This window comes from Lactuca serriola, chromosome 2, assembly GCF_051521515.1.
Source record: "Lactuca serriola cultivar US96UC23 chromosome 2, Lser_US96UC23_V15, whole genome shotgun sequence".
Taxonomy (NCBI): domain Eukaryota; kingdom Viridiplantae; phylum Streptophyta; class Magnoliopsida; order Asterales; family Asteraceae; genus Lactuca; species Lactuca serriola.
This window is the reverse complement of record NC_136409.1, coordinates 169,925,757-170,069,935: the sequence shown is the minus strand read 5'-3', so window position 1 is coordinate 170,069,935 and position 144,179 is coordinate 169,925,757. Positions and strand designations below refer to the sequence as shown.

The window sequence follows — 144,179 nt, the reverse complement described above, 5'->3', positions numbered from 1 at the left end:
CAAGAACATCAACTGTAGAGGGTTAGAAGGTTTTACAAGAACGATAGAGAAAATCAAAGCTATCGTAATTCTCTATGTTGTAATCTAGGTTGTTCCCTTAATTATGAATGCAAGCATATACTTATATAATAAACCTAACAGGCTCTTGGTTGGACAGGCCCAAACCGGAGTAAAAAACAAATGGACTAACAGTCGAGCCCAATGACGCAATCTTCAAACGAATCTTTAACCCAACAATCTCCCCCTTTGCGTCAATTGGAGCGAGATCTTTACTTGTTACTTGGGCCAGCAGCGGTGGCAGGTACTTTCTTCTTCACGGTATTAAACAGTCGCGAGATAAGAGCCAAATTCGTCTGTCTAAACCTGATGTACCATTGGATCATATCGTTGAAGTACTTAACATCATCCGCTGCATTCTCTTTACACCTTCGGATGATTGACAACACGTGCTCTAGACATGCAGTGGTGTAAAGATGTTTGTCAGCTAAAGCAAAGAGACATTTCTGTCCTTCTGCTCTAGTGAACATGACCGAATTGCGTCTCGGGTCGATCTTGCCCATTTTCATTTGATTGAGATCACTGGCCGATCCCACAGGAGCTATCTTCGGTTTCTTCTTGAAGACAGTGGCTACCTCCTGATCCATTAGGGTTACCTCCAGGATGTAACAGACTAACATCCTTTTGAGATGGTCTATAATCGGACCATATTCAGCTTCATTCGTCAAGAGGATGTTATGCAAAACGATCCAATCATGAGGATTTAGGTTCGGTAGATATTCCAGGGATATAAGATGTTCAGTTCTTGCAGACCCTCGAATCACCTTGAACCGAACATTGATGAATCTTCCTTCGGTATAAGGCTTCAATACCCGAACATTCACTATCTTCTGGGCGCTCCAAATTTGATACTGAGGACGAGCAGCCTTCAGATAGAATTCGATCAGCTCCTTATCAACCTCAGGGTTCGGATGAGGGACTTCAACAATATTGGAGAAGGCGTGGAAGATAAACGCCTTTCGAGTCAACGGCATGTCGAACTGCGAATCGACAGAGTTATAGCAGTCGAAGGAGATCACCGGCTCGAGCCAAAGGATGCTAGGAGTATCTATGGCCTCCTTAATCATTCGCTCCCAAGTCCAGGCAGGAAAGAGAGTCTTCCTGCTCTCAAGGAGATCGTGGGCTTTGCGTTCGGCTTCTTCAGCCTCTCGCGCCACACGATTGATATCATCATCAACATTGCGACTATTTTTATGTTTCAACATGTCCGCAATGGTTTCTTTATCTTCATCTTCATCTTCTTCCTCGGCTATGTTCTTCCCTTTATCCTTCACGCCCGAACCCGAAGTTTGACCAGTCGGAGGTGGTTCGGTTGTGTGAGTAGCTTTGGAGGAAGGAGGTGGTTCCGATCCGGAGTTCTTCCCTTCTCCCCCTTGTTTCGGATTGGACACGAAACTAGGTAAGCCTTCGATTTTGCTGAGAAGGTCCATGGCGGGAGAAAGTTTTTCAGCAAGGGTTCGCCTCACCGAATGATTGAGAATCGGATCGTGTGCTTCTAGGATGTTAGATAGCGCAGCGTGTACATCCGAAACACATGTTTTTATGACCTCCCGTTCGGATCGAAGAGCTTCAAGCTGTTGCTGTGAGTTTGAAAGCTGAGTGCTCTTGACCTGGAGGGCGGTGGTTTTGCTTGCCAGAACGTCCATTAATGAGTTTTCAGCTGCGAGATCCTCTTGAAGCTTAGCGAGGCGCTCATCAATGGAGGCACGATGGGCCGAGTTGTCATCGCTAATGGATTGGCGAAGGTTAGCGAATGACTGTAACTCCGTTGAGACAAACTTTGCCAATTGCTGAACGATTGGTTCCAAAGTTGTCTTGGTGGCATCAGCGCTCTCCTGTAAGGACTTCAACAGGGAAGAGGCATCTGAGAATAGTTTATCGACTTTTGCAGTCGCTGCCTCACAGGCTTTTGTGGAGGCGTCTATGGCGGCTGTGGCTGAAGCTACCGAATCATGCTGAGCCCTGGAGAAGGCATCAACAATCTTCTGAAGTGTGGCTTCAGATAGAGAGGACTGAGAGTTGGTGGATGACGCAAGAAGTAAGTCAACCTTCTCGTTTAGCTCCTTTAGATGCTTCTTTGTTACTGGAGCATCGTCCTCATCGTCAATGTGAACCTGAAACGGACTAAAGTAGACCGAATCGAAGGTCATGTTTTCACCGCCAAGAAATGGGTTATCTCCATCAGAGGCATGATCTGGAGATGGTGGGGGTGGTGAAGCTGGGGGTGTGGTGGTGTTTGTAGGTTCAGGGTGAGTGTTGGTTGGTGTAGTTTCAGGTGGTGGTTGAGGGTGGGTAGGTTCGGTTGTATGATGGGTGTTGGTTTGAGGTGGTTTGGTTACGGGAGGGGTTTCGGTTACAGGTGTGAAAATGGGTGGTGGTATAGGGAAAGATGTTGGAGGAATAGTGGTAGTGGGGGTTATGGTGGGAATGGAAGTAGAGATTGTTTGAGTGGGTGAAGGAATGGGTGAATTATGGATTTCCATGTCTGGGGTAGGAGATCGGGGTGGGGTGTTGCCTCTTGGAGGGGTTTCGCCTTGTTAAGAGCCGTCCGAATCCGAACTCTCGCCTTCTGAGTCACTCGAAGAGGAAGGGATGAGAAGCTTTCGCTTCAGTTGAGTCTTCCTTCTCTTCGGCTGCGGGGATGTTGCAGGTTTGGTTGGTTTCCTCTTCCTGTGAGAAGGACCTTTAGCCGCTTTGGTCACTTGCTTCCCTTTATCCGCCTTTTTACCCCTATGAACAGGTTTCTCAGCATCATGGATGGACCTGAGCATATCCTGTGTGAGTTCCCTCGGTCCTGACTGTTTGAACTCCTTAATCGTCCTGAAGATCCTGCTGTCAGAAGGAACATCGCCGTACATTGTCTCCGGAATAGAGCCAATGAAAGAAAACTTGGATGCATCAGAGACGATGATCTTCGTGGTATGAAAAGTACCAACCGAAGACATCGATGCACCAGCAGCAGTGGGGACGTCGAACTTATCCATTGCCCACTTTGTGATGAGAGTCCAGAACCGGGCATACGACACCTCAGAATGTCGTGAAGAGGAAGAGAGGCTTTGGATGAGTTGTTGCCAGAGAACAAACCCATAGTCAAGATTGACTCCGTGGTAGACGCCATACATAATCGACAAGAACAGTCGACTAGAACCATCGGATCCTGAGCTCCGTTCAGATAAGCCCTTGAAGAGGACTGTGAACATGCCGTTCCACTGCGGTGGCAAGCAGGATTTCTTGAACTTTGCGACGGAGATGAGCGCCTCCGTATACCCCATATTGTAAAACATATTGTAAAGATGGCCCACCGGAATCGTCTCCGGATTGATTCTTGAAGGGTCAGCAGCAAACCCTAGCAGTGTACCAAATCGTTGCCTTGAAATCGAGGTCTTGTGATCAGACACCTCGAAGAACACCCTGTCGACTACTTTATCGTAATGAGCAGTCGCATATACCTGCGATAGGATCACCATGGGCACAGACTCAACCCGAGATAGTGCAGGAGCGATTGGCGAGTACTTCAGGCACTCGATGATCGGAAACATGTAAGAATCATACGCCTGAGGTGTTAGGTCTATCACCAAGCACTGTTGAGGACGAATGGGAAGGATGTGTGAGGTAGCATGGACGGATGATGATTCTGCCATTGTTGAAGGTAGGAAGAAGAAGATGAACAGAAAAGTTTTAGGGAAATTTTTGCTCTCTTGGAAATCCGGATGCAGTAAAGAGGTAAATGGGAGTGGAGACTGCCTTTTATAGTGATCGTAAGGAGAGAGAAAAATCTGTTCAAGTCTTCTATGGAAATACGAAAAGGTTTCCCGGAATGACAGATGCGTGACAGTTAAGGCATGCGATGATCACGTAGGAGAGAGAGTGTCAAATTCCTAGGAACACGCCGCCCAACAAGCGTCGTTTCAGAACAAACCGTTTCAAATTCTTACGTGCCTTTAAGTGCCAGAGAGGAATCGCTTGAAATTCACGCACGCGTCCATTATGTCAGTAAAAGAGTGGGCGTTTCAAATTCACACGCGCCTTGGTTGAAATTCAATCCTTTTGTTTCCCGCCTGAGTCAGCAACCCTTCGTCTTATTTTTGTTTAAATCGCATCTTTTGAATAAATTGCCCACGTGGATGATTGCAATAAATCAGCCTGAAATTATTAGAACCAGATTTTTGGAAAATCAAGGATTTTCGTGCTAAGAGTGTAAAAATGAACAAAAGAAATAAAGCAACTCTTTGTAGGAATAAATGTGATGTCAATAATGACACGAAACAAATGACCCCGGGCACGAATCTCTTCCTTCAAGGTCAAGAGAGACCTTAAAGTGTTAATGTGGATTCCCGTTGAATTACGATCAAACACTTATTAATAAATGTTGAAAGGCTTCTTTAAATTAGGCTACTTCAGGGTGGCTTACGCTTTGATGCAACAAGTCTAATCTTGAAATAAGAAAGAAAGTGATCAAAGTACTTGTGAGACCGGTGTAGTCTGTTGAACAAGTAGGTAGGAATTAATTTGAAATTGGCTTGGAAGATAGAAAATCTCAAAAAAAAAAAAAAATTAAAAACTGGATCCCAAGGGAAGAAATGTTATGGTGTTTAACAATTTCATAGGAATCACACAAAATAAAATTTGAGATTTCATGAGGGTACATCCGTCAATTCGTTGGTGAAAACTTGAGCAAATTAATTGTTCACCGTCAATTCAAATTTGGTGTTGAATTTTGGGTTTCACTCAGCTCGTAGTAGCACGAAACTAAGATCATAAACACAGTTGTTATGTAACCATAAACCTCAGTGGTAATTTCTGAGAGTCTCAAGGGTTACGTTGATGAAATGAATGTAATGGAGAAATGTAATGGAGATGGTGTAAGAAAATAAAGTACCTCAGCTGCAAAAAGAAGGACCAAGCAGAAAACTCTTAACTCATGTGAGAAGAAAGTGAGGTAGCTCACGATTAGAATAAATGTGGTAGCCTTATTGGGAAGACAAGGTTTGTTCATACCAGGTCATGAAGGCTATTATTCAAAATCTTATGAGGCTTGTGACACATACAGCAGCATGCTTCTAGGGACACTTAAGTAATCCAACATTTATATCCCCATAAACGAACGAGCACAAATAAAATTAAAAGAGAAAAATATTTTTGGAGTTTTTGAAATAGATAAAAAAAATAAAAAAAGAAAAAGAAAAAGAATTAAAAGGTAAAAAGTAAGCAAAGAAAATAAGACTTGGAAAGAGTAAAAAAAACTTTGGAAAACTTTGAAAAACCGAACCCGAACGTTCGGTTGGGAAAAATTTGAAAAACCGAACGCGAGCGTTCGGTTGGTTTCGGTGCAAGACAATTTTGAATAACCGAACCCGAGCGTTCGGTTGGTTTCGGTTCAAGAAAATTTTGAAAAACCGAACCCGAGCGTTCGGTTGGTTTCGGTTCAAGAAAATTTTGAAAAACCGAACCCGAGCCTTCGGTAGGTTTCGGTTTTGAAAAATTTTAGAAAACCAAGGAATTTAGACATGGAAGCAGAAAATACTATTAACAATGAGATAAACAACTGTGTACAAGAAATATACAACCAAGAAAACTGCCTTTGTGGTGATGAGCGAGTCAGATGATTTAACCGAACCTGAACGTTCGGTCAATTTAGCTTCTTACGTTTGAGGTTGAGAGGTAGTGTGAGGTACTGACTCTGATTCCATCATACCTAGCCCTTGCAGTATTCTGTTGAATGATGCTTCAGGAAGAGCTTTGGTAAAGACGTCAGCCAGTTGATCAGTGGTTCTGACAAAGTGTACTTCTACGTTTCCATCTTCCACGTGATCTTTGATGAAGTGATACCTCAGTGTTATGTGTTTGGTTTTAGAGTGTTGCACTGGGTTATGACAGATCCTAATTGCACTTTCAGAGTCACAATATAATGGGATCTTCTTCATATTGAGTCCATAGTCTCGAAGTTGACTCTGGATCCAAATCACTTGAGAGGTGCAGGATGCAGCGGCTATGTATTCTGCTTCGGCAGTAGACAACGACACGCACGTTTGTTTCTTGGATTGCCAGCTAACCAACTTCCCGTCAAGGAATTGACAGCCACCAGTGGTGCTTTTTCTGTCGAGTCCACATCCTCCAAGGTCAGCATCTGAATAGGCTTGAACGAAGAAGCCTGAGTTGGAAGGATACCATAGTCCTAAGGAGGTGGTTCGCTTGAGATAGCGTAAAATGTTCTTCACTGCAAGCATGTGAGGTTCGCGTGGATTTGACTGAAATCGAGCACAATAACACACAGAAAACATGATGTCAGGTCTGCTAGCAGTCAGATACATTAGTGAGCCTATCATTTGACGATAGAGCGTGATATCCACAGCCGGTTTGTCTAGAGATGGAGTTAGCTTGGTACCGAATGCCATTGGGACTTTGACTTTGGAGTCTCCCATCATACCAAACTTTGCTAGGAGCGTCTTGGTGTAAGCTTCCTGATTGATAAAGATGCCTTCGGATCCTTGTCTAATATTTAAACCAAGGAAAAAGTTAATAGGACCCATTGAGCTCATTTCAAATTTAGTCTCCATCAGCTTTCTGAATTCAGCTGTTAGGCTGGGATTCGTAGAGCCAAAGATGATGTCATCGACATAAATTTGAACTATCATAAGGTGGTTACGTTCCTTTTTGCGAAAGAAGGTTGGGTCAACCGAACCTTGTTTGAATTTAGACATCTTTAAGAATTTAGTTAGCGGTTCATACCAGGCTCTCGGAGCTTGTTTGAGGCCATACACAGCTTTATCCAGAATGTAGCAATGATTTGGATAGTTTTCGTTCACGAACCCAGGAGGTTGCTCCACATACACGGTTTCTTCGAGTTCTCCAATAAGAAATGCACACTTGACGTCCATTTGGAAAACTTCAAAGTTTTTGTGGGCAGCATAAGCAAGAAATATTCTAACAGATTCCAGCCTAGCTACGGGAGCGAAAGTCTCTTCATAATCAATCCCTTCCTCCTGACAATATCCCTTTACTACCAATCGACCTTTGTTCCTTATTACATTCTCTTCCTTGTCCATTTTATTCCTAAAGACCCATTTGAGACCAACAACCGAGGCATCTGGAGGAGTTGGAATGAGGCGCCAGACTTTGTTCCTTTCAAATTCGTTCAGTTCGTCTTGCATCGCTTGAACCCAATCAGAGTGATCGAGAGCAGTGTTAACTGTCTTCGGTTCAACTTTTGATACGAATGAGTTAAACATACAAAACTCAACCTTTGAAAATAAGGATGTCTGTTTTGCCTTCAGTTGTGATCAGGTCAGAACCTTTTCGGAGACATCACCAACCACCTGAGAGATAGGATGACCTCTGGTCCATTTGGTAAGAGGAGGATAGTTTGGATCAAAGGATGGGTCTAGTTCAGCATTGATCATTTCTTCTGGCTCGGATTGGCTTTCGTAGTCAAGTGACATATCACCATGCTCCCCCTCGATTGATGAGCTATGAGAAATTTGAGGTTCAGAGGTTTCTTGTGGTGCTGGACTTTCAGGCGTTGATGCACCTTCGGTTGGAGAAGCACTTTCGGTTGCAGTTGGACTTTCGGTAGGAGTTATAGAGCTTGGCTCCCCCTCAACATGTGAGCTTGGCTCCCTCTCGACATGTGAGCTTGGCTCCCCCTCGACTGAAGCAACGTTGGATGGAGGTTCATCAGAATTCGATCCTCTTTCATTCATTCTCCTGGAAGCTTCTTCGACAATTTGCTTCATGTGGTTTACCTTGTTGTCTGCTGCGCCTGCTTCTGAGAGAGTGGCTTTCTCTGGTTTGTCAAAGAGCTCCATAAATTTCTCGTATAGATTAGCGATCGAGACTGTGACTTGGCCAGTTTGAGGAAAGATTTCCCCAGCTGTGTCTTCTTTGGCCTGTAGCTTTTTGACATAGCTATCGTCAAAAGTCACGTAATAGGTCTCTTCGATTTTTCTCGAACGCTTGTTTAGGACTCTGTATGCTTTGGAAGTGAGAGAGTAACCCAGAAAGATTCCCTCGTTGGCTTTGACATCGAACTTGTGACGATGTTCTTTAGAGTTAAAGATGAAACACCGTGAGCCGAACACATGGAAAAATTTCACATTGGGCTTTCTGTTGTTGAGAATCTCGTATGGTGTGAGCGTGAATCGTTTGTTGAGATAAGACCTGTTCTGTGTAAAACAAGCAGCAAAAATTGCATCAGCCCAAAAGTAAAGAGGTAAGGAAGCGAAACTTAGCATAGTTCGGGCAGCTTCACACAAAGATCGGTTTCGTCTTTCGACAATTCCGTTCTGTTGAGGTGTGTAGGGAGCTGAGAAGTTGTGACTTATTCCCTTTTCTTCCAGAAATTCTTCAAATTCCCTGTTCTTGAATTCCAGACCATTGTCGCTTCTGATGTTGCGAACGATCTTCTTGAGCTGTACTTCAATCTGCTTGATGAACACTTTCAGCTTATGAGTCGCTTCAGATTTGAGCTTTAGAAAGAACACCCATGTAAATCGTGAAAAGTCATCAACAATAACAAGAATATACTTGCTACCACCTATGCTTTCGATAGATGATGGACAACACAAATCAATATGAAGTAATTCGAGTGGTTCAACAACTTTTGTGTTAATTATAGATGGATGACTTTGACGACTCTGCTTCCCCATTTCGCATGCAGCAAACAAATGATCTCTGTCGAACTTGAGCAATGGAAGGCCTCGAATATGACTTCCAGTGACAAGTTTGTTGATATCTTTAAAGTTGAGATGAGAGAGTCTTCGGTGCCACAACCAGCTTTCGTCAAATTGAGCTTTTGATAACAAGCATATAGCTGGGTTTCCTTTGATAGGTTTAAGGTTTAGAGGAAACATTTCACCCTTACGCTTCAATAATTTCAGAACCTTCATCGTCAAATGAGACTTTGAGACCTGTACCTCTAACAAGCTGAGATACACTGATGAGGTTGTGTTGTAGTCCTTCCACATAAGCCACCTTCCTTATAGTAAAATCACCATTAGTTATCATTCCGTATCCCTTTATAATGCCAAAAGAGTTGTTTCCGAACTTGACGTTGCCACCGTTTGAAAGAGACCTGTATTCCCTGAGCTCTTCTTTCCTTCCTGTCATGTGACGCGAGCAGCCACTATCGATGTACCATTCTTCGTCGAACTGCTCGTCACTTATAACCTGCAAAAATTAAGCAGATTTAGGAACCCAAAGTTTCTTGGGTCCACGTGAGCTTTTCATAGGAACAAGAATAGTAAGAGAGATGTCAACAAGATATGTTCGTTTTATAAGTGTTGTTTCATCTTTCTTTTTGATGGTAAAGACTTTTATTTTATTAGGAACAGGTGCGTTCGGTTTAGACTCTGGATTGGATGCATTAACCTTCTGTTTGCCTTTTTGTTCAGCTGACGAATGAGATTTTTGAGAACGAACAGAATGAGCTTTAGAGCAACATGTAGTTGAATTGGAAGAATTAGATGAATGAGAAGGAGTGGGCTTAGATTGAGATGACTTCTTGGCTGGAGACTCTAGGTGACCCTTTTGCTTTTGATCATTGGTGGGACTTACCTTGGAGTTTTGATCTCTTTTGACTTCTGAAACGAACCTTTGCTTTCGGTTGGAGCAGTTCTCTGAACCGAACCTATACTTTCGGTTGGAGTCATTCTCAGAACCGAGCCTTTGCTTTCGGTTGGTATTCTCTTCTGAACCAAACCTTGGCTTTCGGTTGTTGCAGCTTTCATGCTTTTTGACAGGATCGTTCTCAAACTTCAGATTCTTGTCTTGATGTGAGAAATATGCATTTTGGGATTGCCAGAATTGTTTCCTTTCAGAGAGATTCTTCCTGTATCTCTGATTCCTTTCACGTTTCTTATTCCTCATCTGCTTCGGTTGATGATGAATATTGGCTTTCCTTTTCGGTTTCTCCTTGGCTGGTTCACTTTGAACTGTAGGAGTTTCACTTTGAACTGAGGAACTAGAGGGAATGTCTTCTTTTGCCGAACTTCCATTCTCTTGAGGAATGTCTTTCGTACCACTAGTACTTTGCTCATCGAAATTATCTGGCTTATTCAAGGGTTCTGGTATGTATCTACCTTTACTCATCCATGAGGTTCTTTCTGATAAGCCTACCGTTTCGTTTGCATTATCTATTGGAGCTGACCAGAAGTACTCATCGCAGCCATCAACATTGTCTTTGTTTACAATAGCTGTGAGTTCAGCGGTCTGATGTTCGGTTACTCCAGTGACCTTGTACACTTGATTTGGAGTGGTCCTTACCTTTTGATATACAACCGCTTTCTCTGCTAAGATCGGGGACTTTTGTTGGGACAGTCGAGCGAACTCCACTGAATTTTCAGAAATTAGATTCTTGTGGTTTTCAGGTTCGTTTTTTACAAATTTTGAGCAGTCAACTGTGTCCTCTACAAAAATTTCACTCATGTTGTCGTCCTCATTAAGCTCAGATGCATTTTCAACATCAATTTTGTTTTCTGAGCTCAAGTTGGCGTTTAAAGAGTCAAATTTTTGTATTGTTTCGGTTCTCAGTTTAAGTCTATCATTTTCATCCAAAAGGTTTTTAAGCATGTCCTTGTGGTCCTTGGATTTAATGAAAGATTCTATTTTGTCCAGTCCATACATGTAGGTCAGATTAATGTCATCAAATGATATCACACTCTCACAATTATAAGCTTCAGCATCGATTTCATCCTCCTTAAACTCAAGGAAGGGCAAAATCATGTGATGGATCTTTTGGCCTATTTCACAGTCTAAGTGAAGCTGAGTAATATTAGAATAAAGACGTTTTGCAATTAAACAAAAAACATTCCGCTGTTTTAACAACTTTAAATTGTCTCTTTGTAAATAAATGTTTTCGTCTTTTATTTTAACTAATTCAGATTCCTTCAACTCGATCCACATGCGCCGCTCCTCACTCTTCGAAGACACCCTGCTTAATTGATCAGTTAGGTTAGAATTGGTGACTCGAGTTTGAGTTAAACTACTATCTAGATGAGAAATTCTTGTATTAACATTTTTTAGTTCTTTCTCATATGAGGATTGTGGTACTTTAAATGAAACGAAAACCGATTGTACCTTCTTGATCAGTTCATCGAGCTCGTTGAACTGCACGCTGAGCGGTTTGGCCGTAAAGCACATATCCTGCTGCTCCTTCGGTTCATTGCTTCCACCATCATTGTTGTATCCCCTCATCTCAGATACATCGGACACCATGAAGCACCTTCCTCCACTGCTCTCCTCCTTTGCCATGCGAGCCTTTCCATGAGAAGGCTTCCTCACTTCATCGTCTTCAGAGTCGGTTGACCAAACTTCCACTCCACCGAACTCGTCATCAGCAACCGAACCCTGCACAATAAGAGCATTCATGGAAGGGTTAGCGGTAGATTTCTTCTTCCTCATCTCATCAAGCTTTTTCTGTAGCAAATCTTCCTCATCTTTTTCAGCCATCTTTTTGAGGACACAATCCTTGGCATAGTGATTTTTCCCTCCACAGTAGTAACAGCTTACTCCAGAATCACCATCTGCTTTCGGTTCCTTCTTGGGCTCTTCAACCTTCGGTTCATTATTAACCTTTTCTGAACTATAACTCCCCTGCCAGTTTCGGTTTTTGTTGCTGGGGAATGTCTTCTTAATGAACCTTTTGGGGTTAGACACCATCATAGCATAATCCTCAGACGTGAGGTCATACTCCTCCAAGTTGAGGTCTTCATCCTCCATCACAGCTTTACTTTTTGACAGGAGGGCCAGCGAACCTAGGCTTGAAACAACATTCTTTTCCAGCAGCACAATCTTCTCCTGAGACTTGAGAATACCCACCAGTTTCGCCAAAGAGTATGATTTAAACTGCTCATGGGCTTTAACTGTTGACACCACTGCTCTCCATTCTGACCTTAGACCATTTAAGAACGTAACTTTCTGCTCGATAAGCTTCCTTTCGATGTCATGTTTGATCATCCTGCTGAGAAGATGATTGAAGCGATCGAACGTCTGGGTCACAGTTTCTTCGGCTCCTTGCCTGAATTCTCCAAACTCAGATAAGAGCAAGGTTTGGATAGAATGTTCAAGATCCTCGTTTGTAGAGTACAGTTCACGAAGTCTATCCCAAACTTCCTTTGCTGTCGTGCATGAGCTGACCAACCTGAAAGTGTCGGACTGAAGGGCGAATCTTATCAATCTTAATGCCTTGATATTACACTGGAATTTATCCTTTTCATCTTGCGCAATATCTTTGACATCCTTCAGCAGATCATTATACTCCTTTTGAGTTTTAATAATCCTTGACGATGCAGAATGAGAAAAAGGTCCATTAATGATTGCTTCCCATATGAGGTATCCATTATCCTCAAATCCTATAACGTAGTCTTCGAAGTGATGCGCCCAGACTTCATAATCATGGGTATATAGGATTGGAATCTTCGTGGTTGAACCGATGCTGTTGGAAATATTGATGGGATTTGATTGTGACTCGTCCATTATGATCAAAAAAACCTGTTCAAAGATCAGACTTGTAATAAATCAGATTAGGGCAAAACAATAAATATCAAGATACGTCAATAATGAGATGACGGCTCAATAAATATCAGTAATTGCGGAAAAACCCTAATTGAAACCTTTTCACAGAAAAGATGTGTATCGATTACACAGCCTCCCGCTCTGATACCAATTGATGTGATTAAATCTTAATCTTGAAGATCGATTAGATCTTAAACAGGCCAATAAATATTAAACAGCAAGAACACGAAAATAAAGAACAAGTCAAGAATGAATCAAACGTGTTGAATGATTATAAAATAACCCTCAGAAGAGCTCGATCAAGAACATCAACTGTAGAGGGTTAGAAGGTTTTACAAGAACGATAGAGAAAATCAAAGCTATCGTAATTCTCTATGTTGTAATCTAGGTTGTTCCCTTAATTATGCATGCAAGCATATACTTATATAATAAACCTAACAGACTCTCGGTTGGACAGGCCCAAACCGGAGTAAAAAAACAAATGGACTAACAGTCGAGCCCAATGATGCAATCTTCAAAAGAATCTTTAACCCAACAATTTGATTTGTTCTTGAAACCTTTCAAGACCATTAAGACTCCCACTGACTCCTTGACATATAAGATTCTATTGTCAATAAACATTTCTTGACAAACAAATATTCAAGAGTTAGTGTAGTTTTTATCAAAACACTTCATAAATTGGTCCTAGTTGGTCTTTGTCTTATCCAAGACATTACAAATTTCCACATTTGATGAATGTTATAAACCTTCTTAATACTTATCACTCAATTTCACAATCTTAACTCTAAGACTTGTTTTGGAACGAAGTATGATTGACTTCTTGATTTAACCATTTCTTCAATTCTTGATTCCTCTTCTTATACATACAATTGTACTAAGACTCACTTAGAGGATCAATTGAGATATGGTTCTTAATCATTAAGACCTATCATAAAGCATAAAAGGTACTCTCCCTTCTCCTTAGAATGGAGAAACTTTTATCTTTCTGCCTACTTGATTCTTCTTATTTGTTCTGCTATTGATTTAAACTTTTTCAATCAATTCAGAATTACACTTAGTCTTATAAGTATAATCATATTTACTAAACCTTTAGTAAATCATGACGAATATCTTGTTACTCTTATGGTGGACTTGATCAACACGCAACTTTGTGTACTCAATCTCTTAGTCCTTCACTTGATACTTTGTCAATGAATTAGTCTAATTTCCAAATATGAAATTTCTCATTCATCGTGCAACCAAGTTGCATGATTCCAAGTTTCTGTCCAATTGAAACTTGGGAGATGAGAAACTCTCCTTATTTGGTAAATTTTCGACATTTCCATAAATAATATAATTAAGAATCAAATCCATTATTGCTAATATTAGAAACATTCAAACGTCAATTTTTCATATACGTCATTGCAAGGATAATATAAAATCAAATTTTATTTTATTGCGGAAAAATTTGTCCTTACAATGCAATTCTTTGAAAAACTATGCTACTACATCTTTCTTAGCAATCTTATTCTAACTCTAAGTAGTAGCTTAAGAATCTAATCTTCAAGTAATGCGATCGAAATCCATTTCTTCACGGTTAGATTCTGCTCCCTTCTTCCCTTAAGCTTCCTCTCTTTTCTTCGATCCTACAAAACATCAATTGTAATCTTATCACATTATGTATTAAGAATCTAGAATAGGAGCTTAAAAGAGTTAGTCAATGGATTTTACCTAAAGCAGAGCCATATGTTTTGACTCTCCCATCTCTTAGATCTCTTAGGTAAATAGGGCAGCTTCTTCTCGAATGCCCCTTCTCTTGGAAATAAAAGCAAATTGACTCTTTTGGAACAGGACATGGAACTAGTTCAGACATTGCCTTTCTATTATGATCAAACTTTTCGATCATAGCATGTCTTTCGTTGCCATTGTCTATATCCATAGAGGTCTTGAAGGAAGATTCACCAATCAACTTTGCTTTTCTATTGCGCCAAACCATTGCTGATTCAGCAGCAATACGCATATAGGCGAGATCTATAAGGGTCACGTCGTAGTTTATCATATAGTACTCTCTTACTCACTATACGAGTTAGGAAGTGACTGAAGAACCCAATCAACATCCATCTCTTCACAGACAACGGATCCCAACATTCTTAACTTATCAATGTGTGACTTCATCCCTAGGACGTGTGCACACACCGACTCTCCTTATTTATGTTTGCTTGCTAAAAGGGATTGAGTGAGCTTGAACTTTTCAAGCCTTCGAACTTGTGGGTTAGGGAGAATAATTGAAGGAGGTGGAGGAAGAGAAGTATGATCTCTTGTTCCTCGATCGAATCGTGGAATATCATCTTCATGCGGAATGCTTGTTCCACGGGATTTGGGAAAACCATAGTTGTCAAACTTTGACATCTACAATACGGGAGAAAACGAATTCAAGTTTGTTGATTGATTGAGTCCTTAGTAAATCACCCAAATGAGATGCTAAGGCTAGGACCCAACACAATATGCAACAACCTAGAAAAGGGATGACGTAATCTAGTTGCAGAATATTTGAAGGTATGTGAATGACGATTCACTAATTTCCACCATGAAAAACGAAAAAGAAATTTAAGTTTTAAATCTATGAAAACTCCTAGATCCTTTGAGATTCATTGAACATTTCAATGGCATGTTTAAATCTCGATATACCCCTCTAGTTTGTGACTGGGATGCCGAGGATCACAAAGCGGGTGTGAATAACCATGCAAATTTACATGGTGCCCTCACATGTTACAGTCACCAATTCGATGTGCCGGTAAACCACACACGCTCCACCGAACTATGACAAACATTGAGTCACTCTTTGCTACCTTTGCTTAGAACCATTTAGTGTGCCGGTTAACCACACACGCTCCACTAACGTCTTCGCAAGGGCACAAAGTGTAATTTCATGGAATTGCATCAATTCACTTTTGCCTAAAGTAACTAAGATTGGGAATTTTATGAAAACATTTAGTTACTTTTATACTTCATTATACTTACAATGGAAGGTTTCTGTCCTATCCTACCTGTTCGGCTAACGACCCTTCACTTGTCAAGAGTGCGGTGGGTAAGAGTGGATACCCATTCAATCGCCATTTTATAGGCAATTTCCTTAAACACCCCTTATAGACCAGCTTTGTGAATGAGGCCTACTAACGGTAAGACTTACTTTTACTCATACATATATATAATGTTAGACTTTTAAGGTTATATATAGTATAGGGTGTATTTTACACTTTTAAAATATTAGGTGGTCAAATTTAACAATTATACTTTTAATTCAATTAAATTGTAAACCAAAACTTTATGGATTTATTAAACATCTTTTAATTATACACCTTAATTAATTAATAAAACCATAAGGGTGTGATTTGAATCTTTTTCAAAACAATACTAGGGTTTTTGAATTTAACATTCCTAAATTAAACTTTTAATCAACTTTTAAATTCCAAAACTTGAGGGCAAGTTTTGAAACATTTCAAAACATTAGGGTTTAGAATTTAAATATACATCAAAATTAAACTATTAATCAAAATTTAAATTCCGAAACTTGAGGGCAAGTTTTGAAACCTTTTTCAAAACATTAGGGTTTCAACTATTTAATTGCAAAACAACAAAACTTTTGAGGTCAAATTTAAACTATAAAACCTAAAGGGGAAAATATGAAACATGTCATAACATAAGGATCAAATAACAAATAATCTAAACTAACATTTAATCATATAATTATCCATATTTGATTTCTTTAATGATTTTCTTGCAAAACAATTTACCAATTTAATCAAAATAATTAATCGATTATCACATAAGGAAATAAATATTTTATTAATTGATAAATATCTTCAATTAGATCAAGAATATACTCATATATATATCATAAAATCGGATTTATATTGATCTAATATGATAAAGGCAAGTATCTCAAAGATAAACAACAAGAAATCCCGAAAATAGCTCCATCTGACGCTCGAACTCGCCGAGGACCCCCATGGACTCGTCGAGTCCACAGTGGGACTCGCCGAGTCCACCATGCAGAACCACAAAAATCGAATTTTCCAACATACAAGGCATCAATACAATAGAAACCAATCTAGTCTCTGATACCACTGATGGGTTTAGGTCATAAGAACATCCTATGTGCTTATACAAACCCTAATGCTTGGATCTAGGTTTCTCTATTGTACATGCAAGTTATCCAAGACTATAAACCCTAATTCTAGCATACAAGTAATCATATTAACATAAGAATGGGTTTAAGATATTACCTTGATTGTTATGTAGCAATAACAATCCAATTCCTCCTTGTATTGACTTTAGAAAGCTTAGAGTCACAAATGTCACTCCTCTAATGGTTCACAAACACCAAGAGCAAGAGGATGAAGAGGAGAGAGAGGATGGAGGCTGCCCAAAACGTGTACTAACCCTAGAAAGAAGCTTGTCTACGTTTTTTTTTGGGCATAAGGGTTCTATTTATAGTGAGGCTTTTAGGGTTATCTAACAAGGAAACCGTAATTTGGATGCTTAAGCCCTAAGCAACCCATGGACTCCTTTCCTTAAAGGCCTTGGATGATTTCTAATGGGTTTCCCCATAGAATTCGTCCACTCCTTAATATAAGGCAATCCATAGCCCAAATTGCAATTATCTTATAATTACAATTCCAGTCCCTTAAGTTTAATTAATCACTTTTAGTCACCAACTTAATTCTTATTAATTCTTGACTAATATTAATTAAACAATATGATTTCTCCTTTAATATATTATTATCATAATATATTAATAAATCATAATTAATCATTTCTCTCCATAATTCATCCTATCAAGTTGCTTTGGTGAAGGCAACCCAAAAGGACCATGCACCATCGGGTCAAGTACATACCAAAATAGTTATGGACTTAGACACTAATCCAACATTAGCCCATACAAAGATTTGACAAGTTTACAAACCATATGCTCCGTATAGAGTATAACGAAACATTCTGGTTTTTTCATGTAAACTTCCTCTTCAAGACCACCATTTGAAAAGGCTGTTTTCACATCCATTTGGCGAATAACCATATTGTGGATACTTGCCAAGGCAATCAACAATCTAATAGTATAAATATGTGCAACTGGAGCATACGTACCAAAATATTCAACACCGGGTTTCTAAAACCTTGAATGACTAACCGGGCTTTGAATTTTTTAATACTCCCACTAACATTCATTTTCTTTTTGAAAATACATTTGCAACTAAGTAGTTTAGAACTTGGAGGCAAATCAGACAACACCCATGTGTTGTTCTCAAGGATTGATGATATTTCATCGTCAATTGCTTCCTTCCAAAAGGCACTATAATGAGAATCCATGGCCTCTTTATATGTCTTAGGATCATCTTCGATACTATAGCAATAAGAGTATTCAATATTAATTTCATCCCTTGAACCTTCCACCAAATACAGTTGGAAGTTAGATCCAAAATTTTTCGCAATTTGGCCTCTTTTGCTTCTAAGAAGCTATTGTGGTTCTTGTACATTACCGCCATCTTGACTTTCTAAAATTTGCACTTTATTAGTACCAAAAGTCATATCCTTAGGCCTTTGAATCGATGAAAATCGCATCTCATCAAAAATTGCATCCTGTGATTCGATAACGGTGTTAATCGAAACGAAATTATTAGGTTCTATTACATAAAACATATATGCCTTGGAATGTTCAGCATATCCAATGAATATACAATCAATTCCACGTTCTCCCAAAAATTTCCTTTTTGGCTTGGTGAGTTTTACAACTGCCCGACATCCCCAAACCCGAAAATGACTTAGATTCGGCTTTTTCTTGAACCAAGGTTCATATGGGACTATTTTGTTCCTTTTATTTGGAACCCTGTTTAATAAATAGCAGACCCTTAACATGACCTCTCCCCAGAATCCATCACTCAATCCCAAATATGACAATGTCGAGTTTACAATTTCTTTTAAAACTCTATTTTTGGGTTCAACAATACTATTATGTTCGGGTGTGTATGGTGTCGTGGTCTCATGAATGATACCTACTGATTGGAAGTATATGGGATCCATATATTCACCTCCCCTATCAGTCCTAAGACATTTAACCGGATTTCCTAATTACGTTTACACATAGCAAAACTGAGTACAATCATCAATAAAAGTGACTACATACTTTTTATTTCATAAAGAAGGAGTGGAGTGAAAATCACACAGATCATTGTGTATAATTTCCAAAACAGCTGAATTTCTAGAGACACTAGTAAATGGTTGTTTTGTTATTTTTGTAAGCATGCATGTTTTACATTTACCAGATGTGATATCAAAGATTGGAATTAATCCATCTTTTGACATCTCATGCATCCTTCTAAAGTTGGCATGAACTAATCTTATGTGCCAAAGCTTAGATTTATCAACATTAGAAGTAGAAGATACAAATGCAGAATTTTGAACAGGTAATAATTTTTTAACAATATTTAAATGAAACATTCTGTTATTCAAATATCCAAAGCCAACAAACATTCCACCCTTAGATAAAATAAACTTATCCGACTCAATAACTTGGTTAAAACCATTAGAATTCAAACAACTAGAATTAACAAGATTCATGCGAATCTCGAGAACAAACAAAATGTCAAAAAACTTAATTGTCTTTCCAGAAGTAAATTCAAGAAGCACCACACCAACACCACAAATAGGAATAAATGAATTGTCTCCCATCTTCAAAATCGATCCATCTTCAAGCGGAGTTATTGTTTCAACTATCTGTTTATCCTTGCATACATGGTTCGTTGCCCTAGAGTCGATCCACCAAGCAATAGCATCATCCTATACATAGATAGACTCTAGAATGAATGAAACATAGTAAACATAATTCTGATTACAATTATCAAAGTTAGTCAAAAACTAACCTCCTTTAACTTGGGCCGAAGACCCGTTCACTTTTCCATTGGCTCCATTGTTTCCATCAGCATTGCTGCCTAAGTTCACATGACAATCATGCTTGTAATGTCCTACTTGATTGCACCACCAATAAACCAGATCCTTTCTCTTTTTTTTTTGGAGTTGCTTGAAACATGTTCTTGATTACGTTTTCCATGTCCTTGTGGTTGTGATTTCTTGGTTTGTTTTGAACCGTAACTGAGGGTTGTCCAGATTCAACTTTTCCTTTGGGTTTATCAGATTTGTCACTTTCCTTCCCACGAAGAGATCCTTTAATACGAATATGACTAGCAAGTTGAACCAAAAGTTAACCATACCCAAAAAAAGTCAACAGTTAGAGTCAAACTCAACAACTAATAATACCAACAGCAGGCACTCATGTCGTGACCACTCCTTGGTCACGTAAACACACTCAGCCCAATTCCAACTCGTCTCGCTCCAACTCAGACTCTCGGTCACATACAACTCATTCAGTAAGCATCACGACATGAACCCTCCTTGGTCACATCGTGAGCATAACAAGATGATATAGTCGCGAAATCCTCCTCAGTCACTTCGTGACATCCTCAAGGTCACATCGTGACCACAACCTAAAGCACCAACTTAATGATTTGATTCCTTAATCCATTAAGTCTTGAACTCCCACTTTCTGTAAAGCTAATAGGGACTCCAAAGATTCATAAAAATGTCAAATCTATAAACATTCATTCCTCATGCATATCCTCAACCCCGCCAAAGACAAAAGCCCATAAAATGATCCAAAACTCAAGTAGGGCTCATAATTCACAACTAAATCCTATATCAGAACCAAATCACACTTAAAAGGCTTCAAAGGGGTCCATAAACTTGCCAACTTTATGGAATCCCATCAATTCAACTTCCTCAAATTTAAGATAAAGAGACAAGGACATAGATCTAGCAACCTAGAAGCATAAAGTTTGAATCTTGGACACTTAAAAAGGTCCATAACGTGCATAAGAGGATGATGATGAGGTTTCCTTGTTGGATTAACACTCTAGAACACCTCTTCCTTCTTCTTGAAGGTATCAGAGCACCAAAATGAGCCAAGAATCACCAAGAGGAATTAGAGTCAGGGCTTTCTGAGCTTTGAGGGTGATGGAGGCTGACAATGAACTCTAAAATCGAGTTAACTTGTAACATTCGAAAAACCATAGTAAAATTTTTCATTTTTCAAACACTCAAAAATAAGCCAGTTGTCTTAAATGAACCATAATATAAAATGCTCTCAATCATCATGGTAAAATCAAATATTACTACTGAATAAAATCAAGGGGATGTTGTGCGATCACGTCAGACCCTTCCCTTCCGAACTGGAAGTACTTGAAAAATATTAAACCACAAAACCGTAAGCACAAAGCTTAGTCTGTTCCCCAAAATACTATACACCATAAAAATTAGTGGGCCCGACCCTGAGGTACGTTTCAACCCAATAAGCATCAATGGGCCCATCCCTGGGGTATATTTCATCCCAAACATACAATAGTGGGCCTAGCTCCTGGGTATATTTCAACCCAACAAATAATAATGGGCTCAACCTTGGGGTATATTTCAACCCAAAAATACATGCAAGAGTCATAAAGACAACCAGCATCCTATATAGCACAATCCAATAGGCCAACATTGGTGCTTTCGACCCACAAGTATAATATGAAAACTCACCTCGCTAATATAATCAAAAGTCAACGACTCACAATATAGGAGATAGGTGTTAAACGCCACCTATATCGCCACACAAGATAAATACTTAGTCCATCTTTCTAAAACTAGAAATTTGATTAAAAGTCAACGAATTAAAAGTCAACCCTCAAAGTCAACGGTCAAAACTAAGGTCAAAATTCCCAATATCAGTCATCCACGTCATGGCCTTCCTTGGCCATGTCGTGGGCATAAAATTTTGAAAACAATCAATGACTCCCCAATCGTCATGCTGTGGCAGCCTAAGGCCATGTTGTGGGGACTGGTCAGAACAGCTTAAACAAGCTTAAACCATTTTCTCCCGATTTCAAGGGCTCCAAAGCTCAGATCTAATCCTTTCCAAGGTCTTAATGGATAATGTTTATAACTTTATCCCTTAATACACCCCTCAAATTTTAGATCTACATTCTAAAGTCTAAAAAGGCAAGTTAATGCATGAGACTAGACCATTAAGCACTTAATCCATGAAATCTTCAAACTAAAACTTCCAAAAACACTTTAGGGGTCCTTTTGAACCCTAAGAATGTAAAATTTATGGACATGCATACCTCATGCATGTCCTTTCCATATTTAGGCCGAAGATGAAATAAAAACCTAACTTCAAGCAAAGACTCCAAATCATCATCATTTCCTATATCTATAAGATGTAATGTTCTTGGGACATAGAAAAATCATAAAGTTGCAAATTTTATCTCTTCAATCCACTCAAACCACTTCAAAGGGACCATAATATGCCATAAAACTTAGATTTATGAAGAAATGAAAGAAAAGGTGAAAATTTTAGGACTTACAAAGGGTCCAAAAGATGCACACAAATGATGGTGAAGGTTGTTTGTTGAATCAATGCACTAAATCATCTTCTTCTTCCTTCAAACCCACCAAGAACTTGAAAAAGTTAGTACAAAACCTTCCAAAAGGATTAGGGTTAGAAAAGGAGTCGTTTGAGGGTGATGGAGGCTGAGGGCAGAGGAAACCCCAACGTTAATTTTCTTTAAATAGAGCTTAAACTCTGGAGATTAAGGTTTGGCTCAAAATGGTCACCATGGCGTGCCACTTAGTGCCACAGCGTGACACCTAATTAAAATATGCGATCATCAATCAAATGGCCATGTCGTGGCGATGTTATCACCATGTCGTAGCAACATATATTTTAATATATATATATATATATATATATATATATATATATATATATATATATATATATATATATATATAAATAAAATTCATATATCGGGATCCAAATGTTATGTACTGGGGTTTAAATACGAAGGAAACCCTAAAAGATTATGGGCTTAGGCTGCAACCTTCTTCATGTCATGAACACCTACGTGTCATGTCATGACCACAGTCCCGATACACGTTCCTCATTTTAGCTTGTTACGTCATGACCAACGACATGTCAATTTTCCCAAAAACCAAGCTTTTAGATCGTTAATGCCCTAACCTGAACCATTTTGAAAAACAAGTGTTACTTGTAAATAAGGAAAAGTGGGAAATTTCGGTAACATTTAGAGATATATGGATATTAGAAAAAAAACTCAATTATGAACACTCATAGTTTTTAAACCACAAAACTGTCCAAAATATAATGTTTTTTTAATGTAAGTAACTCTTATTTATATGACAGTATCAACACACCTGTTTGGATCAGACTTAATAAACCAATTGGAAATCTAATATTTTCCAAAATTATAGGTAAACCATACGAGCAATAATACTTTGTCACCAAATAATTAATGATTAATCAAACCATTATTATAATAACTAATATAAAAAACAATTATCAATCACTAACTTACTATATATATATATATATATATATATATATATATATATATATATATATATATATATATATATATATATATATATATATATATATATAACTTACAAACACAGTTGTGTTGGACATACATTCATCAGGATTTGGTGGAGTAATGGATCAAATTGTGGTCAAGTTGATGCAGGAGAGGCATGAAGACATGGATTTTGTAATATAGATTTTACACAACTCACCTTCCATGGGAAGGCAAACGTGGTCAAGAAACTGACTTTACCCACGCGTGGATTGAAGGAGACTGAATTTCGAATTGGTCCTCCATGTTATGAAAAAGAATGATAAATCATTGTAAATTCGTAGCAAAAAATCTGTGTTTATATACAGTTCCATTGAATTATAGAGTATTAGTAGAAAATAATCAGGTACTACACAACAATGACAAAATTAGAAGAACATATTTCAATTTCCACAAAGAAAAGTCAATAAGTAAAATTTCATACCCAAAGTCATATGAAATATTACTAATCAACTACCTATTCAAAACAGTTACTAACCTAAATCAATTCAGATAAGCAAAATCAAAGTATCCTTTTGTTGCTATCACTTAAATTCCTATACAGTAAAACTATGCCAATCAATAAATTTACAAAGAATTCATATTTGGATAACAAAACTTTTAAAAGCACCTTACTATTTGAAAATCTTCAAATGGATTTATCTTTCGGGTCTCGTATTTCATTGTCCTCCCTTATGAGGACATTTAAACACACACATAGTTAAACACAACAATTTAGAGAAAAATTAATTACCCAAAAAAAGTAAATTAGTTCCATGAAACAACAAATTAGATAAATAAAAGGAAAAAAATAAATTACCATAACTAAAATCATCATATCAGTCAATCACACTTATTGAATTGAAATTCAAAACAAAAATACAAAGATCTGGCCTGATTTTGCTAAACCACGTAATAGGATTCCAATTCTTGTAAGTGACTTCCAATAATTTCCATGGAAAAATAAAGGCTTTGATTTCAATTGTGACATCCCCAATTTCACGGCCAGAAAAGACCGATTTGTTTATGCTTTGTTTTTAAAATCAGAGTAATCGTTTACAGAAAACTGTTGCGGAATTTGTTCCCAAAAACAAAAATATGATAACCATTTATCCAAACATTTCTCAAAGAGAATGTATTTTCATTAAATAATAAAACCTTGGGATGTCATGTTCAATACAGACTAAAAGCATAAACAATATAAAATAGACCTTACAATAGTCTTTTTTAACTACTGATCTGAAATCCAAAATCTCTCGTCAAGTCCGCCAACTTATACCCTTGTGCCATTACCTGTAATGAAAAAAAAACTGAGTGGGTCAGGCTTGGGAGTCTGGTGAGCATATAGGGTTTTCAACCCACAATAATATAATTATTATATTTAATCAGCAAACAATCAACCCAATTACCCATCCCCATTATCTTCTCAAGGTTTTATCCTAAGAACCAACTATCCTTCATTCATTTATTCCTAAGGAATTTGGCACGAAATCCATTGCTGCCAAAGTTTATTTATCAAGTACTAAATCCATAGCTATCAGGCGCTAACTCCATAGTCACCAAGGTTCACTTAACAAGCGCTAACTCCATAGTCGTCAAGGTTTACTCAACAATCGCTAACTCCATAGTCGCCAAGGTTTACTCAACAAGCGCTAACTCCATAGTCGCCAAGGTTTACTCAACAAGCGCTAACTCCATAGTCGCCAAGGTTCATCAAATAGGCACGAAGTCACATCGTCACCAAGGTTTATACAATAGGCGCTAACTCCATAGTCACCAACTATCCCATCTACCCAAGTTCTACCCAAACATTTTCGTAGATATAAATACTTAGACAGTTTAAATCATTTAACACTTGTATAAAACATCAATTCCACGCCCATCTCAAATAGACAAATAATATATAAACACATAGCACGTATTTCATAGCAAATACTTCATATTTATGTGTTAGAAGAAAGTAACTACACACTCACGCATATAAACAACAATATACTTAATACACTCAAACCATACTTGTATTATTATCGTGTTTATGAATGGTAGTATACACTCACTTGATTAGAAGATGATCGGACAGCACTACGGCTTGTAGAAGTAGTATTCTTTGGTAGATCTGGAAGATCTCCACAAAAATCGAACTTCTCGCAGGCAAAGCTTCGGCTCGGGAATCTTACTTCTCGGGATCTTCAGGACCTCGGGACTTGCTTCGGGGCTCGGGAATGATACCGGGGCTTCGGGGTACTTCTAGCATGCAAAACGATGCAAAACGGGAGAGAGAAGAGAGAAAAAGAGCAATTGAGTCGGCTGCCCTCGCATCCTATTTATAGGAGGCTGGAGCCTCGGAGTATGCGGGGCGTACGGCGTTACGCGGGGCGTACTGGTCCGAAATCGTCATTGCTTACGTATCCGAAGTCACTTGAGTGCGAGGTGCGTCATGCTTCGCGGTACGTGGGGCGTACAGCAGTACGCTGGGCGTACTTCGGATGAGTCCGATGACTCCTCTTCAGATAATACCAAGATTTAGAATTAAATTTAAATATTAAATATTTAATAAACTTCGGAAATTCATATCTTCTTCATACGAACTCCATTTTCGACGTTCTTTATATCCACGCGTAGGTGAGACTACGCTCTACAACTTTCGTTTAGACTTCGTCGGCTAATTTTGAATTATATTTTTATTAATTATTTTTAGTAGGTCGGGACAGAAAACTTCGTTATAAATTCATAACTTCTTCGTTTGACGTCCGTTCTCGCCTAACTTTTCATTGCTTCGATACCAACAACAAGATCTTCGATTCTCGTTTAGATTGATTTGACTAAAAACCGCTCGATCTCAAATCGAGTATTTCGGGCTGCATACTGCTAAGTTGAAACTTCAATAAATCATAAATTCCTCATACGAAGTCAGATTTGGGCGTTCTATATATGTACGGAATCCTTGTAACATATACTAAAACTTAGTTAAGATTATTCATTCTAAATAATCTTTTATCAAAAAGTCATTTTTGACGCTTATCGTCTCTAAATTGACTAGCCTTGATCTATGGGCGTTACATCAATACAGAAGATTACAGCAGAAGATACGTATGTTATCTTGTGGACGATGAGTCATATATGACATATCGAATGAATATATGCCAATAATATAAAATTTAGAATATGCTAGAACAATTACATAGCAAAATCATAAGCCAACAACATCAGCAGAAATATGAAACAGTAATAAATCAGAAAAATATAACTAAATCGAATTAGGTTTTTAACAAAAAAAGAAGCAATTATTGGATACACGAATTATAAGCAATAACTTCACTAACCGATTTAATGTTATTTATGAAAGAAAGTATAGACAGTAGCATCATGACAAATTAGGCATCATGCTTCCTCCTAGTTGTATCTACTTGTCTTATTTTTCTCTTTTAACCCTCCTTTCCTGTGCATAGAGATTAAAAAACCTTTAACAAAATCATATATTTGCAAGAACTGAAGGCAAAGAAGTTGATACCTTTGGGAATTTTCTTGTAGAACTGCCAACATCAAACAACATCTGACATAAATTTGTGATCAACTTTCCTTTCTGCCAAACCTGCGGTGTGGTTGTAACATCCAGATGTTCAGGTACTTATAAATTTATCCCCTTAAGTTTGTTTTATGACATTTTGGTGCTTAAGTCCAAGAGAAATTGCCTTGAAACCTTATTGGCATTCTTGTAATTTTGGGCAAGCGAAGTACGCTAAGCATAAATGTGTGTACGCTGAGCATACTAGGGTATGCCCTAGTACGCTGCGCGTACACTCATGTACACAGAGCATACTAAAGAAAGATGGAAACCCTAATTTTTAGGGTTTGGGTGGCATTTAATCATATTATTTGCTTCATTTCTCTTTACCTAACCAGCCTCTACCCTCTCTTCGTGATTTGAAACCCTAAAAGCACATTGTAAGGGCATTTCAAGCATAAAAGAGTGTGTTTGTGTGATTTGAAGAGGAAGGAAGAAGATCATGCTCAAATTAGATAAAGAAGCACCTTAGATCTGGGATTCATCCATCATTTGCAAGCCTTTCAAGGTATAAAGCTTGCACCTTTGTCTCTTAATCTTGTAGATCTAGTTATGTGGTTGTACGTCATCTTTTTGGTCCCAAAAGTCTCGTCTTCAGCACAGCATGTGCTAGACGTTTTGAGTTGTCCTTTTAGACACTAGGATGGGTCCTTAGCCATAAAAATGATGTCCCTTTAGTTAGTTTTGCACCATGCATCTTGAAGGATGTCTTAATGGATTAAGACCTTGTGTTAAGCCCTTATTAGGCATGGGAAGTCATAAAGTTGGAAACTTTATGGCTCTAGGGTGCATTTGGATCGTGGACATGAAGTATCGGCTTGAGTGCTTAAGCCATTAAGCACTTATTAACGTTTTGGGGTTACGAGGTTACGCCCCGCGTACTCGGTAAACCACCCCAATGGTGGTTAATGCAATGCTTCGTGTACGCTAAGCGTACCTCTTGGTTACGCCCCCCGTACTCGCATGGGTCATCTTTTTGATTTGACTCTGTTGAGTTGACTAGGATGGGTTGATTCATTTGCCTTAGTGGGTTTGACCTGTGGACTTTCACTAAGTTTGAACTTGAGTTTATTGTGGGTATTTCGGGATTTTGATGGGATAGGTCATTTGATGGAATTAGGTATCGGTTATAGAGCTGAGATTCTAAGTCGGACCTTATCGGTTCTGCTCATTTTTGAGGTGAGTCTTTCCTTACTGTACTTACGGGTCGAAGGCACCAAGGTCGGCACTTTGGATTGTTTTCCTCGTTATCATATGATTGTGTATTGTAGTGATTTGTTAGATCTGTGTCATGGTAGATAGGATGTTAACATGCGATAACGATCTGTAAATCTGCCTGTTTGTCCGATGATTGGTTATATATTTATTAGTTATGTGTATGTCTACATGTTGTGGTTGGTTAGGTTGAGGCAGTCCTGCTTTGTGCTGAAGGCCAAAACACCCAGGGCGTTCCAGATAGATTGTAGGCCCGACGAGGCTGTCCAGTGAGGCCGAAGTCCCAGAGGATGGTCTAGATAGGATGAAGGCCCAATGCGGTGGTCCAGTTATGCTGAAGGTCCTGTGATAGGTCCAGATAGTCCGAAGTCCTACAAGACGGTCCAGTCATACTGAAGGCTCTATATGCATGTTGTTGTTATTGTTATATGTTTTGCGTGTTGGTACTTTGCGGGAAAGCTCACTAAGCGTTGGCTTATAGTTTTGGGTTATGTTTCAAGTACCTCAGATGATCGAGGGAAGGCGAAGGCATGGTCCTGCGCCTCCTCCTCTAAGTTATGATTTTGGGAAAAATCTAATATTAAACATGTTTTGAAAACTAAATTGTAAACAATGATGATTTGTGGATTGATTTTAAAAGTTTAAATTTTTCATAAATTTTGTGGATGTTACAAGTTGATATCAGAGCCTTGGTTTGAGAGAATTGGAGGAACACTCGTGTAAATCCAGTCTCAAACTAAGGAAAAAGAGTTTAAAACAATTTTTAAATAGTTTTCAAAATAATTGAGGAGGATGCAAGGTGTACGATCAGTCGGAGCCAGTAAGTAGACCCCAAATTACCACACAGTTAATTGAGATTATGTTATGATATATTAGAACAACATGCTAGTAATAGGATAGGGATCTTCAGGAACTACATGATAGAATTGCTTAATATATGATGCCTTATCTCTTATAGAGTGCTTGATTGATTATTGTATGACACTTTTATGTGTGAACTCGCTATTGAGTGACTACGCTAAGTCACATGCTACATGGTTTAAATGATCTTAGGATAATGGATTTGGTCAACTCTTGTCTGATTCCAACCATTGTAGGATTGAATCTTTTAGTCTAAGATTGTTTAAACTGTGCGACATGTGATTGTATTCATGCGACAGTTATCTGGCACCAATGAAGGGTCGTATGGCAGTTAGTAGTAGGATGAGTTGTGTTGTGTCAGCCAACCAGTCTCGAGATGTGTATTCTTCCTCTGGGATGTGAGGATTTTGTATGTGCGTATGCTAGTATGTATTTTTAGGGCCGTTGTGATGATCCTTGATACAAATACGGGTAGGTGTGGAAGGTAGTATGGGCTTGTACTACTGAACGCATAGGACCCGTACACGTAACAAGGAATTTACAACCCTTAGTGCTTATTGGGAGTTGGTTCCCCTATTTTTATGTGTGTGTTAATTTTCAGTATGGTGATAACGAGACGATTAGAGGTTGGATCCGGGTCTAGATCGGGAGTTGGCAGTCAGGGTAGGCCAGCTGTTTCAGAGGACAAGATTAGGGAGATTCTCCATGAGAAGGTTATGGCATTGCCAGGGGATAGATATCAGATCTATTTAGGTCTATCAAGACCGTGATGATGGAGTTATTTGATGACAAATATGATGCTTTGTCTGAGGCTACTACTGCGGAAACCACCGCAGCCGTCGCGACTGCATGGATTGGTACTGGGCGGGGTTTTCCGTATCGACACTTCGACAATATGAAGCCCCCGAATTTTGATGGATTCCAAGACCCTAGATAAGGACGACCTCGAGAGAGTAGACGACCAGTAGAGTAGGTGCTCCATCTCGTTCCTGTTGTGTAGGTCTAAGGTAATTCACATTGCTAGTAGATCAGAAGGAAGTGGGCCCTTACCCTTCTCTAATCTAATAGGGGCAGTGCTACCAATAGAATAGGAATGTTCCTCCTCTTTTAAAGTCCGTTATGGACTTCAAGTTGGGAATAGAGCTGTGGTAAGCAATATAGATCACCCCTAACTCTCTTTCTCTATAAAAAAGCCCTTCTTAATTCTTAACTTAATAAGGCTTCGGCCCAGATCATAGCCATGAGGTGGCTATCTGATGTTGAGGGATGCTTTTTCACCCACTCTTGTCAAGCAGAGCAGAAGGTCAGGTGTGCTCTGAACCTTCTGAGGTCCTGAGTAAAGGATTGGTGGAGACTTGTTACAGTATCGTATTCTGTTGAGCAGAGAGCTATTGTGCCTTGGGAGCATTTCTCAGAGATGTTCCATGCTAGATATGTGTCGCGGGTGGAGCGCAAGAGATTGGCCCTCGAGTTTTTGGATTTATGACAGGGGATAGAGTCGGTGACAGAGATCTCCAGGATGTTCAGAGAAAGGGCCATGTTTTGCCTTGAGTGTGCTTCTAAGCAGGCTCAGATGTCCCGTTACTTGAGCGTGTTCAAGATGAATATCAGGCAGTTTCTTTCCACCCAACATTATGATACCTTGTTGGAGTTTCAGGAGGCCGTGAGGCTGCGTGAGATTGAGATAGAGTTTTTAGTTGAGGGAGCAGAGACCGGCCCCGGTGCAGTCCCAGCCAGTGTCGAAGCGGTTCAAGGCTGCTGATTCTAGATCGAGAGGGCAGAGGGACCACACTTGTGGAAAGTGCAGTAAGGTTCATGAGGGAGTGTGTCGCCCAGCCAATGGATGCCACAAATGTGGCAAGGAGGGGCATTATGCAACAGATTGTCGTCGGTCGGCCCATCTCTGAGTCCCAGGATTTTCTATCATTGTGATCGGGTTGGTTATATGAATTTCAATTGTCCATTGCTCGCCGCCAAGCCGGCGCAGGCCCTTGTGCCAGCTACTTTGAGGATCACCGATGGTCTCTAGGGGAGGGCGGAGCCCCTGAGGGCTCGGGGTCGAGCTTTTCAGCTCACCACCGAAGAGGCCAGAGTAGCTCCAGATGCTTTGACTGGTATATATATCTATTCATTATTATATTTATTATGTTTTGTGTTATACTTGTATATGTACCTCTATAAGATCCATTCCTAGTGAGCTTTTTGCCTGCTCTTGTGTTGTTTGACTCTAGTGCGAGTTGGTCCTTTGTATCTCATTCGTTTAGTAGAGAGTTTGATATGCCTTTTTGGGGAGTTAGAGTGTCCGTTGCGGGTTTCTATCGCCAGTGAAAAGGGGGTTTCTGTGTCGTCAGTCTATTAGGGTTGTGTACTGTAGATCTTCGGGGTGCCTTATCTGATCGATCTAGTCCTTATTCCCATGGGGGATGTTTTCGTGATTGTGGGCATGGATTGGTTGAGCCGGTTTGGTGCCATGACTGATTGTGAGGCCCAACACATGGTAGTTCGAACCCCGAGTAAGGGAGAATTGGTTATCTATGGGGGAGGGCACCAGGATGGGTTAAGGGATTTGTTCAGCGGTTAGGGCTCGTCAATATATTCAGGATGGGTGTACGGGCTACTTGTCTTATGTGGTGGATACACGTGTTGGAGAACATATTTTAGTTTCACAGGTCCTGGTTGTTAGGGAGTTCGCAGATGTATTCCCAGAAGAGTTGCCCGGTGTGCCTCTCGAGAGGCAGTCCGAGTCTAGGATTGACCTTGTGCCAAGTGTTGTCCCGATTGCCAAGGTGCCATACTGTTTGGCACCGCATGAGATGCATGAGTTGTTATCTCAGTCGCAGGAACTGTTAGGCAAGTAGTTCATCATACCGAGCAATTCTCCGTGGGGAGCGCCGACATTGTTCATCAAGAAGAATGATGGTTCACACCGGATGTGCATTAATTACCGGGAGTTGAACAAGTTAACGTTGAAGAGCTGTTAGCCCCTCCCGCAGATTGATGACCTCTTCGATTAGTTGTAGGGTGCATCTTGGTCCTCCAAGATAGATCTGAGGTATAGGTATCATCAGGTTAGAGTGAGTGAGGAGGACGTGGAGAGACCACGTTTCGGACTCGTTATGGGCATTACGAGTTCGTGGTGATGCCATTTGGCCCAACCAATGTGCATGTGGTGTTTATGTATTTGATGAATCAGGTATGCATTCCGATGCTCGATCGTTCCGTTATTGTGTTTATCGATGATATCTTGGTGCATTCCGAGACCGAAGAGCAGCATGAGGAGCATCTTCACGGGCTTCTAGGGGTTTTGAGATGAGAACGACTCTATGCCAAGTTCTTGAAGTGTGACTTCTAGTTACGAGAGGTCGAGTTCCTTGGGGCACCTCGTTAACCAGGAAGAGATTTTGGTCGATCCAGCCAAGATCGAGGCCGTGATGCAGTGGGAGGTTCATAAATATCCCTTGGATATCAGGAGTTTCTTGGGTTTGGTAGGGTACTATCATAGATTCATTCAGAATTTCTCCAAGATTGCGGTACCCCTCACTTGTCTTACGAGGAAGGGGGAGGATTTCCGATTGGGACCTAAGGAGCAGCCGACATTTGATACCCTTCGGCAGAGATTATGCGAGGCATTGGTATTGACCCTCTCAGAGGGAATTGAGGACTTTGTGGTGTTCTATGATGCATCTGTCACCGGTTTGGGGGCAGTTCTCATGCAGATAGGATGGGTGATTGCTTATGCTTCGTGGCACCTGAAGTCGCACAAGAGGCGATATCCCACCCATGATTTGAAGTTGGAGGTAGTGGTTTTTGCACTCAAGATTTGGAGACACTATCTATATGGGGGTCCATTGTATTATCTATATGGATCACAAGAGTTTGAGGCATGTTATGGATCAGCCTAACCTGAACATACGGCAGCATGATCAGCCGTGATCAGTCGAACCAACTAAGGAAGTGGTAAAATGTTTTCAAAAGAAACTTAAAAAGGAATTTTAAGCCAAAAAGAGGAGAGTGCAGCGCGCGTGATCAGCCGAGCCAAGTAAGTAGTTTCCCAAGTTGAATAGCCATGTTATATGATAGTGAGCTTTGTCGATTATATGGACTTGCTAAGTGTATGTTTTAAAATTATATACGGTTAGGAGCTGATAGCCTCAGAATGATTGATTTAGTCTATTTGATCCTTTCTATGTATAATTTGCATGCCTAAAAGCAACCTATAGTGATTGGTTTGACTGTTATGAGTAGGACAACCATACAGTGTCCGGGTTTGAATCATGCGAGAGTTGTGAGTCATGGTTTGTGTGGATAGATTTGGAGGTACCAGGTAAAGCAGCGGGGTAAGGTGTGGAAGGTAGTATTGGGCCCGTATTACTGGAAGCACAGAACTCGTACGTAAACCCATGTTCTACCTGGGAATTCCAAAGGAAAACGGTATAGAAGTAACCTCGTTATGGGTATCCTGATCATTATGTTTTGTGAAATGACAGTCCAACATGGTGGTTACGCGATTGGGATCAGGACCGGGATCAGGATCGGGATCGGGATCGGGATCCAAGGCTGGGTCAGGCGGCCCTACTGATGTTATTGATGAGAGGCTGCATGAGCTGGTTGCGGCCGAGGTTACGAGGGGCATCCTTGACACTACCCCAGTCATCTTTGGGACGGTCAAGGAGGGTATGATGGAGATCATGGAGGAGAGACTTAGAGCATTCAGGGCCGATATTTCTGCAGGCCAGGGTGGAGCTCGAACCCCATCGTTTAGGGAGTTCAAGGCATGCGAAGCTCCGGAGTTTTCTGGGGTCAGGGATCCTATTGTGAGCAGACGCTGGGTGACGGAAATTGAGAATGCCCATCGCACGAGTTCTTGCCCGGAGGAGGCAAAGATTGTATTTGCTTCCTGTATGCTGAGGGAAAGGGCCCGAGATTGGTGGGGCGAGATTAATAGTCACGTGGGAGCAGCCGGTGTGGCTGACATCTCGTGGGCCGAGTTTGTACGACGATTCGATCAGGAGTTTGCACCACCTATTGAGGTGCAATGGATGGTGAGGGAGTTTCACGATTTACAGTAGACTACTGAGACTGTGGTGGAGATCACCGCCAAGTTTCGAGAGTGAGATTTGTTGATCCCTCAGTATGCGACAGATGAGGACATGAAGAGGACCCGATATCACTCTATGTTGAGAGAGGACATTCGGGAATTTGTAAGCTTTATAGGGTGCAAAACCCTGAATGAGATGGTTGATAAGGCATGTGAGAGGGAGATGGAGTTGGAGTCCTTCACGAAGCGGAAGACTGAGCAGGTTCAGGCAGCGGAGGCTCAGGCTAAGAAGCCTAAGACCTCCGATTCTTCGAGTAAGGGCCAACAGGGTCGGGGCCTGTGTGCCAAGTGCGGGAGATTTCATGGTAGGGCTTGTCAGACAGCCGGGATGTCAGGATGCTACTCATGTGGCCAGCAGGGCCACTTGAGTAAGGATTGCCCCAAGAAGGGCTTGATATGCTTTCACTGAAACCAAACAGGCCATAAAAAGGCCGATTGTCCGAGGTTGCAAGGAGGAGGAGGAGGAGGATCTGTGGCAGCTCCCGCGCCCGCCACTATGAGGATTACTGATGGCCGCCCTAAGGCGGAAGCTCTAGCAGTGAAGAGCCGCACATTCCAACTGACTACCGAGGAGGCTCGGGTCGTGCCAGACGCCGTGGCTGGTATGTGTTCATTATCCTCTGTCTCTTTTATGTTAAATGTTTGTATGTATGCTTATTATGATTTGTATAAGGACCTTTCTGGTCAATGGTATATCGGCCCATGTCTTATTCGATTCGGGGGCTACCCGATCTTTTGTGTCTCTTGCGCTTAGCGAGAAATTCTGAGACACACCGGGGACTCTAGATACGCCGCTCGAGGTGGAGATTGCAGATGATCGCACCGTGAGTGCTGCGAGGGTGTGTCAGGACTGCGTCCTGAATGTGCACGGCGAAAGGTTTCATGGTTATTTGGTTCCCATACCATTGCGAGGATTGAAGGTGATTATTGGGATGGACTGGCTGGGGGCCAATGGGACCATGATTGATTGTGAGCGGCAGTTAGTCTGGGTTCGAACCCCAAGGGGGGGGGGGGAGAACTGGCTATCCACGACGAGAGGACCACACAGGGCCCGACCCTCTGTTCAGCTGCGAGGGCGAGGAGGTTTCATCAACAGGGCTGCATGGGATTTTTGGCCTATGTTTCAGATACGCGAGTGGAGGTAGTGACGGATATCGATAGTGTACCATTGGTGCGGGATTTTCGGGAAGTTTTCCCAAAGAATTACCCAGAGTGCCTACGAAGAGGCAGGTGGAGTTTCATATTGACCTGGTACCAGGTGCCGCCCCGATAGCAAAGGCACCATATCGGTCGGCGCCACTCAAGATGCATGAATTATCTGCACAACTTCAAGAGCTACGAGACCGAGGGTTCATCCGTCCGAGTAGTTCTACGTGGGGTGCTCTGATCCTTTTCGTGAAAAAGAAGGACGGGCTGCACATGATGTGCATCGATTACAGAGAGCTGAATAAGCTGACAGTGAAGAACCGTTATCCTTTGCCTAGGATTGACGACCTGTTTGATCAGCTTCAGGGAGCATCGTGGTTCTCTAAGATTGATCTCCGGTCAAGGTATCATCAGATGAGTATTTGGGATGAGGATATACTGAAGACAGCTTTCAGGACTCGTTATGGGCATTACGAGTTCATGGTTATGCCGTTCGGGCTCACCAATGCTCCGGCCGCGTTCATGGATCTCATGAACCCGGTGTGCAGGTCGATGTTGGATCAGTTGGTAATCGTTTTTATTGATGATATCCCGGTCTACTCCAAGACCAGGGAACAACATAAGTAGAATTTGAGAGAGGTGCTGGAGACCTTGAGGACGGAGAAGCTGTATGCGAAGTTCTCCTAGTGTGACTTTTGGTTGCGAGAAGTGTAGTTTTTGGTTCATGTCATCAATCAAGAGGGTATTTCAGTTGACCCGGCGAAGGTGGAGGCTGTGATGTGATGGGAAGTACCGAGGAATGCCTCAGAGATTCGTAGCTTCTTGGGCTTAGCGGGTTATTATCGAAGATTCATCCAAGACTTCTCCAAGAATGCTTTGCCATTGAACCGTTTGACCAAGAAGAATGTGGATTTTCGATGGGGTGAGGATCAGCAGAGGGCTTTTAAGACCCTGAGGCAGAGGTTATGCGAGGCTCCAATCCTAGTACTGCCCAAGGGATTGGACGATTCCGTGGTATATTGTGATGCATTGATCTCAGGGTTGGGTGCGGTACTGATGCATAGGGGACACGTGATCGCATATCCCTCGAGGCAGTTGAAGCCTCATGAGGAAAATTACTCCACGCGTGACCTAGAGTTAGGGGCAGTGGTGTTCGCCCTCAAGATTTGGAGGCACTATTTGTATGGGGTGAAATTTGTTGTGTATACTGATCACAAGAGTCTGAAGTATTTGATAGACCAGCAGAACCTGAATATGCGACATAGGAGATGGTTGGACATGCTAAAGGACTATGATTGCGAGATCTGTACCATCCAGGGAAGGCCAATGTGGTGGCCAATGCATTGAGTCGCAAGGCGACGGGGTCGCCAATCAGGGGTATTTGTATGAGGGTGATGGTAAGTCCACCCTTGATAGACAAGATTCGAGAGGCTCAGGTCGAGGGGGTGAAGAAAGAGAACTGGAAATTGGAAAGAATTTGGGGCAGTATCCTTTGTTCGTTAAGGATGGTCGTGGCTTGTTGACACAGTGTGGCCGAGTATGGGTGCCGATGTCAGGAGGAGTGAGGCAAAGTTCGTTAGAGGAGGCGCATAAGTCCAAATTCTCTATACACCCAGGTGCAACAAAAATGTATAGGGATTTGAGGCTGAGCTATTGGTGGCCCTACATGAAGCGGGAGATCTCCGGGTATGTGGAGCGATGCTTGACCTGCAGGAAGGTCAAGGCCGAGCACTAGCGACCTCATGGTAAGGTTCAGCCATTACCCATTCCCATGTGGAAGTGGGAATAGATCACTATGGACTTTATCACGAAGCTACCACGGACAGCGAGGGGAGTAGATGCCATATGGGTGATCATGGATAGACTGACGAAGAGTGCTCATTTAATTCCGATCTCCGAGAGTATATCTGCAGAGAAGTTGGCGGACATTTATGTTCGAGAGGTGGTGGCTAGGCACGGAGTGCCGGTATCATTGGTTTCAGATAGGGATGTTCGGTTTACATCCAGGTTTTGGAAGAAGTTCCACGAGGAACTGGGTACCCAACTACATTTTAGTACGGCATATCACCCCCAGACCGACGGCCAAAGTGAGAGGATGATCCAGACACTGGAGGATATGCTGCAGGCATGTGTGCTGGATTTCGGAGGGAGTTGGGATACGTACCTCCCATTGGCAGAGTTTTCGTACAATAACAGTTATCATGCCAATATTGACCGAGCACCATTTGAGATGTTATATGGACAGAGGTGCAGGACCCCACTGTGCTGGGATGAGGTTGGGCATCGGGTTTTAGGGAGCACGGAGGTGGTACTCGAGACCACCAGACTAATTCAGCAGGTGCGCGACCGATTGCATGTCGCGCAGATTCGTCAGAAGAGTTATGCGGACCGACGGAGATTAGACCTCAAATTTCAGGAAGGAGACTTTGTCTTACTTACTGAAGGTGTCACCCTGGAAAGGGATTATCCGGTTCCGCAAGAGGGGCAAATTGGGGCCTCGGTTCATAGCTCCGTTCAGGATCATAGCCCAGGTCGGCAAGGTGGCATATCGTTTAGAGCTCCCATAGGAGCTTAGTCGGATTCATAACACCTTTCGTGTGTCTCAGCTCCGAAAGTGTGTTGCCGAAAAGTCTTTAGTCATATCCTTGGACAACATTCAGTTGGATGGGAGCCTGAATTATGTCGAGAGACCAGTTGCGATCCTAGACAGGAAGACGAAGAAGCTCTGTATTAAAGAAGTGAAGTTGGTAAAGGTGCAATGGCAACACCGGAAGGGTTCCGAATGGACCTGGGAATCGGAAGATGGAATGCGAGGTTTCTATCCGGAGTTGTTTGGGCCAGCAGGCTTCGAGGACGAAGCCTAATTCAAGTGGGGGAGAGTTGTAACACCCTGATCCTCAGGTATTATTAATGATATTTTGGTTTGGATTTTTAAGAACCTACTCGACGAGTTGGCCTCCCTACTCGTCGAGTAGTAGCGGGTTTGTCCGCGAAGTTTAATGACCTACTCGCCGAGTCCAATATGGGACTCGATGAGTAGATGCTGGCAGATGAAACCTTAGATTTCGGGGCCTTGCATCCTATTTAAAGGGTCATTATCCTCCCCTAGCCTCCCCTTTACAGCTCTTTACCTCCCAAAAACTCTGATTCAAGTGTGAGTGTATTTCTTGGTGATTTTAAGCTTGAAGGAAGGATTTGGTGAAGGAAACACTTGAGGAAGCAAGCTATAGGAAGCAAAGGACTCGTGGGGATTCAAGATCTACTTCTGTGGAGCACTTTCTGAAGGTATTAAGCTGTTCCTTGGCTCATTTCTACCCAAAACCCTCTTGTGCATGGATTCTAAGAAAGGGCTTTTGTGTTTAAGCCAAGATCTGAAGTTGTAACTTCAAATTTGGACTCCTTTTGGCCTTTAAATGCATAAAGTTATCTGTTGTGCCTAGCTTGTGCCTCCCCTCTAGGGTATGACTCCATTCCAAGCTTAGATTTCCTATTTTAGGGCCTTAGAGCCTTGCATGCACGTAAAGTTTGCAACTTTACGTGGAAAGCATGCCTCAGAAGCTTAGATCTGTAATTTGGAAGCATTGCATGGCTTAAAAGAGTCTGTATGGCTTAAGATCTGATAGGACTCGGTGAGTCGCAGGAGGTGACTGGGAGAGTCATTTGAAGGCAGGCATGGACTCGACGAGTTGGATGAACAACTCGGTGAGCCCGATGAATATTGCTATGAACTCGACGAGATGGATGAACAACTCGGCGAGCCGGATGAAGATTACCTAGAACTCGACGAGTTGAAGGAAGAACTCGGCGAGTCGAGTAAGATTCCCCCAATTGTTGGATGCCCGTAGACGTGTCGAGTGGCAAGCAAGGAAAATCGACGAATGACCTTAGATTATCAATCAAGACAGTATGAACTCGACGAGTCACCTCGATGACTCGGTGAGTAGATGTTATCCCAGGAAACTCGGCGAGTCACTAGTTGTACTCGGCGAGTTAGGGTCAACATGGACTATTGACTTGATCTTGGTTGTAGTTGACCCGGATGGACTTTGGGGAAATGACTGGATATTGTATGACACTTTTTAGGCATTTGCGTGGAGCAACCCGTGGGATATATTTGGTCGCAAAGTGTGAGTTCAGCATTCGTGACAGGTGAGTCTTCTCACCATACCTATGGGTCTAAGGCACCAAGGCCAGCCCATTATGTGATTATGATATATGTGTTAGACATTCTGTGTTTTGTTATGTGATTGCATGTTTTGTATGAAGACCCCGGGGAAGCTCGTGGCATTGGATGTAAGACCATGTGGGGTAGCCCATGGTAGTCCTAGGTGAAGACCATGCGGGGTAGCCCATGGCATTAGATGTAAGGCCATATAGGGGAGCCCATGGCAGTCCTAGGTAAAGACCATGTGGGGTAGCCCATGGCAGTCTCACAGGTTTCATGTATGCATGGCTTACGTGATATGTGTGTAGCTTTTATAGCTAACAGAATATATGATATGTGGTTTGTGTGTGCGTGGTATGCTCTAGGAAACTCACTAAGCATTTCGCTTACAGGTTATTGATTGTTTTAGGTACTTCAGAGCCTAAGGGCAAAGGGAAAGCGTGATGACGTGGCGTGCACTCTACCTCTCTTTTTGTGTGTAGGGACTCTCTGATGTTTTCAAAAGTACAATGACATTGTAATAATTGTGAATTGGAAAACAAATGGTTTGGAAATCTATGGATTATGAGATTTGTTTGATTAATTAAAAATGAAAAATTTCCTGGTAAAAAAATTGGGTCGTTACAAGTTGGTATCAGAGCCTTGGTTTGACGGGTTCGTACACATTCTCGGGTGTGTCGGGTCTCAAACTAAGGAAGTGGTAAAATGTTTTCAAAAGAAACTTAAAAAGGATTTTTAAGCCAAAAAAAGGATAGTGCAACGCGCGTGATCAGCCTAGCCAAGTAAGTAGTTTCCCAAGTTGAATAACCATGTTATATGATAGTGAGCTTTGTCGATTATATGGAATTGCTAAGTGTATGTTTTAAAATTATATGCGGTTAGGAGCTGATAGCTTTAGAATGATTGATTTAGCCTATTTTATCCTTTCTGTGTATAATTTGCATGCCTAAAAGCAACCTGTAGTGATTGGTTTGAATGTTATGAGTAGGAAAACCATAGGGTGTCCGAGTTTGAATCATGCGAGAGTTGTGAGTCATGGGTTGTGTGGATAGATTTGGAGGTACCAGGTAAAGCAGCGGGGTAAGGTGCGAGTAGGTGCGGAAGGTAGTATTGGGCCCGTATTACTGGAAGCACAGAACTTGTCTGTAAACCCATGTTCTACCTGGGAATTCCAAAGGAAAACGGTATGGAAGTAACCTCGTTATGGGTATCCTGATCATTATGTTTTGTGAAATGACAGTCCAACATGGTGGTTACGCGATTGGGAACAGGACCGGGATCAGGATCGGGATCGGGATCCATGGTTGGGTCAGGCGGCCCTACTGATGTTATTGATGAGAGGTTGCGTGAGCTGATTGCGGCCGAGGATAAGAGGGGCATCCTTGACGCTACCCCAGTCATCTTTGGGACGGTCAAGGAAGGTATGATGGAGATCATGGAGGAGAGACTTAGAGCATTCAGGGCCGATATTTCTGCAGGCCAGGGTGGAGCTCGAACCCCATCATTTAGGGAGTTCAAGGCATGCGCAGCTCCGGAGTTTTCTGGGGTCAGGGATCCCATTGTGAGTAGATCTTGGGTGGCGGACATTGAGAATGCCCAGCGCACGAGTTCTTACCCGAAGGAGGCAAAGGTTGTATTTGCTTCCTCTATGTTGAGGGAAAGGGCCCAAGATTGGTGGGGCGAGATTACTAGTCAAGTGGGAGCAGCCGGTGTGGCTGACATGTCGTGGGCCAAGTTTGTACGACGATTCGATCAGGAGTTTGCACCAAGTGCGGGAGATTTCATGGTGGGGCTTGTCGGAGAGCCAGGATGTTAGGATGCTACTCATGTGGCCAGCAGGGCCACTTGAGTAAGGATTGCCCCAAGAAGGGCTTGATATGCTTTCGCTGCAACCAAACAGGCCATAAAAAGGCCGATTGTCCGAGGTTGCAAGGAGGAGGAGGAGGAGGATCTGTGGCAGCGCCCACACCCACCACTATGAGGATTACTGATGGCCGCCCTAAGGTGGAAGCTCTAGCGGTGAAGAGCCACGCATTCCAGCTGACTACCGAGGAGGCTCAGGCCGCGCCAGACATTACGGCTGGTATGTGTTCATTATCCTCTGTCTCTTTTATGTTAAATGTTTGTATGTATGCTTATTATGATTTGTATAGGGAACTTTTTGGTCAATGGTATGACGGCCCATGTCTTATTCGATTCGGGGGCTACCCGATCTTTTGTGTCTCTTATGCTTAGCAAGTAATTTCGAGACGCACCGGGGACTCTGGGTACCCCGGTCGAGGTGGAGATTGCAGATTATCGCACTGTGAGTGTTGTGTGGGTGTGTCAGGACTGCGTCCTGAATGTGCACGGAGAAAGGATTTGTGTTGATTTGGTTCCCATACCATTGCGAGGATTGAAGGTGATTATTGGGATGGACTGGATGGGGGCCAATGGGCCATGATCAATTGTGAGAGGCAGTTAGTCCGGGTTCGAACCCTAAGGGGGGGGGGGGGGGGAGAACTGGCTATCCACGGCGAGAGGACCACGCAGGGCCCGACCCTCTGTTCAGCTGCGAGGGCGAGGAGGTTTCTGCAATAGGGCTGCATGGGATTTTTGGCCTATGTTTCAGATACGCGAGTGGAGGAAGTGACGGATATCGATAGTGTACCAGTGGTGCGGGATTTTCGGGATGTTTTTCCCAAAGAATTACCCTGAGTGCCTCTGAAAAGGCAGGTGGAGTTTCGTATTGACCTGATACCAGGTGCTGCCCCGATAGCAAAGGCACCATATCAGTTGACGGTGAAGAACCGTCAACTGTCCGAGTAGTTCTCCGTGGGGAGCTCGGATCCTTTTCATGAAAAAGAAGTACTGATTGCACAAGATGTGCATCGATTACAGAGAGCTGAATAAGCTGACGATGAAGAACCGTTATCCTGTGCCTAGGATTGACGACCTATTTGATCAGCTTCAGGGAGCATCGTGGTTCTCTAATATTGATCTCCGATTGGGGTATCATCAGATAAGGATTCGGGATGAGGTTGGTCATAGGGTTATGGAGCGGACCGAAGTGGTCCTTCAGACCACAAAGTTGATTCAGCAGATTAGGCAGAGACTACAGACCACTTAGAGTCGGCAGAAGAGCTATGCCGACCGACGCCGATCCGAGTTGGACTTTCAGGTCAACGACATAGTATTATTTAAGGTCTTACCTTGGAAGGGTGTGATATGTTTCAGTAAGAGGGGAAAGTTGGGGCCCCTGTATATTGGTCCTTTTTAGGTGATTGATAGGGTTGGCAAGGTTGCTTACAGATTGGATCTTCCTGAGAAGCTTAGTCAGATTCATAACACTTTCCATGTTCCGCAGCTGGAAAAGTGCATATTGGATGAGGATGCAGTGATTCCCCTCGATGATATTCAGGTTGATGTGCGCCTGAACTATGTTAAGAGTTTGATGGCTATCCTGGAAAGGAAGATGAAGGTTTTGCATAGCAAGGAAGTACCTTTCGTAAAGGTATGGTGGCAGCACCAGAGGGGCTTCGAGTGCACCTGGGATTCGGAGGTTGAGATGTGAGGGGATTATCCAAATTTGTTCACCGTAGCAGACTTCGAGGACAAAGTCTATTTTGAGTGGGGGAGAATTGTAACATCCCTATGTTCAGGTACTTCTAAATTTATCCATTAAGTTTATTATATGTGATTTTGGTCCTTAAGTCCAAGAGAATGTGCCATGAAACCCTAGTGGCATTCTTTTAATTTTGGGTAGGAGAAATACGCTAAGGGTACATGTGTGTATGTTGAGCATACTAGGGTATGGCTTAGTATGTTGGGCGTACACTCATGTATGTGGGGCGTACTAAAGAAAGATGGAAACCCTAATTTTTAGGGTTTGGTGGTATTTAATCATCTTATTAGTCTCATTTCTCTTCACCTAACCAGCCTCTACCCTCTCTTCATGACGTGAAACCGTAGAAGCACCTTGTGAGGACATTTCAAGTATAAAAGAGTGTGTTTGTGTGATTTGAAGTGGAAGGAAGAAGATCAAGCTCAACTTGGAGAAAGAAGCACCTTAGATCTGGGATTCATCCTTCATTTGCAAGCCTTTAAAGTTATAAAGTTTGCACTTTTTCTCTTAATCTTGTAGATCTAGTTATGGGGGTTTTATGTCATCTTTTTCATCCTAAAAGTCTCATCTTGCGCATGGCATGTTCTGGATGTTTTGAATTGTCCTTTCAGACCCTAGTGTGTGTGTGTGTGTGGGGGGGGGGTTCCTTAGCCATAAAAATGAAGTCCCTTTAGTTAGTTTTGCTCCATGTATCTTGTAGGACGTCTTAATAAATTAAGACCTTGTGTTAAGCCCTTATTAGGCATGGGAAGTTATAAAGTCGGAAACTTTATGACTCATCCCTGCAACGTTTAGACTCAAACGAGAGTTGCACAGTAGGGAAAAATCAATTACGCTGAGATTATTTAATCCAAGCTGAAAGTGACTTAGCATATTCACCGAATAACAAGCGACTCCACACACGAGCCCCAAATCACTAATACTGTCTTGGCCTCATCTTGTTGCCCCCCAGTTTCTTTCCAAAAGCATGAGAGACCTCCCTGGTACAACTTACACGCCGAATAACCGATGCACCGGATCTCCACTCGGTTGTCGAGGCTAATAGTGTCACGCAGTCACGGCGTATGACTTCCGAATGAAGGCCTTATCTAAAAATAATTGTCCTAGCTAATTCGCCATCATGGCTCCAACAGTCCTTTCGATACAACCAATCATAACCAATCGTAAAACTTGATGCCACCAAATCCATTGCTAAAAGTAAATGTTACATGACCAACTATAGTATTATATCACAACCGGACTCATACGGCCCATAAATTCCTTAATTCCATGAATGTTGTGGCGTTCCCATAGTCTCACAACCTAACCTTCCTTGGTCTAATCCCATCTAAAGGAATCCACAAGCCAAACTCATAGATTTTTCCATGCTCTCATAGCTACTCAAGAACCGGAGAATGCTATGGCCACCCCATAGTCTTATAGAACTACCACACTACTTACCAATCTAGTGAACGCTATGGCCATCCCGAAGTCTTACAACACTCATATACCACATGCCAACATAGTGAATGCTACAGCTACCCCACAGTCTTACAAAACTCCAATACCGCCATCTAGTGAATGCAACAGCCACCCACACACTCTTACAACACTCCAATCTTTCCATGGCCACTGCCCATGGTCTTGCTGCTCATCTGCCAATACCGCCATCGGGTCATGCTTCGAACCCAAAATCCAAAATCAAACAGGAACATGCAGGGAGGCTCTAACACCACCCTCGACGTGGATCCTTCCATATACCAACCACACGACACCACTGATGTGAAATGAAGTACGAATATCCATCCTTGTGCAATCCCTTAGACGAACGGTCCCCCCCCCCCCCACTTGGATTCGACTGTGGCTCTCCAATCCCCAAGATATGATGGATTTCCAATCCATATCGCAACTTTATAATTCAAGTTGTTGACAACGTGATATTACAAGAACTATCATTACATTACTAGCCACTCTTAGGGATCACACACCTCCCCAAACTAGATGAATACATCCCGAAATGTCAACGGCCTCAAAAATCCCAAGCTCCTCCCACATCGCAACCCAGATATAGCCTACCCAATCATTTCCTAAACACGGATCTCGGTATGCAAAATGGCATATGAAGATTCTCAAGATAAGATGTCTAGACAATCATAAAGAAAACATAATCCCAGGCGGAAACTTAGATACACCCACAAACCATCTCACACAGAAATATACAATCATAAATACAATAAATAAAAATATGAAGGAAAAGAATATAATACACACCTGCAACATCGATGGATGGAACTCTGATCCCCTCGACTTGTGATTGAACTGCTCATATCCTCACCTTAAAGACCTCCATCATACCCATGCGTCCATATGTAATCCTCAAAGTGGCTGGAGCAAGTGCCCTCACTGCTCCCCTCATCAGCTCCGGAGAGTCGGCCTTTCTTGTGGCCTACTTGGTTGTTGTGAAAACATAACGGGCTTTTCCCCTGAGAACAATCCCAAATGACATGACCAACCCTACCACACTTGTAGCAACCCATACCCCTAGAATGACAAACCCCATCTTGCTGTTTCTCGCACGTGCTGCACTGACCCCGGCCCTACTGGCCCCTCAATCGCTGTTCTGAAGTCTTGGGTCTCTTCGCTAGACCATCAACTGCATGCACCTGCTCTGGCTTCCTCTTCCTAGGCGCTCCAAATCAATCTCCCGCTATTGGGCTCTTGCAATCATATCATTCAAGGTCTTTCACCCTCACATACTCACGAAATCCCCGATATCATCCCTCAGCATATCATGATACCTTACATTTTTCATCTCCTCATCCACTGCATACTGCATAACCAATAAAGCCCTCTCCTGGAACTTGGCAGTAATCTCTACCACAATCTCTGTAGTCTGGAGAAGGTCCTAAAAAATCCTTCGTCAACTGCTGTACCTCAATAGTTGGTGCAAACTCGGCCCTAAACCGGGTCTCAAACTCATCCCAAGTCATCGTTTCCAAGGCTTCGCCTCCCAAGGCAAAATCTACCTCCTACCACCAATCTCATGCTTTGTCTTTCAAAAGAATGGACACAAATCTAACCTTCGACCACTCGTGTAACGCCTGGTTCCTGATACATATTAATTTATAACTTATTTTATTTTATACAGCAACTCGACGAGTTGGGAGCCCCAAACTCATCGAGTAGAGATCATAAAGGCTGCGCATTTTAAGTGACAACTCGACGAGTTGGGAGGCCTCAACTCGACGAGTAAGCTGGCATATAAGACACCCTATTTACCGGGGTTTGCACCCTATTTAAACACCATAAACCCAAGGTGTTCGCCTCATTTCTAGCCTCCACTGTCCAAAACCCTAATCTTGAAACCCTAAGGCTATTGTGAGTGTTTGTGATATATTTAAAGTGTTTGAGTGTGTGTTTGGAAGCCATTGGAAGAAGGAAAATCTTGAGGACACAAGAAGGAGTTTATAGATCCATAATCCTTGCCTCATCCATGATATTTTGTTGGTATTAGCTTGAACCTTGCTTTGTGGTTATTAAGATAGCCATTTTTGAAGTTCCTTGCTTGTTTTGGTCAAAATGATACGATTCTTGGGATTTGGACGTTCCAAGTGGAGAAAACTTCAAATCTAGGGCCTTAAGGGGTTTTCATGGCTTAAAGGTGCCAACTTTATGGCCATAGGAGTCCCATGCAACCTTTAGGCCATCATTTTGGGCTTTTGAAGTTTCTAATGGCCATGCTTGTGGATAAAGTTGAAGGCTTTACGTGATCATGTAATCCCTAGAGTCTAGATATATGACCTCATGGTCTATCTTGTATTTTGGTGGCTTTTGGATAAAGACTTTGGCATTTGTGGGTTAGGGTTTGAGCTTAATCTCATTAGGGAGGGTATTAATGGGTAAAGTTTGAAACTTTACCCTCCTAGATGCATTTCCAGTCTAGATCTGGAGTATAGGGTGTAGATTTGATGAAAAAAATGGCTTAATGCATTAAGAAGAGTTAACAGACTGAAGAACTCGACGAGTTTGTGGAAGGACTCGACGAGCTGTATTGAGGAGTCCCGATTTTGTTGAAAAGGAAGAAATTGGCGTGTTGGAGGAAAACTTGACGAGTTGGATCGCGATGTCATGATTGTATGATTCATAGGAACTCGACGAGTTTAATGGAAAAGTCGATGAGTTGAGTCAACTTGGAGCGTTGACTTTGACTTTGACCATAGTTGATCTTAAAGGGTTTTGAGTATGAAATAATATCTAAGGGGTTGTTTTGGTTTAGGGAGTGAGTAGAGCTGAGTCCAGGACAGAGACATTTCAGCTGTCATCCGACATTCGAGGTGAGTTTCCTCTTGTTTGAATGGGTCCAAGGCACCAATGTCGGATCGTATTTATGACCACATGTATTCCGAACTAAGGTCTGATGTCAGGCGGTGCTCAATGTAGTTTTATATGTTTTCCAGATTACGATCCGATGCGGGGCGGTGCCCGAGGAAGGTTTGTATGCTTGATATCTTCGTGATTCTTGCATGTGTTTGTATTTCAATGTTTCCAGATTACGGTTCGATGGCGGGCGGTTGTTGAGGAATGTTTATATGCTTATGTTATGTGATTATTCTATGTGTATTTGTTGATATTCTTATATGTATACCGAGCGTTTCTCGATGTCAGGTAGGGCCCGATACCCGACACTGTCCAATGTCGGGCGGGGCCCGATGAAGGGACAGAGCCCACGATATGTATATATGAGATTATGTGATTATTTGAATGATATGTGGTAGTTTGGGGAGACTCACTAAGCTTCATGCTTACATTTTTCAGTTTTCTTTTCAGGTACATCAGGTAGAAATGGGAAGAGCTCAGGATGACTGCATTGCACATACCATGATGTTTTAGCCTGAGATGTCCACTCTTATATATTTGACAGATGTTTTGATATGGATAGACTAGTTATGATGTTTTGAGATACTATGACTTATGTTTTGACGAGACAATTTTGATAACTATGGTTTTATTTAATAATTAAAAATAAAATTTTTGGTCATGATTTTTGGGATGTTTTAAGTTGGTATCAGAGCATTGGTTTGAGGGATTCGGGCACACTCTTAGGTGTGTCTAAACTCAAACTAAGGACTTGCTATGAAAGTTTTCAATAGAATACCATTTTTTTATAGAAATGATTTTTAAAAAAGAGAAAAAAGGTGTGGTGCGTGCAATCAGCTAAACTCAAGTAAGTTCTCCCAAATTACCCATACACGTTTATGTTATGATATGATTTGTGAGTATGTGAACTGCATGCTAGATTAGCGCTAAGGATCTAGGAAGGATGCCTTGTATGCCTACTGTATGAGCTTATTGAACTGCATGCTAGTACTGATTAGTTAGTGATATGATGGCCTGATTAGGATATGCCTGGTTTTGATTATTATATGCTCAAATGTTGCTTGCTTTGTGCATTTAGGAATTCTAGCGATTTTTAACTAACTAGTAAACGAATATGCTAATTTACATATTAAGAGGACTAATTAATTTCAGAGGGTTAGGTTTAGCCTTATTTCGCAGCTCTTGTTTGAGTCCAGCCATTATAAGGAGAGATCTCTCATTTGAAGAATTATATGGTCTTAGTAATATGTAATGGTATTCGCGAGCTAGTTAGGGAAAGGTACTAAGGACTTCTTATTCAACTGATGGTGGAGAGTGGGTCGGAGATTACCCTAGGGTAAGCATAGGATGAGATTAGCGTAGAAAGCAGTAGTAGTGAAAAGGACTTGGTGGAGTCAATGCAATTCTTGAGGAAAGTACGGATAGATGTGGAAGGTCGTACGGGCCCGTACTACTAAAAGAAGAGGATCCATACTCAAGTCAAGGAGGGATGAGATGAACCTAAGGAAATTGTAGTTTGTGATTCCTCAAGTTATATGAGTATTCTGATGATTGTTATGGTGTATTTTCAGTATGGTGACGCTACGCATTAGACCAGTTGGCAGTTTTGGCGCCGACAAGGGATTAGGCTCAGGTTCTGGAGCCAAGGAGCTCGACGATCAGATGAGGGAGTTTATTTCATCTGAGACCACGCGCAGTATCATTGACTAGACTCATGTGACCTTCGGTACGGTTAAGGAGGGCATTTTGGAGATTCTTGATGAGAGGGTGAGTGCATTCCGCACTGAGATGGAGGCCATGATGGGGACACACACATTGACGTTCAGGGAGTTCCGAGCTGGTGGAGCTCCAAACTACCATGGGGCTAAGGACCCCATTACTAGCAGCAGGTGGTTGGCGGATGCCGCCAACTTCTTTCGCACAACCGCTGTCCCAATGGGGACATGTTCCGACTTGCTTCCTGCCTTCTGAAGGATAGGGCGCGAGATTGGCGGGAGGAGGTTGGACGAGCTATTAGAGATGATTCTTCTATCGATGCGATGACCTGGAATGATTTCTCCACCAAGTTTAGGGCCGAGTTCGCACTTATGATTGAGGTGCAACAAATGGCATGGGAGTTCCAGGAACTCCAGCAGAATACTGAGACGGTGGCTGAGATCACCGCCATATTCAGGGAGAGGGCCCTTCTTTTTTTGCAGTATGTGGTGGATGGGGAGATGAAAAAGGCCCAGTACCATGAGTTGGGAGCAATATTTGGCAGTTTGTTAGGCAATCCGGCTGCAAGACGCTTGAGGATAAGATAACGAGACATCGGGAAAGGGAGTTGGATTTGCAGATGGAGAGGAAGAGGAAACCAGAGGGGGTTCAGACAGGGAGTTCGGGCAAAAATCCCAAGGTATCGGATCACAGATCGTGGAGCCAGCAGGTCCGCAGCCGCATCCATTGTGGCAAGTGCGGTAAGATGCACCAGGGGTTGTGTAGGCCGGGTAGTTCGGGCTGCTTTTTGTGCGGCCGAACTGGTCATGTCAGCAGGGATTGTAATGCTACTACCACACCACAGTATCTGATCTGATTTTCTTCCAGTGCAATCAGAGAGGCCACAAGAGGTCCTTGTGCTCGAGTTTAGAAGTAACAAGACAAGTGGCAGCACCCGCTCCTGCTACATTGAGGATTACCGATGGCCATCAGGGCCGGACAGAGGTGCCTTTGGCGCAGGGTAGAGCCTACCAACTGACAGAAGAGGAGGCACATGCAACTCCCGATGTTGTGACGAGTATATATCTTTTCCTTATATCTTTATTTATATTGATTTGTTGCTTATGTTTACGTGTTTCATTATCAGATTGTTCTTAGTAAACAACATATCTGCTATGGTATTATTCGATTGCGAATGATAGGACCGTTCGGGTCGCAAGAGTTCACCGGGTATGTACACTGCAGTTTTTCAATGAGTAGTATTCCGTGGATTTAGTCCATATTCCCCTACGAGGGAATAAGGTTATCGTAGGTATGAACTGGTTGAGCCCTAATGGGGCAGTGATCGACTGCGAGCACCAGCTAGTACGGGTTCGGACCCCAAGGGGGGGAGGTTTGGTGATTTAGGGCGAGGGGCCGCAGTGTGGACCGAATTTGTGTTAAACAGTGAGGGCGAGACGCTACCTCCAGCAGGGTGGCACAGGTTATGTCGCCTTTGTTATGGATACCCGAGATAAGGGTAAGGCGACCGTAGATGATGTACCGATCGTACGAGAGAACTCGGACGTGTTCCCAGAGGATTTGCCTGGGGTACCTTCAGAGAGGTAGGTAGAGTTCAGGATTGACCTAGTTCCTGGTGCGGCTCCGATAGCCAAGGCACCATAACGGTTGGCTCCTCCAGAGATGCAGATGTTGTCTACACAGCTGCAATATCTGTTAGACAAAGGATTTATCAGGCCGAGCAGTTCGCCATGGGGAGCCCCGATTTTGTTTGTGAAGAAGAAGGACGGGTCACATCGGATGTGTATAGATTATCGAGAGTTGAATAAGATAACGGTGAAAAACCTTTATCCCCTCCCGAGGATTTATGACTTATTTGACCAACTTCAGGGTGCATCTTGGTTCTCCCAGATTGAATTAGCGATCAGGTTATCACCAGATGCGAGTCAGGGACAACGATGTGCAGAAGACAACCTTTAGGACTCGTTATGGTCACTATGAGTTCGTGGTGATGCCGTTTGGGCTTACCAATGCTGCTTTCGCGTTCATAGTTTTCATCGATGATATCTTGGTTTATTCCAAGACTTAGGAGCAGCACGAGGAGCACCTGAGGGAGGTGCTGGAGACACTGAGTAGGGAGACTTTTTGCAAAGTTCTCCAAGTAAGAGTTCTGGTTGCGAGAGGTGTAGTTTCTGGGGCACCTTGTCAACTAGAACGGTATATGGGTCGATCCGGCCAAAGTAGTGACTGTAATGCAGTGAGAGGTTCCGAGGTCTGCATCCGAGATTGGGTGTTTTTTTGGTCTGGCGGGTTACAACCAGAGATTCATCCAGGATCTCTTGAAGATTGTTGTTCTACTGACCCGAGTGACAAAGAAGTCGGTCACATTCCGCTAGGGGCCTGAGCAGCAGGCAGATTTCGAGACTCTCAAACAACGGTTGTGTGAGGCACTGATTCTGAACTTGCCGAAGGGTGTCGACGATTATATGGTTTACTGTGATGCTTCGATCACAGCTATGGGTGTCGTGCTGATGTAGTGGGGTCGCGTGATAGTGTATGCGTCGAGGCAGTTGAAGCCTCATGAGGTGAATTACCCGATGCATTATTTAGAGCTAGGGGTTGTGGTTTTCATCCTCAATATTTGGTGACACTACCTCTATGGGGTTCTTTGTACCATTTACACAGACCACAAGAGCTTGAGGTATCTGATAGATCAACCGAATCTGAACATGAGGCAGCGTTGTTGGTTGGACGTGGTGACGGGTTATGACTGCGAGATTATTGATGAGTTGTATACGAGAAATTGATTACGAACCAGATTAATCAATGTAATGAACTAATAAATTAAATAAGACTTGAAGTTTTTATTACTCTCAACAAGCTCGATCAAAAACATAGACAACGAAATTGGAAAACTCTTGTATCTAAATCTAAGCTCAGTCCCTATTTATAGGGAACCGGAGAGTACAAAAAATATTAAGTCTAAACCATTAGGCTTCGTACAAAAGTGACTTAGTAAATATGTTATATACGAAATAGACTAAACACTATTCGACTCTTTACAAGACTTCGACCATTACAATCTCCCCCTTTGTAAACGAGTCGAACTGTTTAATTTGTGAGAATTTGGGCAGCCAGTGCATCATCCTTCGTATCTCTGAATACCATGTTAAAACCTTCTTTAACTTATTCTTGTCACCATCGTTGTTTTTGGTACAGTTTTTCATACGAACAATGAAGTTCGTATATTACGACGTTGTATATCTTTCAATCTCAGCAACGTGAAAGAGAAACCTCTTAGCCTTCCCCTTTGTGTCCTTCCCAGCAAAAATAAAACCAAATGGTTTCATACATATCTCTCCATCAGCATACTTTTTCAACTCAGCTTGTGTCTTCGAAGGTTCCATTGCAACAGATACTTTCCTACCCATACTCAAAGCCAACTCCTCGTCCGTCAGGGAAAGACAATCATAATAATTGTTAGTAAAGATTTTAATGTGAGCAAGACCTAGTCTGAACACTTCTTTATATGTACCCTTGAGTTGAGATGCTTCCATTTCTTTTAAAAGCAATGCAACTTGAATAAGATCATTCAAGTTCATTAAGGGGAAGTCTGGAATGCTGAAATCGTATGCTTGGTTGTTTGCACGAACAACATGATACCTAAAATTCTGTATCATATCTTCGAATAAGAGATCCTTCTTAATAGCAACGACTTTCTTGATCTTGATCTGGGACCACACTTCATCTTGATCTTTTCCAAGTACAGCACGAAAATGAATTTTCATGTGTGTATAATCATCTGGGTTTTTGAATTTCTCGCTAACCCTGTATTGTGCAGTGATAAATATCATTTCTTTGATCGGAAAATCAGACTGACTGAAATCAATGTTAGCAATCAAATAGCTCTTCCTTGGTTTCTTCTCGAAAGCATACATGTGATTGAGTGAAACTCTTGATTCGATAGATTCATACGAATATAGCTACCAGGTGGATCATTCTCCCTCAGCCTCAAAATACATTGAATATGCCTCTGAAGTTCGATTTTAGCCTCAACTTTTGCTTTCTTTTCTTCTTTAGACTTTTCGACTAACACACCTTTCCTTTTATCATTCAAATCAGGATTCGGTTTTGAGGAACTTGAACTACATCCTTCTGTAGCCGAACCAATCACAATCCCTTTTGGTTTTGTAATCGGTTTTGTGGTAATATAGTTGTTGAGATGGTGTCAGACTTCATTGGAATTGAAACAGGAATTTGTGTAGAAAACACATTTCCAACAACTTTCGAATCTCCAGCTGTTATCTTCTCTCCTTCTTCCTTTCTTTTCACATTCATTCCTTTGCTCGCCTTCGTTTCTCCCCCTTGCACCCCTGTGACAACAAGTGGGGCATTATGTGGCAACATCTAAGCAAACTTTGATATGGGAGCAACAGCCTTCTGAATGACTTGTTCAAGCAGATTTAGCTTCTGAGTAAGGAACTCAGGAGTTAAGAATGATGTTGGAGTAGGCTTCGAAACAACTTATTTTAACTCCTCAAGAAGAGTCTGTAATTTGCAAACTGATTGTTGTCTTCAGTTGCTTTAGATAAGAACTTCGGCACAATGTCTTGAAAAGTCTTGATAAAATTGGTAACTTCCCCAGCAAATATATCGACCTTCTCCTGAAGTGAATTGTATTGAGAATTCATATTTTTGATTTCCTGAGAGACTTCCTTCTTCAACTCTTCCAGTTTCAAGTTGACATCTTCTCGAAGCTTTTTAACGTCTTGTACGAAGAGAATATGGCATTCCTTCGCAACAGCCTTCAATTCCTTCAAGGCGCCTTCAAAGTTCCCTGCTTGAGTCTTCATGCAAAGCTCACTATTTTGATCAGAAAGGTCTATCAAATCAAGAATTCTTCGTTTAGCAGCTTTTATCATTACATCGACTTCAATACCCGAAACCGAATGTTTTGCTCCAGAATCAGCTTGGGACTGAAGAAGTGAGGTAACTTCCTGTTCAAGATTTTGAACTACTTGCCTGATATTAACATATGATCAGGAATCTCCTCCTCTTCCGAATCGAAATGCAATTTATCAAAAGTTCCTCCAAAACCTCTGCCTTCAGTTTCATCATCGAAATGAAGTTTGGGTGTGTCTGTGGATTGGGGTGGAAAAAGAGTAGTAATAGGTTTTTATAGGATAGTTTCAAACAATGGAGATGAAGTAGAAGTAGATATGGGTGGTGGTAATGAAACAAATGAAGTTGAACTGATATGTGGTAATGAAGAAGAAAGAATAATAGGCTGTGAAGAGTAGACACTCATTGTAACATTTTCCCCCGTATCAGATACGTTCGCAGTGATGTTAGAAATAGGGACCTCCTCATTAAATGACTTGGTTACCAACATTTTGAGTGGAATGGTTATAGTAGGAGAAATGGAAGAAACATGTGAAACTAAAGAGATTATAGGTGTTGAAGTTACCATAGGAGAAGTCGAAGCCATAGGAGTATCAGGAACAACTTCGTTCTTTAAGGAATCGTCTCTGATTACAAGCTTTCCCTTGTACCGTTTTTCTGTGATGTGCTTTGCAACATCATGAGCACGTCCCTTTTTGGACAATGGAGAAACAGGAGCAGGAATTTCACGAATTACAACTCCTATGCTGCTAACTAGAGTCTTACGAACCATCTGAGAATCATCAGACGAAGTTCGTTTAGATGATATTTTGTGAATCCGTTTAAGAATTCCTGATTTTGAAGGAACAACTTCCTGATTTTGAAGGAACAACGTCTGGGCTTCCCTATATATGGAATTTCTTGTTTGGGATTTTCCTAAGGTGTTTGAGTGGTGAACTCCTTCCACAATTGAGTGGCATAATCCACACACGTTGAACATATGTATGATCAGAGGGTTAGTAGGCTTGAAGAAGGGTGGTGAATTGGGAAGCTCCAAGAACTGTGAAAACATCTTCTTGGTGAGACGAATGCGTTTCTCATTCACCAAGTTGAAGGTAAGTACATCTGTGGCTTTATTGAATGATGTAGTGGACAGCAGCCATAGACAACCATGTTATTGGTACTGCGAAAGATTTGAACATATTTGTTGCTAAAACAGATCGTTTCAAGGCAATGATTTGCATTTTGAGATCTTCTGGATACAATGACACATTTGATTCAACTTGATAGTTTGTGCTCTGTATCTTCATCAGCGGTTGAGAAGCAATTTCTTCAGTGGTGGAGTTCTGAATAGCAGCCATTGTTGAGTTGATTGGAAGGTTTTTAGAAAAATTAGGGCTTTTTGTTCTTCTGTGGATTTTTGAACGTGTGATTACAAAAGGAAAAAGGATTTTTCTTTTATAAGTAAGCCCAGAGTAATGTGAACTGTTTATCATCAAGAAGTAGACCACGTCATTCCTTGAAACGTGCACCAGTTGCCGTTATTGTAGCCATGTCAGATAAAGTTCCATGAAACTAGGGCCAAGTTGCCAAACGGTTACTTTTAGACTGTTTGTGATTACTTATGGATATGATCATGCCCTTCGGATTTGAGGCTAGGCTCTTTTGTTTTTGGGATTCGAAATGAAGTCATTTGCCAGTCTTGTGAAATCATCAGCCTAAGTTGGTATTACTTAGAGCCTCAAGGATTTCATGAGTGCAGTGATTCAATGGAAAGAGATAAGAAGCAATGTAATTTTTTTTTGGAAACGGTGATGTCAAAAGTTTTGACCCGAAAGCTGTTAAACCCCAAGCAAAAGTTGGTTCGTTAATTATCAAGATAGATAACTAACAGCTTGTGCAATTTCCCGTGAATTACAATCGAATACTTGTAGAGAAGTATCGAAGGGATTCATTTTCAAGCCTTCAAAAGATGGCTTACGAATTTCGTTACATTTCAAGCTAAACATAAGGTGAGTAATTATAAACGAAATTACTTGTTTGACCTGAATAGTCAGTGACAAGTGAGTTTGGAACATTTTTGAAAGTGACTAGCAAAAAGAATTGGTACGCACACTGAAATCACATTCAAAGAAAAATTTAAGCTGGATTTTGTTGGGAAACAAATGTCTTGGGCTTCTAACATTTGATCAAAACCACTCATACGAAAGAATGTGATTTGGAGTATTCGAAACGTTGGTACATAAACAAGGGTTTCATAAAAATCTAGAACAAAGTTCCCCGTGAACTCATTAACAAGTTCGGATAATTGGTTTCACTTGCATCACAGTCTCATGATTTAACATCATTAACACGGATTTTTTACATGTTTAAGGCACACTTGGTTTGATCAGTGACCTCTTGATCATGTGTCTTTGTGTGTGAAATGTGTCAAGAAATTTTGTGATGAAAAAGATTGGCTAAGAATCGAATGTACCTCTGTTATATATGGACCAAATAGATAAATCTGAACTCATTTGAGATGAGTAAGGTAGATCATTTAACTAATGCGAATGTAAGCCTAATTGGGAAGAAACTTTCGTATGAAAATTTTCATTAAGTCTTTCGTAACACACATAGAGTCAGTTGAGGCTTTGGTCGACATGCAACAGCATGTTTCTAGGGACATGTTAACTAGTACAAAGATTTAAAAGAATTACCTTCCCGTAGAAACATAAGCATGACCCTTTGAAGAATTGTCGTGAAAAATATTCTTGAAGACCTAAGAAAAAAACTTTTTTTTTGAGATTTGATTTTTTTTAATACAATATTTCAGATGAAAACAAATAACAAAATAAAATCTTTTTGTTGTTTTTGATTTTTTGAAAACTAATGCAAAGAAAGAAAAATACTTTTGGTTTTCCAATTTTTCAATGAACAAATGCTAAACTAATGAATTAAAATGATGTTACCAAAAACAAAATGTTTTTGTTACAATATACGAAAACGAAGCGTGTCGAAGCCTCTTAACGCATAGTAACCTCTGAATGGTTAATAAAGCAAGCCTCTGAATCGACACCTTTTTCACCAACATCATTTCGTTAATGTTGAGTACTTGAGCGTGGTACTGATTTCGCATCTAACATTCCCAGTCCTGCTAAAATTCTCACAAAATATTTTTCATCAAGTGGTTTAGTGAAAATATCAGCAAGTTGATCAGTAGTTTTTACAAAATGAACTTCAATGTTGTCATCTTCCACATGATCTTTTATAAAATGATAACGAAGAGTAATGTGTTTTGTTTTCGAATGTTGTACTGGATTATGACAAATGCGAATAGTACTTTGTGAATCACAATACAATGGAATCTTTTTCATATTAATTGCATAATCACGCAACTGGCTTTGAATCCAAATGATTTGAGAAGTGCAAGCGGCAGCATAAATATATTCAGCTTCAGTAGTTGAAATTGCAACACATGTTTGCTTTTTCGATTGCCAACTAACCAACTTTCCATCCAGTAACTGACATCCTCCACTTGTACTTTTTCTATCAAGAGTACAACCACCAAGATCTGAATCTGTAAAGGCTTGAATATAAAATCCTGATTTCGAAGGACATTACAATCCTAACGAAGTCGTGACTTTGAGATAACGGAAAATATTCTTTACAGCTGTTAAGTGTGGTTCTCTTGGATTTGCTTGATACCTCGCATAATTGCAAACATAAAACATGATATCAGGTCTACTTGCAGTTAAATAAAGTAGAGAACCAATCATGTTTCGAAACATAGTAAGATCAACAACAGGTGAATCTAATGAAGATGTTAACTTCGTTCCTACTGCCATTGGTACTCTAAGCTTCGTACTATTAGTCATTCCAAAATTTTCAAGAAAATTCTTTGTGTATTTTTCTTGATTAATGAAAATTCCTTCTCTTCTTTGACGAATATTTAACCCAAGAAAATTGTTGATTTTACCTATCATGCTCATTTCGAATTGACTTTTCCTCAAATTCTCAAATTCACTAGACAAAGTTGGATCAGTAGAGCCAAAAATAATATCGTCAACATAAATTTGAACAAGCATTAGATGATCCCCAACTTTCTTACGAAATAATGTGGGATCAACTGATCCTTGTTTAAATTTTGATTGTTTTAAGAAATTGGTAAGAGTTGCAAACCATGCTCTTGGTGCTTATTTTAACCCATAAACAGCCTTATCTAAAATGTAAACATGATTAGGATATTCTTCATTAACGAAACCTGGTGGTTGTTCAACATATACAGTCTGTTCGAGCTCTCCATTCAAGAATGCACATTTGACATCCATTTGATAAACATCAAAGTCTTTGTGTGCTGCATAGACTAAAAATATTTGAACAACCTCAAGTCTTGCGACAGGGGAAAAGGTTTCTTCACAGTTGATACCTTCTTGTTGCGAATAACCTTTTACTACAAGCCTAGATTTATTTTGAATAATATTGCCATCTTTGTCGGTTTTATTTTTGAAAATCCATTTTAGCCCGACAATCAAAACATCATTAGGTTTTGGAATAAGTCTCCAAACCTTGTTTCGTTCGAATTCAGCAAGTTCAGATTGCATAGAAACACCCCAATCTGAGTGTTCCATAGCAACCTTAACTGTTTTTTGGCTCTATTTTCGAAATGAAAACATTAAACATGCAAAATTCTTGATTCGTATTGAGTACCTCATTTTTCACACAGATCTGAGCTCTTGTTAAAACTCCATCTTGTGGATTTCTATAACTTGCTCTTTTGGATGATTCTTTGTCCATTTCTCAAGTGGTGGATATGCTGGATTAAATTCCAAAGGTACGCCTTCGTATATTTCTTCATTTTCAGTACCTGCCACAGAAATATTATCATCAAATTCATGAAATTCCTCATTTTGATCAAGATTAACTGTTTCAGTATCATCATGCTCCCCCTCAACATGATTATCATTTTGATAATCCCCCTCAAATTCACAATCCATACTAATCTTCTCCCCCTCGAAAGGATGCTCCCCCTCAACATTTAGAGGTGTAATCGTATGCTCCCCTTCCATACGATCATTTAGGATACTTTCACCATTCTCAGTATTATCCGAAGTAAGTGTTGAATCATCAATATGGTTTGATGATTCAGACGTTTGATTATCATCTGCATGAACTTCTGCATCAATTGCCCTATCTGGAACACCAAAAATTAGATCATAATCAAAATCAATTGAATTTTCATTTTTAGTTTGATTGTTTGATTCAGCAAGAATTGGTTTTTGTACAAACTTTCTTTCTACTTGTTCAACATAATAATCATCAAAGGTAAGATTAAAATTTTATTCAATTTTGCGAGTTCGTTTGTTCAACACTCGATATGCAACTGAATTATGCGAATATCCCAAAAATATGCCTTCATCAGCTTTAGCTTGAAACTTTGAAAGATTGTCTTTAAGATTCATGATGAAACATCTGCAACCAAAAACATGGAAAAATTTAACATTAGGTTTTCGATTATTTATGATTTCATATGGAGTGACATTAAATCTTCTATGAATAAAATAACGATTCTGAGTAAAGCATGTTGTGGAAACAGCTTCAACCCATAGATACTGAGGAAGATTCGCATATGACAACATTATTCTTGCAGCCTCGCACAATGATCTGTTCCTTCTTTTAACAACTCCATTTTGTTGTAGTGTATATGGTGATGAGAAGTTGTGCGAAATTCTTTTTTCAGTTAAGAACGAATCCAACATGTTATTCTTAAACTCAGACCCATTATCACTCTTTATCCTTCGAACATTCTTTTTCAGACTCCTCTATCTTTTTGATAAAATCAATCATTGTTTGTGCAACTTCAGATTTTAACCTGAGGAAAAATACCCAAGTGAAACGTGAAAAATCATCAACTATCACCAAAATGTACCGTTTCTTGTGAAGTGTTTCAACAGTTGAAGATCCACAAAGGTAAATGTGAAGAAGTTCCAATGGTTCAACAATTTTTGAGTCTATCACGATAGTATGTCCTTTGCGATGTTGTTTTCCTTGTTCGCAAGCTGCACAAAGAGGATTATTATCAAACTTTAACACAGGAAGACACGAACTAAGTCGTCTGTAACCAGCTTGTTTAGATTTCAAAAGTTTAAATGTGACAAATGTCTATGCCATAACCAGCTGACATCATTTGAAGCTTTCGAAAGTAGACAAACAAATGGTTTGCCCATAATTGGTTTAATATCCAGTGTGAACATATCTCCATATCGTTTCGACTTTAGCAACACTTCGTTTGTCTTGACATTTGATATTATACTCCCTTCTTCGTTAAACACCACTTGATTTCTAGTGCCCACAACTAATTGTGAAACGCTAATCAAATTATGTTGAAGACCTTCCACATATGCAACTCGATTTACTGTGAATTGCCCATTCGTTACTCTACCATATCCTTTGACTTGACATTTTTTATTACTACCAAACTTCGCTACTCCATCATTTTCAAGACTTCGAAAATCTCTTAAGTTCTCCTTCCTTCCAGTCATGTGACGTGAGCAACCACTATCAATATACCATTTCGGATCATATTGCTCATCACATAATACCCGCATTTAATTAAAGAATTTAGGTACCCAAGGCTTTTTAGGTCCTTGGTTATTAGCTTGAAACAAAGGTGAATTTTAGAACTGAAAGCCCACTTCTGAATTTTTGCTTTTATGCTATCAATTAAATCAACATCATTATCTAAAGATATTGAAATATAATTTTTCGATTGTTTTGGATTTTCATTAGATTGCACCTCAGGCTTCTCAATTCTTGTTAATTTGTTGATTGGTATCCATCTCTGAACTAGAGTATTTGAATCTTGAGAAGATAAACTTCCAGTTGACTTATTCAAATACTTTTCATAAGCTGTTTTGATCTGAACTTGAGAAAACCTTCCAGACTGATACCTTTTGCCTTGTTCCTCAAGCGAATTATTGATAGAATGAATTTCTGATTTTTCGTTGGAACACGAAACTTTTGTTGGCTTTGTGATTGAAGGATTTGGAAAATTTGGCTTTTGTGGTGTAAATGTGACTTTTCATTTAAAAGTTTTATTTGTAACTAGTTGACTATTCGTTGATTTTCGAACATTGTTAAGTTTTTTATCATTCACAACCTTGTGTGATGTCTCATACATTCGAATGTTAGCAAATTTCCGAACATGTACAACCTTTTGATTAATTTAGAATTTGTCTATTACACTCATTGATTGATGAAAAGACGCGTCTCTTTGTTTATCCATGACAATTGGTTTTTGAAAACTCTTTGTGTTTGAAAAATCTGATAATTTGGATTTTGAAACACTGATTTTTCTCAGATGAAACTGTGGATTTAGTCAGAGTGGGTTTTTCAATAGATACTACTTGCCAAAAAAATACTTTTCGTGCCTTTCTTTTTGAAACTTTGTGTTCTTTTGAGAACTTGTTAACAAGCACTTTGAATTCGTTTGAATTAAGTTTTAGAATTGGAGTTAAATCAATAACTTCTTTTGTAACAACTTCTTTTTCTTGTTCTGATTTAACGACCCATTTTTTTTTTGGTTTTTATTTTTGAAAAACATACGAATTCTTAGTGATATTGTTTTCAACTGTGTTTTGATTTGCAAAAAAATCTTTCATCTGTTGAACACTTATTGTCTTCTATGACCAATTTATTTAATTCTGGCTTGACGTTCTTAGCATTCCCAGTTGTGACGAATACTTGATTTGGAAAAACTACTTCATTTGTGCATGTAAAATTCGGATACACAACAGAATAAGTTTCCAAATAGTAGGCACCTTTTTCTTTCATCACCTTATTAAAATTTTCAGTTTCTCCATAAACTTGTTCAACAACAACTCTTGGAATTGAAGTTTCAGTTAAAACTTTCTTTTCTGTCTTACAAACATTCGAAGCTTTGATTTCATCCTCCTCATCATCACTACTATCTGTCTGACTATCTCGAACTTCCACATCATCAAAGTCAAAAAATTTCGAAGTAGAGGGTTTTCCAATGTCATCATCAACCATTGAATCATTAACAATTTCTTTACCTTTGACTTTATATGTGATGTTAATGATAGATAACTGAGAACAATCAATACTTTCTTCTTCTTCAATTTCACTGATTTTGCTAAGATTAAACGAATTCTCATCGACATCATCCAAATAGAGTTGTGAATCAAGTTTCGAATGTTCAGTTCTTTTCAAACTTTTCACTTGTTCATCTTTTCTCAAACTTTCAGTAACAATATTAACCAATTCATCAGCATTTAAAAACTCATCTATTTCAACAACGCCATATGCAAACCTCTCGTCTGGTACTTTGTTAAAATCCGCTATTGTGTTTTCATAATCACATGTCATGAAATTAACTTTATCTCTTTCGAATGCAAGAAAAGACAACAGTTTACGATGTTGTTCTTTTCTAATGTCAGAAGAATAATCTAAAGCAGTTAATTTAGCATATAATCGTTTTTCAGAATTACAATAGATGATACGTTGTACCAACAACATCCTTACATCTTTATCTAGATTCTCTCTATCATTATTGACATTTCCTAATTGCAAATCTAGATACTCTACCCAGAAACGTTTCGTTTCTAGCAACTTTTGAGTCTCAAGCAATTGATTATTAAGTTTCTTTGCCTCGTTACTAGCAGACACAACAATAGCATCAAAGTAAGCAACAGTATCATCACAAGCTATTATTTCAGAATCATATGCATGTAAAGGAATATTAAAAGATTCGAGTATGGAATGTACCTTAGTTGTCATAGGAGATTTTTCACTTGACATTGAAATGAAGCAATGTCCAGATATCTCCTCTTCTTCTTCATCCTCAAATTCTACAAACATGGCACCATGAGTAGGATGTCGCATTTCTTCATCATCAGACCCGGATGACCAAATCTGATAAGTACCACTTTCTTCATCTTCATCATCTCCTCATTCCACAATAGACAATCCCATGGCTTTCTCACGAACTTCCTCCAGTTTTTCAGCATAATAAGCTTCATCCTTCACTCTATTCTTCTTTTCCTCTTTCTTTCGAAGCATACAATCAATTGCAAATTGATTCGCACCATTGAAATAATGACAATCTATGCCAGAATCCCCTTTCAATTTCTTTTCTGCTTTAAACTGTTTCACTTTTTCATCATTCTTCTCAGGCTTTTCAAATTTCTTTTTCTCTGCTACACCAGACTTCGTAAAATTTCCTTTCTCCTTACTCTTCTTTCCCTTAGGATTAAAAGGCTTTTTGAAAAAGTTTTTAACTCGATTATTCGAGTAAAAAGCTATAGCTTCATCATCCGAATTCAAGAGGAAACCTTCTTCATCTGAATTCTTTTTTTTCAGTTGATTCCACCTCAGACACTTTCGAAACCAGAGCTAATGATCCTCCTAAACTCTGTTTCACTTCTTCCATTATCTCAGACACTTTTCGTGTGTCTTTAGCTGATTGTATACATCATTCAAAGATGAATTGTCAAAGCTCTGCTGATATTTGATCATCATACTAACACCCCTCCATTCCTTCCTGAGTTCTATAACAAAAGTAAGATTATACTCCATTAGAAACCTTGTGATTCCATAGCGATTGTATCTGTAGATCAACTCATTCAGACGATTATAGTATACTTCAATTGTTTCAGCTTCCTTTTGTCTGAACTCCTTCAGCTCAACAAAACACAACTTAACATAATTGATCTTAGTTTTCTCGCTTCCTTGATACCTTTCCTTTAGAGTATTTTAGATCTCCTTAGCAGTGTTACAACCACTAATATAGTTGTAAACAACAGGTGGCAAAGCACCTCTCAACTCTCTCATGCAACGCTTTTCGTTGTTCTTCAGTCTTGTTTGTTGATCTCCAATAACAGATGTAGTTCCAAATGAACCAATCTTTTGAACATTCAATGGAGGTTGTACTGTTCCATTGATGCAATTCCACAACTCTTCATCTAGACCATTCAAGTAGTCTTCCATACGATCTGCCCACATATCATAGTAGTCTAGAATCAGCATTGGAATTTTGGTTGATGATCCGAGCAGATGAGAATATGAAGTCATTGTGTTCATGTTGAAGTTCACCATTGATGAACACTCGAGAAAAATTTAGAAGTCATAGAAATCTTGACGAATTTGAACAAATGAATAGATCAAACGAATTGATCAGAAACTTACAATCGAATACTCGATTATACAATTTGAATGCAGAATCTAATCTGTAACACTCGTGTTTCTAGCCTAGGCATTTATATTGAGGTGATAGTCTAGGTTAACCTTTGTAACCCATTTTGAAGAAATGAAAAGGAATTATGTGAATATTATGTGAATTATGTGTTTTATGCGTAATTATTAGGGCTTAATTAATTAAGAATAAAAATAAGCATCAAAATTAAAGTGTGAGATAAGCCCGATATCTTTACATAAAGTTGTATTGGTCGAAACAAGGATTTCGGGGATATAAAGAATACCAAAATTCGAGTTATAACGAAGAAGTTATGATCTGTCGAAGTTTCGCGACAAAACCGGCACGGTGCTAAATGTCGTAAAAAGTGAGTTTTTGATAAACAACTTTTTAGCTTTAGTGACCTAAACAAAAGTCGTAGTATCCGTTAAACCGAGAAGTGAGATAAAAAGAACGCCCAAATCTGACTTCATATGAGGAAGTTATGATTTTTCGAAGTTTCAGCTTAGCAATAGACAACTAAAATCTCGAATTTTAGATCGAGCAATTTTTAGCCAACACAACCTAAACGAGAATTGAAGGTCTCGTCATTAGTAGCACTACGGTAAAAAGTCTGACAAAAACGGACGTCCGATGAAGAAGTTATGAATTTTTAACGGATTTCCTGTCCCGGTCTGTTAAAAATAATAATAATAAAATTGAAGTCAAAATTAGCCGACGAAGTCTAAACGGAAGTTGTAGAACATAATTTTAGCTACGCGTGCATATAAAGAACGTCAAAAACGGAGCTTGCATGCGAAAGTTATGGATTTTAGAAGTTTTGGCGTGAAAATCGAGAAAATTCGCATAGTCACAAGCTACCACGTCACCCTCGCTCAAAACGCGCCACGTGTCATGCTGAGTCATTCGAGCTGCTGAGTCATCCGAGCACGTCGCCTTATCCGAAGTGGTCCAGTGAGGATCTAACGCGTGTTCCATTCCTCATGTCCGAGCCTCGCACATGGGTCACATCTTCGCGATCCAATTAGCAACTGCCACCGAGGCCCTCGCACGTGCTGCCACCTACGCACCCTCGCCTGCGGACCCCACCACCAAGCCGACTTCGGACCAGTAGACTTCGGTCCAATCAGGAGAGGACATCAAGCCTTCGCACGCGTAGACCTCGTGCGAGCCTCCCCCTGCAAGCCTTCAGATCTGCGACGCGTGTCCTCTTTCTAGCCGTTGGATCAGAAGCCTCGCCCCTATAAATAGAAGGGTGCGAGACCTCCCGTGTAACTTTGGAAATTTTCCCCTTTTAACCCCTTTATCCATATTTTCTTCATATTAACATCCCCCGAAGCCCCGGTACTGATTCCAAAGCCCGGAATACTCCACGAAGTGCCCGTGAAGCCCGAAAAATTTATCTTTTCGGTTTCGAAGCCCGACCTTTGCAGAGCCTAGTTTCTCAATAAAACTCCCGGTTTTATTAGAAACGATCGTTTTAGGAAACGAATGAGTGTATAGTCACTTTCATTTTACACATAGATATGAAGTATTTACCTTATAATACGTGCTATGTGTAAATATATTAATTGTTTATTTGAGGTGACTGTTGAGTTGATGTTTTATACAAGTTTTAAACTGTATATGTATTTTTATCTACAAATATGTTGGGTAGAACATGGGTAGATAGTGATGTGTGATAAAATAAAAGTGGTGAGAGGCCTCGATGTGTTTTGAGATCCAGTCATCTAGCGGAGTTTGGATGACGACCACAAACTTTCTAGACAGTCCAATGGGAAACATTAGCAGGTCCACAACCTGTAGGTGTTAATGAACTAAGAGTGTTCATTCACTGTACTCCATCCCCTCATGGTTGCCTTTAGGAGATGTATGGCTGAGGAAACCCCTTAGTAGTAGTGTCCATCCCGATGATATTCTTTAGGCTAAGTCCCTTGTGATAAGTGTTTAGAGACGTAAAGTGAGGATAACGGGAACGGATAATCAGGGTTATTGTTGATTGGTGAACTTAATAAGTTTATTATTACTGTGGGTTGAAAACCCTATATGCTCACCAGGCTCCCAAGCCTGACCCACTCAGTTTTTTATGTTACAGGTAGCTGACCCCGAGCATAGTCGGAGGACGACGAGAGATTTTTGGATTATAGGCCAGTAGTTGTAAATAACTGTTGAAAGGCTTATAATGTCTTGTTTATGCTTTTGATCTATATCGGAACATGACATCCCGAGATTTTGATATATATATATATATATATATATATATATATGGAAAATATATACCTTCTTAATGAAGGGTTTTGATAAACTTTTATCATATGTTGTTTGGGGACCAATTCTGCAACATCTTTTAAAAAGATTTCTCTGATTTTATTTTAAAAAGCATAAATTAAATCAGTCTTTTCTGGCCAAGAAATTAGGGGATGTCACAGTTGGTATCAGAGCATTATTTTAAGCGAACTAAGAAATTGTAGAATTTCTAGACTTGAACTTAGAATGCTAAGTGATGATTGTGAGATGAATGTCTACCATATTTTAGACACGAGCACTAGTTTATTTTAGGGAAGATGCCTAAAATGCCCTTATGTGTTAAATGCTATGTGTTTGCCATGTGTGCCATTATTTGTTCGGATCTATGGTCTGTTACCGACCGGATCTGGAAACCTTATGTGTGTATGATTCTAAGTGTATGATTACGAGGTTAGAACTAACATTTAAACGTTTTTGGAGTGATAAGGGAATTGACATGTCTAACAAGGATAAAGACCTAAATTTTCCTTCTTCGTTATATTGATTGTAATCGAAAGAACTCGTAATGGAGATGCAAATGCAAACGGAAACAGGGATCAACAGCCTCAACCTCAAGTAGTTGAGCAAGTACCTGTTGTAGGAGCTGCACCTGAGCCAATGACGATGGCTGGGGTACAAGCAATGATGCGAATGATGTTAGATCGCCATATGGAGGAGACCAGGCAATTACTACAACAACATATGGAAGAGACGACGATGCCTGTTGAACAACCCGTATTAACTGAAGGGCAATCAGTAGGAGGGAACTACAGTGGGACTCTTGGTCAAGCCAACCCACCGATAGTTAGACAAAACAACCAGGATGGAGGAGTTGATGGACGCGGATGCAAATACAAAGATTTCAATGCATCTAAATCGTCGTGTCTATCTGGAAGTCTGACACCGGTGGAAGTCATGAATTGTATCTACGAAATGGAGACGATGTTTGAAAGTTGCGAGTGCAGCAACAAACAAAAGACCGCACTTGCAATTCCTCTGTTAAACTCTAGTGTGTTGAGCTGGTGGAATTTACTAGCTGATTCAATGCCCAAGGGAGAAGCTAGTAAGATGTCTTGGGAAGATTTTGTGGTACAACTGAAATTGCAATACTGCTCTGATCAGGATCTTCAGGAAATCAACAATGAGTTCCAGAATTTAATGAAAGGAAAGATGAGCGTTACTGAATACTCTACTAGTTTTATCGAAAAGATGAAGCTTGTTCCTCATCTAGTTCCAACTGAACTCTCTAAGGTCAACAAGATTGCCCTCGGATTACCAGGGGACTTTGGTCCAATGGTTAAGCAAGCAACCACTTTGAAAGCCGCCATCTGGGCTGCTAAGAATGTTGAGGTTCAGATCAGAGAGAAGGGTCTGGAGAGGGCAGAAGTTGGTGAAAAGAGAAATTTTGAAGGAACTTCAGGTTCCAACAAGAAAAGCAAATTTTCTAAGTCCAAGAAGTTTGGAGGAGGAGGAGGTGAAGCGAAATGGTGTGAGTAGTGCAAGAAAAAGCACTCTGTGAAATGCAGTGAGAAGGTGACTTGTTTCAAATGTGGAAAAACTGGGCATTATGCCAACGTGTGTCCGTCCGACAAGAGGGTATGTTTTGAGTGCCATGAAGTAGGGCATGTTCTTAAAGACTGTCCATAGAGGAAGGATGCAACAAAGCCCAATCTACCACCAAAGCCGAAGGCGAGAGCCTTTTAGATGACACTTGAAGCTGCAAAAGAAGAAGTCGATGTCGCTTCAGGTACCTTTCTTGTAAACGAATTGCTTGCCCAAATTTTGTTTGATTCTGGAGCCAATTACTCCTTTATATTGCATGAATTTGATAAAAAGCTAGCTTTGCATGTAGATAAGCTAGTTAATGCTTTATTAGTCGAGATAGCTAGTGGCAAGTTTGTACCTGTTAGCCATCGTATGAAAAACATCCTCATTGACTTGGATGGGAATAAGTTCCACGAGGAATTATTGCCTATCGAGTTAAATGGACTCGACATAGTTTTAGGAATGGATTCGCTTAGTGCCAATGATGCAGAAATATTATGTAGAAAGAAGATAGTAAAAGTAAACCCGCCAGGGAAAGAGTCATTTATGGTGTATGGAGACAAACGCAGAGTAAATTCTGGAATCGTTTCCCTAATGAAAGCCAGAAAGTGTTTGGCCAAGGGATGTACATCCTATCTAGCGTTCATGATTGATGCTAAGATGGAAAAGAAGGAGGTGCAGAATATTCCGGTGGTGTGTGATTATCCGGAAGTCTTTCCCGAAGATCTTCCCGGATTGCCCCCTGATCGACAAGTAGAATTTCGTATCGACTTGTTACCAGGAACAACGTCGATTACAAAAGCACTGTATTGATTAGCACCAACAGAGATGAAATAACTTATGACACAAATTCAGGAGTTATTGGACAAAGGTTTCATTCGACCTAGTTCATCTCCCTGGGGATCCCCTGTGTTATTTGTAAAGAAGAAAGACGGGAGCATAAGAATGTGCATCGATTACAGAGAGCTGAACAAAGTGACGATAAAGAACAAGTACCCGTTGCCGAGGATCAATGACCTTTTCGACCAGTTATGGGGTTCGAGCTATGTCTCGAAGATCGATCTTAGGTCAGGATACCATCAACTAAAGGTGAGAGAGCAGGATATCGAAAAGACTGCGTTTAGAACAAGATATGGACACTATGAATTTCTGGTTATGTCGTTCGGACTAACCACTGCCCCAGCAGCTTTCATGGATTTGATGAATAGGGTTTGCAAACCATTCCTAGATAAATCCGTGATAGTATTCATAGATGATATCTTGATTTATTCGAAAAGCAAGCAGGAGCATGAAAAGCATCTGCGTGAAGTGCTAGAAGTCCTAAAAAAGGAGAAGTTGTATGCAAAGTTCTCTAAATGTTAATTTTGGATTCAAGAAGTCCAATTTTTAGGTCATGTGGTTAACCAAGAAGGAATAATGGTTGACCCAGCAAAGATTGAAGCTGTAATGAAGTGGGAACAACCAAAAAGCCCTACGGAGATTAGAAGCTTTTTAGGATTAGCTGGATATTACCGAAGGTTTATCCAAGGCTTTTCTTCAATTGCTACTCCATTAACACCTTTGACCCACAAAGGAGCTACTTATGCTTGGAATGAGAAGCATAAGGAAGCCTTTGAGAATTTGAAGAAGAGATTATGTGAAGCATCGATTCTTTCCTTGCCTGAAGGAGTTGATGACTTCGCAGTTTATAGCAATGCATCTGGGGTTGGGTTAGGTTGTCTTCTGACCCAAAGGGACAAAGTGATAGCGTATGCATCGAGGCAATTGAAGGAACATGAAAAGAACTACCCCACTCACAATTTGGAGTTGGCAGTGGTAGTATTCGCCCTAAAGATATGGACGCATTATCTTTATGGCATAAAGTGTAAACTTTTCACTGATCATAAGAGTCTCCAATATCTCTTTAATCCGAAGGCATGGAACATGAGGCAACGACGCTATCTAGAGTTACTTAAGGACTACGACTGTGAGATACTTTACCACCCTGGTAAAGCAAATGTTGTTGCTGATGCTCTCAGTCGGAAGCTAAACCTTGAAAAGAAAAGGCCAAGAGCGTTGAGAATTGAAATTGTCTCGACAATTGTGGAAAGTATAAAGAAAGCTCAAGAGGAAGTTTTAGAGAAAAATGACCGAAAGGAAGAACGTTTTGGCAAAACGTTAGTATTCGGTACAAACAACTAAGGGTTGAAGGTATACCAAGATAGGATTTGGGTACCTAAGACGGGTGGAGTAAGAGATCTTCTGATGGAAGAAGCTCACAAGACCATGTACTCGATTCATCCCGGCAGTACAAAAATGTATTGGGATCTAAAGCCCTATTATTGGTGGTCGACGATGAAGCTCGATGTTACTAAGTATGTGGTCGAGTGTGTAACATGTGCTAGAGTTAAAGCACAACATCAGAAACCATATATGAGTTTAGAACCTTTACCCGTACCCATGGGTAAATGGGAAGACATCACCAAGGATTTTGTAACTAAACCGCCCAGAACAAGGAACGGTCACGACATGATTTGGGTGGTCGTTGATCGCTTCACTAAGAGTGCACATTTCATAGCAGCCAAAGAGAAATGGTCTATGGATAAACTTGTGAATTCTTATGTGAAGAAAATTGTGAGGCTTCACGGTGTTCCGTTAACGATTGTATCCGATCATGACAGCCGTTTTACCTCAAGGTTTTGGAGGAGTCTACAAGAGGAATTGAGTACCAAGTTGTGTTTAAGTATAGCTTATCATCCACAAACCGATGGTCAGAGCGAACGAACGATTCAAACATTGGAGGATATGCTGAGAGCATGTACCCTAGAATTCCAAGGTGACTGGGATGAACACTTACCTCTAGTAGAATTCTCCTATAATAATAGTTTCCACTCAAGCATTAAGATGGCACCTTATCATGCTTTGTATGGGGAAAAGTGTCGAACGCCATCATGTTGGCTGGAAGCTGGGGAAAAGCAGTTAATGGGACCTGAAATAGTCCATCAGATTGCTGAAAAGTTAAAAGTGATAAGGGAAAGGATGTTAGCTGCTCAAGGTCGACAAAAGAGTTATGCTAACAAGAAAAGACAACCGATAACCTGTAAAGTTGGAGATTCGGTTTTACTTAAAGTCTCGCCGTGGAAGGGACTTATAAGATTTGGTAAAAGGGGAAAGTTGAGTCCAAGGTTTATTGGACCGTTCAAAGTTCTTCAGAAGATTGGGAATCAAGCTTACAAGCTAGAGTTACCGGAAGAACTGGAGGTTATTCATAACACCTTTCATGTGTGTTATTTAAGAAAGTTTACGGGAGATGTGCCCGACATAATTCCGATTTCTGAGTTATGGTTGGATGAAAAGAAGAGGTTGATTGAAGAACCTGAGGCAATCGTTGACCGTAAGACTAAGAAGTTGCAATGCAAGATGGTCGATTTAGTGCTTGCCTGTTGGAAACATACGAATGGGCCAAATCTCACTTGGGAAATGGAGATTGACATGATGAGTCGCTACCCGCATTTGTTCGGTGATATATGATTCTAAGGACGGAATCATCCTAAGGGGAGAGAATTGTAACACTCGTGTTTCTAGCCTAGGCGTTTATATTGAGGTGATAGTCTAGGTTAACCTTTGTAACTCATTTTTAAGAAATGAAAAGGAATTAAGTGAATATTATGTGAATTATGTGTTTTATGCTTAATTATTAGGGCTTAATTAATTAAGAATAAAAATAAGCGTCAAAATTAAAGTTTGAGATAAGCCTGATATCTTTACATAAAGTTGTAGTGGTCGAAACAAGGATTTTGGGGATATAAAGAATACCAAAATCCGAGTTATAACGAAGAAGTTATGACATGTCGAAGTTTCGCGACAAAACCGGCACGGTGCTAAATGTCGTAAAAAGTGAGTTTTTGATAAACAACTTTTTAGCTTTAGTGACCTAAACAAAAATCGTAGTATTCGTTAAACCGAGAAGTTCGATAAAAAGAATGCCCAAATCTGACTTCATATGAGGAAGTTATGATTTTTTGAAGTTTCAACTTAGCAATAGACAACTAAAAACTCGAATTTTAGATCGAGCGATTTTTAGCCGACACAACCTAAACGAGAATTGAAGGTCTCGTCATTAGTAGCACAATGGTAAAAATTCTGACGAAAACGGACGTCGGATGAAGAAGTTATGAATTTTTAACGGATTTCCTGTCCCGGTCTGTTAAAAATAATAATAATAAAATTAAATTAAAAATTAGCCGACGAAGTCTAAACGGAAGTTGTAGAGAATAATTTTAGCTACGCGTGCATATAAAGAACGTCAAAAATGGAGCTCGTATGCGAAAGTTATGGATTTTAGAAGTTTTGGCGTGAAAATCGAGAAAATTCGCATAGTCACGAGCTGCCACGTCACCCTCGCTCAAAACGCGCCACGTGCCCTGCTGAGTCATCCGAGCTACTGAGTCATCCGATCTGCTGAGTCATTCGAGCATGTGGCCTTATCCGAAGTGGTCCAGTGAGGAACCGACGCGTGTTCCATTCCTCGTGTCCGAACCTCGCACATGGGTCACTTCTCCGCGGTCCAATCAGCAACTGCCACCGAGGCATTCGCACGTGCTGCCACCTGCGCACCATCGCCTGCGGACCCCACCACCAACCCGACTTCGGACCAGTAGACTTCGGTCCAATCAGGAGAGGACAACAAGCCTTCGCACGCGCAGACCTCGTGCGAGCCTCCCCCTGCGAACCTTCGGATCTGCGACGCGTGTCCTCTTTCTAGCCGTTAGATCAAAATCCTTGCCCCTATAAATAGAAGGGTGCGAGACCTCCTGGGTAACTTTGAAAATTTGCCCCTTTTGACCCCCTTTTCCGTATTTTCTTTATATTAACATCCCTCGAAGCCCCGGTACTTATTCCAAAGCCCGGAATACTCCACGAAGTGCCTGAGAAGCCCGGAAAATTTATCTTTTCGGTTTCGAACTCCAACCTTTGCAGAGCCCGGTTTCTCAATAAAACTCCTGGTTTTATTAGAAACGATCGTTATAGGAAACGAATTGCTGCCCGATTATCATCAAATCATGTGAGTGTATAGTCACTTTCATTTTACACATAGATATGAAGTATTTACCTTATAATACGTGCTATGTGTAAATATATTAATTGTTTATTTGACGTGACTGTTGAGTTGATGTTTTATACATGTTTTAAACTGTATATGTATTTTTATCTACAAATATGTTGGGTAGAACATGGGTAGATAGTGATGTGTGATAAAATAAAAGTGGTGAGACCCCTCGATGTGTTTTGAGATCTATTCATCTAGCGGAGTTTGGATGACGACTACCGACTTTCTAGACAGTCCAGTGGGAAACATTTGTAGGTCCGCAACCCGTAGGTGTTAATGAACTAAGAGTGTTCATTCGTTGTACTCCATCCCACTCATGGTTGCCTTTAGGACATGTATGGCTGAGGAAACCCCTTAGTAGTAGTGTCCATCCCGATGATATTCTTTAGGCTAGGTCCCTTGTGATAAGTGTTTAGGGATGTAAAGTGAGGATAACGGGAACGGGTAATCACGGTTATTGTTGATTGGTGAACTTAATAAGTTTATTATTATTGTGGGTTGAAAACCCTATATGCTCACCAGGCTCCCAAGCCTGACCCACTCAGCTTTTTATGTTACAGGTAGTGGACCCTAAGCATAGTCGAAGGACGATGAAAGATTTTTGGATTATAGGCCAGTAGTTTTAAATAACTGTTGAAAGGCTTATAATGTCTTGTTTATGCTTTTGATTTGTATCGGAATATGACATCTCGAGATTTATATATATATATATATATATATATATATATATATATATATATATATATATATATATATATATATATATATGGAAAATATATACCTTCTTAATGTAGGGTTTTGATAAACTTTTATCATATGTTGTTTGGGGACCAATTCCGCAACATCTTTTAAAAAGATATATCTTATTTTATTTTAAAAAGCATAAATTAAGTCGGTCTTTTCTGGCCGAGAAATTAGGGAATGTCACATAATCAAATCTGTAGATTAGATGTGATTTTCAAAACCAAAAGTGCGGAAACTTTTGAAAAAAAAATGACTCAAGATCAGATGATTCAGAATGAAAATCAGATCAATGCAGTTTTTTCCTGCTCTGATACCAATTGTTGATGAATTCTATACGAGAAATCGATTATGAACCAGATTAATCAATGTAATGAAATTAGAAAGTAAATAAGACTTGAAGTTTTTATTACTCTCAACAAGCTCGATTACAGAAACATAGACAATGAAATTGGAAAACTCGTATATCTAAATCTATGCTCAGTCCCTATTTATAGGGAACCGGAGAGTACAAAAAATACTAAGTCTAAACCATTATGCTTCGTACAAAAGTGACTTAGTAAATATGTTATACACGAAATAAACGAAACACTAATTGACTCTTTACAAGACTTCAGCCATTACATAGATCCTTTATCACTCGGGGAAGGCCAACGTGGTGGCCGATGCTCTTAGCTGCAAGACGTTCGCGGCTCCGATTCGGGATATATGCCTGAGGATGACAGTGATTACTCCATTTTTGGAACGGATTCGGGTGGATAATGTCGAGGGTATATAGGAGGAGCGTCGGAAGTGTGAGCGGATCATAGATCAGGTGGCTTCATTTGATTATGACAGCCACGGGTTGTTGACCCTGCATCGGAGGGTCTAGGTTCCTTACTAGGGTGGTGTATGCCAAGTTCTTATGCAGGAGGCTCACAAGTCGAGATTCTCCATTCATTCCGAGTTGACGAAGATGTATCAGGATCTTCGCTCTGATTATTGGTGGCCCTGCATGAAGCGGGGTATAGCATGGTATGTAGAGCAGTGCTTGACTTGCATGAAAGTCAAGGCTGAGCACCAGTGACCTCACGGCAAGATGCAGCCGTTGGCGATTCCCGTGTGAAAATGGGAAGACATCACCATGGATTTCATCACAAATATTCCCAGGATTGCACGTGGAGTGGATTCAATTTAGGTCATTATGGGTCGGTTAACCAAGAGTGCCCATTTAATCCCGATCCAGGAGAGTATATCGTCAGAAAAGCTAGCCGAGATCTACGTACGCGAGGTGGTGGCACATCATGGAGTGCCGGTGTCGATTGTGTCAGACTGAGATGTTCGCTTCACTTCCAGATTTTGGAAGCGGTTTCTTGACGAGATGGGTACTCGTCTTCATTTTAGTACAACTTTTCACCCTCAGACGGATGGGCAGAGCGAGAGGATGATTCAGACTCTAAAGGATATGCTACGTCCGTGTGTATTAGATTTTGGTGGGAGTTGGGATACGTATATTCCGTTAGTGGAATTTTCGTATAACAATAGTTACCACGCCAGCATACACCGACCTCCCTTTGAGATGCTCTATGGGAGGAAATGTAGGACCCCAATCCGTTGGGGCGAGGTAGGTCAGAGAGTCATCGGGAGTACTGAGGTGGTACTATAGACCACTGAGAAGATCCATTAGGTTCGAAGCAGGCTCCAGACAGCTCAGATTCGGCAGAAAAATCTATGTCGTCAAGCGTCGGTCAGATTTGGAGTTTCAGGTGGGCAACATGGTACTTCCGATAATAAAGGGAAGAGCTCGGGATGACTGCATTGTACACACCATGATGTTTTAGCCTGGGATGTCCACTCTGATATATTTGACAGATGTCTTGATATGGATATACTGGTTATGATGTTTTGAGATACTATGACTTATGTTTTGACATGACGCTTTTGATAATTATGGTTTATTTAATAATTAAAAATAAAATTTTTGGTCATGATTTTTGGGATGTTTCACCTCGAGGCAGAATCTCATCCGAAAAATGTTAGCCATATCCGCTAACTATCTCCTACTAGCAATGGTGTACTTCTCCCCAAAGAAATATGGAGCTTCACAAGCACAAAGCACATAAAAGGAAAGAGTGCAAGTTCCAACAATAGCCAAAACCTCAGTATGGAACGCGCCAAGAAACTCATCCAAGATCTTCATAATCCCCTCCTTGACCGTACCAAAGATCACAAGAGTCTGCTCCAAAATACCATAGGTGATCTCCAACGAGATAAACTCCCGCATCTGCTCATCAAGTGGTTCAACACCTGCACCTGAGCCTGATCTAAAACCTGAACATCCCTCCACATTGCTCAACGCCATACTGAAAAACAACCTTACAATGATCCGAACATAACCATGAATCCTCATCCAACAGGCTTCCTAGACTCTCTGTGACTCTCCTCGATTCGAGTATGGATCTTGTGCTTTCAGTAGTATGGGCCCAATACTACCTTCTACAAGTATTCATACTTTCCTCAAGAATCATCCTCAATCCTCTAAGCCACCTTCTCAAACTTATACCCCAAAAACTTGCTACACAATGCAACCAACCAAATACAACATTTCCTAGGTTCCCAACCTCATCTTGCCATCACCTGCTAAAGAACTCCCAATAATGTCAGTTGACTACTTCATGAATACAATCACATGTAATAAAGCTTAGATAATCCTTCGAGTAACAGACTCATCCCTACAATCGTTAGACTCAAACGAGAGTTGTGGAATATGGTAAAGTCCATCTCTCTGAGATTATTTAACCTATGCAACACATGATTTGACATATTCACTTAGTAGTTAACCGACATCACTAAGAGTCCCACAAATCACAAAGCAAGCAGCATTCAGTCAACGAAAAATCTAACTAGCATGCCAACTAATCAAGCCATTCTATCAAATTATTTGAAAACCTTACTAGCAAAAAAAATCCTAAAAGCTCAAACAATCAGTCATATAAAGGCATCTCTCCTAGCATAAAATCCTGAGCAGATCCTTAGCCCTAATCTAGTATGCAATTCTCATAACATATAACATAACAAACATGTATGGGTACTCTGGGAATCACTTCTTTGAGCTCGGCCGATTGCATGCATCACACCCCTTTCTTTTCTTAGAAACTTTATTTGATGAAAATTTTACGAAACCCTCAGTTTGAGTTCAGACACACCCGAGAGTATGCCTGAATTCCTCAAACCAAGGCTCTGATACCAACATATAACGTCACAAAATTCCAAGGTAAAAATTTCATATTTTTAATACAATGAAAACACCAATTATCTTTTGTTCAAACAGTTAGAAGTATTTCATAATAAAACACTTATCATATTACAATCCCAAAATCACAAAGTTGCGGAAAAACTTGGGTGTAGGCGTTGCGATCATGTCGGGCCCTTCCCTTTTGAACTGGAAGTACCTGAAACCATAAACAATAAACCGTAAGCATAAAGCATAGTGAGTGATGGGTTTTGAGCATTCTAACACTCCTATGGTGTACATGAAACCCTATAAACCTTGGATCTATGTTTTCTCTATTATACATGTAAATATTCAATATTCCAAGGCTTCATCCTAACTAGCATAATATGAAGTATATAGAATTTCCTTAAGTTGAACCATTCCAACATAAAATTCATATATATATACAAGGTTGTAAAAATCGTTTGACGTTAGCTAGTCGGTTGACTGGGGTTAAGGGATTAATCGGCTAGGCGGAGATTAATCGGGGGATTAATCGGAGACCATTAATTACTAATTTGTTGAAGTTTTAAAAATTTAATATGACTAATATCATTTAAAACTTCATAAATACCACTAATATCATAACACAATAGATTAATATGATTAATAAAAGACTAATAATACCTTAAATAGTTTATATTGAGATATAACTTCTTCAAAGTGTTAAAATTTCATTGGGTTTTACTGCTTTACTCAATGTGTATGCAGGGATTAATCGCTAGGCGCCCTCTAATCGGTCAGGTAACGCCTAGGGATTAATCGGGACCTAGTCAGGATTTTTACAACACTATATATATATATATATATATATATATATATATATATATATATATATATATATATATATATATATATATATATCCTTGACTATAGATGATTAAAATTTCAATCTAAGCTTTTAGAATTGAAATTAAGTATAATCCCCTCTCCCTTAATTATAGCAAAAGAACTTTTCCCTATTTAAACTTTTGTTTTCTATAATTAACATTGCTAACTTCCAACACTTATCATAATTATCATGCTCCTACTAGCATGATAATTGCTAGCATAACACTTATGCTCTCACTAGCTTTCACATGTATCTAGAAATCAGCTAGACTTATAGAAATCAATACTTTATTGACTTTCTTACCAAAGTTCAGATTTCTGATACGAGATGCTTTGATAAGACTTTATCAAAATCATACACCTTTTCTTATCTATCTCACATTTGTGTCTAAATAATTTTTAGAACTATGAAAAGGGATGCCATAATCATATTCTCAATTGTTTAGACCTTTTCCATTTCTCACAAGTCCATGTTAGTATGCCGGTTAACCATACACGCTCCACTAATGACTTTGAGAATGCAAATATCACAATTTCTATATAATTAAAATCTACTTAGTGAAAGCGTTTCATTGCCATCATTTTCATGAATAGGAGAGAAACCTTATGCCACTTAGAGTTTATGGTGTATGTGTTCCTATCCATGTGAATTTGTCAAAACCATAATCACAAGACAAGGTTAGTGACAAACCCAAACTCATATGGACCAAACTTGTACAATCTTAACTTATTGCCACTTGGTAGCACAAAGCCTACCATTGCTTTCAGGTTGTTATGAAAACAATTGAGAACGTATAGAACGCATATGCATAGTCAACTTTAACTGGAATAGGCACAGAAATAAGAACACGTCAACATGATAGGTTACAAACCTCAACTTGTGTGCTAGTGATAAACTACAAGTTTTATTCTTGGTTAGTTCTTGAAACTCTTTCGGGATCTTTTAGACTCCCACTGTCCTCTTGACATATATGACTTTATTGCCAAGAACCATTCCTTGACAAACAAATATTAAAGAGATGGTGTGGATTCTTATCAAGACAAACACTTCACACAATTGGCCTTAGTTGGTCTTTGTTTTATCCAAAACATCACAACTTACCAATTTCAAATGTACAAGAGTAGAAATCCTTTTACTCTTACATTTCACAAGTGTTATAAACCTTCTTTAAGATGTGTCACTCAAGTAACAATCTTGGAGTATGACTCTAAGAATTGTTTTGGAACGAAGTATGACTCATCTTCTTGATTTAACCACTTCCACAATTCGTGACTCCTCTTCTTATCCATAAGAATGCACTAAGATGACCTTAGAGGATGAATTGTGATATGGTTTCATAATCTTAAAGATGATCATATAACATGATACTAAAGTACTCTCCCATCTTTTCAAATTCGAGAAACTTTTATCTTTCTGCCTAATTTGATTCTTCTCATTCGTTCTGCCCTACACTCAAGCTTTTCCAATGTTTCAGAATTACACTTATACTTGTAAGTGTAACCATATTTACTAACTTTTAGTGAATCATGACGAATAGCCTTATCGATCTTTGTGGTGGACCTGACCAGCGCACAACCAACTGTACCCGATCCCTTTGTCCTTCACTTGACTCACATATACATATGAACAAGGAATTAGTCTTATTTTTCCAAAGATGAAAATTCTCATTCATCATACAATACAACTTGCATGATTCCATGTTTCAGTCCAATTGAAACTTAGGTGATGAGAATCTTTCTTTTTTGGTAAATTTAGACACTACCACAAATGAAAGAATCAAATTCATATTTCCATTATTGCTAGAAACATACAAACAACAGTTTTCCATAAATGCCATTGCAAGGAGATATAAAATAAAACAAAATTTTATTTATTTATGAAACACGGAAAAAAAAAACTCTTTCCTTACAATGCAACTTTAAATGAAAACTATGTTATTACAAATTTTATAGCAATCTATCATAACTCCTAAGCAACAGCTCGAAAAATCCGATCTTTGAACCATGCGATTGAAATCCATCTTCGCAATCAGACTCAACATACTCTTCTTTAAAGCTTCCTTCCCTTTGCTTGATCCTACAAAACATCAAAATGGAACCTAGTCACATCATGTATTAAGAATCAACAATTAGCAACTTAATTGAGTTAGATAGTGGACTTACCTGAAGCAGAGTTGAACTTTTTGATTCTTCCTTCTCTCAGATCTTTCAGGTAGTTAGGGCAGCTTCGCAACCAATGCCCTTCTATTGACAATAAAAACTTATAGACTCTTTGGGAATGGTACACGGGACTATCACAGACTTATCCTTTAACTTTACCTTTTTATCAACTGGGTTGACCAAGGTCGATCCCTTTCCATTGGGAAGAGAAAGCTTTTCTGGACTTCCAATGTTTCCATTGTCAAAGCCCATGTAAGTTTGAGAAATAGACCTTCCACCCAAATTTGCTTGACCATTGCGCCAAATCATTTATGATTCAGCAGCAACAAGCAAATAAGAAAGATCTATTAGGGTCATGTCATGAGCTATCATATAGTAGTCTTTAATGAACTCACTATATGACATAGGAAGTGACTGAAGAGCCCAGTCATTAGCCAACTTCCTTGGGACAACGACACCTAACATTTTCAACTTGTCAATGTGTGACTTCATCTCTAAGACATGAGTACACACAAATCTTCCATCTTTATGTTTCTTTCCAAGTAGGGCTTGAGTGATCTTGAACTTTTCAAGTCTTCGAGCTTGTGGGTCAGGGAGAATAATTAGAGGAGGTGGAGGAAGAGAAGTATGATTTCCATGATCTAATCGCAGGACATCATCTTCATTAGGAAAGCTTGTTCCAAGAGATTTGGGGAGATCATAATTGTCTGAACCAGACATCTACAATGGAAGAAATTCAAGTTGGTGTTGGATAGGGTGTCTAAGTCCATAACTATTTATGGTATGTACTTGACCCGGTTGGCATGGTCCATTTACGTTGCTTGGCATCATGCATTTGGATAGACTAAAATGAGAGAAATAACACCTATGGTTTGTTAATATATTATAAGTTATAATATATTAAAAATATTATTCAATTAGTGTTGATCAAGAATTAATCTAGAATTAATTAAGTGATCAAAAGATAACTAATTAAATATATGGGTTGAATATGTAAATCATCCATAACGTGTAAAGTGAGCTAAAGGCTCCATGGATTATCAAGTTGGGCTAACACCCATAGGATGCTCCATGGAGTTTAAACCCATGGGTCATGGAAATAAAGAGCCATGTTACATTAGGTTTTACATGGTGCAACCCTAATTGTAACACACTATATAAAGAGCATCATACTCCCCATTTTCGGCTACACTAGGAATACAAGAGGGCAAGGCCGAAAATATAAGTGTACTTATTTCTCTCAAGTTTACTCCAAAAGCATTTGGTGTTGTGTGAAGCATTTGAGGTATCACACTTGGGGTGCTTGGCTCTCAAGGTTTTCGAGGAATCAAATCATCAACAAGGTATGTTATTCTAGCCATCTTTTAAGTTAAAAGTTCCCCATGTATGCTAGATAGGATTATGAACCTTGGAAATCATATTCTGCATGAATTTTAGACAAACATGGATCCAAGGTTTATTGGGGTTGCATGTACACTTAAGAGTGTTAGAATGCTCATAACCCAACAGTGGTATCAGAGCCTAGGCTTGTTTGTTTGTTATTTGTGCCAAAATCGTGTTCAAAATTGAAATTGGTTGCTGTCTGGACAGTGGAATCGCTAATTCCATGGTGGGACTCGACGAGTCCAAGGCAAAATTCATCCTACTCGTCGAGTAGGTTCATGCACTCGACGAGTAGGACGCTCTGACAATAGATTTTTGACTTTTGCTGCTCGAAATGGACTAGAAACATTACCCTAACCTGTTTAGGTGTTTTAAAACTTGTTTTAGTTGGTGTAATGGTTGTTCTAATCCATTTACAATGGCTAATATCAAAATTCCATGATTTTATGTGTTCTTGAAGTTTTGATATTCATATTCATGTTCTTATGAGACAAGATGATCATAGGAATTATTTTAACTTCTTGATAGTTTTAATTCTTGATCATTATATGTTTTAATGGAATCCATAATTTGTCCTCAAGTTATGGATTACTAAAAGTCTTTATCTTTTAAAGTTCGTTAAAATCACGTAGGTTACATAAAATGAAGAGACACTCATTTTAATGAACTCATTAATCTCATAAGTTATGAATTGAAGAGTTTTGTAAAGTTACAAAACTTTCCCTCAAGTTTTGGAACATGTAAAGTCATCATAAAAACTTTAGTTCCAACCCTTAGAATTTTAAAAGTTAAAATTCAACCCTTATACTTTATAATATTATAAGTTAATAATATATATATACCACTTCCTTGACTGGTGGAGGGTCGTTAGCTGAACGGGTAGGACAAGGACTTATAAAATTATCATTAAAAGTATAATGATTATTATAAAGTAACTAAATGTTTTATTAAATTCCCAATCTTAGTTACTTTAGGAAAATGTGAATAAGGTGCTATCCCATGAAATTACACTTTGCACTTTGTCAAAGTCGTTAGTGGAGCATGTGTGGTTAACCGGCACACTAACCTGGACTTAACAAGGTAGGTAAAGGGTGACTTAAGTTTTATCATAGGTCGGTGGAGCGTGTATGGTTAACCGGCAAATCGATAAGGTGATAAACATTAAGGGTACCAAGTAATTTGCATGGCTACTTCACACCTCGTTTTGTGATCCTTGGTATCCCAGTCACAAAACTTGGAGGGCACACTCGAGATTGAAACATGCCTTAGAAAGGTTCATTGAATCTCAAAAGAATCTAGGAATTTCTAAAGACCAATTAAAACCTAATAGTTTATATTTCGTTTTTGTGGTGGAAATTAGTGAATCGTCATTCACCTACCATCAAATATTCTATAGCTTGGATTACGGCATCCCCAAGTTATCAAATATTGTGTTGGGTCCTAGCCTTAATATTTCAAATTGGGTGTTATATTAAGGATTTTAATCAACTAACTTGAATTTCTCCCATTGTAGATGTCTGGTTTAGACAATAATGATCTTCCCAAATCTAATGGAACGAGTTTTCTTTATGAAGATGACTTCCTGAGTTTGGCCCATGGAAATCATACTTCTCTTCCTCCTCCCCCTCCAGTTGTTCTCCCTGACCCATAAGCCCGAAGACTTGAAAGGTTCAATGTCACTCAAGCTCTACTAGAAATGAAACATAAAGATGGAAGACCTATGTGCACTCATGTCTTAAGAATAAAGTCACACATTGATAGGTTGAGAATGTTGGGTGCTGTCATTTCAAGGAAGTTTGCTATTGACTGGGTTCTTTAGTCACTTCCTGAGTTATATAGTGATTTTATTAAATATTACTATATGACAGATCATGACATGACCCTAATAGATCTTTCTTATTTGTTGATTCCTGCTGAATCAGAAATGATTTGGCGCAAGAATCAAGCAACTGTGGGTGGAAGATCTACTTCTCAAACTTCCATGGATATGGACAATGGTAACAATGGAAGTCCAGAAAAACTTTCTCTTCCCAATGGAAAGGGATTAGCCTTAGTCAACCCGGTTGACCGGAAGGTAAAGAGAAAGTTTAAGTCTGGAGTAGCCTGTTGTACCATTCCCAAAGAGTCTATATGTTTTCATTGTGAAGGAAAAGGGAATTGGAAGCGAAACTGCCCTAGCTACCTGAAGGATCTGGAATAAAAGAAGAATCAAAAATTTGAATATCGTTCAGGTAAGCCCACTATCTAACTCTGTTAAGTTCCTAATGGTTGATTATCAATACATGATGTGACTAAGTTACATTTTGATGTTTGGCAGGATCAAGGAAAGCAAAAGGAAACTTAAAGGAAGAGTATGATGTATCTGATCACGAAGATGGATTTCTATCTCATGGTTGAAGATTAGATTTTTGAGCTACTACTTAAGGGTTATGATAGATTGCTAGAAAACATGTAATATCATAGTTTTTCCATTTCAAGTTGCATTGTAAGGAAAAGTTTTTCCGCATCTTTATAAATAAATTTAAAAAATTGAATTTATTTTAGTTTATATCTCCTTGCAATGACTTTAATTGAAAATTGATCTTTATATGTTTCTAGCAATAATGGAAATGTGAATTTGATTCTTTTCATTTGTGGTAGGGTCTAAATTTACCAAATAAGGAAAGCTTCTCATCACCCAAGTTTTCAGTTGAATAGAAACTTGGAATCATATAAGTTGTACAGTACGATGAATGAGAACTTTCAGCTTTGGAAAAATTAAGACTAGTTACTTGTTCACATGTATATGTGAGTCAAGTGAAGGAATAAGGGATAGAGTACACATTAATATGCACTAATCAAGGTCCACCACAATATTTTGATAAGACTATTCGTCATGATTTACTAAGGTTTAGTAAATATGGTTATACTTACAAGGTTAAGTATAATTCTGAAGCATTGGAAAAAAAAAATTCAGTGTATGGCAGGACGGATGAGAAGAATCAAATTAAGCAGAAGAATAAAAGTTTCTCAAATCTGAAAATATGGGAGAGTACTTAAGTATCATGTTTTGTTATCATCTTAATTATTAAGAAACCATGTCACAATTGGTCCACTAAAGACATCTTAGTTCATTCATATGGCTAAGAAAAGGAATCAAGAATTGCTAAAATGGTTAAGTCAAGAAGATGAGTCAAACTTCGTTCCAAAAAGAATTCTTAGAGTCATACTCCAAGATTGTAATTTGAGTGACATATCATAAAGAAAGGTTTATAACACTAGTCAAACGTAAGAGTAAAGTGTGTCCCACTCTTGTACATTAGAAATTGGTAAGTTGTGATGTTGTAACATCCCAAGTTCGGAAGCAAAAAGTTAAAGGGTGCTAAGTGTAAATTAAGGAAGCTACTCGACGAGTAGGTATGCTACTCGTCGAGTTGGAGCGGGATTTTATCGCGGGTTAAGTGGCCAGCTCGCCGAGTCGGAAGCTGTCCTCGACGAGTTGGTGCTGGAATGAGAAAACCCTAATCCCGAGGGTTGCACCCTATTTAAAGGACTTTATGTCCTTCTCCCAGCCTCCTTATTTCCCTTGAGAACCAGAAGACCCTAAGCTCGTCTGTGAGGCCTTTGGAGGGAGATTAAAGCTTTGGAAGTTGTCTTTTGTGGAAGAAACTTGAAGATCAAAAAGGTCTTGCATCAAGGGAGTGGAGTAGATCCAGAATCTACTTCAGTTTGGGCACATCTTGGAGGTAATAAGTTGTTACCTTCACTCTTTTGCATCTATATCTATTCATGAAGGAGATTAGGGGCCATTTTGGATATATTTGAGACCTATTTCGGGTTTGGAGTTTAGATATGAGGTTGCTACTTCAGATCTAGACTTTTGTTGGTCCAGAATGTCATAAAGCATCAGTCAATGAGTTGTTAGTGAAGCCCCTTTGTCTAAAACCCAAGCCCTAGAGTGATTTGGACCTTTAACTCCTTGGTTTCACGTAAAGTTTGTAACTTTACGTAGGGTTATGCCCTAGAAGAGTGGATCTACAGTTTGGAGCCATTGCATGGCTCGAAAAGCCTCTATATGGATGAAGGACTGAAGGGACTCGGCGAGTCGCATGGGTGGACTCGGCGAGTCATATGAAGATGGGCATGGACGCGACGAGTTGGAAGAACAACTCGGCGAGTCTGTTGAAGATTGCCCTGAACTCGACGAGTCTGTTCTTGGACTCGGCGAGTCTGTTCGCAGAACCCCAACCTCTTATGGTTAAACTTCGAATCAGTGAGTCGGTTGGCGACTCAGTGAGTTGGATAGGATGGAATTCCAAAATCATTGAACTCGACGAGTCTTGGGGCGACTCGGCAAGTTGAGTCGTGTTATGGGAGTTTTCTGAGTATAAGAACTCGACGAGTCGACGGGTTGACTCGGTGAGTAGAGTCAACCAGGGAGGTTGACTTTGACTGAGGACTTTGACTTTGACCAAGAGTTGACCAGTTTGACTTCCAAGGGTATTTTGGTAATATTGCTATTTATGGAATTGGCTCTTTAGTAGTGTTATGTGGTGAAGTTCGTGTCGATGGTCGGACCAGCTTGGTCTTATCTCTTTAGTCGGCAATTGCAGGTGAGTTATCCTCACTATATCGACAGGGTCTACGACACCAAGGTTGACCCTTTATCGGATGGAAATTCAGGTATTGTTTGTTATGTTATTATTTTGCTAGATCTGCATCCTGGTATTTAGGATGGTGTTATGTTAGTGACCTGGTTAGGGTCGGTAACCGGTATATAGGGTAATGTTATGCTAGTGACCGGTTAGGTCAGAATCCTGGTTAGGATGTTGATATGTTATGTGATCTATTAGACTGTTTTTCTGGTTAAGGATTTGTTATGTGATTAATTGTTTTATGTGCACATGGTTGTTTGACGGGGCTTGGGTTGAGGCGGGTCCTGCTTTGTGCTGTAGACCAAAATACCCAGGGCGGACTGGATATCCCGAAGGCCCAGCGAGCGTTCCGGATAGGCTGAAGGCCCCAAGAGGGCGGACCAGATGTGCCGAGGCTCGAAGAGTGGACCAGGCCGACTGAAGGCCTGGTGTGGGTGGACCAGTCATACTGTAGACTCAGTGAGTCGACCAGATGGATTGAAGGCCCGGTGCGGGCAGACTAATCACACTATAGACTCGATGTACATGGCTAGACTCAGAGGATGGACCAGGTGGACTGAATGCCCGGTGCGGGCGGACCAGTCACACAGTAGACCCGATGTGCATGGTTGTTCTATTTGTGATATGTTATGAGTATGTTTATGTGTGGTTGGTATTTTGGGGGTAACTCACTAAGCTTTCGGGCTTACAATTCAGTGTATTGTTTAAGATACTTCAGGAGATCATGGCAAGGCGAAGACGTGATCGTACCGCTCTTCATGTTTTATGATCTATGCGATATGGTTCTGGGGGATACTCTGATGTTTAAACTATTTTGAAAACAAGATGTATGAACTTAATTGTTTTTGGTCGTTACAAGTTGGTATCGGAGCCTTGGTTTGAGTGAATTGGAGGAACATTCGTGTGAATACAGTCTCAAATCAAGGAGGGATTTTCAAAATAGTTTTCAAAAGGTTTATTTTTCGAAATAAGTAAAGGAGGATGCAGAGGGTACGATTAGCCAGAGCCAATAAGTAGACCCCAAAATACCATACAAGTTATTTGATATGTTAGAATAGCATGCTAGTACTACTGTACTAGGCTAGGGATCTTCAGGAATTGCAAGATAGAACTGTCTGATTATATGATGCCTGCTAGCCTAGGGTTTCCTTTGTATGAAATTGACATCATTACTGTAGTTATTTAGTATATGCATCACGGTTACACATAATTAAGATCTTATAGCCTGAGAATGTTTGATTTGGCTTTATGTTATGTTCTTGTATGATTGGGAGCTTAGGGTAGGATTGGATATTCGAAAGTCTATAGGGTCCAGCATTATGTATGACTAGCATACACTAGTGTTGTAGGGTTGGTGGAAGTTTCATGGATGGGTGGGTTGTGTGGGACCAGTAGGTCAGTCATTAGATAGTTGTGCTCCTCTGAGAGTGAGGATGGAGTGTTCATTATGTATATGTTATTGTCAGGGTGTTGTGGTGATACTTGATACAAATATGGGTAGGTGTGGAAGGTAGTATGGGCCCGTACTACTGAAAGCACAAGACCTATACGCGTACTAAGGAAGTCACAACCCCTAGGGTTTTGTTGGGAGATAGTTCTCGGGGTTATTAATAGGAATGCCCAATATCTTGTGGCGTATATTGCAGTATGGTGGTTATGAGGCGTACCGGAGATGGATCCGGATCAGGATCGGGATCAGGAGAGGGTGGTCAGGGCGGATCAGCGCCACCCAAGGTTATTGGTCAGATGAGTACGGATGAGTTAGATGCCAGGATTCGTGAGATCCTTCATAATGAGGTTGCTGCTATGTTCCGGGCTGAGTTACCAGAGATGTTTGGGTCGGTCAAGACTGCCATGGTTGAGTACTTTGATGAGCGCTATGCAGCTCTTGCGGAGGCAGTTGCCGCGGCAGCTACATCGGCTGTAGCAGCGACAGGTGGAGGAGTCGGTCGGGGCTTTCAATATCGGGACTTCGAAAATACGAAGCCCCTTACTTTTCATGGAGTTCAGGATCTGATCATTGTGATGAGATGGTTGTCAAATGTGGATGGTTGCTTTTTCACATGTTCATGCCCTGCGGATCAGAGGGTGAGGTTTGCTTTGAACCTTTTGAGGCTCGGGGCGAAGGATTGGTGGAGGTTGACTACGGGATCTTATTCTGACGTGCAACGGGCTGCGGTGACTTGGGATCATTCTGGGAGATGTTCAGTACTCGTTATGTTCTGTGGGTTGAGAGAGAGAGAGAGAGAGAGAGAGAGAGAGAGAGAGAGAGGTTGGCTCAAGAGTTCCTGGAGCTGAAGCAGGATTCAGAGTCGGTGACGGAGATTTTTAGGATGTTCACGGAGAGGGTGAGGTTTTGCCCGAAGTTTGCTTTGGAGCAGGCTCAGATGTCCCGATATCTGGGTATGCTCAAGAGAGACATCAGGCATTTTGTGTCCACGCAGAGGTGTGATACCGTGTTATAGTTGCAGGAGGCCGCCAAGCGGCGGGAGTTAGAGATGGAGTTGTAGTTGCGAGAGTAGAGGCAGACCCCGGTGCAGTCGCAGTCGGCGCCTAAACGGTCCAAAACCATTGACTATAGGGTTGGAGGTTAGAGCAGCCACACTTGTGAGAAGTGTGGAAAGGGTCATGCCGGAGTTTGTAGGTCCGGTGGTGCATGTCACAAGTGTGGGAAAGAGGGGCATTATACGAAGGATTGTCGTCAGGCGGTCCCGGCTCAAGATATGAGGATCTGTTATCAATATCATCGGGTTAGACACTTGAGGGTCAACTGTCCACAGCTTGTTGCAAGACCGGTGTAGGCTCCAGCACCGGCCACTTTGAGGATTATGGGTGGAGGTCAAGGGGGAGCGGAGCCTCCGAGGGCTCAGAGTCGTGTTTTCCAGCTTATTATAGAGGAGGTTGGGGCAGAGCCAAATGCAGTTGCGGGTATGTTTCCATCTTGTTATCTTGTTATTTGTGTGGTATTGTAAATCTGTCTACCTTGTTCCGCATGATTCGTAGTATGATTGAGGATCTTAGTAGTTAGGAGCTGTAGTTGGTTAGCGTTAAGAAGGATTCTTGGTCGAAAGATAAGGTATATGATTCCGTTGCTAGGAATAGCAGCTGCGATGCGAGAAGTGTTCAGTTGAGATTCGAACTTCCTTGGAGTCCGGGATGTGCGATGTCGGGAGAGTGTTCTGTGGAGATTGCTCACTCCGAAGGGAATTAGTTCCTGGAGAAGGGGGAACTTTATCAAGTAAGGTCAATCGAGTTATGTCGGTTTGTCAGCGGAAGTTAGTAGTTGGTACACTAAGTGGGGAGAATTGGAAAAATTCTCCGGTAAACAGCAAGTATTCAGGGTTGGTTAGCTGTTTAGATTTATCAGTGTTGTTAGCCGAGAGTGTGGCATGATTGGAGCAAGTGATAATCAAGTGGGGCAGGGAACAGACCATGGTTTTAGGTAAGGTAGTTGGTCGATGTGAGGCCTGGGTTTAGGCCATGGAAAGGATTCCGGGAACGGAACTGGAGTTCGGAACCCCAAGACGGCTAGAACAGACTGCATGGGAGAGATTCCCGGGAAGGATGGTTCAGGGTGACGTATGACAGTTTTGAGCGGTCCGGATAGACTGAAGGCCGGAAGGCGTACCAGTCAAGCCGAAGGTTCAGACAGGCTGAAGGCCCGTTAGGGAGTGTGGGTCCTCTGACAGGAAGGCAGTAGAGTAAATGGATGATCAAAAGTGCTTCGGTTATTGGTAGTAAGCATTGGGATTGTGCCAGATATATGGAAGCACATACGGGTTGGATGCCCGTTGAGGTTGTGGAATGGTCAGCACAGATGCCGAGTTAGAGGAGCTCGGAAGTGATGCAAGGGTAGATCCTTGGGTCCCGAATTATGGTTGTGGTCATGAGATATGTATGTAGTGGTGTTTCATCCTAGGGATGGTTGGACCATAGTAGGCGTGCCTAGTTTTTTAGCCCGAGGCTGATTGGGTCAGGTACGATGTGTATGAGGTTATAGTTGGGTGTTCAAGAAGGTTTCCCAGAGGCTGTGAAATGTTCCATCATGTCATCACGATAAGGGATTTGATCCAGGGAGGAAACGGGATGAGTTTCCATCGGTGCAAGTTAATAGAAGTAGCGCCGGTTGGGCGAAAGATAGCGGGTTAATACGGGGTCAAGACTCGGTGGTTTAGAATGGTATCTAGTTTTCGCAGGTAGTGAATGAATGCGTAAGACGGAAATAAGGAAGTGTCTTCAGGTGGCACTTAGTTGATGAGTGTTGTCATCAGAGAAAAGAAGCTGGTGGCCGGCTTGAAGCAGTTATCAGAACCCTGAAAGGGAAGAGATGGATTTTAGGGATTCGATAGCAGTGTTTGAAGGAATATGAGCCGCTTTGAGATCAGTGGATGCATTGTGGGAGTATCATCCAGAAGTTTGTGTTTCCACAGGCTTCGAGGACGAAGCCTAATTTAAGTGGGGGAGAATTGTAACATCCCAAGTTCGGAAGCAAGAAGTTGAAGGGTGCTAAGTGTTAATTAAGGAAGCTACTCGATGAGTAGGTATGCTACTCGTCGAGTCGGAGTAGGATTTGATCGCGGGTTAAGTGGCCAGCTCGCCGAGTCGGAAATTGTACTCGACTACTTGGTGCTGGAATGAGAAAACCCTAATCCCGAGGGTTGCACCCTATTTAAAGGACTTTATGTCCTTCTCCCAGCCTCCTTATTTCCCTTGAGAACCAGAAGACCCTAAGCTCGTCTGTGAGGCCTTTGGAGGAAATTGAAGCTTTGGAAGTTATCTTTTGTGGAAGAAACTTGAAGATCAAAAAGGTCTTGCATCAAGGGAGTGGAGTAGATCCAGAATCTACTTCATTTTGGGCACATCTTGGAGGTAATAAGTTGTTACCTTCACTCTTTTGCATCTATATCTATTCATGAAGGAGATTAGGGGCCATTTTGGATATATTTGAGACCTATTTCGGGTTTGGAGTTTAGATATGAGGTTGCTACTTCAGATCTAGACTTTTGTTGGTCCAGAATGTCATAAAGCATCAGTCAATGAGTTGTTAGTGAAGCCCCTTTGTCTAAAACCCAAGCCCTAGAGTGATTTGGACCTTTAACTCCTTGGTTTCACGTAAAGTTTGCAACTTTACGTAGGGTTATGCCCTAGAAGAGTGGATCTACAGTTTGGAGCCCTTGCATGGCTCGAAAAACCTCTGTATGGATGAAGGACTGAAGGGACTCGGCGAGTCGCATGGGTGGACTCGGCGAGTCATATAAAGATGGGCATGGACGCGACAAGTTGGAAGAACAACTCGGCGAGTCTATTGAAGATTGCCTTGGACTCAGCGAGTCTGTTCTTGGACTCGGCGAGTCAGGTGCAGAACCCCAGCCTCTTGTGGTTAAACTTCGGATCAGTGAGTCGGTTGGCGACTCAGTGAGTTGGACAGGATGGAATTCCGAGATAGTTAAACTCGACGAGTCTTGGGGCGACTCGGCAAGTTGAGACGTGTTATGGGAGTTTTCTGAGTATAAGAACTCGACGAGTCGACGGGTTGACTCGGCGAGTATAGTCAACCAGGGAGGTTGACTTTGACTGAGGACTTTGACTTTGACCAAGAGTTGACCAGTTTGACTTCCAAGGGTATTTTGGTAATATTGCTATTTATGGAATTGGCTCTTTGGTAGTGTTATGTGGTGAAGTTTGTTGGATTAGTGTCTAAGACCATAACTATTTTGGTATGTACTTAACCCGATGGTGCATGGTCCTTTTGGGTTGCCTTCACCAAAGCAACTTGATAGGATGAATTATGGAGAGAAAGGATTAAATATGATTTATTAATATATTATGAATAATATATTAAAGGAGAAATCATATTCTTTAATTAATATTAGTCAAGAATTAATAAGAATTAAGTTTGTGACTAAAAGACATTAATTAAACTTAAAGGACTAGAACTGTCAGTTGTATGATAGTTGAATATTGCTCTAATGGACTCCATATTAAAGGGATGGATGAATTCTATGGGGAAACCCATTAGAAATCGTCCTAAGGCCTTTAAGGAAGGAGCCCATGGGTTGCTTAGGGCTTAAGCATCCAAATTAGGGTTTCCTTGTTAGATAACCCTAATAGCCTCACTATTTAAAGAACCCTTATACCCCAAAAACGTGGTGAACTTGTTCTCTAGGGTTTCCACACGTTTTGGGCAGCCTCCACTCTCCTTCTTCTTCATCCTCTTGCTCTTGGTGTTTGTGAACCATTAGAGAAGTGACAATTGTGACTCTAAGCTTTCTAAAGTCAATACAATAAGGATTTTAGATTGTTATTGCTACATAACAATCAAGGTATGATCTAAACCCTAATTTATATTTTATATTGATTATCATATGCTAGATCTAGGGTTTATAGTCTTGGATGAATTACATGTACAATAGAGAAAACTAGATCCAAGCATTAGGGTTTGTATGAGCACATAGGATGTTCTTATGACCAAAACCCATCAGTGGTATCAGAGCCTAGATTGGTTTCTATTGTATTGATGCATATTTGATCGAAATCAGCACTGAAAATCGAAAATTTTTTGCTTCTGAGTGTTTGACTCGCCGAGTCACTTGGTGCACTCGCCGAGTCAGCTGTACTCGACGAGTCAAAACGTCTGACAGCTCATATTCATGATTTTCTTCCTATTTTGGCTTTGGATAATTACCATAAACATGTTTTTGTTATAAAATCTGAATTTTATCAATATTTGGTGATTATCCTTACCTAAATAGAAGATAATTCTCAAAATTTAGATAATCACTTGTTTTATTAGATAAAGTTTGATTATTTGTAATTTAGATTTGAATTATCTTGTGAAAAAGTTTTAATTTTTCCCCCTTTAGGTTTTATAGTTTAAATTTGAACTTAAAAGTTTCGTTTTTAAATTTAAATAGTTGAAGCCCTAATGTTTTGAAAAGGTTTCAAAACTTGCCCTCAAGTTTTGGAATTTAAATTTTGATTAAAAGTTTAATTTTGATGTATATTTAAATTCTAAACCCTAATGTTTTGAAATGTTTCAAAACTTGCCCTCAAGTTTTGGAATTTAAAAGTTGATTAAAAGTTTAATTTAGGAATGTTAAATTCTAAAACCCTAGTGATGTTTTGAAAAGCCCATATCACACCCTTATGGTTTTATTAATTAATTAAGGTGTATAATTAAAAGAGGTTTAATAAATCCATAAAAGTTTTGGTTTACAAATTAATTGAATTAAAAGTATAATTGTTAAATTTGACCACCTAGTATTTTAAAAGTGTAAAATACACCCTATACTATATATAACATTAAAAGTATAGCATTATATATATATATATATATATATATATATATATATATATATATATATGTATGAGTAAGAGTCAGTCTTACCGTTAGTATGCCTCATTCACGAAGCTGGTCTATAAGGGGTGTTTAAGGAAATTGCCTATAAAATGGCGATTGAATGGGTATCCACTCTTACCCACCGCACTCTTGACTAGTGGAGGGCCGTTAGCCGAACGGGTAGGATAGGACAGAACCTTCCATTATAAGTATAATGAAATACAAAAGTAACTAAATGTTTTACAAATTCCCAATCTTAGTTACTTTAGGCAAAAGTGAATTGATGCAATTGCATGAAATTACACTTTGTGCCCTTGCGAACACGTTAGTGGAGCGTGTGTGGTTTACCGGCACACTAAATGGATCTAAGCAAAGGTAGCAAAGGGTGACTCAATGTTTTTCATAGTTCGGTGGAGCGTGTGTGGTTTACCGGCACATCGAATAGGTGACTGTAACATGTGGGGTCACCATGTAAGTTTGCATGGTTATTCACACCCGCTTTGTGATCCTCGGCATCCCAGTCACAAACTAGAGGGGCATATCGAGATTTAAACATGCCTTTGAAAAGTTCAATGAATCTCAAAGTATCTAGGAGTTTTCATAGATTTAAAACTTAAAAGTTCTTTTTCGTTTTTCATGGTGGAAATTAGTGAATCGTCATTCACTTACCTTCAAATATTCTGCAACTAGATTACGGCATCCTTTTTCTAGGTTGTAGCGTATTATGTTGGGTCCTAGCCTTAATATCTCATTTGGGTAATTTATTAAGGACTCAATCAATCAACTAACTTGAATTTATTCTTCTCCCGTTTTGTAGATGTCAATGTACAACAACTATGGTCTTCCCAAATCATGTGGAACAAGCATTCCACATGAAGATGATATTCCACGATTCGATCGAGGAACAAGAAATCATGCTTCACTTTCTCCACCTCCTCCCGTTATTCTCCCTAACCCACAAGATCAAAAAAATATTGAAAGGTTCAATGTCACTAAAGCCCTATTGGAAATGAAACATGAAGACTGTAAACCCGTGTGTGCCCACGTTCTAGGAATGAAATCACACATCGATAAGTTGATTATGTTGGGTGCGTCATTCCCTGATAAGTTGGCTGTAGACTGGGTTCTGCAGTCACTCCCTGAATCATATAATGAGTTCAAAAGAAAGTATTATATGATGGATCATGACGCAAACCTCAATGACCTAACTTACATGCTCATTGCTGCTGAATCAGAAATGATTTGGCAAAGCAATGGAGCATATTTGTAGGGAAAGTCAACCAACCATGCTTCCAAGGACGTTCTAGGAGAACCGATCTGCGTTTGCTGCCAAGAGAAAGGGCGTTGGATACAAGTCTTCCCTAAGAGCCTGAAGAGTCCAGAAGATGGGAGAGTCAAAAAGTATGGTTGTACTTCAGGTAAAATCCACTATCTAACTCCATTAAGTTCCTATTCATTGATTCTTAATACATAATGTGATCAGATTGCATTTGAATGTTTTGCAGGATCAGTGAAAAGAGAGGAAGCTTGATGAAAGAGCAAGATGAGTCTAATCATGAAGAAATGGATCTCGATCGCATGGATTCGAAGATTAGTTTTGAGCTTAGAAAGTTATGATAGAGTTGTTAGGAATTTTTCTACATAGTTTTTTAGTTGATTTTGCATTGTAAGGACAAATGTTTTCCGCTGCTTTTATGAATAAAATAAATTATGGTTTGACTCATTTATTTATTTCCTTGCAATGAAATCGTTATGAAAAATTGATGTTTGCATATTTCTACAACGAATGGATAAGATTCTTAGTTATGTTAATAGTGGAAATGTCAAGAATTTACCAAATAGGGAGAGTTTCTCATCGCCCAAGTTTCAATTGGACAGAAACTTGGAATCATGCAACTTGGTTGCACGATGAGTGAGAAATTTCATATTTGGAAACTAGACTAATTCGTTGACAAAGTGTCAAGTGAAGGACTAGGAGATCGAGTACACAAAGTTGTGTGTTGATCAAGCCCACCACAAGGGTAACAAAGATATTCGTCATGATTTACTAAAGGATTAGTAAATATGATTATACTTATAAGATTAAGTGTAATTCTGAATTGATTGAAAAAGGTTTAAATCAATAGCAGAACGAATAAAAGAATCAAGTAGGCAGAAAGATAAAAGTTTCTCTATTCTAAGAAGAAGGGAGAGTACCTTTTATACTTTATGATATGTCTTAATGATTAAGAACCATATTTCAATTGATCCTCTAAATAAGTCTTAGTACAAGTGTATAAGAAGAGGAATCAAGAATTGAAGAAATGGTTAAATCAAGAAATCAATCATATTTCATTCCAAAACAAGTCTTAGAGTTAAGATTGTAATATTGAGTGACAAGTCTTGAGAAGGTTTATAACATTCATCAAATGTAGAATTTGGAAAAAGGCTTTCCTATTCTCGCACATTTGAAATTGGAAAGTTGTGATGTCTTGGATAAGACAAAGACCAACTAGGACCAATTTTATGAAATGATTTTTCTTGATAAAGGCTACACTAACTCTTGAATATTTGTTTGTCAAGAAATATTTATTGACAAGAGAATCTTATATGTCAAGGAGTCAGTGGGAGTCTTAATGGTCTTGAAAGGTTTCAAGAACAAATCAAGAATAAACCTTATCGATCATCACTAGCACATGAGTAGAGGTTTACAACATATCGTGTTGACATTAGCCTGTTTCTATGCCGTTCTAATCGAGTTAATTATGCATGTGAGTCCTATGAGTTCTCATTTGAACGCATAAAAGGCAAACACATTTATCAATTGAAAGCACATTGATAAGAAAGGGTGAGCTGCTTAACTACTTGGAAGACATGGTGGGCAGCCGTGTTACCATAAGGCAATAAATCAAAATTGAGAAGGTTCGGTCCATATGAGTTTGGATTTGTCGCAAACTTTGGTTTCGACAAATTCACATGGATAGGAACACATACACCATTAAAATCTAAGTGTCATAAGATTCCCTCCTTCATGAAAATGACTGTGAGGAAATGCTTTTACTAAGGAAGATTTTAAGAAGATAGTGATTGTGAAATTGTATTCTCGAATTCGATTATGGTTACGGTATCCCTTTCCATGATTCGCATTGTGAGATTTGGCAATTAGTCTGAATTGTTTAAGACACACATATGAGCTATCTAAGGCAAAGGTGTATAAGTTTAAGAAGCCTTGATAAAAGATTATCAAAGCATTGGGTATTAGAAATATGAACTTAAAGAAATTCAATAGGCATTGTTTTTCTGAAAGTTAAGTTGTTTCTGAATACATGTCAAAGCTAGTGGGAGCATAAGTGTTATGTTTGTAATAATCATCGTGATAGTGCGAGCATAAATGTTATCATTACATGATTATTAAGGCAAGTATTGCAAGTTGGCAATATTAATTATAGAAAACAAGAGTCATACTTTGCAAAGTTGTAAGGGTTGAATAGTTGTTTTGCTATAATTAAGGGAGAGAATATTATGCTTCATTTCAAATCTAAAGGCTTAGGTTATGGAATGTTAATAAATTTAGTCAATGAAACATAGTGCGTTCTTAAAATTCGATTATGATTACGGCATTCCTCTACACATTTCGAATTGAGAGAACGTAGCACATAAAATATTATGGTAAAAGATTGATAAAGTATCGAATCTTTATGTAATACATTATGCATCGTGTCACATACGCTTCGGGTATAGGATCGATGGAAAATGCTATAATATTTGACCATTCTAAAATTTTCCAAATGTCTAGTGCATTTAGAGGGAAAAGGACAAGAATCGGTTTTGACTAAGATAATTAGACAACTATCAAAGGACAATCCAAAGTTCGCCGAGGATTGGTCGCTTGTGAGTAGTTGGAAGTATAGTATTGGATGGAGCATATCGACATTATTTTGAATAGATAAGATTCTATTAAGAATGAGTTGTCATATGGTAAGTATGGAAAGGTTTCCATATTGGGAGTTAGATATTGAGAATCTATGTCTAGATTAGAAACTTTTATGCAAAAGGATGTTCAAAGGAATGTACCTTGAGTGAGAGACATCACATCTATGGAATTGTCTTGTAACAATCTCTGATAGAGGACTTTGTAATTTCATTGGCAATAGTCATTGTGACTTTAGTGTAGTGATATTACGAAAGGATCATTGCATAAAATGTTAGAATCTAGCATATTCTATAAGTGGAAAGAATTTGATATTCTTTTACTTGTAGAATGGGTTGGGAGTTGTGAAATGAGTATGATTGGAAATGTATTCATTTGATCTATTTCACAAAGTAAGAACCATAGGTAAAACATTGTGTGCATGCTAAGAGCATGGGACAAGTGTTGTAATAATTCAAGTAAGAAGTTGATTACCCGAAACAACAAATAATGAGTAATCGATATGGTGATAAATAAAAGGTGTTTTATTTATACTCAAAGGTTTGAGGCCATATGTGATTAGTATTATTCTTGTGTTTCACTTTGCATGTTTTGACTTCCTAAATTATTCAAATGGGCCACAGTCGTTCATATGTTGGAAGTAGATATGAATGAAGACTGTCGTGAATTGGTGTGTGGATTGTCTAAATTGCATTAGACATAAGCAAATGTTTGCGGCAACGTTCATGAGTGCTTATGAATATGATTTGAGCATTGGATTAAACCCATGCTCACTTGGATAACTTCATGGATTTTATCACGAGTGATTAGTGAGACGATAATATCTTATATTCTTGAAACCGAGATGTGTGAGTTGTATCTTGCGAGTCGGTTGCACATTGATAATATGTAAACACACCAGTAACTTGGTGTTATAAAACATATTGTTGTGTGTGATTTGGTGCGTGAGTGCAAGAGAGCATTGAGTCAAAGTTTATTCGTTCCTTTTATCCAAAGTAGGATAAAAGCGATATCTGTGGGCCCCTCGATGATTTAGTGATGGCACCTAAGTGCTATGTCAAGCCGAGACTAAATTGATGTGTTCAATTGTAGTCTGTTGTCAGTCGTCATAAATCTGAATTCGGGAAACAGCACATAGACAGAGAGAATGATTTAGATCCATGTCTCAGTCTATACGATATCTAGAATGGAGGAATATATGATCCCTTATCTAAAGGACACGCGTATCTGATAGGATCATAGTTGACAGCGACTTTAGAAAGCTACGATTGCAGATCAGGATCTGAAGTCATACGCAGAATAGTTATTAGACTTATCCAAGTGGGAGACTGTTGGATTAGTGTCTAAGACCATAACTATTTTGGTATGTACTTGACCCGATGGTGCATGGTCCTTTTGGGTTGCCTTCACCAAAGCAACTTGATAGGATGAATTATGGAGAGAAAGGATTAAATATGATTTATTAATATATTATGAGAATAATATATTAAAGGAGAAATCATATTGTTTAATTAATATTAGTCAAGAATTAATAAGAATTAAGTTTGTGGCTAAAAGACATTAATTAAACTTAAGGGACTAGAACTGTCAATTGTGTGATAGTTGAATATTGAGCTAATGGACTCCATATTAAAGGGGTGGACGAATTCTATGGGGAAACCCATTAGAAATTGTCCTAAGGCCTTTAAGAAAGGAGCCCATGGGTTGCTTAGGGCTTAAGCATCCAAATTAGGGTTTCCTTGTGAGATAACCCTAATAGCCTCACTATTTAAAGAACCCTTATGCCCCCAAAAACGTGGTGAACTTGTTCTCTAGGGTTTCCACACGTTTTGGGGAGCCTCCACTCTCCTTGTTCTTCATCCTCTTGCTCTTGGTGTTTGTGAACCACTAGAGGAGTGACAATTGTGACTCTAAGCTTTCTAAAGTCAATATAAGAAGGATTTGAGATTGTTATTGCTACATAACAATCAAGGTATGATCTAAACCCTAATTTATATGTTATATTGATTATCATATGCTAGATCTAGGGTTTATAGTCTTGGATGAATTGCATGTACAATAGAGAAACCTAGATCCAAGCATTAGGGTTTGTATGAGCACATAGGATGTTCTTATGACCATCGGTGGTCGGAGCAGCTTGGTCTTATCTCTTCAGTCGGCAATTGCAGGTGAGTTATCCTCACTATATCGATAGGGTCTACGGCACCAAGGCCAACCCTTTATCGGATGGAAATTCGGGTATTGTTTGTTATGTTATTATTTTGCTAGATCTGCATCCTGGCATTTTAGGATGGTGTTATGTTAGTGACCTGGTTAAGGTCAGTAACCGGTATATAGGGTAATGTTATGCTAGTGACTGGTTAGGTCGGAATCCTGGTTAGGATGTTGATATGCTATGTGATCTATTAGACTGTTTTTCTGGTTAAGGATTTGTTATGTGATTAAGTGTTTTATGTACACATGGTTGTTTGACGGGGTTTGGGTTGAGGCGGGTCCTGCTTTGTGCTGTAGACCAACATACCCAGGGCGGACTGGATATCCCGAAGGCCCAGCGAGCGGTCCGGATAGGTTGAAGGCCCCAAGAGGGCGGACCAGATGTGTCGAGGCTCGGAGAGTGGACCAGGCCGACTGAAGGCCCGGTGTGGGCGGACCAGTCATACTGTAGACTCAGAGAGTCGACCAGGTGGATTGAAGGCCCAGTGCGGGCAGACTAATCACACTATAGACTCGATGTACATGGCTAGACTCGAAGGATGGACCAGGTGGACTGAATGCCTGGTGCGGGCGGACCAGTCACACAGTAGACCCGATGTGCATGGTTGTTCTATTTGTGATATGTTATGAGTATGTTTATATGTGGTTGGTATTTTGGGGGTAACACACTAAGTTTCCGGGCTTACAGTTTAGTGTATTGTTTCAGGTACTTCAGGAGATCGTGGCAAGGCGAAGGCGTGATCGTACCGCTCCTCATGTTTTATGATCTATGTGATATGGTTCTGGGGGATACACTGATGTTTAAACTATTTTGAAAACAAGATGTATGAACTTAAGGGTTTTTGAATGAAATAAAATGTTTTAAATTGGTTGAAATTTTTGGTCGTTACAGATGTTTTGGATAAAACAGAGACCAACTTAAGGCCAATTGTGTGAAGTGTTTGTCTTGATAGAGAATCTGCACTATCTCTTGAAAATTTGGCAAGTGAGTCTTATATGTCAAGAGGGCAGTGGGCGTCTTAAAGATCTTGGAAATACTTCCAAATCTAATTAAGAAGGAAAAACCTATAGTTTATCACTAGCACACGACTTGAGGTTTATAGCATATCGTGTTGACATATTCCTATTTCTGTGCCCATTCCAGTTAAAGATGGTTTTGCATGAGTTCTGAGAGTTCTCATCTGGTTGCATAACAACTTGGAAGTAATGGTAGGCCCTTGAGCTGCCAGGCGGCAAGAAGTTAAGACTACACAACTTCAATCCATAAGAGTTTGGATTTCTCACTGACATTGTCTTGTGATTATGGTTTTGACAAAATTCACATGGATAGGAACACATACACCATAAAATCTAAGTGTCATAAGGTTTCTCTCCGATTCCTGAAAATGATGGTGAGGAAAAACTTTCACTAAGTAGATTTTAACTATATAGCAATTGTGACATTTTCATTCTCAAAGTCGTTAGTATAGCATGTGTAGTTAACCGGCACACTAACATGGACTTGTGAGAAATGTCAAAGGTCTAAACAAATGAGACTATGATTACAACATCCCTTTTCATAGTTCTGAAATTGTTTAGACACACATGTGTGCTATCTAAAGAAAGGTGTATGATTTTGATAAAGTTGTATCAAAGCATCTCGTATCAGAAATATGAACTTTGGTAAGAAGGTCAATAAAGTATTGATTTCTAGAAGTCCAGTAGATTTCTGAGTACATGTCAAAGCTAGTGGGAGCATAAGCTTCATGCTAATAATCATCATGCAAGTGGGAGCATGATAATTATAATAACTGTTGCAAGTTAGCAATGTTAATTATAGAAAACAAAAGGTTTCAATTGGGAAAAAGTTGTTTTGCTAAAAATAAGGGAGAGTAGATTATACTTCACTTTAATTCTAAAAGCATAGATTGATGTTTTAATCATATTTGGTCAATGATATGTATATGAATTTCATGTTGGAATGGCTCAACATCAGGAAATTCTATATATGGGTCTATTATTTGCGTTCTAAATTTCGATTATGATTACGGCAGCCCTTTTCATAATTTGAATTATGAGAACTTGGCAAATAGAAATAGAAATCTTGTAGCAAAAGACTATTCTAGTATCATGTCTTTATGTGAGTCATCATGAATCGTGTCCCATATGCTTCGGATATAGGATCGATTTCACGTGCTATAATATTCATCTTTTCTAAACTTTTCCAAATGCTTAGGGCATTAAGAAGGGAAAAGTCTAGAATTGGATATGACTAAAATGATTAAGCAATTGTCGAGGACAATCTAAGGTTTACCAAAGATTGGTTGCTCAAGGATAATTGGAAGTATAGTGTTAAATTTTTTGGGAGGACCTAATGGACATATTCTGAAAGGAGGTGACTCTTGTTCAGAAGTTATAGTCAAAATGGGAATGCAGAGTTGTCTCCATAGATGGAAGTTATCTGGGTAAGATTAGAAAACTTAATGCAAGGAAGATGTTCAGAACAATGTACTTTGAGACTTCGTTTCCATGGAATTGATCTCCATTGGAATACCCTATAATGACTGGTGACAAGTCTTTGTGACTTTATACATTACAAGAGGGTAGTGCTTATAAGTTTAAAAATCTAATAAATGAAAGGAATGTGGAGTTCTTATATTTTTCGATAAAGATTTGGGAGTGTGAAATTAGAATCATTGAAATTATGTTCAATTGGTTTATTTCACAGAGTAAGGATCATAGACAAACATAGAGTGTATACTTGGTGTATGGAAAAGCTATTGTTTGAAAAATGTAGTGAACATGCTTGGAGCATGAGACAACTAGTGTTTTTAATTCAAGTATAAAGTTGATAAAACCCGAAACAATGAATAATGAGTAATCAATATGGTGATAAATAAAAGGTGTTCTATTTATATTCATAGGGTTTGATACCATATTAGATTCATTTATTCTTGTGTTTCACTTTGCATGTTTTGACTTCCAGAATAACTAAGTCGCTCTTCCTGAATGACTAAGTTATTCAAACCATCCACAGCCGGTCATATGTTGGAAGTAGATATGAATCAAGACTATCATAGGTTGAATTGTAGAGGTCTAAGATGTTGGACAAGTTGGTGCTACAACACTCATGAGTGTTGATAAGGTCTGAGTATTGCATTCAACTCACGCTCACTGGTATCACTTCATGAATTTATCTCGAGTGATCGTGAAACAGTAATATCATATAAGTCTTCAAACCTAGAGATATGATTTGTTGCCTATGAGTTGGTTATGCATTGATTGTACGAAAACGCATTGGTAACTTGATGTTATAAAACATACATTTGTGTATGATTCAATAAGTAGTAAAACAAACATATGAGTCGAAGTCTATATGTTCCTTCTTGGATTAGAAGCAATATCTGGGCCCCTCGATGATTTTGTTTTGACCTGTGTACCGGGCCCGGTCAGAACCTAATTGATGTGTTCAATTTAGTTCTATGTTGTGACATCCCCAATTTCACAGCCAGAAAAGACCGATTTGTTTATGCTTTGTTTTATAAATCAGAGTAATCGTTTAAAGAAAACGGTTGCGGAATTTGTTCCCAAAACAAAATGTGATAAGAATTTATCAAGCATTTCTTTAAAGAAATGTATTTTCATTAAATAACAAAATCTCAGGATGTTATGTTCCGATACAGACCAAAAGCATAAATAGTATAAAATAGACCTTACAACAGTTATTTATAACTACTGATCTATAATCCAAAATCTCTCGTTATGTCCACCAACTTATACTCTTGTGCTATTACCTATAGTGCAAAGAAAACTGAGTGGGACAGGCTTGGGAGCCAGGTGAGCATATAGGGTTTTCCACCCACAATAATATATTTATTATATTTAATCATCAAACAATCAACCCAATTACCCATCCCCATTATCTCCATTTATCTTAAGGATCTACCCTAAGAATCATCTATCCTTCATTCTTAAGGATTGACCTGAGGTATAGGCACGAAGTCACATCGTTGCCAGGGTTTACCCAATAGGCGCTAACTCCATAGTCACCAAGGTTTATACAATAGGCGCTAACTCCATAGTCACCAAGGCTTATACAATAGGCGCTAAGTCCATAGTCACCAAGGTTTATACAATAGGCGCTAACTCCATAGTCACCAAGGTTTACTTAACAATATGCACTAACTCCATAGTCACCAAGGTTTATACAATAGGCGCTAACTCCATAGTCACCAACTATCCCATCTACCCATGTTCTACCCAACATTTCCGTAGATATAAATATACACTTTTATACATAGTTTAAAATCTGTATAGCATGTTCATCCAATACACATTCCAAATAATAGATGAGACACATACACATAACACGTATCTCATAGAGAATAACTCCTATCTGTGAGTTAGAAGAAAGTAACTACACACTCACAAAAAACGTATACTTAATACATTCAAACAATACTTGTATTAAAAACATGTTTGTGAAAGGGACTATACACTCATTTGATCAGAAGATGATCAAACAGCACTACGACTTGCAGAAGTAGTATTCTTCGGTAGATCTGGAAGATCTTCACAAAAACCGGGCTCCTCGCGGGCATCGGCTCGAGAATTGCACTTCTCGGGATTTTCGGGCTTCGGGACTCGCTTCGGGTCTCGGGATATTACCGGGGCTTTGGGGGTACTTCTTTACACGTAAATCGAGGTAATATGGGTGAGAGATGAGAGAATGAGCAACCAAACTCGGCTGGCCCTTCAAATCTATTTATAGGGAAAAATTGGCCCTTGCCACGTCGTGGCACCTTTTTCCACGTTGTGGGCTTGGTCGTCACTGCATGCGTCATCGCAAGTTGCAGACTGGCCACGTCGTGGCACTGCTTGCAACGTCGTGGTATCTGACAGTTTTGGGGTTTCGCGCCCCGAACTTCAGAAATTCATAACTTTCGCATACGAACTCCGTTTTTGACGTTCTTTATGTCGACGCAAAGGTGAGATTATGCTCTACAACTCTCGTTTAGACTCTATTGGCTAATTTTGACTTTATTTTTAATATATTATAATTATATTACTTATATATTATTTTTAGTAGGTCGGGATAGGAAAACTCCATTATAAACTCATAACTCCTTCGTCTGACGTCCGTTTTCGTCCGTCTTTCCGTCGTTGCACTAATATCGATGAGATCTTCAATTCTCATTTAGATTGTTTTGGATAAATATCACTCTAATGTAAATTCACTATTTACATCGCGCTGTGTCGTGTCGGTTCTGTCGCGAAACTTCGACAAGTCATAACTTCTTCGTTATAACTCGGATTTCGACGTTCTTTATATATTTGGAAACCTCGTAACATAAACTACATCTTAGTTAACATTACTCCTTCTAAACAATCTTTCCCAAAAAAGTCATTTTTGACGCTTATCGTCTCTAAATTGACTAGCCCTGATCTACGGGCGTTACATATGTCAAACAAATCGGAAATCGAGAAACAAACTGTTGGACAATAAGTAAGACATTGTTCCATATATTTGTCCAGCTGATATCTAGAACAGAGGATTATATGATCACTTATCTTAAATGGTGTATCATTATCTTCTCAGTTCCGAGAGACCTTGAAAGAGCTACGATTGCTAATCGGTTCCTGAAGTCATACTTGCAGTTATAGTTATTAGACTTATCCATGTGGGAGACTGTTGGATAAGGTGTCTAAGTCCATAACTATTTATGGTATGTACTTGACCCGGTTGGCATGGTCCATTTGGGTTGCGTGGCATCATGCATTTGGATAGACTAAAATGAGAGAAATAACACCTATGGTTTATTAATATATTATAAGTTCTAATATATTAATAATATTATTTAATTAGTATTGATCAAGAATTAATCTAGAATTAATTAAGTGATCAAAAGATAACTAATTAAATATATGGGTTGATTATGTAAATCATCCATAACTTGTATAGTGGGCTAAAGGCTCCATGGATTATCAAGTTGGGCTAACACCCATATGATGCTCGATGGATGCTCCATGGAGTTTAAACCAATGGGTTATGGAAATGAAGAGCCATGTTACATTAGGGTTTACATGGTGTAACCCTAATTGTAACACACTATATAAAGAGCATCATACTCCCCATTTTTGGCTACACTAGGAATACAAGAGGCCAAGGCCGAAAATAGAAGTGTTCTTATTTCTCTCAAGTTTACTCCAAAAGCATTTGGTGTTGTGTGAATCATTTGAGGCATCACACTTGGGGTGCTAGGCTCTCAAGGTTTTCGAGGAATCAAATCATCAACATGGTATGTTATTCTAGCTATCTTTTAAGTTAAAAGTTCCCCATGTATGCTAGATAGGATTATGAACCTTGGAAATCATATTCTGCATGAATTTTAGACAAACATAGATCCAAGGTTTATTAGGATTGCATGTACACTTAGGAGTGTTATAATGCTCATCACCCAACAGTTAGTTGATTTGAATCCTTAATAGAACACCCAATATGAAATATTAAGGTTATGATCCAACACAATATTTTATAACTTGGAAGAGGGGTGCCGTAATCCAAGCTATAAAATATTTGAATGTAGGCGAATGACGATTCACCAATTTCCCTCATGAAAAATGAAATAGGAATTAGGTTTTAATTGGTTTGAAACTCCTAGATCTTTTGAGATTCATTGAACTTTTCAATGGCATGTTTAAATCTCGATTGTGCCCTCTCAAGTTTGTGACTGGGATGCCGAGGATCACAAACAAGGTGTGAATAACCATGCAAATTAACTTGGTGTTCTTAATTTTATCACCTAATCGATGTGTCGTTTAACCACACACACTCCACCGATCTATGATAAACCTTAAGCTACCCTTTGCCAACCTTGTAAAATCCAAGTTAGTGTGCCGGTTAACCATACATGATCCACTAACGACTTAAGCAAGGCGCAAAGTGTAATTTCATGGGTTAGCACCAAATTCACATTTTCCTAAGTAACTAAGATTAGTAATTTATAAGTGTTTAATTACTTAGTATTTATCATTATACTTTTAATGAAGGGAGAATTATAGTCATGTCTTACCAATTCAGCTAACGACCCTCCACCAGTCAAGAAAGCGGTGGGTGAGAGTGGACACCCATTAAACTGTCATTTTATAGGCAGTAACCTTATACCCCCCTTATAGATCGGCTTCATGAATGAGTCCTACTAACAGTAAGACTGACTTTGTTCTTATACATATATATGTAACTATTAACTATTAATATTATAATAGTATAAGGGTTGAATTTTAACTTTTAAAAGTCTAAGTGTTTAACTTGGAATTAAAGTATTCATGGGGAGAAACTTTACAAATTCCAAAACTTGAGGGCAAGTTTTGAACAATTCAAAAAAACTTTTTAATTCCATAACTTATGAGTTTAAAGTAGTTTTAATTAAAAAATGAGACTCTTCATTTTCATAACTTATGGAAATCTTATGAGTTTTTTTTTTAAAAAATCATAAACGAGACTTTTCATATAACTTGAGGACAAGTTACAAAAACACATTTTATGAACAAATCTTAGATCAATTTGGATCGAAAACAAATTATCACATAATTTTCTATTAATCTAAACTAACTCATAAGAACAAGATAATTCAAATCAAACAATTTCTCTATTATACATGCAAATATTCAATATTCCAAGGTTTCATCCTAACTAGCATAATATGAAGTATATACCATACAAGAATCTTGTAGAATGACATGCCTTTTGATGGAGCTTGAAGTCTTGAACCTTTAAGATCTTAGTGCCCCAAGTGTTGCACCTCAAATGGTTCACACAACACCAAGGCCCTTGGAATAACTTGAGAAGAAGAATACTTAGGTTCACTCTTATGAAAACGGATTTGCCCTCTTATGTACTGTACACTAGTGCCCATTTCATGAACTAGGGACCTCTTTATGTAGTGTGGATGATTAGGGTTACATTCATGTAAACCCTAATACCCATGACCTTTCATTTCCATAGGATCCATGGGTTAAAAACTCCATGAACTATCCATGAAAGCTTAGCCCAACCTAAATGAACTTGGCCCATCCTATATATACATATATATATATATATATATATATATATATATATATATATATATAAGAGTCCATATTTAATTAGTTCCTTTTGATCACTAAATTAATTCTAAATTGATTCTTGATAAATACTAGTTAAATAATATGATTTCATATTAATATATTAGAACTTATAATATATTAATATAAATCATAAGTATCATTTTTCTCATTTTGTCTATCCAATTGTTCTGATGACATGCAACCCAAATGGACCATGCTACTCTCGGGTCGAGTACATACCAATAATAGTTATGGGCTTAGACATCTAATCCAATAGTGAGTTCCCCAAAATACCGCATACCATACATACAATAGAGAATGCTATGTGCCAACCATACTCTGGTCGTTATGCCACGATCCATATCATGGTCTTTCCTTGCCAAGTCAGGGCTAAAACCCTAGGTCTTACAGACAAGTGCCAAGAGCCACATCTTGGTCTTCCATGCAAGCATCATAAAGACAACTAGCATATAATCTACAACTAACTATCTACTTAACTGCCAGGGTCCAAACCCTGGTCTTTCACACAGATTTGCAAGGAGCCACCTTCGGTTCTTTCATAAAAATACTAAGGGTCACCCCCTAGTCTTCCAGTAATACACAAGCTAATGGGCCAACATTGGTGCCTTCGACCCATAGTACAGTGAGGAGACTCACCTCTAGCAGTTGAATCATGCAAATGAATCTTGGCTTGTTGATTCAGAAAAATCCCCACTCTAACATCATCAAATAACATTCATTAATAACTGATTCTCGACCCAATCAAGAATTCTAGCCCGATGACCAAACCTTCAGGGTAAAATTCTTACCCCTTTCCTTACTTTGCCAAAATCCAACGTCTAATCCACTAACATCATAAGCTTAAATTCCTTAAATGGCACAACAAGGCCCAATTTCCAAATTGAGCCCAAAATCATCATCATGTACCTAACCCAAGAAAGTCCAATATGCTAGCAAAATACCAAAATCAAAAGTTTGTTGGCCCAACAAAGACCAAACCTTAGAAGGCTAAAGCATGGCCCAAACTGTCCAAATAAAGCCCAAAATCCCACCTGCGGAGTATGCGGGGCGTACTTAGCTCGTATGCTTAGCGTACTCCCTTTGGGGCCAGTATGCATACCAGATGGGTATGCCCACTGTACTCCCCAAAACACTATTCTACTTAATTAAGCACTTAATCAATTAAGCCTTTGCTCCATACTCTCAGATCTGATTCCTATGGATGACTTATCACGTAAAGTTGGTAACTTTACTTACATGCATGGCTTAATAGGACTCAAAAGCTCAAAAAGAGCTTAACAAAGGTCTTAATACATGCATGGACCACAATAATCCATAAAGCTAGCCTTTTTATGAACATGGGGACTAAATGGAGCTAAGATTTAGCATCCATCACTTCTGTAGTAGATCATAAGCCCACCTTTAACTCTAAAGTCTCCAAAAGTGCAAAAAAATACACCAAAACTAGATCTAACATCAAATACCATCAAGTGAGAGCTTCTTACCTCAAAATGCTTGCAAATGAGTAGAAGATCCAGGATCTTCAAGCTCAAGTCACTCCTTCAAGTGTTCTTCTTCTTCTTCTCCTTCACAAACCACTACAAACACTCTTCCAAGCTCTAAAACTCACCAAAACACTCTAGGATTTCGATGTTAGGCTAAAGGGGATGGAGGTCGGTCTAAAATGTCTTGAGGAATGATATAATGATGTTTAAATATGGGTAACCCCCCTCCTAAAAAAAATAGGGTTTCTGGATGAAGGGAGTACGCCCCACATACTCCTTAGTACGCCCGACATACTTAAAGGCCTCCACGATCCACTCATCCACTATGCACTGTGTAGTTAATGAGTACGCCCCGCGTACTAGCCAAAGCTCAAAAACACTTAAATATCAATCAACCATAACTACTTTGTTATAATTCCATTTTCAACATTCTTTATATCCACGGAAAGGTAATGAGAAGCTCTACACTTCTATAAACTCTCCTTTTCCTGAGAACTTCTAGAACTTAAATCCAAAATTCATAAAGGCCCGAACTGCCGAATCACGGTTATACCCTTCGGCTCCGAAACACAAATGAACGCTCGGGTCACCTAATCTATAAAACCCACATCCAAAAAGGCCTAATTCACTCTTCCCCCAAGGCCTGAAGCCTTATGATAACTGATAATCGGGTCGCGGTCCCGAATAATGAAGCGATTCAAAACCGAGTGTTACATATGGACCCACTGTGTGTTTTTGAACATAAAAAAGGACCAACTTGTTAGTCAAAAGGACTCAACATGTGCATTTTAAACTTAAAAATGATGAACTGTTTTAAAAATTACTTAAAAGGACTTGTAATGGTATTTTGTGCCAACCACAAGGAGTATATGTGTAATTTTGTCTAATATCTATGTATATAATTATACATCAACTATATTCGTATTTACCAAAGGGTTTGTAGCCCAGCGATATCAGGTGGTGCCCTTTCTCCTTGAGGTCGAGGGTTCAAGTCTCATCGTGAACGTAGGTGGATTTAGGTGTTAATTTAGGAGTAGATTATATATTATATTTGCATGTTCAAAAAAAATTGTCTTCGTATTTATTAGTAATTATTAGTATTATCTATATTGTAATATTTTACTTTTATTCTAACACCTTGCTAGTTTATAAAATATTTCTTTTTAAAAAACGTAATTTTTAGTATTAGTTTAATATATATGATATAAAGTATTCGGAGCATGTAATGAAATCAATATAATTTATATTCTAACTTGTATTCAATAATGTCAAATAGGCATAAACCTAAATTTTAACGAATTGAACGCATATAATCTACTTATCATCATATACCTAAAGTCGATGGTTGATCTAAATTTTTGGTTACCATTTAAAGGCCTACTATCCATACATTGAAATCAAAGAAAGTGATCAAGAGCCATGTATAGTAAACAAAAGGTTGGATTGTCAATACGTGGAGGATACAAGAATATATACGCAATATGATGACATCATGAACTTCGGAATTAAGGTTTCAAAATACACGAGACACACACGAGGTCTGAATTTAAAGTTAGAGCAAGGTGGATGAAAAGACGATGGAAGAAGAGACTTGTAGTTCACAAAAGGTGCATATAGAGAGAGGGTTGTGAGATTCTTCTTGATTTAAATCATTCATTAATAATGGAGGCAGAGAAAGACATATCAAAAACATACACAAACAATGCCATTGAAGCAAAACACTAAGAAAAGGGATTTTAGGCCATTTTCTAATACTTTAATATTAAAAATAATACAGTGTATACAATAAACAATTATTATTGGGTTATATATTATACGTTATTACAACAAAGTAATTTTATGGGAAAAAGTGGCTTGTGATATTCTAGTGGGACAAGTAACCATGCAATAATATGAGTATATATATATATATATATATATATATATATATATATATATATATATATATATATATATATATATATATATATATATATATATATATATATATATATATATATATAGAGAGAGAGAGAGAGAGAGAGAGAGAGAAAAGTTCAAATGTTTTCACTATCTATTGTGTGCCTGTATGATTGATTCTGGACCAATCATTTTAGTTATTTTAAGAAAGTAATTAATGCTTATTAAATGCTGAAGATGTAATTAATACATATAATATCTTCAACATGTAATATGCATTAATTACTTTTTTAAAATAACTAAAATGATTAGTCCAGAATCAGTCAAAAAGACACACAATAGATAGTGAAAACAAAATAACCTAACTATATATATATATATATATATATATATATATATATATATATATATATATATATATATATATATATATATATATATATATATATTTTGTCGAAAATATCTTCTCTTTCTACAATATTGTGCGTTGGTTTGAAGGTTATATTTAATGTTTATTTTTCTTTTTAAATAAATTTTTATTAACAATTTGATCAACATAATGAGAATATATAAACAAGCGAATAAACAATTAATAAAAGTTAATAATTCTGTAATTAGTTAATAGAATAAATTACACGAATGGTCCCTATGGTTTGGGATAATTTGCGTGATTGGTCGCTAACTTATTTTTTTAACTCGGAAGGTCCCTGTTGTTTGTTTTTGTTACGCGTTTGATCCCTACTGTTTGTTTTTGTTACGTGCTTGGTCCATATCTTAGCTAAAAAGACTATTATTTAAATATGAAAAAATGTTAGGGTAGGTAAGGTAATGTGAGGAGATGAGGTTGGGGTGTGTTTATTTAAATATATTAAAAAAATCAAGGGCAAAATAGTCTTTTTAGGTAAGAAATGGACCAAGCGCGTAACAAAAACAAACAGTAGGGACCTTCCGAGTTAAAAAAAATAAGTTAAGGACCAAACACGCAAATTACCCTAAACCATAGGGACCATTCGTGTAATTTACTCTAGTTAATACTTATATTCTATATGTTTATTTTTTTATTTATAATTTACTGTAAACATATATGATGGTTGTAAAATCGTATTTGTAACAACTTATTTTCGAGAAACGATTGATAATTTGTATCTGAATAATTAATAAAAAGCAGATTGAAAAACATACACTATTACGAGTTACGACAATAAGGTTCTCCTTGACCCATAATGAGAAGAAGTTTGGTTGGAAAGATGCCTTAAAGTTTTCTTTTAGACGAAGAAAGAAAATACAGTTTTTTTTTTTTAATATCATAACCCTTTTTGTACATATATTATTGGTTTTTTCCTAAATATAAGCCATTATTATTTTCCCTTTTAGTTAATATATTTGAAAATTTAATAATATATATACTTTTACAATAATAGGCTTTAAAACATTTGTATCAAATTATAATCACACGAATCAATAAAAATGATTAACTTGCAATATTTGGTATCATGTTAGAAAATGGTGGAATATTTCCACTCTTTTTACTCTCGCAATTATTCGGTATATATGATTTCAATGTTTGATGGTGGGATATTACTTTTTTACGAAAACACTTCGGTTCGTCCTTTTTGTATTTATGACTGCTTTGGAGATTTAGAAGTGTCACATTTTTCTTGTCATTTAAAATACGAAAATATATAATTTTAATATAATATTGTTGCATTTTCGTTTTTCTGGATTTAAGTAGATTGTCAAAGTCAAAATTAGATTGGTTAGTTTGGCTAACAAAGTAACAAACACATCTTTAGCTTTAAGTATGGGTTGAAAAAAAAATATTTATTTCATACGTAAAAACATACGGTTATTTGATTCGTAAAAAAATATAGTTATTTGAAAACATATTGCTAGTTTCTTTATTTGAAATTAGTTTCGTAAAAAAAAATATAATTATTTGGTTGTTTTTTTAAGTAAAAACAATATATAATTATTTGATTGTTTTTTTAAGCCGAGAAAGAATATCCTCTAGGATAATAGTCTGTCATATTTTTATTATTATCAATTAGTTTAGAAAGTATATTCAATGTTGTTGTTGCTGTTGTTGCTATATGCATGTACTAACAATAAAATGTTTTTTAAAATTAAAATTATAAAAACATCAAAGAAGCTTTGCAATCCTCAAATTTATACAATTCTTTTTGAAGAACATCCGTACATCTTTTGTATGCATTAGTGAGATAAATATCATCTAACCGATTAGTGTTACTCTTTTTATGGTCATGTGTATTCGCAATTTCTATAACCAAGTTATAGGCCGATTACACAAGTTTTTTAATTGGATGATTTGATCAGAAATTTTTTATGATAAAGGATACCTAAGTAAGAGAGGTCCGAAACATAGATGAAATCAAACATGTCTAATTAAATTTGTTATTAATGATTCTATAAATTTAGGAATTCTATAGTAGAATATAATTGATAATCAATATCTACAGAGTTGAATTCAAATAAATGAGATAAATGATATATAACCATTTATTTGTTTTGCAACTAGGATTCTAAACTTTGATAATTAATGTTTTTTGAAACTAAAAAGATATTAATTATTATTATATATATATATATATATATATATATATATATATATATATATATATATATATATATATATTAAGATTGTGAAGAGTTGTAACAGTAAACAACCACATTTTTGTCAATTTCAGCCCTTAAGCTTTTGGTTTTTTGTCATTATCTGTATTAGATCTAGCCCACTTCTTTTGTTAAAATACAATTTGCCCCCTGTAACCCCTGTATGTTGTCTCTTTATTTCTTCTTGTCTTTTTATTTCCTTCTTTTTCAGAAGTCCTTTAGTCATTTTTTAAACTGGAGATGCAGACGTAAGTTCTATCTGTACTTCACCGCCCGTGTAATCCAATCGGATTAGGATCAGTGTCAATGTCTTTTTGTCTCTGTTTCCCACCTCTTATTTTACCTTTCTCCACACCGCCGCTCCAATCGATCCTTCCAGTTTCAAAAGAAGCGATCGTCTCTCTCTCCGTCACCGACAACCCAGTTTGCTTTCTAAGGGCGTTCGTCTTGGTGGTGATCAATGAGCACGGGTCTCTACCGGAACTGTTAGTAAACGGCTTCCTTCTTCGTCTTGCTATATGGTATGTGTGTGTTAGGGCTGAATATGAAACGAGAAAGTAAAGAAATATCGTGAGAATGAGAGATCGAAGCGGAGGGGAGGAGGCGTAGAAGCAGCATGAGAATTTTGGTGCTTGATTTAGGTTCATTAAGAAGCATCTATGATTTATTCACTTACTCCAAATTTTTCAAACTGTCTCTAATTTCTCTATATACATGTTCTACCCCTGTTTTGTTTACAGGTGAGTGTACGAAACCTCCAGACGGTTTTCCTCGGCGCTCCAGCTATTGACTGCTTCTTCTCCTTCTACTTTAATTTCCATTAGGATCGATCTCCACTTCTCGGTAGAAGTCGATTCATCACCAACAATTTCATCACTAGGCCCACGCGTTAGTCGACCGTAGCCACTCCACCATGGTCCATCTGTGGCGACATTGCCTTCTACTTGACCATTATCGATGACCGATAGTCTTACCTCTTTCTATGAAGGTACTTCCTAATTCAAAAGAATGATTCTCAAATTTTTGTTTCCGAATCTCAATTTTCACTTCTATAACACATGTTCTTATGTCTCCCAGGCTTATAATAAGTGTATAATTATATGATTTTTGGTAATCTGATTTCAAGTCTGTGAACCTTTGTATTACTCATCTTCTTATTCTGTCAATTTTCAAAGTCCAGTTAATTTTATATCATTAACCTTGCTTTTTTTTGAAAAGAAATGTAAATTTACATGCATATCTCATGTTTGATAAAATGTCTGAATGAAAAAAAAAATATTAATTGAATTTCGGAATTGGAAGATTAAGTTAGGAATCTATATAATTTTTTGTTTTACATTTGAAAAAAAAAAATCTTATTCATTATTAAAGGATTTACATCGGCATGAATTTAAAATAGATAAACATTTGTTTCTTCATTTGTAGTGGTAAGTTGGGGCCAGTAGAAAGGTGTATGTTTCTATTTATCTTTTGAATTTCATACATACATTTTAGGCTTTTTTCCTTAATTTCAGGTGTAGACCAAGTTTATTGATTTAACTTTTATCAAATTATTTTTTGGTAGGCTGGATGCTTACATCTATGAATATTTGTTGCAACGGAAGATGCACACATCTGTAAAAGTTGTCATGACAGAAGGGAAGCTTGCTACAGATTTTGTAGGTATGTTGTTCAGATGTTCTCATGTGTAGAATTCGGGCATCCTTTATAGATCTACATTATGATAAGGCTTTTGATACTCCAGTAATTGCTTTATTTCTATTTCTATTACATGATCATTCGAGATGTAAAGGGTAATAGAAACATCAAATGATATTAAACAATTAGTCTTATGAATGACAACGCACCAACAGATATATACATGTTATAAACACGATGCATGCAATATGAAATTCAGACTTTTGTGTTTTCAACTATTGATGCTCCTAATGGATTTCTTTTGGAATGGTGGTCTGTGTTTTGGGATATATTTATTGCAAGGACAATAAGAAATATTCTGAGGCTGCTGCATCATATATAGATGTCTCTTCTCTATAGGTTTCGCTTGGTGTGAAGTTGCAAGAGGAACACGTGAAACATTCTCATTCTATGACTTCAGAAACTTCTCCAGCTCTTCTTGATGCCAACGGGATGACCCTTATGAAATCATCCACAAGTCATCAATGGTAAATCAATATTTTCATCAATAAAGATGCTCTTTTTTTCTTTCTCCATAGATTGGACGGGTCTTTATGTTTTGTCTTTATGTTGATTTAGCCTGTTAATACCAGGCAATTCTCCAAATGTATATTCCCAACATTCTATAAAATCACCTTTTTATGTTTTTCGTATTCTCTCTCTTCCATGTTTGGCTCATAAGCTTCTACAAATACTAGGAAATCAAACAACAAGTTTACTTAGGTAATACACAGAAATCCTTTCCTACAGATCATTCATCAATTTATGGACATATAATTTTATAGTCAAGGTGTAGACTAGGTGGTGTGGGTAAGACATATTTCTTTGATTTTACTTATTTATTTTGGGTTAATTTTCATTTATGTTCCGTTTCCATCTATTCAGGGTTTAATGACCGTTTTACTGGTCTTCCATTAAATGGTTGGCCTCTATAAGTTATCATGCCTTTTTCTTTCTTGCATTTATGTTATTATTTAGTTTGAAGGTTCAATTTGACAATTGGTATCAACATGGTTTTCAGGGAATTAACATTTTATGCCCCGCTATGGGTTTGCAGGTATGAAGGCCCAATATGCAAAACCAAAATTAGTTTTATTTGGCTTCACAGTAGCAACAAGTCTTAGGAGGTTGACAAAATTATGGGGTTGTTGGATTACCTCGAGGTAGTCAAAGTATGAAAGATGGTCCACCCACAAGAAATGATGGGTTTGTATGCTCCCGGGATTTCGTTGGTTAAAGAAACAATCACCTGCTTCGTGTGAGTTTTCTTTTGTGATTTGTTTTGTAATTTTTAATGTTTAAAGGCATTGTTTTGATTTCTTTTTTTGAAATTCGTCAGCAAATTGACATATAAATCATTGTGGAAAGTTCAATTGATATGAAAAATAGATCGACTGATGCTGCAGTTGGACGTCTTGCAAACTATAGTTGAGGAATTCAAACAATGAAGCTATTTAAGAATGTATTTTTAATTTTAATTGTGTAAATGTATGAAATAAACCTAATGTGAGGTTCTTTTTGCAGATTACAGAAGACCCTTTAATCCTCTTTCACCTTCGTCGCATGTTGCCTACACCACCAAAGCTATGTCCGTTTGTTTTTTATGCGGTGGTGTCTCTGAAGCAGGTGATAGCGACGTCTGGGAATCCGATATTTTTTTTCTTGACGGATTCTTATTGAAGACTCAATTTCCTCTGTTTCTTTATTTACTCTGTATGTTGACTATCTACTTTATTCAGGTATCATCTTTATTATGGGAATTATGAGCTTGGTCCACGACTGGAGGTGCTCATGTAGTATGCAAAGCACGCGGTAAATGTCAGTAAGTATTTGGTTCCAATTTGAAGTTTTGGATAAATAAGCAGACACAGCCGAGATTTTTGATTCCTCCAATTTTGGTTTGTAAACTGTTCGACTAATTGCTCCAAAGAATAATCATATTTTCATTTTTCAATCTATTGAGTCTTTTGATGTTTATTTACAGAATTTGAATATGAAAACCTCTATCTTCATTTGTGTTTTATTTTTCTGGCATGGTCAACTCTACATGACATTGTATCAAGTGGAGAAAAAGGGAATGGACATGATGATATGACATCAGCAACTGAAAAAGATGATGAATTGCCAAAAATGTCTGCTTCACAATATTGTAAAACATTTCAGTTCATAGGAGCACATCAGGTCCCTCTGCCCCCCACAAAGCGGGGGTTATCAATCTAGTTAAAGATTAAATATTGAAAATACTATATGAACTTTGTTAAAATTTTGTAGATATAAATAATCCACTCTCATTACCATGAATTGTCATTTTCTTTAAATGACTTGATAAAACAATAGCATTCAATAGATACAACTTCAATGAATAAGTTCATGTCTTAAGATACAATCTCATGAAAGATATGAAATTGTATACACTTAAAAGTTCTAGTTCTAAATAACTTACTTTGAGCAATAAACCTAAACATATTACCTAGTAATGCATCAATGTGATGCTCAAGATGCTTCTAACATCACACTAGTAATAGTTATTCCTTACTTCCAGAAAGTCTTGGATAATTTAGATATATATATATCTGCTGATATAACAGGTTAAGCAATCCTCCCTAATAAATAAAGAACTTTTTGCCACATATCACACTCTCATTGATTTGACCACATGTCATTTTGTAGTTATTTTCAATTAATTTTTTTCCACATGGCATTTTGTGGTTTTTTTCATTTTATTAATTTCCACATAATATTTAAATGTAATAATTACAATAAATATAATAATAAATACATATCAATTTAATTAATTGACTTCCTTCTAATTTCAAATTTTCTAAATTAAAGTTTCATTAGTTTCCTTTGTTTATTTATCTAAATTATTTGTTTAATTTAAAAAAAAACAATTTAATTTTAATAATTCAATATTTTTCTAATTTGGTTTCTTATAAATTCAAACTTCTCAAATGTTTTGAATTTTTTTTATTTAAAACGAACTCATGTAATACATGGATCTTACACCTAGTATTCTAATAAATACAGTGATATTTGTTTTAAACTTGTTCAAACAAAGGAATAATGCAAGGCTAAAAAGAATCACTTTGTATGATCTAAGAAGCCTATGTTTTATAGACTTAACACCTTTAAGCCCAAGAAAACTAAGAAGGCCCACATAGATGGATCATGTTTCTTTTATAGAGAAATGGATACTGGCAAAGGAACTGCTCCTCTTATTTGAGAAGAAAGTTTGGAAGAGACTAGTACTTCAAGTATTTACTAGACATAACTCATAATTTTCATATAACACTCAAGTACTTGGTACTTAAATGTTAATCTAATAATTGTAACTTGTTTGCAGATATTTACAGAAGAGTAATCAGTTGAGCACAAGCAAGTTGGAACTACACTCTTAGAGTTTAGTTTATTATTTTTGTTTAGAACATAAATTGCTCTTAATGTAAAACAACTTTTGTTATGGAACAATGTGTGTTTTAATTTAACTTGTCTAAATATATATGTTTGTAACACTTGGAAAATGGTAAGTTTCATATTTAAGCCTTAATCGAAAAAGTTTGCAAAATGGTCCTTAAGGCTAGTACGCGGGGCGTACAGGGTGGTATGCTTAGCGTACTAGCCCGATGCATGATCGTGCCTTCGGACACGTACATGGGGTGTACGCTTGTATACGCGGGGCGTACGTGTGGATAAGTGAAACCCTAATTTTAGTGTGTTGCACCATATTTAAACCTTGTTATACCCTCACCAAGTTATTTTTAGACAACCTCCATCCATTCTTGTCCAGAAAATCAAACCCTAAGTGAGATCTTGAGAGTTTGAGCCTTAAAGTGTGATTTTTGGTGCATTGTGAAGGAGAAGAAGAAGTAAACCTTTTGGAATTATGCTTGGAGCTTGAAGATCTAAGATTAGATCTTCATTTACTTTCAATGTGAGGTAAAAAGCTTCTGTTTGCTAATACATAATGCTAGATCTAGTTTGGAGCCATTTTATGCTCTTTGAGTCTATAGGGGTTGATTGTTGAGCCTCTTGCTTCACTCCAGAAATGATTGTTGGTAGATCTAGGACCCTTTTGGTCCCTTTGTCCATAAAAATCCAAGCTTTAGGGCATTTGTGGTCTCATGCATGTGGTAAGACATTTGTTAAGCTCTTTTGAGCTCTAAGAGCCTCCTTAAGCCATGCATGCACGTAAAGTTGGCAACTTTACGTGATAAACCACCTTAAGAAAGCCATATCTGAGTTGGGGTTGAAGTCTTAATCGATTAAGAGCTAAAAAGTGAAGGTTAGCCAAAAGGGTGGAGTATAATGTGCCTACAAGCAAGTATGTTACGTGTACAAGCCCTTTAGCGAGTACATTGAGTTTACGAGCTGAGTACGCCCTGCGTCCTCAGGAGTGGGCTTCAGTTTCGTGGGCTCTTTGGTTTTTGGTCATGGTGGACTTTAGTTGTCTTTGGACTTATTGGGCCATCAGAATTCTATTAGTGGGCTGTTAATATTTTATTGGACTCTTGGTTGTGGGCCCATGAAAGAGATTTGGGCCCAATTTGGAAAATTGGGCTATATTGGGATTTGAGTGATTATTATGGAATTTGGGCCTTTGGACAACTAGATTAGGCCTTGGCCTTGGTCCAAGTTAGGGAAAGGGTAAAAAGGTCTTTTACCATAATTTGGACTCTTAGTGTGGGTCAGGATACTATTATTGATTGGATGATTATTTCGTGTTTGATAGTGAGGGGATTTTAGCGGGCCAACAGCCAAAGATTTATCTATGAGATTCGGCAGTGTGAGGTGAGTTTCTTCACTATACTTAGCGGGTCGATGACACCAATGCCAACCTATAATTATTTATGATAGGATGGTAGATGTATGTGTGACTCTTGCATGTGTTATGTGTTGATATGTATACCGAGCGAGGCTCGATGCCAAGCAAGGCTCGATGATTGTATTGTATAATATTGGTTATGGTTATGGCATGTGTTAGCATGATTATATGTTTGTTATGTGTACCGAGCAGGGGCTAATGTTGGGTGGGGCCTAATGAATAACAGATTTGTAATCCAAGCGGGGCCCGAGGCCGAGTGGGAGTCAATGTCGGGCGGGGGCCCAGTAGGTGTTTATTATGTATATTATGAGGTATTCCGGGGAACTAACTAAATTTTGGGCTTACAATTTTTAGTTTATGTTTTAGGTACATCCGGAACGAAAGGGAAGAGACCGGGATGATTGCAGAGCACACACCACATTTTCCCGTATTTTTATATTACTCTGATTTGTTTTGGATGTAGTGACACGGTTTGATCTTTTGGGGGTTGTATGACAATGTTTGGATAAATGTTTTTGTTAAATCAAAAATGAAATTTTTTGGTCTTATTTTTGGTATGTTTCAGTGTCTCATTTATTTTATTTAAATGTTTGATGATTTATGTGATCGTATTTTATAATGATATTATTAATATTCTAAAATGATTAACTTATATCTATGAGACTAGATCTCTTAATATAATTAATCCATTCAACATAACAAGTTCTATATGAAAACACTTTGGCTTAAACTTATTTTGAATCAGAGTTGTCTAAGACATTGTTATCTTTAGAGTAAATTACCGAAATCTTCCCTATGGTTTGGTTAACATTGCACGTTTCGTCCCTAACATTTTTTTGCACTCGGATCGTCCCTGTGGTTTGATTTTTTTTGTGTGTGTTTTTAATCTCTATGGTTTGGTCAAAATTGCACGTTTGGTCCCTAAGTTTATGTATGTAAGCTATGAAAAACGCAACAAAATCAAACCATAGGGACGATTCGAGTGAAAAAAAGTTAGGGACCAAAAATGTAATTTAGACCAAACCATAGGGACGATTTCATTAATTTACTCTTATATTTATTATATAAATGCAATATGCATATTCCAACTCCAAGAAAGGTATATTTGAAGGAAAAGACTAAACTACACAAATGGCCCCTGTGGTTTGCTCAAAATTGCCACTTTGGTCCAAAAATGTTTGGACTAGCATCAGAGGTCCAAAGTTTTCATTTTGTTGCTTGTTTGGTCCAATCTGTTTTCAGTTTTTTTTTCAAAATGATTGATTTTCCTCTGTCAATATGATTTTCTTTTTTTCTTATTTGTTTTTCTGATTTTCAGATTTTAAAAAAATGAAAAAAAATAAAATAAATAAATCTCTCTCTCTCTCTCTAACTTATTTATTTTTCTGATATAAAAAAATAAAAAAATAAAAATAAAAATAAAAATAAAAATATATCTCTCTCTTTCTCTCTTAATTATTTTTCCGATTTTTAAAAACAAAAATAAAAATAAATCTCTCTCTCTCGCTCTCTCTCTTTCTCTATCTCTCTCTCTCTCTCTCTCTCTCTCGTATTTGAGTGTGTGTTTACTGTGTGAACACAAATCCACAAATCCATGTCAATCCTCCTGCCCCAAATCCACCACAATGTCTTGAACTTGAACCCACCTTCAGTCTCTCACTTGCCGGAGCATTCATTGGAGCCGAAGGAGGCGACATCAGACCAAGATCCGACGAGGTCACCAAACAACCTTCTCAGAGATAGGGGAGAGAGACAATTATTGTATGGCAGCTCAAACTGTTTTTCAAATCCACCTCCATTTAGGGTTTTAGTCTCTTATATCTCTGAAACTAGGGTTTGCAAGCTCAAACAAGAAGGATGACTCCGCCCCCTTTCATTTCACCTAAATATCGACTTCGATGTGCCGCTGCAAAACTAGCAACTGGAAACCATCGCCGCTCCGATTTGCAATTCGACGAAGACGATGGTTAAGCCGCTACAATGATCTTCGTCTGTACAGATCTGTAACTCGTTCTACCCTTTGCGTAAGCCCTTTCTGATTTTGAATACTTTCAAGTCTTTTGGTTGTTGTGTAAGCCAATGAAGGTGGATGTCATTTCAGACCTCCAGGTAGCCAAGGTAGCCAGTTAACCGGTGATTAAAGTGTACCCTATGATGAAGTCGATGATGAGAGGTTCTTGAGAACAACGAAGAACAAATGAAGAAGGAAGGAGAAATCGTAGGGAGAGAGAGAGAGAGAGAGAGAGAGAGAGAGAAAGAGAGATTTTATTTATTTTATTTTATTTTTATTTTTTATTTTCTATTTTTTATTTTTTTTAAATCTAAAAATCATAAAAACAAATAAGAAAAAAAGAAAATCATATTTTTTTATTTTTCTTTTAATCAGAAAAGTTTTTAATTAAATAAAAAAAAAAACTAAAAAAGATAATAATAAGGGTAAAATCGTCATTATAAAAAAGTTACATGCACATTGGACTAAATTCACAACAAAATGAAAAAATTTGACTTCTGGTGCTAGTCCAAACATTTTTGGACCAAAGTGGCAATTTTGAGCAAACCACAAGGACCATTTGTGCAATTTAGTCGAACGAAAATAATGTAGTTTATTTGATATATGTGAATCTTATTTATATATAAAGGATTCCTAATTGTATTTTTCACTAATCTGTAGAGGAAATAACTATTAAGGAACTATACATTGTGATGTATGAATTCCTTTCTACTGAATGTTTAAGATTTAATGCAAGATAAAACATCAACTTCATTAACAACTATAGAAGTTATAATTATAGTTTACATGGTACAGCATAATTGTGAAAACTTGGTTGAAGCTTTCAAATATAGAGTTGAGGTAAAATATAGTAATACCATCTAAATATTTAAGTGATAATAAATGATGAATTAGAACTTACTAGATAAAGTTTACCTTCTAATCGGTAGAAATTATCTTCTTTTATGCTCTTGGGATTAGAACTTAATCACTATTAATTTTATCTTGAATAAAAACACCAACAAAATAGAATATTATAAAAGGGCATTGAGATTATTATATACAAATCCATAAAAAATAAGTTCTTTTATTCTTCTGAATGTTGAGTCAGTAGAAAGCAAGCTTCTAGTTACAAAGAAAGTGGGAGACACATGGAACTTGAAGAAGCTCAAGAACCATATCCTGATGTAGCAATTGTTGGAACTAGTTTCAACAAGGAATTGTTGAACTTGAATAATAGTTATTCACAAATACAAATTGTCTGTATTAATGGTAGAAATCATCATTGACTTGAGAAATATGGAATCACTCAATGATGGGTTCTTCTTGATGGTTTCTAGAAAATCCATCAACTACCAAGATGCTATATCAAATCTTGAATTTGATAAATGACTTAGAGTCATGAACATTAAGATGTAATCCATGTGTAATAATAAAGTATGAGCTTGATTAATCTTCCTCTATAGAGCAAGTGTAGAAGGAGTAAGAAATTCTTTTAGAAAGAATACATGCATGGATGTCTATACACCTTTAGCAAAACTTGTTATAAAAGGATTTTATCATACTTGTGTCATTGACTATGGTCCTTAGCATACTCATGAAATTGACTGTGATCAAACATTTTCATAATTAGCTATGATTAGATCAACAAGGATATTAATTACTATAACTTCATATTCTTAATATGCAATATAGCAAATAGATTTGAAAAAAAAAACCCGCTTTTCTTAATACACATCTACTAGAAGATATCTATATAGCTTAGGTTGGAGGTTTTTTAATCTATGTTATCCTAACAAAATGTGTAAAGGTTAAGATCCATTTATGGATATAAAGCAAACATCCCAAGGTTGAAATAGTTGTTTTAATAAGACGATACAATATATGCTTTTATATCAATATGAAAAAGAGCATATATGCTTACTAAGAACTAGTAGGAGGATAGTGATATTCCTAATTTTGTGTGAATGAGACATACTTAATCATTTGAAATAACATTTTAACTATGCATTGTTGTCTCACCTTGACTCAAAAAATATTTCTAAACTGAAAGACTTAGGAATGACAAGATACATTCTTGGAATGTAAAATCTATAGAGATAATGAAATATGAATGTTGAAAGTTTTAAATTCATTGTCATGAATTCACAATATCTTGAAAGAGGTCAAGATACAAGATTCATTTGGAGGATTCTTGGCATTGTCGCATGTCACCTTTTTTATCATGTCTCAAAAGAACCTAGCACATAGGTTTGAACTAGATGAAATGATTTATATTCTATTTTATTGGCAATTGAATCCATCATTAATGTCATATAATGAGATACAAATTGAATGCATGGTTAAGTCACTAGATGATTATGAGAAATGTAGCACCTGGTTCCTGCTACGTATTCCTTGTAATTAATATTTCTTAAATATTGCATTTTTGCCTTGGACTCGGCGAGTTAAAGGACCAACTCGCCGAGTAGAAGCGGGATGAGACGCGGGGTCTAAGCCTTGAACTCGGCGAGTCAGTTCCCGGACTCGGCGAGTAGGCCCTGTTTGGGCAAAAACCCTAACCCGGGTGTTTACACCCTATTTAAACACTCTAACTCGGCCTCCCTTGTCCTTAAAACTTCCAGAAGAGCTGTAGAGCGAAACCCTAGCCCCTGTTTGTCCTTGTGAGTGATTTTGCCCTTCTGAAGGAAGTTTGAAGCTTAAGAGAAGAAGAAGGAGGTGGGAGAGTGCAAGGAGAGGAAGTAGATCCGACATCTACCCTGCAAGAGGCTTCCATTCAGGTAGAAAAGTCCCTACCTTGATCACTAGTTCATTAGATCCCCTTTTGCCCCTAATTGGTTGTTTTCAAGCCCTAAAACACCAAACTCCATGTGTTTGTGCTCTATGATCCGAAAGGACTTCAGATCTAGACCTTATGGACGTGTTAGAAGTATAAAGTGTATGTGGATGAAGTGATTGAGGTCCCTATTGAGTGTATGACCCCATAAAGAGCTTGGATTTGCCTTTTGGAGCTTATAGGGCCATGCATGCACGTAAAGTTTGCAAGTTTACGTGATAAGCATGCCCTAGGAACATAGATCTATGGTTTGGAAGCGTTGCATGTACCAGAATTGGTTTGTATGGGAAGTGGGTTGAAGGGACTCGGCGAGTTCTATGAAGATGGTCTTAGACTCGGCGAGTTGGATGAACAACTCGGCGAGTCCTATGAAGATTGCCTGGAACTCGACGAGTTGTTCTTTAAACTCGGCGAGTCATATGAACTGTTACTGCGTAAGAGGGGTTTAGGTGTTGAAGGTCTAACCCTTTGTATCTGCACATGGAATTAGCAATTTAACGTGTAGCCATAGTCCCAGAAACCCAAATCCTCATAAAGGATGCTCTAGTGAGGATTTGGAAGCGAGTAGGAGATCTGATAGTGGGGACTCGGCGAGTCGGATCGCGAGTTGGTTCTATCGTCCCAAGTAGTGAGTTAAGGGCGACTCAGTGAGTGAGAAGAGGGACTGTCGAGTAGGATCGGGTTAGTGGGAAAAGGACTCGGAGAGTCTAGTCAACTGGAAGTTGACTTTGACCAAGGAGTTGACCTTGGACCAGGGTTGGGTCAGTCATCTGACCTAAGGGTATTTATGAGTGGCTAATATATGTTTATGATTTATAGCCAGAGGAGTTGTATGATTAGATGATTGTCTCTGTGATATTCATCTAGGGTTGCTACTACATGTGATATGTTTATGTACTAGTATGATTTGATGCTATGTGCTAGTGACAGTAGGGGAGATAGTCCCCAGATTACCGGTCGATAGGGCCGAACGGGCAGTCATGCCCAGTCATGCTAGATAGATTATGTGATATGTGTTATGTGGTAGTAGTAGGGGTGAAATAGTCCCCAGCATCCGGTCGAGAGGACCGAAGGGGAGACCAGCACCCAGGTATGCTAGTCAGTATCCGGTCGAGAGGACCGAAGGGGAGACCAACACCCAGGTATGCTAGTCAGTATCCGGTCGAGAGGACCAAAGGGGTAGGTCGGGCACCCTCATATGCCTGAAAATATATGTATGCTATGTGGTTATATGGTATGTGGTACAATGGGGGAACTCACTAAGCTTGGTGCTTATAGTTTTCAGTTTTGGTTTCAGTTACCTCTTCTTCGAAGGGGAAGGAGCTGGCACGGTAGCGACACATCATACACACACACACTGTTTTTTCGCCTTCCGAGATTGTTTTGGGATTTGTACTCTGACTTTTGGTTGATTTCGTATTTTGATTTTCAAACACGCTATATGGATGCGAAATGATTTGATCAGACAATGTTTTATTTACAATTGTTTTGCAAAGTGTTTAGTTAAAAATGAAATTTTTGGCCTGTAATTTGGGATGTTACAAGTTGGTATCAGAGCCCTGGTTTGAGGGATTCGGACACACCCTCGGGGGTGTCTGAACTCAAATCGAGGGATTAAAAGATTTTGAAAGAAAAAAAAATGTTTTCTAAAAGTTAAGTAAAGAGTTTTGAGAAAGAACGAAGTGTGTGATGTGCGCGACCAGACGAGCTCAAGTAAGTATTCCCCAAAGTACCCATACAAGTTTATGTTATGTTTATCAGATTCAGTAGAACAACATGCTAGAATAGGACTAAAGATCTAGGAATGATGCCTTATGTGCCTGCTTTATGTGCTTCAACTTATGAGAATTGCATGCCAATATGGAGTAGACAGTAGTAGGATATCCTATTTAGGTTATGCCTGGTAGTATGAGCTTAGCATTGTATGCTAGATCAGCTTCTCATTATAAGGACATACTTGCTTGAGTAGTTTTCCTACGTCCGAATGCTGCTTGCTTTGTGCTTTGTGGGGCTCTGAGTGATGGGAGTTAGTCATTAGGTAAATACATCACATTACATGTGATCAGGGTTGAATAATCTCGGAGTGCTGGATTTGGCCCTATTGCGCAGCTCTGGTTTGAGTCTAACCGTTGTAGGGACAAGTATGTTACTCAAAGGATTATCTGAGCCTCATCACATGTGATGGTATTCAGGTAACGGCTAAGTGGTATTACAAGGAGGCCTTCAGCAACTGAGGACCGGTTTGGGTGGAGTCAGAGATTTTCCCTAGGGCAAGCCTAGAATGGGAATAGCAGAAGATCAGCAGTGGTGAAAGGGATCTGGTGGAGTCAAGGCTGTCCTTGAGGAAGGTACGAATAGATGTAGAAGGTAGTATGGGCTTGTACTACTAAAAGCAGAGGCTCCGTACCCTAATTAAGGAAGGCTGAGGCAAGACCAGGGAACTTGTAATAGATGTGATCCCTTTTGAGGTATCAGTATCACTAATGGTTGCCTGTGTGTATTGGAGAATGGTGGTACTACGTCAGAGGCCAGCAGGTGGCAGTTCTGGAGAGGGATCGGGTTCGGGATCAGGTTCCGAGCCAGTAGATGAGAGGCTACACGAGTTCATCGCGTCAGAGATCACCAGAGGCATCCTTGAGTTGACCCCCATCATTTTTGGGTCGATCAAGGAAGGGATAGTTGAGCTGATGGAGGACCGCCTTAGGGCGTTCAGGAGTGACATGGCATCTGGCAAGTCAGGATCTCGCACACTATCCTTCAAGGATTTCAGGGGCAGTGGCGCGCCGTATTTCCATGGGGCGAAGGACCCCATTGCTGCCAGACGATGGATTGCGGACATTGAGTCCGCACATCTGACCAGCTTCTGCCCCGAGGCGTCGAAGGTGAGATACGCAGCAGGGTGTTTGAGAGACAGAGCTAGAGACTGGTGGGAGTCTGTTGGTGACTGATTAGGAGCCTAGACTATTGAGGCTATGACATGGTCAGATTTTGTGACTTGGTTCCGAGCAGAGTTTGCGCCAGCGGTAGAGCTTCAACAGTTGGCCAGGAAGTTTTTGGACATGAGACAGACTACGGAGACTGTGGCCGAGATCACCGCCAAGTTTCGGGAGAGGCATTGCTGGTGCCCCAGTATGCGAGAGATGAGGATATGAGGAGGACCCGCTATCATGACATGCTACGAGCTGACATTCGGGAGCATGTTAGTTTTTCAGCTTGCCCTACCCTGGATTCTATGATTGCCAGGGCTAGGGAGAGGGAGATTGATCTAGAGCATATCCAAAAAAGGAAGGTAAAGGAGGGACAGGTTGCGGGGGCTTCGGGGAAGAAGCCCAAGGGACCAGACGCAGGGCCGAAAGGCCAACAGGGGTGAGGCCGCTGCAAGAAATGCGGCATGGCACACGAGGGAGTGTGCAAGCTGGGATCGTCAGGCTGCTATAAGTGCGGCAAGTTAGGGCATTTCAGCAGGGAATGTACCGCCCCTACGCCTGTCTTCTCGACGTCTGAGTTATTGTGTTTCCATTGCAACCAGAGGGGCCACAAGAAGGCCAATTGTCCCCAGTTGACAGCAGCATCATCGCTAGTGAAGGCGCCAGCTCCAGCAACCATGCGGATCACTAACGGCCGGCAGGGCAAGGCAGAGGCTACAGTGGTGAGGAGCCGGGCATTTCAGCTGACTACCGAGGAGGCACGCACCGCACCCGATGTGGTAACGGGATCTTTCCATGTGAACGGTATCCCAGTTTAGGTGTTGTTTGACTCGAGTGGCACACGATCGTTTGTTTCTTTTGCGCTTAGCAAGAGGTTTACTGAGTCCCCGAGCATGTCGGATTGCCCTCTAGAGGTTGAGATTGCGGACGACCGGTCGGTGCAAGCATCAGAGGTCTTCTGGGATTGTGTATTGAGATTGTTTGAGGAGCAGTATCTGGTCGACCTGGTTCCCATACGTTTGTGGGGGAACAAGGTTATTAACGGTATGGATTGGTTAAGCCCCAATGGGGCAGTGATCGATTGCGCACAGCAGTTGGTGCGGATTAGGACCCCAAGTGGGGGAGAGTTGGTGATCCACAGCGTAAGGCCACAGCGTGGACCCACAGTATGTTCAGCAGCGAGAGCTAGGCGCTACCTTCAGTAGGGTTGCGCGGGATATGTCGCGTATGTTGTGGATACCCGGGAGGCGGGTAAGGCGACCGTGAGCGAGGTTCCGGTGGTACGAGACTACGCTTATGTGTTCCCAGAGGAGCTTCCTGTAATACCTCCAGAGCGACAGGTAGAGTTCAGGATCGACCTAGTCCCTAGTGTGGCTCCGATAGCCAAGGCACCATACTAGTTGGCTCCTCCCGAGATGCAGGAGTTGTCTAAACAACTACAAGAGCTGTTAGACAAGGGATTCATTAGACTGAGGAGTTCACCCTGGGGAGCCCCGATTCTGTTTGTGAAAAAGAAGGATTGGTCGCATCGGATGTGTATAGATTATCGGGAGCTGAACAAGGTAACAATGACGAACCATTACCCACTCCCGAGGATTGATGATCTCTTTGACCAGTTACATGGAGCATCTTGGTTCTCCAAGATCGATTTGTGTTCAGGTTATCATCAGATGAGGGTCAGAGAGGAGGATGTGCAGAAGACCGTGTTTCGGACGCGCTATGGCCATTATGAGTTCGTGGTGATGCCGTTTGGGATCACCAATGCTCCTGCCGCGTTCATGGACCTCATGAACCGCGTGTGCAGATCGATGCTGGACCGGTCTGTGATGGTTTTCATTGATGACATCTTGGTTTATTGCAAGACGCAGGAGGAACACGAGGGGCATCTTTGAGAGGTGTTGGAGACCCTAAGGAAGGAGAGCTTATATGCTAAGTTCTCCAAGTGTGAGTTCTGGTTGCGCGAGGTGCAGTTTCTTGGGCACCTTGTCAACTAGGACGGGATTTCGGTGGATCCGGCCAAGGTAGAGATCGTGATGAGGTGGGAGGTTCTGAAGTCTCCATCTGAGATTCGGAGTTTCCTGGGATTAGCGGGATACTATCGGAGATTCATTCAGGACTTCTCCAAGATAGTTGTACCCCTGACACGACTGACTAAGAAAGCCGTGGTCTTTCGATGGGGGCCTAAGCAGCAGGCAGCGTTTGAGGTTCTGAGACAGATATTGTGCGAGGCGCCAATCTTAGCCCTGCGAGAGGGCGTAGAGGATTTTGTGATTTATTGTGACGCGTCCATTTCGGGGTTGGGCGCGGTACTGATGCAGAGAAGGCATGTCATTTCCTACGCTTCGAGGCAGCTGAAGCCTCACGAGGCAAACTACCCGACACACAATTTAGATTTGGGGGCGGTGGTCTTCGCCCTCAAGATTTGGCATCATTACCTTTATGGGGTTCGGTGTACCATATACACGGACCACAAGAGTTTGAGGTACCTCATGGATCAGCTGAATCTGAACATGAGACAGCATCGGTGGTTGGATGTGGTGAAGGATTATTATTGCGAGATCCGTTATCACCCGGGTAAGGCCAACGTGGTGGCCGATGCGCTTAGCCGCAAGGCAGCACCAATCTAGGATGTTTGTTTGAGGATGACAGTGGTGACTCCACTGCTGGAGCAGATTCGGGAGGCTTAGCAGGAGGCGATGAAGGAGGAACATCGGAAGAGTGAGAGGATTGTGGGTCAGATTTCCTCTTTTGACTATGACAGTCGAGGATTATTGACACTACACCATAGGGTGTGGGTGTCATAGCATGGAGGCGTGCACCAGGTCCTGATGGGAGAGGCGCACAAATCTAGATTCTCCATTCATCCCGGGACGACGAAGATGTATAGGGATCTTCGTCTGGATTATTGGTGGCCCTGCATGAAGCGGGATGTAGCCTGGTACGTGGAGCGCTGCTTGACCTGCAAGAAGGTCAAGGCCGAGCACGAAAGGCCACACGGTAAGATGCTGCCGTTGGATATCCCGTTGTGGAAATGGGAAGATATTACGATGGATATTATCACGAAGCTTCCCAGGACCGCACGAGAAGTGGATTCGATATGGGTCATCGTGGACCGATTGACCAAGAGCGCCCATTTTATTCCGATTCAGGAGAGCATCTCGGCCAAGAAGTTGGCCGACATCTATATCAGGGAGATAGTGTCGTGGTTGGGGGTGCCAGTATCAGTGATTTCAGATGGGGATGTGCGTTTTAGTTCCAGGTTTTGGAAGAAGTTTCATGACGAGTTGGGTACTCGCCTGCATTTCAGCACCGCTTTTCACCCGCAGACGGATGGTCAGAGCGAGCGGACCATCCAAACGTTGGAGGATATGTTACGGGCATGTGTTCTGGATTTCGGAGGTAGTTGGGATACCTACCTTCCGTTGGCGGACTTCTCGTATAATAATAGCTATCATGCAAGCATCGACCGTCCTCCTTTCGAGATGTTGTATGGGAGGAGGTGCAGGACCCCGATATGTTGGTGTGAAGTTGGCCAGAGGGTCATGGGGAGCACCGAAGTGGTGCTCAAGACGACCGAGAAGATTCAGCAGGTTCGGAGCAGGCTTCAGAATGCATAGAGTCGGCAGAAAAGTTATGCCGACAAGCGCCGTTCAGACTTGGAATTCCAAGTCGGGGATATGGTTCTTCTGAAGGTGTCACCATGGAAAGGCGTCATCCGATTCATAAAGCGAGGCAAGTTGGGCCCAAGGTACATTGGGCCATTCAGGGTTGTAGCTCGGGTGGGCAAGGTGGCGTATAGGTTGGATCTGCCAGCCGAAATCAGCCAGATCCACAACACTTTCCACGTCTCTCAGTTGCGGAAGTGTTTGGCGGACGACTCGGCAGTGGTGCATTTGGAGGATATTCAGGTCGATGACAGCCTGAATTACATGGAGCGGCCTGTGGCAATCTTCGACAGGAAGTTGAAGGATTTGAGGAACAAAAGGGTTTAACTCGTGAAGGTGCAATGGCAGCACCAGAAGGGATTAGAGTGGACTTGGGAGCCGGTGGAAGAGATGATGGAGCACTACCTCGAGCTGTTTCAAGAACGAGCAGCAGACTTCGAGGACGAAGTCTAAAATAAGTGGGGGAGATTTGTAGCACCTGGTTCCTGCTACGTATTCCTTGTAATTAATATTTCTTAAATATTGTACTTTTGCCTTGGACTCGGCGAGTTGAAGGACCAACTCGCTGAGTAGAAGCGGGATGAGACGCGGGGTTTAAGCCTTGAACTCGGCGAGTCGGTTCCCGGACTCGGCGAGTAGGCCCTGTTTGGCAAAAACCCTAACCTGGGTGTTTACACCCTATTTAAATACTCTAACTCGGCCTCCCTTGTCCCTAACACTTCCAGAAGAGTTGTAGAGCGAAACCCTAGCCCCTTTTTGTCCTTGTGAGTGATTTTGGCCTTGTGAAGGAAGTTTGAAGCTTAAGAGATGAAGAAGGAGGTGGGAGAGTGCAAGGAGGGGAAGTAGATCCGACATCTACCTTGCAAGAGGCTTCCATTCAGGTAGAAAACTCCCTACCTTGATCACTAGTTCATTAGACCCCCTTTTTGTCCCTAATTGGTGGTTTTCAAGCCCTAAAACACCAAACTCCATTTGTTTGTGCTCTATGATCCAAAAGGACTTCAGATCTAGACCTTATGGACGTGTTAGAAGTATAAAGTCTCTGTGGATGAAGTGATTGAGGTCCCTATTAAGTGTATGACCTCATAAAGAGCTTGGATTTGCCTTTTGGAGCTTATAGGGCCATGCATGCACGTAAAGTTTGCAACTTTACGTGATAAGCATGCCCTAGGAACATAGATCTATGATTTGCAAGCGTTGCATGTCCCAGAATTGGTCTGTATGGGAAGTGGGTCTAAGGGAATCGGCGAGTCCCAAAGTGGAACTCGGCGAGTTCTATGAAGATGGTCTTAGACTCGGCGAGTTGGATGAACAACTCGGTGAGTCCTATGAAGATTGCCTGGAACTCGACGAGTTGTTCTTCAAACTCGGTGAGTCATATGAACTGTTACTGCGTAAGAGGGGTTTAGGTGTTGAAGGTCCAACCCTTCGTATCTGCACATGGAATTAGCAATTTAACATGTAGCAATAGTCCCACAAACCCAAATCCTCATAAAGGATGCTCTAGTGAGGATTTGGAAGCGAGTAGGAGATCAGTTCGTGGGGACTCGGCGAGTTGTTCTTGGACTCGGCGAGTCGGATCGCGAGTCGGTTCTATCATCCCAGGTAGTGAGTTAAGGGCGACTCAGTGAGTGAGAAGACGAACTGTCGAGTAGGATCGGGTTAGTGGGAAAAGGACTCGGCAAGTCTGTGCCATGACTCGGCGAGTCCAGTCAACTGGAAGTTGACTTTGACCAAGGAGTTGACCTTGGACCAGAGGTGGGTCAATCGTCTAACCTAAGGTTATTTATGAGTGGCTAATCTATCTTTATGATTTATAGCCGGAGGATTACCGGTTCAGCAGTCAGGCACTTAGCAAGCAGACTTTCAGTAGCTACTTTTCGAGGTGAGTTACCTTCCAGTAGCGGTGGGTCTACGGCCACAATGCCGGCCCACCAGTAGGAGTTGTATGATTAGATGATTGTCTCTGTGATATTCATCTAGGGTTGCTACTACCTGTGATATATTTATGTGCTAGTATGATATGATGCTATGTGCTAGTGACAGTAGGGGAGATAGTCCTTAGATTACCGGTCGATAGGGCCGATGGGGCAGTCATGCTAGATAGATTTTGTGATATGTGTTATATGGTAGTAGTAGGGGTGAAATAGTCCCTAGAATCCGGTCGAGAGGACCGAAGGGGAGACCAGCACCCAGGTATGCTAGTCAGTATCCGGTCGAGAGGACTAAAGGGGAGACCAGCACCCAGGTATGCTAGTCAGTATCCGGTCGAGAGGACCGAAGGGGTAGGTCGGGCACCTTGATATGCCTGAAAATATATGTATGCTATGTGGTTATATGGTATGTGGTACAGTGGGGGAACTCACTAAGCTTCGTGCTTACAGTTTTCAGTTTTGGTTTCAGGTACCTCTTCTTCGAAGGGGAAGGAGCTGGCGCGGTAGCGGCACATCATACACACACACTATTTTTCCGCCTTCCGAGATTGTTCTAGGATTTATACTCTGACTTTTGGTTGATTTCGTATTTTGATTTTCAAACACGCTGTATAGATGCGAAATGATTTGATCAGACAATGTTTTATTTACAATTGTTTTGAAAAGTGTTTAGTTAAAAATGAAATTTTTGGCCTGTAATTTGGGATGTTACAAGAAAATTCTAAGAGTACTTAAGAAGAATTGAGCGAATGCATATGATATAATTAGTTTAGAATAAAATCTTCGTGTAAAGATCTACTTAGGATTCCAATTTCTAAACAAATATATATAATTATGAATAGTAATTGGATTATGACTTGATTGTGGAATGAAGAGTAAATTTAGTTCGAATGAGGCTCAAGCAAAACATAATGACATAATCTATTACAAAATAAGAATACACTACTTTAGAAGTTGAAATCAAATATGTTTGGATGATGAGGTCATTGAAAAACTATGTTGATTTCTGTCATTCAAGGATCACATAATCTTTGTGACTTTGAGAGTATACTTAATGAAGCTAAGATGCTCTATGTCATGAAAGAACACCAATCATATTCTTCAAGATATTTAACTATACTTAGAGTAAAGTCAAATATGGAGATAATTGTATTAATAGAATCCACATAAATTAAATTTAGTCAGGCCCATTAATAAAGTCCCTTTCTTTTAAGTTAAGTATGAATGGTCACACTTTAGCTATAAGACTTTATTATTCTAGAAATGGGATTTTGATTTGGATTTACTATTTTGGATATTAGAACATTAAGACAACAACTATTATGTATTAATTTTATATACTGGGATATGATCATCACATCAATACTTTTTATGTTCTATATTAACATATTTAATCCATGAATAATCTTATTATTCTAAAAGTTCATAGTCGATTATAATTGTGGGAGCAATTATGAAGTAAGAATAATAGGAATATGATTGGTTGACTCTCATAGGATGAAACTAGGTAAGTGGTTGTAACCACCTAGTATTGAACGAGCCCGCATCAAGATCAACTCATAGATCATAGTTATGAGAAATACTTGATTAAAAGGCGCTCTCATTGTATCCTTAACACCTGAGATACATAGTGAGACTTAAGTGTAAGGAATATTATGCTTTGACATGGTTAAATGTGGAACATTAACAGGACAATTATAAAATCCATTTTAGGGTATGGTTTGAATTGTATAAGAGGATTATGTAGTCAAGATGGGATTTGTTCCTCTTATGTGTTGAGACATCTAACACGCGTTACCCAAAGTTGAACTTCAAATAAGATTGATTGTGATCCAAGTCTCATGCTCAACAATATGTATGTAAAAAAGGGATAACTGATAAATTTACCTTAATAAATCAACTGAAGCTTGAAGCTTTTTGGAAATTGGATGTTGATAAAAGGAATTCTTCATTGTGTGTTATTGGGGGCAGTGAAATGTTGCTAGACATTCACCACTGTCTATATCAATCTATGATAACTTGATGACTCTTGTGCAAGTGAGAGATTAAAAGATCTTATATTCCAAAGAGTCATTATAGAATTATATTGCTAATAACATATGATCATATAGGGTCACACATTATAACAAGTTACCATCAATTGAGAATTTATTAGTATAATTTGATTATTAATAAATATATCAACACTTGTATTTAATTGAAAAATTATTATTTCATGGAAATAATATTTTTTTTTTACCAATTGGGAATTTATTCTTCAAAGAGATAATATTTATTGGAGAAATTACAACTTATGAAATATATAATAAAGTATGATTATTTATAAGACATATTTATCTTATTAATAGTTAGAGTTTATTTATATATAAATATTATTTAGATAAAAGTGATAATTATATATATATATATATATATATTATAAATCAATTATATATATATAAATGATAGTCATATATATATATATATATATATATATATATATATATATATATATATATATATATATTAGATTTATATATGTGTATATATGTATATATATTGTGGCATCCCTATTTTTACGACCATTTTAAAACTTTTTATTTATTCTTATTTAAAACAGAGTTTATTTATAAATGCAGAATTTGGTCCCATAAAAGTATTTCCAAAGAAATGTTTTTCATTGATTTATAAAAAGCTTGGGATGTCATAACTGATACATAACATAAGCATAAACAGAGCTTACAATATTTTAGACTATTAATATACATCTCCTTGAATCTCTCATCATTCATGTATCTTTGTACCCTACCTATAATACAAAGAAGTTGTGTGGGTCAGGTTGGGAAACCTGGTGAGTATATAGGGTTTTCAACCCACAATAATATAGTTAATATCGTTTATGACAATATTGTTACAGGGGTTTCTCCGCGATATATGTCAATAGGTTTCTTTCTATATTCAATCCTAAGGATTATTTAAATCATCGTTGCTGACAGTAGTGTAATAGGGTTTTCTCCGCAATACGTGCCAGTAGGAAGTAGAGTACATCAAATGGGTACAAAGTCCATCACATACAGGTTATAAACCTGCCTATGTTCCACAGGACTTTCATCAAATAGTTCGATGATTGTCCTCTATACTCTGTTAGATGACTACATCGCTTAGTACAATAGTACTAGTAACCTAATGCCTTTTATTATTGTTTTCACTCTCATCATCCATCTCCTTCATTGTTCTATTCATCCCTCATTACCCATCACTACCCAATACATTATAGGTAAGAAAATACATATACAGTAAATCGGATAAAAAAACATCTTATAACATTTCATCTATTACACAACATTTTTGCACACAAGCACATATAACATTTAGGTATCTAAATACTCCATATCTATGTGTAAGATGAAAATAACTATGCACTCACTTGATAAAGTGGATGGCTGAAAAGTCGAGCAGTGCTTCGCTTGAGTACTTGCCATTTCCTTCCTTGTAACCTAGGTTCACATTACTAAGTCTTAGTCTTATTTTCCAAACAACTAATGATAGTCTAGATTACTCATTAATCACAGTGTCTACATCAAGATCTATCAAGTAAGGAACAACCAGGTATGATCAAATCAGAGGTAGGGTTAGTTTGGTATACATAGTATACTGTTTTGAAAACTTACTTTAAAAATCCCACTAAATCCACCCTAGACATCGTCCCCATAAGTAGATCAATCTATATAATGACTTGAAATCACTGATAAATCTTAGTTATAGTTTCATAATAACTACTATGTCTACAATTAAGAGTTACACTTAAATAAAATAAATGTAGCTTAACTTACATAGTTTCTTAGAGAAAACTGGAAAATTGTGTGGCGAGAATTCTGATCCGGGAGCTTCTATTCACCGGCTATCTAAAACCGTAGGGCCTCGCTAAAGTAGTCTAAAACTAGAGAGTAAAAGGGCTTAAGGGTGGAAAGTGTTTCTTTGAGAATCCAGAATAAAGGTGTGAAGAAATGAGGGAAATTTGCAGCATTTTATAGGAAAATCCGGGATGCATGCCGCACACCTAGTTGGGTGCGTGCTGCACACTTGATTGGGGGTGCTGATGTGGCGACATCAAGGTGGTGAACATGTCGCGATATTGTGGTATGTCATTGGCGTGCCGCACACAATGTCAGCGCGCATCTTCACGCGATTTTTTTTTATAAAACTTCAAAATTTTCTATCTTCTTCATACGAGCTCCATTTTTGACGTAATTTATATCAACATGTAGCTATCGATGATACCTATAACTGTCAATTAGACTTCGTCGGCTAATTTTGACTTTATTCCTAAAGTTATATTTTTAACAGGCCTAGACTGTTAAAGTCTCTTAAAAAATCATAACTCTCTCATATGATGTCTGTTCTCGATTGTTTTTAGATCGAAACATTCCTATTAATGAGATCTTTAATTCTCGTTTAGATTGTTTTTCCTAACAATCAACCAATTTCAGTTTTAATTTCTAAGGCATAAATGTTGAAACTTTGAAAAGTTATAACTTCCTCTCACGAAATCAGATTTGGACATTATTTACATTCTCGTTCTTGGTTTTAAGACTACTACAACTTTCATTTAGATTACTTAGGCTAATAAATAATCTATCAAAATTCATTTTTTATGATACGCAAAGGCATGTCGGTTTAATCGCGAAACTTCGAAGAAGCATAACTTTTTCATACGAAGTCCGATTTTAGATTTCTTTATATGTACTGAATCCTTGTGTCATATACTATAATTTTGGTGAAGATTATTTATCCTAAATAATCTTCTATAAAAGATTCATATATATCGCTTATAATATCTTAAGCATGTAGCCTGAATCTACAGGTATTACAATCATCTCCCCTTTAGGATGATTACGTCCCGGGATCATCTTCAAAACAGGGACTGTATAATAACTATGAAAGTTACTTTTCAATCCTAGGTAATGGTCGTAACTCTTATGTTTTTTCAAATAACTCTTGGAGTTCTTGACTATTGGTAGTGATTAATCTTGCACCTGCTCTTCATTCTAAAATCGATCCTCATTGGAGACTCCTGCTTTTACAAGATTAGAATTAACCTATTATAAGGTCTTTACTTTGACTACCATAACAGACTGAACGGTCATGATCTAATGATCTTCCATCACATATGCATTGGTTATAATCATGTCTCTTTGAGTCAAACTCCAGCATGGATAATACCTTCTTTCATATTCTAATGTTATATAATCACATTCTAGCATGTAGCACTTCTAGCTACATGCTGCTTAATTTCAACGGCAATCGCGATACTTCTATTGAGCACTTCGATTATCATTTCCTTCAATCTAAAGTCGGACCCTATGTCGAACTTACTTCGTAGATTAGTCGGACTCAATTTGATATGACCACTAAGGTCCAAATGAATATTTATCTTTATAGTCATTACCGAAACAAAGGTAATGATGGAAATGAATCAACATAGCTTAACTTCTTAGAGACTTAGTAACCTTGTGAGTTTCCCTGAACCAAGTGCGAGTCATGTGCTTCCGGTAGTATAGGCGTCTACTTTTGGATTAGTGTCTAAGTCCATAACTAAAATTGGTATGTAGTTGACCCGACTTGGCATGGTTAATTTTGGGTTGCATGGCATTAGAACAATTGGATAGACAAAATTAGAAAAAGGGATACTAGTGATTTATATTAATATATTATAAGTTCTAATATATTAATATGGAATCATATTGTTTAATTAGTATTGATCAAGAATTAATTTAGAATTAATTTAGAATTAATTTAGTGATCAAAAGGGACTAATTAAATATGGAATCTTATATATGATGGGCCAAGTTCATTTAGGTTGGGCTCAGCTTACATGGATAGTCCATGGAGTGTTTAACCCATGGATCCTATGGAAATGAAAGGTCATGGGTATTAGGGTTTACATGAATATAACCCTAATCCTCCATACTATTTAAAGAGGTCTATGGTTCAAGAAATGGGACTAGAGTGTGTACATAAGGGGTCTAGGCACTAGTGTATAGTATACAAGAGGGCAAAACCGATTTGGTGCAAGTATCCTTATTCTCAAGTTCTTCCAATAGTTCTTGATGTTGTGTGAACCATTTGAGGTGCAACACTTGAGGCACTAGGCTCTTAAAGGTTCAAGACTTCAAGATCCATCAAAAGGTATGTCATTCTACTAGTTTCTTGTAGTATAGTTGCTTCATATTATGCTAGTTAGGATGAAACCTTGGAATATTGAATATTTGCATGTATAATAGAGAAACATAGATTCAAGGTTTATAAGGTTGCATGTACAACATATGGGTGTTAGAATGCTCAAAACCCTTCATATACTACCTTTCACACCTACTCATACTCGTCCCAAGGATTGCCCCTACAGTCGTCCAAGTCACCAGGCAAAAAATCCATATAACGATTTAACACATCAGATAGTGTAAAACAATTTAGGGATTATATTATTTCTTGAAAATGGTTACATTGCTATTCGAGTTCATCATGCCTTTTAGATCACGCTACATCCTACAATACTTTTTATATGGGTTGACTACTTTATATATTAGACATCCTGGATAAGCAACTTCCTTCTATTGACTTTCTTAAGCTACTTTGTCTTCCTCTTTTACCATCCTGGGAGTCATCCGATATGCTTGTGCAACTTCCTTTTTTCTTGGGCAATCCTTTACTATATGTCCTTTTTCTTTACATTGATACATACATTTTCAAGGTGTTTATATTCATTATCATAATGACCAGTTATTCCACACTGGTAGCAGTTTATATCTTCTTTACATCTTCCAAAATGCTTCAATCTGCATTTTTCACACCATTTCAACTCATTGTTAGGGCTAGGTTTTGAAAATTTACCCTTTTTGTTGGATTGCGGGAACACTTCATTATTCCTCTTCTCTCCGACTTCAGCTTGGGTAGTGGTTCTTCTTTTTATCATTTCTTTAAGAGATTTGGCAACTTGGATGGCTACTTCCAAAGTAGTTGCTAATTTCACCATTGGACTGAAATCCATTGGTAGTCCATTAGCAAACTTTTCTACCTTGGAGGGTTCAGTAGGAACCAGGTTAAAAACTAACTTCATTTTCTCAGTAAAGGTTGAAGCGTACTTACTAACACTTATGTCTCCTTTCTTCAGATTTTGGAATGCCTTGCTCATTTCTGACAAGTATTTTTCTTAGGAGTATTCCCTCTTCAATTGTACAAGGAAGTCTTCCCATGACATCTTTCATGCTTCTCCCTTTGGTATGGTGACGACTACTCGCTTCCACCGGATTAACACACCAATATGCAGCTATCTAGCTGTGAAGATTGTTTTGTCAGTCGCTACAGTCGCAACTCTCGAAGGCCATCTCCATTTCATAAATCCAATCCATCACTGCCACTAGTGTTGGCTTTCCAGAATGGCTTGGTGGTTGGGATTCCATAAAGTATTCATACTTGAATCCATCTCTATCAATATCTTATTCGGTATTGTACTTCCTACTCCTTCGTGGTTCAACATGTCTAACAGATTTACTAAGTTTCCTTCTTCTAACTATTCCTTATTCGTCATAAATTGCACAACTGGTGCATTAAGTTCATCCTTATTCTTTCGATGTAGTTGTCTTGTCTTCTCTATTTCTTAGCCTAGCATAGTTCTCATTATTGCCTGAACGTTTTCCATTGTGACAGGTTCGGGTGCAGGTGCAAAGACCGGTGCATGACCTATCACGGGCATAGGCTCAGGTTGTCTGATTCCATTACCGCTTCCTAATCCGCTTCGGATTGTTACCATGATGTTCTGTACACCAAAATAGGTGTGCAGTGTACTGAGATGAGAATATTAAGATATGAAAGGTTGTATTTATGATAGACACACAAGTTCTCCTTATCCATCAGAAAAGTTACATGCTAGTTCTAATACCGTAATTAAACTTTTAGAAGCCTAGACACATAAGATTTCTTTATTCTAAGTTATGGTCAGCAATAGACCTTTCGTCTATTCAAGTATTAGTAATATAGGTAGGCAATCAAAGGCATACTACATATCATTTAGCACATAGGAGCAAATTAGGTATCTTATCTTAAGGTAAGCTAGTGATTGTGCCAATTCAGGTGTACTACCTAAAGTATAATAGACGCACATCTCACGATCATTGCTTAATATTCTAAGTTTAAGTCTATAAATTCTCTAAATTCCTAGTTCGCTTAAACTAATGCTTTGACACTGATTGTGACATCCCCATTTTTATGGCGGTTTTAAAACTTTTTATTTATTCTTATTTAAACAGATTTTATTTATAAATGCAGAATTTGATCCCGTAAAAGTATTTCCAAATAAATGTTTTTCGTTTATTTATAAAAAGCTTAGGATGTCATAACTGATTCAAAACATAAGCACAAACAAGCCTTACAATATCTTATACTATCAGTCTACATCTCCTTGAAAACCTCATCATTCATGTATCTTTGTACCGCCTACCAGTAATACAAAGAAGCTGAGTGGGTCAGGTTGGGAAGCCTAGTGAGTACATAGGGTTTTTAAACCACGATAATATAGTTAATATGTTTAATTATCAAACAGTTACCTAATTACCCATACCTGTTTTCTTCTTTATTCTTCCTTAAGGATCTATCGTAAGGGTTATTTTAATTATTGTTTATGACAATATTTTTACAGGGATTTCTCCGCGATACATGTCAGTTCTTTCTATATTCATTCCTATGGATCTGTCCTAAGGATTATTTTAATCATCGTTGCTGACAGTATTGTTATAGGAATTTCTCCACAATATGTGTCAGTAGGAAGTAGAGTACATCAAATGGGCACAAAGTCTATCACCTACAGGTTATAAACCTGCCTATGTTCCATGGTACTGTCATCAAATACTCTGGTGGTCATCATCTATACTATATTAGATGACTATATCGCTTAGTACAATAGTACTAGTAAGTTAAGGCCTTTTATTATTTTTTTCATCTCTCATCGTCCATCTCCCTCACTATTCTAACACCGGTTTTCTTAACAAATAGGATAGGTGCTCCCCACGATGAGCTACTCAGTCTGATAAAACCCGTCCCCAACAGCTCCTGGAGCTGGGAGGATAACTCCTGCATCTCAGGCGGCACAAGGCAATAAGGTTCCTTGGCAATAGGCGCCGCACCCGGAACCAAATCAATCCGGAACTCCACCTGCCTTTTGGGAGGCACACCCGAAAACTCCTCGGGGAAAACATTCGGGAACTCGCACACTATTGGAACCTCGAAGATAGAACTCGGCCTCTCCGTAGCAACCTGCATATCCATCACGTACGCCAAAAAGCCCATACAACCCTGTTGTAGACTATTTCTCACCTTGGCAGCAGAGCAGAAAGCTGATCTAGATCTGGTACCCTCGACATACACCATAAGCACTCCCCCACTAGGGTCTCATATAGTCATCATCTGATGTTCAAAGTCGATCACAACTCCAAACTGACTCAACCAATCCATGCCTACTATGACACAGACATCATCCATCGTGATCGGTACCAGGTCTATCGGCAACTCAACACCAAAGATCTTCAGCACACATCCCCAGAATACATTAGTAGCAAAAACCGCATGTTCTTCGGCTATAGAAACCCTCAGAGGTCGACTCAATGCCTCCCACCTGATATTGATGTGATGACTAAAAGCTAAAGACATGAAGGATCGACTCACACCCGAGTCAAATAACAAAAACGCAGGTACAGAACTCACAAGAAAAGTACCTATATACAACACAAAATAAGCACAAAAAAATCTCAAAATAATATAAATAAGGAAATACGTACCAGCCACGACATCATGTGTTGCGCGGACCTCCTCTGTTGTCAGCTTAGAAGCTCTCCCACGAGCCCTCAGAGCCTCGGCCTTCACCAACCGACTATCAGTAACACGTAAAGCAATAGGATTGGAACCATGGGCTGATCCCTGAATGAGTTGAGGGCACTCGGGCTTCCAATTTCCGGTCTGGTTGTAGTGAAAGCAAACTGCAACCCCCTTGATGCAATCCTTCTCCATATGGCCCTCTTTGCCATATTTGTAGCAAATCCCTGCCCGACATGATCCCTAGTGACTCTTGCCACACTTGCCACAAGTGCGGCCCTTATGGCCCCCAACTCTCGCATCAGCGGGCTTTGCCCGCTTTGTCGTCAACTGTGACTATATCGGTATCTTGTCTCTACCCCTAGATTCCTCCTCCTCTCTAGTCTGCAACTCTAGCTCAATCCCCCTCCTCCTGGCATTGGTCTGAAGCTCAGCCAATGTTTGGTATGAAGATTTCACAACGAACTCCTGTATATCCCTCCTTAGTATGCTTAGATATCGGCTCACTCGTGCCTTCTTAATAGACACGTGCTCAGGGAAAAACAATACCCACTCATGGAACATCCTCGAAATCTCAGTCATAGTTTTTATCTTCTGCTTGAGAGACAAAAACTCCTGGGCTAACCGCTCCCTCTCCACCGGGGGAACATACTCGTTTCGGAAAAATTATGTAAATCTCTCCCAAATCACTGCAACATGATCTGCAGGAGTAAAGCTGGCTGTCACAAACTTCCACCAGTCCTTTGCTCCCAAGAAAAGCTGGTTCAGCGCAAACCGAACTCTCAAGTGCCCAGGGCATGAACACGTATAAAAACACCGCTCAATGTCGGATATCCATCTCATAGCAGCAATCAGATCCTGAGTCCCATCAAACTCTGGTAGCTTCGTGTTGCTAAACTCCCAGAGCAACAATGAGTCACCTCCCTGAGGCCTAACAACGGCTACAACTGCGGGTGGCTGCAGCAGCAGCAGCCTCAGTAACAACAGCATATCGCTCATCGAATGTCTCAATCAGTGTGGTCCTAATAGACCCAAACATCTCTGATATCACCTCTCGGATAGCTATGGCCACCTCCTCATGAATGATCATGCGGATCTCCTCGTCACTAGCACTACCGCCCTCGGGGTTATGGCGTGTACCCACCATGATATCT

At 39.3% G+C, this 144,179-nt stretch overlaps 1 long non-coding RNA gene across 1 annotated transcript; it reads left to right on the top strand.

The window, feature by feature from the left end:
- The first annotated feature begins 116,446 nt into the window (after positions 1 to 116,446).
- On the top strand, positions 116,447 to 117,031 carry LOC145090583 (uncharacterized). Its single transcript, XR_013701657.1, has 2 exons — positions 116,447 to 116,634; positions 116,748 to 117,031. It is a non-coding gene; the product is annotated as an uncharacterized LOC145090583 (long non-coding RNA).
- The last annotated feature ends 27,148 nt before the right edge of the window (positions 117,032 to 144,179 follow it).